Genomic DNA, 131,295 nt, shown 5'->3' on the forward strand with positions numbered 1-131,295 from the left:
GTAAAGCTGTTAGCATCCCAGGCTGAAGCAGGAAAGAAAGGAAGCAAGAGCTGGAGCTCTGAAAATGGGCCCCAGGCAGAAGTGGCAGCCACATGGAGTGCAGCCCCCGCCAGAGCCGTGACGAAGTGGGATATGTATTCCCCTACCTTCTCCTCCCAGCTGCCAGTTTTCTACTGGTACCTCATCAGCTGAACTCAACGGGAAGACAAAGAGCAGAGGTGCCCAGGTGATGTAATCTTTCAAGCTCAGCCTCCTGGAGCTTAGAGCAGGACAGAGGCCTGAAGATGGATCTAATTGGGACAAGTAGAATGATGAGGGTAGTTTATGTGTGTTCCTGTTTACCTTCATTCCTGTGGAACCTTTGTGATTGGAGGTTACCGTCATGAATGTTTCCATACGAAAGAAGACCCCAAGCGTATTCTTTTTATTTCTTTCTTTTTCTTTTCTTTTCTTTTTTTTTTTTTTTTTGAGACAGGGTCTCACTCTGTCACCCAGGCTGGAGTGCAGTGGCACCATCTTGGCTCACTGCAACCTCCACCTCCTGAGCTCAAGCGCCTCCCACTTCAGCCTCCCAAGTAGCTGGGACCACAGGCATACACCACCATGCCCAGCTAATTTTTGTATTTTTTGTAGAGACAGAGTTTCACCATTTTGCCCAGGCTGGTCTCAAACTCCTGGGCTCAGGCAATCCTCCTGCCTCAGCCTGCCCAAAGTGCTGGGATTACAGGCATGAGGCATAGTGCCCAGCCCCAAGCATATTCTTAAACCATAGTGGAAACAATGACCCCGTGACTCCTGGCTTTCTTTGGACCCCTCTTTCTTCCTCCCTCCCATCTTCCATTCAACTAAACATCCAAAGAAACATATGTACAGAGTGTATACTGTGGTAGCACTGCCAAGCTAAATGAATTCATTCCTTCTGTAGCTCTTACCTACAGGGAGTAGCAAGGACATTTAGAATTAGATTTTCAAGTTGTATTCAGCCCAGAGAAGTGACACGGCTGAATCGAAAGTCCATTTTGGCAGACATGGGGCTAGTGTTGAAATTGTGACTAGCCTTCTAGAAACATGACTGCAACTAGGCAAACTGAGTACAGTGCCACATGCCTCTTTTGCCTTTGTCTAAATCAGCGGTCCCAACCTTTTTGGCACCAGGGACGGGACCAGTTTCATGGAAGACAATTTTTCCACGGATGGAGAGGGGATGGGGATGGTTTCGGGATGAAACTGTCCCACCTCAGAGCATCAGGCATTAGCTAGATTCTTGTAAGGAGTGTGCAACCTAGATCCCTCACATGCGCAGTTCACAATAGGGTTCCTGCTCCTTATGAGAATCTAATGCTGCCACTGATCTGACAAAAGGCAGAGCTTAGGTGGTAATGCTCGCCTAGCCACCACTCACCTAATGCTGTGTGGCCAAGTTCCTGACAGTATCGGTCCATGGCCTGGGGATTGGGCACCCCAGCTCTAAGTGATTCCTCTTTGAAGACAGTTCTGACCTAGGCTGGTCTAGCTTCTTGCTAGTCCATGTGACCCACAGATCTGCAGCATCAGCATTGCCCAGGAGCTTATTTGAAAGGCAGATCTCAGGCCCCAACCCAGACCTACTGATGCAGAATCTGCATTTCTAACGAGATGCCCAGTTGCTTCGTATGCACAGTAAGATTTGAGAAGCACCACCCTAGTCAATTATATTAGATTGTATGTTCTCAGTTGTAACCTAAAGAAATTATTTCACAACCGATCTGGTGCCACTGGCTGCTTGCTTTTGAGTGTAGTGAGACTACTATTTACTCACTTTACTGCCGCCACCAGTTGACTGAAGAACATGGGTATGGGTTGTGGAAAGGACTTATAGCCAAATGCTATGGTAAGCATGTTTGTGTCTGCCCCCTATCCTGCAAATTCATATGTTGAAACCCTAACCCCTAAAGTGATAATATTAGGAGGGGGGCTTTGGGAGGTGATTAGGTCATGAGACCAGAGGCCTCAGGAGTGGGATCAGAGCCCTTATTAAAGAGACTTCAGAGAGATCCCTCACCCTTTCTGCCATGTAAGTTTATAATAAGACTACAGCCAGGCCGGGCACAGTGGCTCACCCCTGTAATGCCAGCACTTTGGGAGGCCGAGGCGGGCAGATCACCTGAGGTCAGGAGTTCGAGACCAGCCTGACCAACATGAAGAAACCCCATCTCTACTAAAAATACAAAAAAATAGCCGGGCGTGGTGGCACATGCCTGTAATCCCAGCTACTCAGGAGACTGAGGCAGGAGAATCGCTTGAACCCGGGAGGCAGAGTTTGTGGTGAGCCGAGACCATGCCATTGCACTCTAGCCTGGGCAACAAGAGTGAAACTCCATCTCAAAAAAAAAAAAAAAAAATGACTACAGCCATCTGTGAGGGAGTAGGCCCCTCGCCAGACATGGAATCTGCAGGCATCTTGATCTCAGACTTCCCAGCCTCCAGAATTGTAAGACATAAATTCTTGTTGTTTATAAGCCACCCGGTCTATAGTGTTTTGTTACAGCAGCCCAAATGGACTAAGACACCAAAGATCACTGATTTAACCTGGAATTACAAGCCAGGATAGAGGTCAGGTTCTAGTAGGGTGGTCCCCAGCTAGGGGACCTGAACCTAGACCCTGCCTAATGACAGGAATGTGGGCCTGCTTTTCCCACTTTTTCGCTTAGAATACAAAACCCCTCCCTTTAGGACATGTCCTTCTCTGTTCGTTTCATTGATTGATTGATTGATTGATTGATTGAGACAGGGTCTGGCTTTGTTGCCCAGGCTGGAGTGCAGTCGTGCAATTTCGGCTCACCGCAACCTCCACCTTCCAGGCTCAAGCCATCCTCCCACCTCAGTTTCCAGAGTAGCTGGGACTACAGGCGCTCACCATCGCACACAGTTAATTTTTGTATTTTTTGCAGAGGTGGGGTTTGCCATGTTGCCCAGGCTGGTCTAAACTCCTGAGCTCAAGTGACTCACCTGCCTCGGCCTCCCAAAGTGCTGGGATTACAGGTGTGAGCCACTGCACCTGGCCCTCTGTTCATTTTAGAATCCCATTCTCTTCATTTGGTTTGGACTGTCTCCTTGTCTTCATGATACACTGTTACCCAGGTGTATTAAAGGGAATCTTTTTTATTGAATGTGAAACATTCACTTGAGCTAGCTTAAGAAAAAGGCAGTAGGATGTTCTCAATTATAAGTGGAGTTAAAGCCAGGCGCAGTGGTTCACGCCTGTAATCCCAGCACTTTGAGAGGCCGAAGCGGGTGGATCACAAGGTCAGGAGTTCAAGACAATCCTGGCCAACATGGGGAAACCCCGTCTCTACTAAAAATACAAAAATTAGCTGGGCATGGTGGCAGGTGCCTGTAATCCCAGCTACTCGGGAGGCTGAGGCAGAAGAATCGCTTGAACCTAGGAGGTGGAGGTTGCAGTGAGCCAAGATTGTGCCACTGCACTCCAGCCTGGGTGACAGAGAAGACTCCATCTTTTTAAAAAAAAAAAAATGTAGAGTTAAAGAATGTGTATAATGTGTACACAAGGACATAGAATGTGAACTGATGGACATTGGAGACTATGAAGCGGCTGGGAGTAGGGGGGCGGTGGGGGGGTGGGGCAAGGGAAGGGATGAGAAATTACTTAATGGGTACAATGTACATTATTTGGGTGATGTTACACTAGAAGCCCAGACTTCACACTAAGCAATATATCCATGTATCAAAACTGCACTTGTACCTTCTACATTTATACCAAAAAAAAAAAAAAAAAAAGACAGGAGGGATTGATCTTCAGTCTGGAGGGGTGTGCCTTGGAAGCCACAGGCAGGCATGCACTTGGGCCTAGGTGCACTAGAACCAGGGACTCAAAGCACCTTCAGGAGCCTCCATCTCTCCCCACTGCTGCCCTCTGCATAACTGCCTCCTTTCTGCGAGCTCCCTGCAGCCCAGCCATGTCTGGTTTCCCTTCCCAGGCCAAGAGGTAGAGCAGCCACCTGCTGCCACTCCTGTCAAGGACCAGCTGCTTTTGGGGCAGTGTGGGTGGTTCTAAAGATGACAGGTACTGCCGGTTCTGACTGTGGCAGAGGGAATGTTGGGTTGCAGGGAAGGGGAGAGGGGAACAGCCTGGAGATCCAGGCAGTGGTCCCCACGGGGGTGTGGACACAGAGCTGCAGGGGAAGGCCTCTCTCACCAGAACCCCCTGGTCTCCAAGATAATCAGAGGAAGCAAACTAATTGTTTTGGATCACCTATTAGATGCCAGGCACCATGCTAATCATCTTTCTTGTGATTTCCTTCCATTTTCATACATTAAAAAAAAAAAAAATAGGTGAGAAAACAGGCCCAAAAGAGTTACATTACTTGCCCAAGGTTACAGAGCTAGAAGTAGAGAGGCTGGAATTCAGCCCATGGATCATTCCACTCTACCATACTGTCCCTGGCACCTGGGACAGAGCCACAGTCAGTATCAGTATCACTGAAAGTGCCTGCTGTGACCTGGCCAGCCCAGTATCATCACAGGTGACTGTGGAAATATCCCTGGTTCCAGAAAAACAGGATTTTCAAACATGGCTCATTGTATCCGCTCACTTGGATTCAGCTCAGCCCAAGATAAATATGGCCAATATTGGTGGCTGATGAGCAGAGCCCCTTGATGGCAGAGGCAGGACCAGGTGAAGAGCCAGGCAACCTGGTCTCCTGAGATAGGTCAGCGGGTGGTGAGTCAGGGGGCTATAAACGGCCTGTGGCCCCAGCCAGCACTGCCCAGATACTCAGCTGATGAAACCCCTTGTAACCCCCTGTGTGCCCCTGCCTGGCTTGGGGAGGAGCAGGTCAGCGCTCCTCGGGGAGGGGGCCCTACTTGGCAGGCCGGGCCCAGCATTGTGCACGGTCTGTTCCAGCCTGGCTGGCCAGGCCCAGGGCCTGGGCTCATGGGCTATATTGAGGGCTGAGTCACCAGCCCGCGCCTGGGTCAGGCTGAGTGTCACTGGCTGCTGGGGCCTGAGTCAGGCCCCGATTTATCCTGGAGAGCAACAGGCTCCGGTTTCTGAGGACGGTTGCGGGGGGGTGACGGGAATCATCCTTTGGCACTCTGTACCCTCCTCTCCTCTGCCAACCATTCACTTGATCCCCTGGGGCCCGCACACTGACCTCCCCTGGAGCAAGCTCTTGAGTCAGAGGGAAAGCAAGGGAAGCTACGCTGGGAGTTCCTTCTCCCCTCCCTGTCTTCCTCTGGCCTCTCCCACCTGAACAGAGGTGCTCAGCTGGCTGGGGGACCTCAGATAATGCCTGCAAAACAGGACTGTGGACCATTAGGGTCTGTAAAGGGGCTGTCAGCTCCGAGCTACCTCACCTTAACCCTTTCTCCTCCCCAGCAGCTCAAAGAGGAATGCATCCTTTCTCAGATCTGTGTCTCAGTTTACTCACCAGGGATTCAGAGGCAGCACTGCTGAACCCTGAGCCCTTGGCACATCAGGTTGGCTGTCAGAAGCCGGCCTTTGTACATACACAGTTCCCTTCTGAGGCCCAGTTGTGTGTCCTAGGAGTGGGGCCTCTCTCCACAGGAGAGCTCAGCCTCTCAAGTGTATGGACAGCACGGGTGCCTGATGGGTGGATTTAGCCATGAGTTGAAGGTGGCTTGGGGAGAATGAGAGTTCTAGAGATAGGGAGAAGGGGTTGCCAACAGGAGAGTGGAATTCCTGAGCACCTCGTCACAGGCAGCCAACAGAACATGAGCCGCATGGCCCAGGCTATTTATACCTCGCCTGTCACTATCAGGGTCCCCAGAGCTCCCCCCACCCCCAGCCACGCACAGCAGGTCCTTTTGCTCTTTCTGGTCCCTTCTCTACTCCTCCCCTTCCCTACCTAAGGACCGGGCAATTTCATTCAATGAGAAGAGAAAGAAAGTATTCATAGACCCCTGTCATCATAAGTATTGCCCCCACAGAACCCTGACACTTTTTCCTCAGCTCCATAACAGGGGGTGCCCTCATTGGCCCTTGGGGGAAAGAGCCCCCAAAGATGCTCACTATCCCTTCTTTTACACCAGGTCTAGGGGTAGAAGAGGAATTAGATATAATGATTCATCTAAAAGGGCCCAGAACCTTCCCTGGCTTGAAGAAACTTCTTAGGCTCAGATATGGCCTCCTAGCCAGCTCAGCTCGACTTACTAGGTCTAGAAGGATGGGAAAGCTGAGGACGCATGGCTTGAAAAAGGGGGAACTGGGAGATATGGCTGCATGTATGTTACAAAGTTGCAGAATGGATCTTCTCCTTATAGAAATATGTTCTTTTAGGCCGGGCATGGTGGCTCACGCCTGTAATCCCAGCACTTTGGGAGGCCGAGGTGGGCAGATCACCTGAGGTCAGGAGTTTGAGACCAGCCTGACCAACATGGAGAAACCCCGTTTCTACTAAAAATACAAAATTAGCCGGGCGTGGTGGCGCATGCCTGTCATCCCAGCTACTTGGGAGGCTGAGGCAGGAGAATCGCTTGAACCTGGGAGGCAGAGGTTGCGGTGCGCAGAGATCATGCCATTGCACTGCAGCCTGGATAACAAGAGCGAAACTCCATCTCAAAAAAAAAAAAAAAAGAAATACGTTCTCTAGCTCTTTCTCCTCACCCCAGGCCAGACAGTGTGTTTGGGTGCCTTGGTTTCCCTGCTGTTCTATTCCCCAGGCCTGCAGCCTTTGGCTTGCCCTGAGTGCAGCTTTGCCTGGCATCCCGGCTGACTCCCTTGGGCTCTCCCTGACCACTCTGCCCCTGGCCCTGCCTACCTGCCTGGTCACATTTCCCCCTGGCTGCTCTGGCTGGGGGTCTCCCTGTTTCTGCCTGGCTGACCCACCCTTTCCCTGGCAGGATCTGCCCTGTGGCCCAAATGGGCATGTTGCCCAGGGGGCTCCCTGGCACTATGGGGGAAGAGTCTCTCCTTCCCCTCTTATCATCTCAGTTGAGTCAGACTTGGGGTGGGGGACACACAGTGTGAGTCACTGGGTACCCTTTTCCTGAGCTCAGCTTCATTCTGAGGCGATGAGGCCAAATGGGCTGGTGACAGGGACACTGAGTCAGGGGCAGGGGCCCCGGCCTTACCCCTGGGCCTCTGGATTTGGGCCCTACCTGAGGCTTTTCTATCTGTGAAGTCAAGCAATGGCTGGGAGGCACACACACACCCCCGCCCCCGCCCGGCTTCTCCTTCATTGGCCTGGGCTTCCTCTCAGGCCATCTCTGCACAAGCACACACACTTCCCTTCCCTGTCCACAGGTGGACAATGCCCTGGGCTAGGAGCCAGCAGCCCTGTCAACAGCCTGCCACCAACTAGTCTAGAAAATTCTGTCAACACCAGATCAGTGGGTTTTGCCCTAATCACTGGCCTCAGTTTCCCCATTTACCTCTTTAGCCCGTGCGGGGTGTGGAGGGAGCATATTTCATTCCTGACAGTTTGGTGTGTTGGGTGTGGATGGAGAACTGTCGGCCCTCCCCGCCACCTTCCAGCGCGGCAGCACCGGGGGCCCAGAGGGTGGGCGCCCTCAACCCCGTCCCGCCGCTCGGGCGGTGCGGGGGCGGGGCGGCGGGGGCGGGGCGTCCTGTGCGGCGCGGCCCCCACCCGCGGGCCGGGCGGCATTCCTGGGAGGCCGGCGCTCTGACGTGGACCCGGGGGCCGCGGGCGCGGCGGGGGGGCGGCGGTCCGGGGGCTTCTTAAACCCCCCGCCCCGGCCCAGCCCGCACTTCCCGAGCACCGCTCCGCCCCTGGAGAGAGACAGAGCCAGAGAGCGGCCGAGCGCCTAGGAGTCCCGCCGAGCCCCGCCGAGCCCCGCCAGCCCCGGCGCGAGAGAAGTTGGAGAGGAGCGCAGCGCAGCGCAGCGAGTCCCGTGGTCGCGCCCCGACAGCGCCCGACAGCCTCAACCCCGGCCCTAGCCCCGGCCGCACCCCCAGCCCGCGCCAGCATGATGAACAACAGCGGCTACTCAGACGCCGGCCTCGGCCTGGGCGATGAGACAGACGAGATGCCGTCCACGGAGAAGGACCTGGCGGAGGACGCGCCGTGGAAGAAGATCCAGCAGAACACATTCACGCGCTGGTGCAATGAGCACCTCAAGTGCGTGGGCAAGCGCCTGACCGACCTGCAGCGCGACCTCAGCGACGGGCTCCGGCTCATCGCGCTGCTCGAGGTGCTCAGCCAGAAGCGCATGTACCGCAAGTTCCATCCGCGCCCCAACTTCCGCCAAATGAAGCTGGAGAACGTGTCCGTGGCCCTCGAGTTCCTCGAGCGCGAGCACATCAAGCTCGTGTCCATAGGTCAGTGCGGCGGGCGAGGGCACGGGCGCGGCGGGGATAGGGTCGTCCCATGGGGCAGGGGACACAGGTGCGGGGTGGGCGCGCGGGGAGCTGAGAGACAGGGCAGAGGGCACCCTCCTGGTACAGAGAGAAGACCCTGGCTCCAGCCCTCCCACCCACCGACAAGGGCCACGGGCACTGCCTGCACACCCCTCTGGGGACAGCGAGCACTCCCTGGGTGCCCCGGGGAGTCCAGGCCTTAGGGTTTGCGAGCCCTCCAGCTGCCGCCTCCCTATGCACACTCCCACCGCCCGCCTCCGCTCACCGTCCCCTTTCCCTCCATCGGGCAACCCTAGCCCACACTTAGGAGGACAAAACCAGTGCCTGTCACTGATTCCTGGGGGCATCTCCCCGCCCCCAACAAAACAAGTGGCTCCCCAGCTTCACAGCCCCTCCGCGGGCCGGGAGAGGGCTGAAGACAGGTCCCAACCACTGCCCGCGTCTGCGGGCTCTGGGGCCGAGGGGAGCTGGCGCGGGAGGCCCTCTTCGTGCATGTGCTCAGCAGCTGGGTTCAGGCCCAGGGGCCAGGACAGGCAGGGCCTCAGAAACCTAAAAAGGCACTGAGCGAGCGCGGGGAGACTTAACCCCTGACTGTCCTCCTCCTGCTTCAGCCTGCGGTGGAGGGGGCTTCCGCAAGTCCAGGCCCTGCCCCAGCCCACCCCCTACCCCGGGATTGGCTGCAGCTAACGGTCTGGGCTGCGGGGAGGGAGGGGAAGGCCTGTGGAAGGGAGGAAGTCATTGAGTGTAACCAGATTTGGAAGGTGTGTAGTGCAGGGTGGGGGCGGGGAGGCACTCCAGTCTTGGGAGCAGAGACGCCAAGGGTGGGCTTGGAGTGGCAGGAGGCTGTCCTGCCCTCAGAGCCCTGCAGTCATCCCTGAGGCTGGGGGCCTGGGGAAGACACCCCGCCCACCCCTGTGGAGAGCTCTTAAGAACCCTGCTGGGATTTGCAGGACAGGGTCTTTGGACGGTGCACCCCACGGCCCCAGGAGGGGAGTTTCATGTGGGGCCAGGTGGGCCCCACACAGGATGTTCCCTGAGATTTCTCCAGATGACTTGATGTCTGTCAGCCCCACTCTCCCTTGGGGCCATCTCTAGGCCTCCTGATATAGCAGCTGAGGTCAGCCTGGGGCGCCCCGTCCAGTCCCCTCCCTAGCCCTTACCCCCTCCTGCCCCAATACTGCCCCCCCACCCCACCCGCCTGCCCTGTCCTGGAAATAGCCCTGCCTCCGTGACACAGCAGATGTCTCTGAGCTTTCCAGAAGGACAAGGCTGAGGGCAGGGGGTGGGGGAGGGAGCCTGGAGTGTGTAGTGAGACTGAGGGCTACGTGATGGAGGCTGAGGGGTCAGAGAGGAGTCAGTCCTGGGCCGGCATCCTCAGCAGGCTGGGTTTTGAAAGGCAGGACTGACTGTCCCAGGTGGGGTCTGGGGGAAGAGCCGGAGGCTTCGGCAAGACATATAGGAAACCGCTCAGCTTTCCCCTCCCCTCCAGTCTGCGGGGGGCTCCCGGCCCCTCTCCAGGCCTTGTCCTTCCTGAGCACACCTCTCCCCTCCCCCGTGGCGGTGCCTGGCTCCAGCCCCCTTGGCTCAGCCGAGGAGGGGCCGGCTCAGAGCAGAGGGGAAGAAGCAAACGCTGGTTTGAGGGCAGGAGGGAAGCTCCCTGGTTCCCGCTGGGAGGAAGGGGAGGCAGTCCCCATTTGGGCCAAGTGGCTCACTGGCGCTGATGAGATAAGCTGTCAGCAATTCAGCTGCCGGCCCCAGGCTGAGGCCGGAGGGGAGGGGACACCGGCGGCGCCCAGCTGGGGCGCCCCCCAATGAGGAGGTCCAAAAGGACTGCCCCACGAGGGAGGGGCATCCTGCTTCTGCTAGCTCCCCTACTCCATTTAGTGGTGGGAAGGGGCTATCCATGGGGCCTCCTTCTGAGTATTGTCTCAGCGCTGAAATCGAGCATCTGGGCACCTCAGGGGGTGTCAGAAAGACTCCCCACTTCTCTTTCTAGGAGGGAATTCAGGGTCTGGAGTAGCAGCTGGGATCCAAGTCCACCTGAAGAAGGGGCACTGAGCCCAGGTTAAAGGAGCTGTGCCCTTCATATCCCCACCACCTTGTCCTGGCCCCCCATCGCCCCTCGTTCCCTCTGAACAAAGAGGCCTATGAGGCAGCTCTGTCCCGCAGCTGTTCCCCAGTTGCTATTCCTTCTCCTGGAGCCAACAACCAAGGGAGGGGCTGGAGGGGGCAGCAGCTGTCCCAGCACCTCCCTAGGCCCAGCCCTCTCCTCCCCCTCCATTCGAGGCCTGGGGTGGCCTCGGAAACTAGCTGTCTGGCTCCTCCCACTCCTTTGGGGGTATCCCTAGGCAGATGGAGAAGTGGCTTGGTGAGCCCTGGTGGCGCTGAGCTCCTCTCCTCTGCCTGGCCTCCGAGAGGGAGGAGGGAGAGGGAGGTCATTGCTTCCAGAGTGGGACTTGGGGCCCCACTGCCCTTCTCCTGCCCCAAGCCTGGACCACTTGCTGTCTGGCCCAGGGCCAGTTGCTGGGGAGAAACTTCCCTCTCCAGCAAATATGAATGACCACCCTCCCCATATACACACCCCCCCAACCCCTGCAGTCTCAAGGCTTCCTGCCCAGGGGTCTGGCTCCAGTTTGCAAGAAGTACTTCTGGGCGTGTGAGCTTTGGAGGCTGTGGGGGTTGTGAGAGGCTGGGGGCACGGGGGCATCCAGACTGTGTGAAAGTGTTGGAGCCTGTGTGTTTGAGAGAAAGCACCGGGAGGCAGGGAGTGAGTGTGTCATGGAATTTGAAAGCTGCCAAACCATTGTGCTGCAGTGGAGCCAGGGGAAGGGGGCGGGCTGGGGAGCTGCTGGGGAAGGAAGGATGAATCAGTGACAGGGTGGGGGAGCCCGGGAGGCCAGAGCCCCAGCCAGAGGGACAGGGAGACTGAGGCACCCCTCCCGGGGCAGGTGGGAGTGGGGCAGGGGATGCCCTGGATTTCCCAGGCTCTCGATCTCCTAACACTTTCCCCAAGATCTGGGGAAGGGTGGAGGGGAGAAGATGTGTAAGGGGAAGCCTCCACTCCACCCTCTCCCATCTCTCCGGCAACATCAGTAAACAAGACCGAGTCTTCCACCCCCTTCCAGCCTCCTGAAAGCAGTGCTTTGGGAAGCTGATAGATTTCAGAACTTCATTGCCCTTTACAAGTAAGCTGAATTCCAAAGATCTGTCTACATGCTAGGCCACCCCAGGCTTCTGGATATCTTTCTGATTGTTAGGGGGGATCTAGCCCTCCCCACAAATCTTGAGGAACCAGTTCTGGCTCAAAGGATTCCTCAAAGGAGGTGATGGGTGGAGTGTGTCAGCTCCTGAGGCTGGAGTCCCTCTGGCCCCCAGCCTTTGACAACATGACTTTCAAGACTTAACTGAGAATGTGTTGGACCCCACCCACCCACCCCCGCCCCACTATCAGAACCCCTTGGTTTCTAAAGCCCTTTCTGGCATTCGGGGTAGAGTGTGAGTGGAAACTTGTCCTACTCCACTCCAATTTCAGTTCTTAAAATATTCATTCAACCAATATTTATTGAGACCTTAATATGTTTAAGACCTTCATTGTAGAAAAATAAAACCTAGTGTCTAGAGTGAAAGAAACCAGACCAAAAAAAAAAAAAAAAAAGAGTATATAGTGTGTGATTCCATTTATATAACACCCTAGGAAATACAAAGTAATCTATCGTGACAGAGAGCAGATTAGTTGTTGCTTGGGATGGAGGGACAAGGACGGCAGGAGGGAGGGCTCACAAAGGGATGTGTGCAAGGAAACTTTGGGGAGTGATGGATGGTACCTTCGTTATTCTCCATCTGTGGTGACGGCTTCGTGATATATCCATAATGTCAAAGCTTCTCAAACTTCATTCTCTAGCGTGTGCAGTTTGCTGTATGTCAATCATAGCTCAGTAGAACTGTTAACAAAACAAAAAGGCTCTGCCCTGGGAGCCTTACAATCCCACAAGGCCAGACAGAAACCAGGTAATTTCATAGACAGAAGGCAGACTCACTTGCTGTAGCTGAGGTGAGGGTACCTTCCAGAACCACAGGAACACAGAGAAGCAGCCTTCTGACCAGAAGGGCCCCATAAAGGACTTGGCATCTGAATGGGGCCTTGCAGGAGGGAGAGGGTCAGGTAGGCAGAGACTAGAGGCCTGACCCCAGGGCTCTGGCCCGAGGAGCTGCACAGGTGAGGGAGGGTGCTCTGGGGCAGTGGAGGGTGGGGCGCCCCTGAGTCCGTCTGTGCCCTCCCCTCTGCAGACAGCAAGGCCATCGTGGATGGGAACCTGAAGCTGATCCTGGGTCTGATCTGGACGCTGATCCTGCACTACTCCATCTCCATGCCCATGTGGGAGGATGAAGATGATGAGGACGCCCGCAAACAGACGCCCAAGCAGCGGCTGCTTGGCTGGATCCAGAACAAGGTGCCCCAGCTGCCCATCACCAACTTCAACCGTGACTGGCAGGACGGCAAAGCTCTGGGTGCCCTGGTGGACAACTGCGCCCCCGGTGAGTGGGCCAGCGAGCACGGCATGGAGTCCTTAGCTCCCAAAGACAGAGGGGACAAGCTGGGGCTGCCAAGGCGCATGGTCGTCGGAATGCACACCCTGGGGCCTGGGGGGCAGGATCCCCGGCAGGGTTTGTCCTCCTCCAGCTGTGGCTCTCTGCTGGCTGGCGGCAGGCCCTACCTGATGAGTGTGCCAGATTCCGCAGAGGAAGGAAGAGGTTTAAAACCCCTCATTTTACAGACAAGGACACTATGGCCCAGAGAGGGCTGGTGACTTATCCAAGATTACACAGCTTATCCGTGGCAGAACCACATAGAGCCCAGGGCCTGGACTCCCTGCCCCATGAATTTTTTACTGTGCCACGAGGCACTATTCCTGCCGGGCTGAGAGAGAGGCAGTGTGGTGACCAGGACTGGTAGGAAGACCAGGAGTTAGATCCAGAGAAGGCTCTTCTCTGGGAGACCCTGGGATGGCTTTGAGAAGGGGTTGAGCCTCAGGATGATGTGGGATGAGGCCAGTGGGGCACTGCCTGGTGGCAGGTGACCCAGCCTTGCCCCTTCTCCGTGTAGGTCCTGGCCTGGTCAAGTGGAGGCAGCTCAGGGGCCATGAAAAAAGCTGAGGCATCACTGGCTAGAATGTACCCCGTGGACAGCTCCCTTTCTGCCCCTCATCTCTTGAAAAGATAGGTTTTCTTCAGGAGTCACAGCCCCTTGGGAGAATCCTCCTCCACCCTGGGGTCAGCCGGGGAGCAAGGGGTGGGAGGCGGGGGCACAGCCTCCTGGGAAGCATTCCCAGCTGCTGAGCCATGGCCCATAACTGGTGTGACTGCCAGCAGTGAGCTCAGCTGTTCCAGCCAGTCATGGATTCCAGCCTTGAGCCGGCCCCCTCCCCGAAACGGTGTGCTGTCCCCCTCCTCCAGCTCTGGCCTGAACCATGCGCCCCCTCACCTGCACCCTTCATAGGAGTGATCTGGGGCTGCCTCAGCATCCTTCCTGTTGGGAGGGCAGGGCTCCTGAGGGCTGCAGAGGAGAAGTCATTCTCTCCCCACAGGCCCTTTAATGCCTCAGTTTCCCCAAGTGAGCAGTTAGAAGGAATAGGGAGTCTTATACCCTAAGACTGGTGTGGAAAGTGTTTGGAGATCTAGGGCTTCAGGGCAGCTGTGAGGAGGCCTTCTAGGGGGGATGGGTCAGGGGCATATGTGGGACAGGCCCTCTGACCTCCTCTGCCCACCCCTGAGAAAGCTGAATGAGGCAAGAGATAGTGGAGGGGGGTACCCTCCCAGGGTTTGGGGTTCAAGGTCTGAGCTGGGGCCTGGGCAGGCAGGAGGCCGGCCAGCAGGGCTGGTGCCAGGCTGCGTCAGCCAGGGCAGAAAGGCTTCATTGTTGGTGGTGGGGAGGGCTGTCGTGCTCCTACGTGGTGAGGGGCCTCGCAGCTGATGGGGTCAGCAGGAACCTGGCTGGTCAAGGCCTAGAGCTGGTGGGAAGGGGTGTGAAGCCACAGCCTCCGAGGGTGTGGGTGAACAAATGCCCTGCATCCTGGCTGGCTGGCTGCCCCTCACCATCGTCTCCCTCCATCACCTCTCCAGGTCTCTGCCCCGACTGGGAGGCCTGGGACCCCAACCAGCCCGTGGAGAACGCCCGGGAGGCCATGCAGCAGGCCGACGACTGGCTTGGGGTGCCCCAGGTACATGCGCAGATGGGGCAGGGGGGAAAGGGGGCAGGGGCAGAGGTTGGGTCTGTAAGTTTACCTGGCCAGGGTGCAGGGGTAGACAGGCTGCTAGGAAAACAGGGCACCATGTGACATCACTCCTTTCCATCGCAGGTCATTGCCCCTGAGGAGATCGTGGACCCCAACGTGGATGAGCATTCTGTTATGACCTACCTGTCCCAGTTCCCCAAGGCCAAGCTCAAACCTGGCGCCCCTGTTCGATCCAAGCAGCTGAACCCCAAGAAAGCCATCGCCTATGGGCCTGGTATGTGTGAGCCCCTGGCAGCCCTCCTGGGCAGCTGGGCACATGTAGGCTCTCCCTGAGTAACCTGGGCTCTGCTCCTGCCCCGCAGGCATCGAGCCACAGGGCAACACGGTGCTGCAGCCTGCCCACTTCACCGTGCAGACGGTGGACGCGGGCGTGGGCGAGGTGCTGGTCTACATCGAGGACCCTGAAGGCCACACCGAGGAGGTATGCAGAGGCCAGTGGGGACAGAGGGATTCGCTTGGGATTGGAACCAGAGAGCGTGGGGCCAACAACAGGAATGGCCCAGAGGTGACTGCCAGAGCCACACACTGTGCTGTGCAGTCTGGGGAAGGTGTCACCATGGGGGCTGAGTGGGGCTGGGGTGCATAAGGCGCTGTGGGGTCAGGAGGGACTACGGTCTTTGGAGAGGCTTCCAATCTTTTTCCTTCCCAATAGGCCAAGGTGGTTCCCAACAATGACAAGGATCGCACCTATGCTGTCTCCTATGTGCCCAAGGTCGCTGGGTTACACAAGGTATCTCCCTCTAGGCCCCCCTGCCTGCCCTGCTCTCCACATCCTTGTCTCCAGCTGCATGGACCCTTCTCTCAGCCTGCACCTCTCTCCTGCCCAGAGCCCCAGCTGCCCGCCTCTCACCCTCCTTGGCGTGGCTGTGCCCCTCTGCCCCCTCTCAGGACTGCTCTCCCCTAGAAGCTAACCCTTGACCTCTGACCCCTAGGTGACCGTGCTCTTTGCTGGCCAGAACATTGAACGCAGTCCCTTTGAGGTGAACGTGGGCATGGCCCTGGGAGATGCCAACAAGGTGTCAGCCCGTGGCCCTGGCCTGGAACCTGTGGGCAATGTGGCCAACAAACCCACCTACTTTGACATCTACACTGCGGGTAGGATGGGCCCCAGGGGGTGCAGGCGGAAAGCCCCTGACCATGTGGGGCTGTGTGGGGGTGGGGGGAGGCTGGGGCAGGGATGCCAGCCAGAGGGTGGGAAGCCTCAGGGTGAGGGCACCGGGGCAGCTGTGGGTGTCCAGAGTGGGTGCTGACAGCCTCTGTTTTTGGCAGGGGCCGGCACTGGTGATGTTGCTGTGGTGATCGTGGACCCACAGGGCCGGCGGGACACAGTGGAGGTGGCCCTGGAGGACAAGGGTGACAGCACGTTCCGCTGCACATACAGACCTGTCATGGAGGGGCCACATACCGTGCATGTGGCCTTTGCGGGTGCCCCCATCACCCGCAGTCCCTTCCCTGTCCACGTGTCGGAAGGTAAGGGCCCTTCACTGCTCCCCACGGTAGCCCTTACCAAAGCCAGAGGCTTGCAAGGGGCAGGAGGAAGAGCTGGGGCAGGGCTCTGCAGAGACCCCCTCCCTGCGTCCTCCACCCCACCCCCAAGGTGGCTGGAGTCCCTAAGAGCACGGCTGGGAGGCCACAGTGAAGGGTCCCAGAACATGTGCCACCCTGGGAGGGCTGAGCGGAAGTGACGGGGCTGTATGGGTGGAGGCATATCTGGGGAGTACTGCCCGAATACCAAGCCCTCAGGTGGTGACTGCCCCACTTGTTCTCTCCCTGCACTCAGTGCCCATCGTCCACCAGGCCAAGAGAGTGATGCCACGTTAATGCTCTCCAGTGGAGGCGGGGCCAGGCACGGCCGTAGCTGACTGGCCTCACCTGTGCTGTGTGGCATGGCCCGGGCAGTGTGGAATCGCCCCCCTTCCATGGCATTCTGTGGCAGGCCCCAGGTTCCATGCCGTTGTCTGTGTTCTGTGGCAGATCTATTGTCTTTGCCACTTGCCTGGTGATTTCTGTGATGAAACCTGGGCTCTGAGCCATTGCCTGTGTTCCGTGGTACCCCTTGGGCGGTGCCATTGCCTATGGTCATGGTAGTCCTGGAATATGTGTCATTGCCTGTTTCATAGCACCTGTGGGTTCCATGCCATTTTCTGGATTCTGTGGCAGGCTCAGATTCCCATTCCTTTGCCTGTGTTCCATAGCAAGGCCTGGGCTCATTGCCACTGGCCACGGTCTGTGATAGGCTGATGTCCACACATTGCCTGTGTTCTATGGCAGGCTTTGAGTTCTGTGAAGTAGCTCTTGTTCTGTGGCATTGCTGGATGTTTTGTGGCATGACTTAGATCCTAAGGTTGCTTTGGTGCCCTGAGAGGCCCAGAGGGCTCTAGATGGATGGCCTTGGGGTGGGTAAAGGGGCCTTCCCTGTCTCTCTGAGCCCACTCTCAGCCCAGGCTCTGCCATGCATTTCCCCAGTGGCACTGGCTCGGAAGCTTTCTTGTAACCTGCCTGATCTGGGGCCTGTAGCCAGCTCCAGCCCAGCAGCCCTGGTTGTGCTGGGGGCACAAAGGGCTCCAGAGCAGGGCTGTGGGCCACTGCCTGTGCCTGGGAGGGGTTAGAAGGACTGTGCACAGGGAGGTGGGGGCTAGTGGTCCAAGGCCTCTCAGCACCCCCAACCTCCTTTCTCTTCCTCCCCTAGCCTGTAACCCCAACGCCTGCCGTGCCTCTGGGCGAGGCCTGCAGCCCAAGGGTGTTCGTGTGAAAGAGGTGGCTGACTTCAAGGTGTTTACCAAGAGTGCCGGCAGCGGGGAGCTCAAGGTCACGGTCAAGGGGCCAAGTGAGTGCCAGAGCCCAGGGTCGTGAGGGTGGGGCTGGGAGATCATAAGGGAAGTATGGCCAGTGGTTCTGACTCCCAGAGGGCAGTGACAGCCAGCACCACAGCTCCACAGTGACCAGAGGCACCCCAGAATCTCAGGCACGTTGTCTCCTCTCTGCCTTAGTTTCTTGGTCTGCAAGCCAGGAATGATTCTCTCCCCGCTAAGTGCTATACGGGGTGTTATGCACAGGGATGACAAGTGTTCCCTGCCCTGAGTTGCGGCACTGCTCACTAGAGCACTGCCCTTGGGCTGGGTCCAGGTCCCAATGGCTCCTTGAGGGGATTGAGGAGCTGGGACTTCAAGGATATTGATCTGCCTTCTTCCCCACCCTGCCCCCATCTCCTCAGAGGGCACAGAGGAGCCGGTGAAGGTTCGGGAGGCTGGGGACGGTGTGTTTGAGTGCGAGTACTACCCAGTGGTGCCTGGGAAGTATGTGGTGACCATCACGTGGGGCGGCTACGCCATCCCTCGCAGGTGAGTACCTTGCGGCCCCCCATGCTGTCCTGTCTAGGCCATCACAGGGAGGGATGAGGGGCAGTGGGCTGCGAGGGAGTTTGACGGGAGATGGAGGGGGACCTGGGGGGGGGCACTTCCTGGCATGGACACCAGCTCCCTCTCTGCCCAGCCCCTTTGAGGTACAGGTGAGCCCAGAGGCAGGAGTGCAAAAGGTCCGGGCCTGGGGTCCTGGTTTGGAGACTGGCCAGGTGGGCAAGTCAGCTGATTTTGTGGTGGAAGCCATTGGCACCGAGGTGGGAACACTGGGTAAGTGGCTGGGGGACAGGAGGAGGGAGTGCTGCGGGGGAGGGCAGCAGGGGACACTGTGGGTAATGAGTGTAGTGTGCATGCTGGGGAGTGCTGGGGTGAGCAGGGAGATAGGACATGAGCGCGGCTAGAGGGTAGCTGAGGGACGGAAGGGTCTTGCCTGATGCTGGACCCCCTGACCCTCCCCCACCTTGCCCCAGGCTTCTCCATCGAGGGGCCCTCACAAGCCAAGATTGAATGTGACGACAAGGGGGATGGCTCCTGCGATGTGCGGTACTGGCCCACGGAGCCTGGGGAGTACGCTGTGCACGTCATCTGTGACGACGAGGACATCCGAGACTCACCCTTCATTGCCCACATCTTGCCCGCCCCACCTGACTGCTTCCCAGATAAGGTATAGTCCCAGCTCACACACACCTGCCCCGGGGGTGGGGCGAGCTGGTTCTCCTCCTGTCCCCAACCCAGCCTTCTTCCCTCCGCACAGGTGAAGGCCTTTGGGCCTGGCCTGGAGCCTACTGGCTGCATCGTGGACAAGCCCGCTGAGTTCACCATTGATGCCCGTGCAGCTGGCAAGGGAGACCTGAAGCTCTATGCCCAGGTAGGTCATTGTCCAGTCTCTGCTGCCCTTACTACCCATGGCAGGGACCCTGGAAGGCAGGGCCAGGCCAGAGGCAGAGGCCTCCCAGCAGGAAATGACAGCATCACAGAAGATCAGGCAGGACTGATACTCATGGGCCCATCAGTACCATGGAAAATTTTAAATTTTGTGTTTTCTTAACAATGATAACCTAAAAACGTATTTTACCAAAGAGTCATTTTTGAGCTAATTTGTAATTGAAAGATTGTTTCATTGAATAAGACATTGGTTTCCCAAGTCAGTTTCTCAGACTGGTGTCCATTGACCCCTAGAGGTTAATGAACATATTCTTGAAGATCTAAGAGGGTGATTCTTCTTTGAAAGGCTCATGATTTAGTTTTAGGAACATAAATTTAGCCCACGCTCTTCCTGTCCAACACATTTCAGAGTTGAGGAAACCTAGGCTGGGAGAGCAAGCCATACAGATGGCCTTGAGCCAGGCTCCCAGGGTGGGCTCTGGCCGCCAGAGCACGTGGCCCTGGGCTCTGGTGGCCTCAGTGGCTGGTGTGGGGGCGGGAGTGCCAGCTTGTTGGCGGTGGGAAAGGAGGCGCTGGGTTCACCTGTGGCCAGCAGAGGGCGCTCTGCAGAGGCCACAGCTATGAACTTTGCTTGGGTGATGCCCACAGGACGCGGACGGCTGTCCCATCGACATCAAGGTGATCCCCAATGGCGACGGCACCTTCCGCTGCTCCTATGTGCCCACCAAGCCCATTAAGCACACCATCATCATCTCCTGGGGAGGCGTAAACGTGCCCAAGAGCCCCTTCCGGGTGCGTCCTCCCAGCCTTCCCCGTGCCCACCACCAGGGGTCCCTGAGGGAGGGCGGACCCCTCGCTGGAGTCCCTGTTGTCCCTGGGCTCAGGCTGGGACTGAGGCTTGGGCTGGTGCCACTGAGGCTGGGGCGGGTGCGCTGGGCAGGAGGATGAGCCTTGAGGGAGGGCACCACGCTGAGCTGCGACCCCTCCCGCAGGTGAACGTGGGCGAAGGCAGCCACCCCGAGCGGGTAAAGGTATACGGCCCCGGCGTGGAGAAGACGGGCCTCAAGGCCAACGAGCCCACCTACTTCACGGTGGACTGCAGCGAGGCGGGGCAAGGTGCGCCCAGCCGGAAGGGGCGGGTCTGGGAGGGGGCGGGGGTGAGTCGGGTCAGGGGCTGAGCCCGACTCGAAGCGGTGCCCGCCTCTCTGCAGGCGACGTGAGCATCGGCATCAAGTGCGCCCCAGGCGTGGTGGGCCCTGCAGAGGCTGACATCGACTTCGACATCATCAAGAATGATAACGACACCTTCACCGTCAAGTACACGCCACCGGGGGCGGGCCGCTACACCATCATGGTGCTGTTTGCCAACCAGGTACCCAAGCTCCTGGGTACTCACAGCGACGTGCACCTCCCAGCTCTAGAAGGCAGCTGAAGATGCTGTCACTGGGAACAGGGAGGGATGGTTCCGCAGACATGGTGGAGCCCTACCTGTGTGAGGCAGGGTGCCTCAGAGGAAGCAAAGGGGGCCCTTTTGGAGGCTGCCCCTGTCCATGCTGGGTCCCCTGGGTGTGTCCTGAGCCAGCATCTAGCCCAGAGCAGAGGTGTGTTCCCCTCGAGAGCCCTGACTGAGCCTCCTCCACATCCAGGAGATCCCCGCCAGCCCCTTCCACATCAAGGTGGATCCATCTCACGATGCCAGCAAAGTCAAGGCCGAGGGCCCTGGGCTGAATCGCACAGGTGAGTGTCTGGGCAGGGGCTGGGACTTGCTTGAGGTTGGGGTTAGGTGGCTACCAGGCCCTCACCACGTCTCTGGGTGGCTCCTCAGGTGTGGAAGTCGGGAAGCCCACCCACTTCACGGTGCTGACCAAGGGAGCCGGCAAGGCCAAGCTGGATGTGCAGTTTGCAGGGACAGCCAAGGGCGAGGCTGTGCGGGACTTTGAGATCATAGACAACCATGACTACTCCTACACTGTCAAGTACACCGCTGTCCAGCAGGTGCGCTCTGCCCCTCCCATGCCCCCGCCCGGCCCGGCTGCCAGAGCCCTGGGTCTCCCTCCTCCAGTCCCATGGGACCAGTTCTGGATCCTCCATGCCTTTCCTGCCTCCTGCCCTCACTCTCATAGTGGATCTGAGCTTCAGAGCCCATATTCACCACGAGGATGTTGTAGGACTGTGCCTTATACCCAGTTCTGACCTACCATTGTACCCAACAGGGCAACATGGCGGTGACAGTGACCTACGGCGGGGACCCTGTCCCCAAGAGCCCCTTTGTGGTGAATGTGGCACCCCCGCTGGACCTCAGCAAAATCAAAGTTCAGGGCCTCAATAGCAGTAAGTGGGGCAAGAGCCACCCTGGGAGTGAGGGGTGTTCGGGTAGGGTGGACCGGAGTCTCCTCATGGTGTCATTTGCTCTCCACGCAGAGGTGGCTGTGGGACAGGAACAAGCATTCTCTGTGAACACACGAGGGGCTGGCGGTCAGGGCCAACTGGATGTGCGGATGACTTCGCCCTCTCGCCGGCCCATCCCCTGCAAGCTGGAGCCAGGTGGTGGAGTGGAAGCCCAGGCTGTGCGCTACATGCCCCCGGAGGAGGGGCCCTACAAGGTGGACATCACCTACGATGGTCACCCGGTGCCTGGCAGCCCCTTTGCTGTGGAGGGTGTCCTGCCCCCTGATCCCTCCAAGGTGAGGAGATAGGAGCTGGTTGGGGCTGGGAGTTGGGGACTTGTTGGGAAGATGGATGAGTCATAGGGGGCAGAGGCCAGAGGGACTTATGTGCCTGGAGTGGGCACAGCAAAGGATGTGGGGCCGAGGCCAGCCCCACCCCACCACCTGCCTTGGAGACAACTTAGCTATTAAGAGCCTGGCCTTGGAGTCACACCTGGGCTTGAATCCCAGGTCCACTAACTGGGGCAAATTGCTTCATCTCTCTGCCTCAATATCATCACCTGGAATTGTTATAAGCACTCAGTCCGCAGTAGCAGCCACAGTTGGAGGTGATGAGTTGGGTGGGGGCCGTGAAGGCTGGGATGGGGAGGCCAGGTGCAGGGAACCCACACACCTGCCTCTTCCCCTAGGTCTGCGCTTATGGCCCCGGTCTCAAGGGTGGACTGGTAGGCACCCCTGCGCCATTCTCCATCGACACCAAGGGGGCTGGCACAGGTGGCCTGGGGCTGACTGTGGAGGGCCCCTGCGAGGCCAAGATCGAGTGCCAGGACAATGGTGATGGCTCATGTGCTGTCAGCTACCTGCCCACGGAGCCTGGCGAGTACACCATCAACATCCTGTTTGCCGAAGCCCACATCCCTGGCTCGCCCTTCAAAGCCACCATTCGGCCTGTGTTTGACCCGAGCAAGGTGCGGGCCAGTGGACCGGGCCTGGAGCGCGGCAAGGTCGGTGAGGCAGCCACCTTCACTGTGGACTGCTCAGAGGCAGGCGAGGCGGAGCTGACCATTGAGATCCTGTCGGATGCCGGGGTCAAGGCCGAGGTGCTGATCCACAACAACGCGGACGGCACCTACCACATCACCTACAGCCCCGCCTTCCCCGGCACCTACACCATTACCATCAAGTACGGCGGGCATCCCGTGCCCAAATTCCCCACCCGTGTCCATGTGCAGCCTGCGGTCGATACCAGTGGCGTCAAGGTCTCAGGGCCTGGTGTTGAGCCACATGGTGAGTGGACGGGAGGAGCCAAGCAAGGTCAAGTGGCAGGTGCAGGAGCTGGGTAGTCTGTGGGAGGGAGGGAAGCAGAGCTGAGAGCTGGGGGAGCAACCTGGGGTGAAGGGAGGGCTCTCGGAGCAGCCCCAGAGTCCTTACTGGCCCAGAAACCCCAGAGGAGGAGTGGAGGGGAAGATGGGAGTGGAGATTGGCCTCTGCTCTTGTGGCAAAACTGCACCTGCCTCCAGGCGTTTTTCTGGAGAGATCTCCTCTTTCATGTGCTTAAGGGGTACCCTGATCCAAAAAGCTAAAACTCTGCTCTGGAGGGGTGCAGGGGGAAAGCTTTGGGGTAGAGGATGACAAGAGTCAGGAGACAGTAAGTGGGAATGGGCCATCTGCCAGGGGCCAGACCCTGGCTAGGCATGGGGCACGGCAGAGGGATGCAAGACCCAGGCCCACAGCCTGGTGGGTGACTCATGTGAACAGAGAATGTCACTGCATGGAGAAGGGAGTGAAGGCAGAGGCTGGAGCTCACAGAGGTACAGGGGAGGGTGGGGGGCCCAGGCTCCGATTAGAGGAGCAGCCTCGGAGTTGGGGAGTGGGAGAGGAGGGGGAGAGGCGGGGAAGAGAGAGGGAGAGGAGAGGGAAGGGAGGGGGAGAGGAGAGGGAAGGGAGGGGGAGAGGAGAGGGAAGGGAGGGGGAGAGGAGAGGGAGCATCTGTGTGAAGGCTGCCCCCACCCCTGCTGAGCATGCCACCCCTGGGCTCCAGGTGTCCTGCGGGAGGTGACCACTGAGTTCACTGTGGATGCAAGATCGCTAACAGCCACAGGCGGCAACCATGTGACGGCTCGCGTGCTCAACCCCTCGGGGGCCAAGACAGACACCTATGTGACAGACAATGGGGATGGCACCTACCGAGTGCAGTACACTGCCTACGAGGAGGGTGAGGGCTGGTGGAGGGCCGGGCGACTGGGCAGGGCCAGGATCTGATGATATCGCCCCTCGGGGCAGGAGGGGTGGTGGGGGCGCACACTCCCTGATTGATGGCCCTGTGGTTGGCTTCCAGGCGTGCATTTGGTGGAGGTCCTGTATGATGAGGTCGCTGTGCCCAAGAGCCCCTTCCGAGTGGGTGTGACTGAGGGCTGTGATCCCACCCGTGTCCGGGCCTTTGGGCCAGGCCTGGAGGGTGGCTTGGTCAACAAGGCCAACCGCTTCACTGTGGAGACCAGGTATCCTCCCCCTTTGCTAGCCTAAACCTGTGACCACCCTTTCCCAGCCCCTGGCCCTCCTTGCTCATCCCTCTGCCTGGGCCTCAGCCCCACCTCATCCTCTCTCAGGGGTGAGGCAGGAGCAGACCCCCTCCAGGATCCCAGATCAGCCCCTGTAGCTCGTTTCTCCTCAGCTGGGTCCCCAGCGGCCTGCCCTCTTTCCTCCCTGTCCCCCCATTCAGCTACTCCCCCATTCTCACTCACTGGTCTTACGAAGCTCATGGGGGGATGTCATCTCTCAGGGGAGCCGGCACTGGGGGCCTTGGCCTAGCCATCGAGGGTCCCTCGGAAGCCAAGATGTCCTGCAAGGACAACAAGGATGGTAGCTGCACCGTGGAGTACATCCCCTTCACTCCTGGAGACTATGACGTCAACATCACCTTCGGGGGGCGGCCCATCCCAGGTGTGCAGAGAGAGTGGTCAGAGTCTCAGGGAAGACAAAGGAGGGTGCAGGATGCTCGCCCCACGAGGGGGAAACTGGAAGGAAGTTGGATAAGAGTGTTCATAGAGAGGACAGCCTAGAGTGGGTTGGGGCTGGAGCCCAGCCAGAAGGAGGATGTGGAGGAGGCAGGCGGCGAGGGTTGACGCAACAGCTCCCCCGGTCAATCGCAGGAACACACTCTGGCCTGCTAGCCCCTTGCCTGGAGCTCGAGACCTCGGCTGTGCAGGTCTGCCGCTCACTGTGTGTCCGGAAACAGACACAGCCCACTCCTCTTGGCAGCTCAGGCCAGCCTTGGGCCTTCTTGCGCACATCGTCTGCAGAATTCCCCTGCCCTCTGCGGGCCCAGCTGCCCTGGCAGGTTATGTCTTCAAATATTGCATGACTTGGGACTGCTGAAATTGGAAATTTTTTCCCTTATCTAATTTCCCATCTTTTTATTATTTCAGCCACAGTGCCAGAAATACATTTCATTTTTGAAAACATTTTATTTTCGCATTTTATTAATTTAGGAAGGCCTTCTCTTCCAGGCCTGGGACTCACATGAGTGAGGTTTGCCCAGCCTCAGTCTGCAGTCAAGTTCATTTATTCCTGTGTGCGTTTTCTTAGCAAGTTCCTAGGCATTTTCCCATGTTGGTCTGGCTTCCCTGTGGGCATTTCAAAGGCAGGGAAGGCCTCCTCCTCCGAGGCTCCTCAGCATCAGGGGGACCCATCAGGGCTGGTGGGCAGGGTCTGATGTCCTTCTCCTCACAGGGAGCCCGTTCCGGGTGCCGGTGAAGGATGTGGTGGACCCTGGGAAGGTGAAGTGCTCGGGGCCAGGGCTGGGGGCTGGTGTCAGGGCCCGGGTTCCCCAGACCTTCACAGTGGACTGCAGTCAAGCTGGCCGGGCGCCCCTGCAGGTGGCTGTGCTGGGCCCCACAGGTATAGAATGGCCGGGGCAGGGAGGAGGGAAGTGGGGTGGGATGCCCGGAGGCTCTGCTGACTGTGTGCCCCTTGCCCAGGTGTGGCCGAGCCTGTGGAGGTGCGGGACAATGGAGATGGCACCCACACTGTCCACTACACCCCAGCCACTGACGGGCCCTACACGGTAGCTGTCAAGTATGCTGACCAGGAGGTGCCACGAAGGTGAGGACCAGCACTGGGCTCCTGTGCTGCAGATGAGCTCTGGGGTGCTCCTGCTGGGGTGGCACTGCAGGGTCACTGCTGGGGTCCCCTGGGAGAGCCTCTCCCAGCTGTCAGCCTCGTCCAGTCTCGCCGCCCCATCCTGCTCTTCCCCAGGGCTCTCTGCCCTGAGGCTGTCCTGCCCCAGGAGCTTTTACAGCAAAACTAGCACCTTAGGAAAAGTGCAGGAGGCCTGGACCAGGGCCTCCTCCTGGACCCTCCCACAGCACCTTCCTGGGGAATGGAGACGTACCCTGGCTCTGTCGAGGGAGTCCCAGAGTGCCCCCACCCCCAGATACGGAATGTCATCGGCTTCTGGGAACTGGTCCCTCCTGCCTGCCCCACAGTCCTCCCTCCTGCCCATGTCTATGGGGAGGACTCTGGCTCAAGATGAGATCACCTCCCACTGCCCCGTCCATGCCCCCCGGCCAACTGTTTATCCCTTCTTCTCCTCAAGCCCCTTCAAGATCAAGGTCCTCCCAGCTCATGATGCCAGCAAGGTGCGGGCCAGCGGCCCAGGCCTCAACGCCTCTGGCATCCCTGCCAGCCTGCCTGTGGAGTTCACCATCGATGCACGGGACGCGGGCGAGGGGTTGCTCACCGTCCAGATCTTGGTGAGTCTCTGTGCAGCCCACCCCCCAGGTCATGCTCCAGGCACAGGCGGGCCTTGACCTCTGCTTCTCCCTCAGGACCCCGAGGGTAAGCCCAAGAAGGCCAACATCCGGGACAATGGGGATGGCACGTACACCGTGTCCTACCTGCCAGACATGAGCGGCCGGTACACCATCACCATCAAGTATGGCGGTGACGAGATCCCCTACTCGCCCTTCCGCATCCACGCTCTGCCCACTGGGGACGCCAGCAAGTGCCTCGTCACAGGTGGGTGCCCACCCGCTGCCCGTGCCCTGCTCACCACCCAGACCCTCAAAGCCCCTCCAGAACCCTGGCCTGGTCCCCAGGGGTCTGCTGGTCAGAAAGCATACATGCCCCAGCCCTAGCCCCTCCCTCCCTCACCCCTGCCCAATGCCCCCAGCCCACGTTGAGCACCACCTGGCCTCACACTCTTCTCTCTCTTTCCAGTGTCCATTGGAGGCCATGGCCTGGGTGAGTGCCCTTTCTCTACTCTTCTTGCTGTGGGCCAGGGTGGTTGGCGGTAGGGGGTGGGCAGCGGGAACAGAGAGGGCTGGCTCCAGCCCTCCAGCTCCCTGAGCAGGATCTCCCACATGGCAGGTGCCTGCCTGGGCCCCCGAATCCAGATTGGGCAGGAGACGGTGATCACGGTGGATGCCAAGGCAGCCGGCGAGGGGAAGGTGACATGCACGGTGTCCACGCCGGATGGGGCCGAGCTCGATGTGGATGTGGTTGAGAACCACGACGGTACCTTTGACATCTACTACACAGCGCCCGAGCCGGGCAAGTACGTCATCACCATCCGCTTCGGGGGCGAGCACATCCCCAACAGCCCCTTCCACGTGCTGGTAAGTTCTGCAGCCACAGCAAGACTAGATGGCTGGGGAGGGGGGCTGGGCCCTTTTAGCAGCAGCAGGGATCCCAGATAACTGTCCCCAAGGAATCCCACTTCTCTGAGGGCTCCTGGGGCCAGAGTGTTCCAGGATGGAGCCTTAACTTTCCCCACAGACCCCCGAAGTGGGAGGAGAGCATGGCCCTGCCCCCTGCCCAGTGCTGTCAGCTCTCTCTGGAGGAACCCGCTGTGTTCTCCACCATCCTCAGCTCCATCTCCCCAGAGGCTGCCCTGCAGGAGGATGAACACCCAAGATATCACCCAGCATTTCAGGTTCTTGGGCCATTCTCTGAGTCAGCCCCTAGGCCTGTGAGGCTGCCACACCCTGTGCCCCCGTGCCTTGCCTCCCCAGGCGTGTGACCCCCTGCCACACGAGGAGGAGCCCTCTGAAGTGCCACAGCTGCGCCAGCCCTACGCTCCTCCCCGGCCTGGCGCCCGCCCCACACACTGGGTACTGCGCCTCCCACCAGGCGATGTCCTCCTTCTCCTCCTCCCCTTCCTTCATTTCTTCTCTCTACTCCTCTGCAGCCAGGGCAGGGACATGGTCTGGGGGCCTCCCGGGGAGCAGGCAGGAGTCAGGCTGGGCAGATGGAACCCCACTTGGGCACAGCACTCCTTCTCTTGCAGCTGACGCACCTCTCCTGCCACGCTGGTTTCACCATTAACTACCTTGTTCTTTCCTCACTCTCCAGCTTCAGTCATGGCATGGGCCAAACTGCTAGGCCTTCCCCAGTCACTGACTCTTCCCTCTCACCTGCCGCAGGCCACAGAGGAGCCAGTGGTGCCTGTGGAGCCAGTGGAGTCCATGCTGAGGCCCTTCAACCTGGTCATCCCCTTCGCGGTGCAGAAAGGGGAGCTCACAGGTACTGCCCTGCGGCCCCCAGGCATGAGGGCTGAGGGGAGAAACCCTCTTCCAGGCCCAGCCCTGTGTCTTAATGATGAAAACCAAGGCCCAGAGAGAGGAAGTGAGCTCTACCCAGGATCACACAGCAAGTTGGGCAGAGCCAGAACTCAGGTGCAAGCCATCTGTCCCCAGTTCAGGGCTCGGGCCACTGCCACAGGCTGTCTCCTGGTGCCTGGCCTCTCGGGTGGCAGCAGAAGCACTCAGGACCAGGCCTGGGACAGCAGGGAGGTTGCAATGGGGGAAACCAGGGTCTCCACATAACTGTGTCTGCCCTGCAGGAGAGGTGCGGATGCCCTCGGGGAAGACGGCGCGGCCCAACATCACCGATAACAAGGATGGCACCATCACAGTGAGGTACGCACCCACCGAGAAAGGCCTGCACCAGATGGGGATCAAGTATGATGGCAACCACATCCCTGGTGAGTTGGGGGCTGGGCTGGGCTGGGCCTGGGCTTGGGTGAGAGGAGCAGGCCGCTGCTTAAGTCCTGCCTTCCTTCTTTCAACAAATATTTATTGAGCACCTGCTGTGTGCAGACACCAGGCGAGGCCCCAGGGAGGCTTATACCCTGGTGGGAAGCAGACCTCCACCCGCCGGGTCCCTACGGCCCAGATGGAGGGGGTTGGCAGAGAGGCTGCTGGAAGGTGCTGGGGCCAAGGTGGGCTCAGACAATCCCTGATGCTGACCCAGCCCCCTTTTTCTCGGTACACCCAGGGAGCCCCTTGCAGTTCTATGTGGATGCCATCAACAGCCGCCATGTCAGTGCCTATGGGCCAGGCCTGAGCCATGGCATGGTCAACAAGCCAGCCACCTTCACTATTGTCACCAAAGATGCTGGAGAAGGTGAGGGACCTGCAGGCCGGGGGCTGAGGTGGGGACTTGCCAGGGGCAGGGGTGAGGGCAGGACCTCTGATCTTGGCCACACTTCCACCTACAGGGGGTCTGTCACTGGCCGTGGAGGGCCCATCCAAGGCAGAGATCACCTGTAAAGACAACAAGGATGGCACCTGCACCGTGTCCTACCTGCCGACCGCGCCGGGAGACTACAGCATCATCGTGCGCTTCGATGACAAGCACATCCCGGGGAGCCCCTTCACAGCCAAGATCACAGGTGAGGCGGGTATATGGGCATGTGCAGCCCATGACACACACACACCGCATACAGTGCACAGATGTGCAAGCCCAGCCTTTTCAAGTCACTTGTGACGTTAGGGCAGAGGCCCTTCGAGGTGTGAGGGGTCATATTTTGATAAATGTAAAAACACTGTGTTCTCCACGGCAGCTAAGAAGCAGTCAGTCACTCCTTGTGCCTCGTTTAGTTTTTGAAGTCACTTGTTTTGCTTTTGTTTTTGTTTTTGAGACAGAGTCTTGCTCTGTCACCCAGGCTGGAGTGCAGTGGCGCGATCTCTGCTCACTGCAACCTCCGCCTCCCGGGTTCACGCCATTCTCCTGCCTCAGCCTCCCAAGTAGCTGGGACCACAGGCACCCGCCACCATGCCTGGCTATTTTTTTGTATTTTTAGTAGAGACGGGGTTTCACTGTGTTAGCCAGGATGGTCTCGATCTCCTGACCTTGTGATCCACCCGCCTTGGCCTCCCAAAGTGCTGGGATTACAAGCATGAGGAACTGCGCCCAGCCTGAAGTCACTCTTAAGTTAGGGCACAGATAATCCTTTTGATAGATAAGGAACCCCTGTCCCAGAGAGGCCAAGCAACATGATTACAGCCACACAGCGAGGAAGGGGTCTGTGCGGTGCAGTCTAGTGTTTTGTTATCACGACATCATGTGACTCAGCGTTAAAATGCAGGAGGCTTTCTTTAGGGATTTAGCCCACAAGGACTGAGGCAGCCACAGTGGAACTGGGGTACAGGCCCCTCTTAGTCTCTGGCAGCTCACATGTGAGTGCAGACTGCACTTTCCAGGCCTTGGGCCTCCGTGCGCCTGGGAGTGGCCCCCCATGTCTGTTGAGTCCAGCAGGCTCTGCCCAGGAGGGTTCCTGAGCCTTGTGAGGGCAGGGCCTGCCTGGAGTCACAGCAGCCTGATGCCCCAACTCCCCCACCAGGCGATGACTCCATGAGGACCTCACAGCTGAACGTGGGCACCTCCACGGACGTGTCACTGAAGATCACCGAGAGTGATCTGAGCCAGCTGACCGCCAGCATTCGTGCCCCCTCGGGCAATGAGGAGCCCTGCCTGCTGAAGCGCCTGCCCAACCGGCACATCGGTGAGCATGGGGCCTCACGGGGACCTCAGGGGTGGGGGCCCACAGGATGCTCTGCCTAACACCCACTTTCCACAGGGATCTCCTTCACCCCCAAGGAGGTCGGGGAGCATGTGGTGAGTGTGCGCAAGAGTGGCAAGCACGTCACCAACAGCCCCTTCAAGATCCTGGTGGGGCCATCTGAGATCGGGGACGCCAGCAAGGTGCGGGTCTGGGGCAAGGGCCTTTCCGAGGGACACACATTCCAGGTGGCAGAGTTCATCGTGGACACTCGCAATGCAGGTACTTCCTGCCCCCAGAGACCCCCCATTCCAGCAGGTGCCTCCCACAGGCACTTGTCCTTCTGTCCTGCCCAGCACCCCCTTGGCCGCACTCTCCTCCCTGAAACCTCCTGACCAGTCTCTGTTGGGATTCGCATTCTGGGGCCCCTTGTGGGAAAGTGAATGGCCCCGCATCAGTTCTCTCCCTTTTCAGAGAAAGCTCAGCTGTCCTGAGTTTCTGTCCCTCCCTCGCTCACTGGAATCCAAGAGGCTTACCTTAGGGAATTTTCCAGACTGCCTGTCCCGTGGTGCCCTCCTCTCCTCCCACTGAGCCATTTTTGTTAGTGGTCACTACACACATCGGTGCCCATTCTGGGTGGAGCCTGCAGTCTGGGGAGAGGAAAGCATTGTGGCTTGGCCAGCCTAGGACTGAGGGAGATGTGTTCCTTGCTTTCCCCCAGGTTATGGGGGCTTGGGGCTGAGTATCGAAGGCCCAAGCAAGGTGGACATCAACTGTGAGGACATGGAGGACGGGACATGCAAAGTCACCTACTGCCCCACCGAGCCCGGCACCTACATCATCAACATCAAATTTGCTGACAAGCACGTGCCTGGTAAGGCTCTGGGCAGAGGTCGGGTGGCGAGAGACAGGGAGGCCAGGAGGCTGGGGGTCTGAGGTTCCTGACCCACCCTTTGTCCCCACTTCAGGAAGCCCCTTCACTGTGAAGGTGACCGGCGAGGGCCGCATGAAGGAGAGCATCACCCGGCGGAGACAGGCGCCTTCCATCGCCACCATCGGCAGCACCTGTGACCTCAACCTCAAGATCCCAGGTAGAAGCCTGGAGGAGCCTGGGTGGGGCGGCTGGTGGGAGAGGGCTGGCCCGGGCCAGAGCCCACCTGTCGGGCCTCCACCCTGCTTCCTCACCCCTCGCTTCCCTCCCTCACCCTGGCTCCCTTGACCACACAGGAAACTGGTTCCAGATGGTGTCTGCCCAGGAGCGCCTGACGCGCACCTTCACGCGCAGCAGCCACACCTACACCCGCACGGAGCGCACGGAGATCAGCAAGACGCGGGGCGGGGAGACAAAGCGTGAAGTGCGGGTGGAGGAGTCCACCCAGGTCGGCGGGGACCCCTTCCCTGCTGTGTTTGGGGACTTCCTGGGCCGGGAGCGCCTGGGCTCCTTCGGCAGCATCACCCGGCAGCAGGAGGGTGAGCACCTTACACGGGGCTGGCCGGGTCCTCACGGCGGGATGGGAGGGTGCTGCAGACCAGGCTTGATGCTGGCAGACTGGCCCCGAAGGCCAGGGCGGGTCTGAGCAGAGGAGGAGGTTTAACTGACAGGGGAGGGAAGGGCCAGGGCTAGGAGGAATCCCAGTGTTACTCTGACATCCCCCAAACCCTGCAGGTGAGGCCAGCTCTCAGGACATGACTGCACAGGTGACCAGCCCATCGGGCAAGATGGAAGCCGCGGAGATTGTCGAGGGCGAGGACAGTGCCTACAGCGTGCGCTTTGTGCCCCAGGAGATGGGGCCCCATACGGTCGCTGTCAAGTACCGTGGCCAGCACGTGCCCGGCAGCCCCTTTCAGTTCACTGTGGGGCCGCTGGGTGAAGGTGGTGCCCACAAGGTGCGGGCCGGAGGCACAGGGCTGGAGCGAGGTGTGGCCGGTGTGCCAGGTAAGGGGCAGGTGGTCAGGAGTGGGGATGAAGTCAGGGCAGCCAGTGTGAGGGGCGATGATGTTGAAGTCCCCTACCTTGCCTGTCCCCAGCCGAGTTCAGCATCTGGACCCGGGAGGCCGGCGCTGGGGGCCTGTCCATTGCTGTGGAGGGTCCCAGCAAGGCGGAGATTGCATTTGAGGATCGCAAAGATGGCTCCTGCGGCGTCTCCTATGTCGTCCAGGAACCAGGTGGGCGTGGGGCCAGGAACCACTGGCAGTGGGGCTGGGCCTGCCTGACCTTCCAGACTGGGTTTCTGCTCAGTGTCCAGGCAGGAGATGCTTGGGGCCACAGAACTCCCCTCCCCGGGGCCCCCTGCTCTTCCTCTGCCCCATCTTCCTCTACCCCACACCCTCAGATACATGTGTCTGTCTCCAGCTCTGAGCGCTGACCACAGAGCCTTTCCTGGGATAAGGCCAGGGTGGGGAGGCTCCCGCCCTGCCAACCTCCATCCCGGAACCTGTGCTGACTGGTCTCTCTCCCCAGGTGATTATGAGGTCTCCATCAAGTTCAATGATGAGCATATCCCAGACAGCCCCTTTGTGGTGCCCGTGGCCTCCCTCTCGGATGACGCTCGCCGTCTCACTGTCACCAGCCTCCAGGTTTGTGCACAGGGTGGGGGTGGAGGGTTTCTGCTATCTGAGAGATGGGCAGGAGTTGAAGACAGCAGGTCCATAGGGCCAGGGACTTAGCAGTGACCGTGGAAGGGCCAGTTAGAAGTCCCTTCTCATAAGGCACAAGGCAGGGCCCTTGGGGATGGTGGGCTCTGACCCTGTGGGCTCGCCCTTGCACTCAGGCATGCCACGCCTCGTTCTGCCTTTCTCAGGGTGTGTCTGCCTGTCCTACTGCCACCTGCCATTTCTTGTTACAGTTTGTTCCACCTTCTGTTCTAAGAATGCTAGATGACAACATTTATAAGAATGAGAGTATAAAATCTATACAAACTAAGAGTAAACCAGTTTGCAGAGAGGGTGTGAGAGGCTCCTCTAAAGGGAATGCCTATGGCCTGCAGAGCCTGGGCTACATCCTCTCCAGGCCGCTGGGGGCCTGGCTTGCTTTCTCTTGGTGCTGACTTCTAGAGATGTGGTGTGTTCCTTTCATTCTGTCATAGCGGACATGTGCAAGGAAGGCTCTCAGCAAGTCACACTGAAACATGCAAACCAGGGGGCCAGGTGTCCAGGGGACACACTGTAAAGGAGCTTCTGCCTAAGGCGCAGAGAACGGGCTTCACCCCAGCTCCTTCTCCCACGCGCCTCCTGGCTGCCCCTCAGGGTGGTCACATTAGCCCATCCAGAGTCCTTGTGCATCTCCTCCTCCCACTCCTGAACTGGGCTCCCCGATGCAGGCTCCAATCCCTCCCCCAGAGCCCTTCTGTGCTTCTTCTGGTCCTCCCTGTTGGTCCACCTTCTCCAGGAAGCTCTCCCAGGCCAGGCCAGCGAAACTCAGCTTCCTACCTCAGAGCTCTCTGGCTACCCCAGCCCACACAGCCCATCAGGCGCTTGCCCTCCGCCCTCAGCCTGCTTCACACAGAGTGGGGCCCTTCCTTCCTCAGCCAGGACAGGGCACATTGTCTGTCATCTCCCACACACCAAGCACAGCTAGGATAGCAGGTGCACGCATAGGGTTGCATACCGGACCCTGGCTCCTCCTGCTCCCAGGCTGGGCTGGCAGGCAGGGGCCAGGCTGGGCGTGGGGTGGCGGCAGCCTTTGGGCTGGGCTTACAGTGAGCACCGTGTGGGGCTTCAGAGAAGACTGCTCCAGCCCCGGCCTCCCAGGAGTCTGAGCATCCTCCGTGGCCTTTGCAGGAGACGGGGCTCAAGGTGAACCAGCCGGCGTCCTTTGCGGTGCAGCTGAACGGCGCCCGGGGCGTGATTGATGCCCGGGTGCACACACCCTCGGGGGCTGTGGAGGAGTGCTATGTCTCTGAGCTGGACAGTGGTGAGCTGGCCCTGCCCCTGCCAACCCCCTTCCGGGCTGGGGCCTTCTGGGGAGGGGAAGGATGGAGGCTAAGCCACCAACCCTTTATCCACAGACAAGCACACCATCCGCTTCATCCCCCACGAGAATGGCGTCCACTCCATCGATGTCAAGTTCAACGGTGCCCACATCCCTGGAAGTCCCTTCAAGATCCGCGTTGGGGAGCAGAGCCAGGCTGGGGACCCAGGCTTGGTGTCAGCCTACGGTCCTGGGCTCGAGGGAGGCACTACCGGTGAGTGCCTAGAGCTGGGGAACAGGTGACTTCTGGGGGTGCTTGGCCACTAGTCTGGTGCTGCTTTGCTCCAGAGGCAGGGGCCCTGCTTCCTAAGCCAGGAGTCCTCACAGAGGCTGTCCAGGGAGCTGGGGCCCAGTCCCTCTTGGGCCACAAGCCCTTCCTGCCCTCAGCCTTGCTACCTCTGGCCCCCAGGTGTGTCATCAGAGTTCATTGTGAACACCCTGAATGCCGGCTCGGGGGCCTTGTCTGTCACCATTGATGGCCCCTCCAAGGTGCAGCTGGACTGTCGGGAGTGTCCTGAGGGCCACGTGGTCACTTACACTCCCATGGCCCCTGGCAACTACCTCATTGCCATCAAGTACGGTGGCCCCCAGCACATCGTGGGCAGCCCCTTCAAGGCCAAGGTCACTGGTGAGTGCTGGTTTAGGGGAGGTCCACCCAGCCTGCAGCCCAGCCCAGCCTGGAGGGCTCCGGTGGCCATGCACATCCAGGCCACAGTCTGCCCCCAGACATCATGGTCAGTTTACCAGGGCTAGAGGTGGGCTGGGCTCTACACAGCACACGTTCTATGGAGTTGGGCAGGATTGTGTAAACTTCCCATTCTTCCTCTCCATCGCGGCCCCTCACTCCTTCAGCACTGGCCTGTGCGGGCTCCTCAGGCTCTAGCGTCACTTTCTTCCCTCCTGGCTTCCCATATTCCTCGGCTCCAAGAAGACACAGTCAGTATTGAGCAAGCTCCCCGTCTTGAGGCTGTCTGTAGGATGAGTTGGGTGGGTGTTCCTTTGCAAAGAGAGACTCTTACCCTGTGAGTTAGCCTGAGTTCCCAGACAAAGCCTGCAAGGATGAGGGACGCAGCATCTTGAGGCCCCAGCCCTGGGGTGGAGCACCAATTGGAGCTGGAGCTCAGGGCCCTGGCTGGGATGGGGCTGTGCTCCTAGAGTGGCCCTTGGAGGAATCTGGGGGGGAGCCTCAAATGCAGGCAGTGAGTCCCACAGGATGGCAGTGCTGGCCGAGGGTCCCCTGCCTGAGGAAGAACAGGAAGCCCTTCTGACCAGGTTTGTGCCCCCTCCACCCGCCCCTCAGGTCCAAGGCTGTCCGGAGGCCACAGCCTTCACGAAACATCCACGGTTCTGGTGGAGACTGTGACCAAGTCCTCCTCAAGCCGGGGCTCCAGCTACAGCTCCATCCCCAAGTTCTCCTCGGATGCCAGCAAGGTGGTGACTCGGGGCCCTGGGCTGTCCCAGGCCTTCGTGGGCCAGAAGAACTCCTTCACCGTGGACTGCAGCAAAGCAGGCAGGTGGCGGGGGGAGGCCGTCTCCCAGGGTGTGAGCAAAAAGCCATCAGGGAGGAGGGTGTGGGTCACAGTAGGGGACTTCCTGGTGTGAGCCTGTCCCTCTGCCTCCCTCTCCAGGCACCAACATGATGATGGTGGGCGTGCACGGCCCCAAGACCCCCTGTGAGGAGGTGTACGTGAAGCACATGGGGAACCGGGTGTACAATGTCACCTACACTGTCAAGGAGAAAGGGGACTACATCCTCATCGTCAAGTGGGGTGACGAAAGTGTCCCTGGAAGCCCCTTCAAAGTCAAGGTCCCTTGAATCCCAAAAGTGCCTCCCCAGCCTCAGCCCCCACCTCCAGCCAAACACACATTACACACACACACACACACAAATGTGCCACACCCAGACACAAGCACAGAATCAGACACTACAAACACCTGCCTTGGGGGAGAAGTGAAGGCCCAGCCTCCCCACCCCACCGTGCCTGGGGTTGGAGGACCTTGTCTGTGTCAGGACAGTGTCCCTCCCTGGGAATGTGACATGAGAGCAGACTGGGGCCAGGCTCAGGGGCAGAGGCTGGGACACAAGGGGCTGACGAGTGGGCTGTGAGGCCAGGGAAGCCCTGAGTTTTCTGGCGGGGCTGAGCAGTGGGGGAGCATTGTGTTGTGGGTGTCTGTGTGTGAGGTCACCCTCAAACTGCACTGCCGGCCAGATACCCTCCTGCCCCTGAGGACTTGGTCTGGTCTCTCTGGTGGCTACAACCCCAGAGTTTTAAGGACTTGGAAAGGAAAGCACAATCAGAGAAGAAAACAGCCCCTGAACCAGCAGGAGTGGCCTGGCACATGGACCGGCCCGAGCGATGTGCCCTCCGCCCAAGCCAGGCCCCCAGGGGGCCGGATTTCTCTCTCTCTGTCTCTTTTTTTAAAATGGTTGCACGGCTCTGCCCCATGGGGGGCCTTTTTTACACACGGCGAGGCCCAGCTTTCTAGGGGACTTTTGCACATGTCAGGCAGTTCAGCTGGGAGCTGCTTAGGTGGAAAACTCCAAATAAAGTGCGGCTGTCGCAGAGGCTTGGCTGTTCCTTGCGGGTGTGCTCTGTGTGGCTGGCTGCCCTCTGGCCTGCCACACGAAAAACCGGGCCCGGGGAGGCAGAGGTGGCCTGGCTGTCCCCTGGAAGATTGACCCAGGTCGAGGGAAAGGTCCTGGGGCAGAAGTGAGGTCTGGGATGTTGGCAGAGTGCTTGAAAGAACCAGGGGTGGGGGCTCGGGGATGTGGGAAGGGGTCCCAGCGGGAGAGTTCGTGGACAGTACAGGGTGTGGATACTGTGTTCTACGGTACTGCCCCAGGACCCCTGGGAGGCCAGTTTCCGTTCAGTCTGACCTCAAGGATGTTTTTCAAATTAAGACTTTAAAACAGTGAGCACTGACTCAAACAGGAATATTCCTCAACCAGCAGGCAGGCAGAACCACCTGCAGACTCAGCACCTTCCCTCCAGTCAGTTCCTGAATCACCTTGGCCTGTTTCATGCCCCTTTCCAGCACTGAGCTTGCACAGGGCCTCCCTCCTGAACTCCTGCACCAGCCCTGCCCTGGCCAGCTCCCTCCAACCTCCGCTCCATGCTGCAGCTTGAGGGGGGTCACTTTAAAGAGAGTATATGCCCCTCTCTGGTTTAGGGCCCTCTGTGACTCCCTCCTGCTCCAGAGTAAAGTCTCCTCTTCCTGACAAGGTCTCCAAGGCCCCCGGGTTCAGACAGCAGCCTCCCTAGCCGTAGGAGTCGGGCAGCAAGCCCACTCTCCATTGTACCCTCCACCTCCAACCCCCCTTCACCACCTCTAGGTAACTGGGCACCCATGCTATAATTTGGGCCCTTGCCCGGAAACACCCTTGCCTCCCCACCCTCTTCATCTTCCTGGCCAACAGGAAGTTTTCCTGGACCCCTCCCTACCCCTCCTGGATCAGTGCCCCCAGCTCCCAAATTGCCCTGGGACACATCTCTAGCTGCAGTTACGACCCTGAGCTGTCACCATGTATCCACGGCTCCCTATCAGACAGAGCTCCCTGGCCCTGGGTGTGACTGAGTGAGTGAATGGGTATGAATGAATAAATGAGCAGCTGAGTAGCTGCAGCAGGGAAAAGAAGCCTTTCATTCAACTGATCCTACAATCTAGACCCACCTGGGCATGTCAGCACATGGTGGTGGGCCTGGCAGAAAAACCCATGAGGCCCCAACTCCTAATCCCTGACCTCCCCACCTCTCTCACCTCTCACCAGCCTCTGTGCTTCCTCCCTCTTCCCTCACACCCTCCCAAACACCCCTCCTCACTCTCTGCCCCACTCACCCTCACCCTCACCCTCACCCTCACTCCTCACTCCTCATTTCCCCCTCAGCTTCGGCTGCCTCCACCTGTGTGTGGCTGATAAGCTCACAGACCTCCAGCCTGCCTGCTTCCAGCCAGCCACAGTGTGGCCCTGGGTGCTGAGCCTTACAGGCCCTTCCTCATTAATCCTCATAACAGCCCTATGAGGTGGGGCTACTACCATCTGAAGAAACCAAGGCCCTAGGAATTTCAGTGATGAGTCTGAAACCATACTTTTAAGTAGTGGGGCACAGATTGAAACCCAGGTGTGCCCGAATCCCAAGCTTATCACACATACAATCGCCAGACCAGACCATATGCACATCTCAAGCACTCCAAACTCACAAACCCCATACCAGACACCGGGAGTGGCGGTGTGTTAAAAGGGAGGAGGAAAGAGTGGCTCCTTCCCCTTCAGCCTGCTCATCTCACAGAGGTCACTTTCCTGGGAATGTTACTCCCATCCATGTGCTGCACAGGCCAGAAACCGGGAAGTCACCCAGGTCTCTCTCTCTACCTCACTCCCCAAACACATCCACTCTGAAACAAGTTTTGTCCTAAATATCTAAATATCGCTTGGCTCTACCTACTTCTCTGCATTTCCTATTATCACCACCTGAGTTCTGGCCACCATTATCTCCCACAATGGCCTCCCAATTTGGTTTCTCCTCCCTCAGTTTCGCCTTTGCACACAGCACAGTCACAGTGAATGACTTGAAATCCCTCAGCAGCTTCAGGATAACTCTGTCCTCAGGATAACTTCCAGATCCTTTTTTTCTTTTTCTTTTTTTTTTTTAGACAGAGTCTCGCTCTGTCATCCAGGCTGGAGTGCAGTGGCGCCATCTCAGCTCACCACAACCTCCCTTGCCCGGGTTCAAGCAATTGTGCTGCCTCAGCCACCCGAGTAGCTGGGACTACAGGCACACACCACCTCACTGGGCTAATTTTTTTTTGTATTTTTAGTGGAGATGGGATTTTACCATGTTGGCCAGACTGGTCTCAAACTCCTGACCTTAGGTGATCCAACCACCTCGGCCTCCCAAAGTGCTGGGATTACAGGTGTGAGTCACCGCACCTGGCCTGCAGATCCTTTTTTTTTTTTTTTAGACAGGGTCTCGCTCTGCTGCTCAGGCTTAAGTGCAGTGCCCAGACCATAGCTCACTGTAACCTTGAACTCCTGAGCAAGCCCTGCTGCCTCAGCCTCTCGAGTACCTGGAACTATAAGTGTGCACCACCATGCCTGGCTATTTTTGTTTGTTTTTTTGAGACAGAGTCTTGCCCTGTCGCCCAGGCTGGAGTGCAATGGCACAATCTCGGCTCACTGCAACCTCCGCTTCCTGGGTTCAAGCAATTATCCTGCCTCAGCCTCTAGAGTAGCTGGGACTACAGGCGCCCACAACCACGCCCAGCTAATTTTTTGTATTTTTAGTAGAGACGGGTTTTCGCCATGTTGGCTAGGCTGGTCTCAAACTCCTAACCTCAGGTGATCCACCTGCCTCAGCCTCCCAAAGTGCTGGGATTACAGGCGTGGCGTGAGCCACCATGCCCGGCCTTACCAATTATTTAACTTTCCTTGACGACCCTACGCTGTCTAGTCAGTACGCCTTTGCACATGCTGTTCCTCTGCCTAGAACACCGTCTTGTCCTCACTTCTATCCCCTTCATCCTGCAGGTCCTTCAGGTCTCAGCTTAGATCTGAAGCAAGCTTCTTGGGGAAGGGTTCTTTGGACGCCCCCTCTCTCCATGGGTTAGTTACCGTGGATGTGTGCTTCCATATACTTTTCACATTCTAACTATTAACACACAGCTTTGTGGTCGCCTGTTCCCTTGACTTTCCCACTAGGCAGTATCATCACTAACTTCTGCATTCCTTTAATTGAACAAATCTGTATTATTTGTTAACTACGTGTCATAGTTACATACATACATATACACGACAAAGACCCAGACCCTGCCCTTGAGATGAGTAACTTCGTCTCTTCTCTGGGGTCTCGGCGCCTAACAGCGTCAGGTTCAAAGCGCTTGTTGAACGAATGAACCAAGGAACAAGCGAATGAACGAATGAATGCCCGCGAAGGGCGTGGTGCCGCGCAGCCTTCTGGGAATCGTAGTCCCCTGGTTCGGGCCTGTCTTTACAGCGCAGGCGTATTCACATGGAGGCCATGTTGCTGTTAATGCGCATGTCCCGAAATGCGGCTGGGAAGACTGCGCATGCCCGAAGGGTGGGGGGGGGGGGTGAGGCCGACGGGTCGCCGTACGGCGGAGGCGGGGCTTCAGTGGCTTCTGGTGCTCTAGGGTGAGCTCTGCCCGGCTGCAGGGATGGCGGGGAGGGGGAAGCTCATCGCAGTGATCGGAGACGAGGACACGGTGACTGGTTTCCTGCTGGGCGGCATAGGGGAGCTTAACAAGAACCGCCACCCCAATTTCCTGGTGGTGGAGAAGGATACAACCATCAATGAGATCGAAGACACTTTCCGGTACGGTACCGCGCGAGGCCTGAACGGGCCCTTCTGCTGCCCGGTGGAGTGCGGGGCGAGGGTGGAAGCGGCCCGGGGACCGAGGCGTGAGGCCCGGACGGGGGTGAGTGGACGATCCTGAAAGTCCTTCCGCCCTTCCGGAGCGGAGGCCTCCGCGCCCCAAGTTCCCGTTTGGGGCTCGGTGGGACAGAAGCTGTGTCAGGTCCACGAGCTCCCCCACCTCACATGATCGTGTGTCATGAAAGAAGGGGAACAGAGCTCGTGACAGCCTAGACAGTGGGCTTGGACTTTGTTCTGCTTTCCCCTCCTTTGGAGGCTCACTATCGTCCTGTAAGGCAGGGGTGATTTTTGTCCTACTCACAGGTGAGAAAACTAAAGCTCGGAGAGGGTAAGGCACACACTAAAGTTACGAGTCGGCAGAGGTAGAGCTAGAATTTGAACCGAATCCCAACCCCTTCTGCCTCTGGTAAGCCAGGTACACACACACTCTTTGCAGCTCTCCTCAGGCGGCCTCGGAATTTCCTTGTGGTCTTGAGCACAGTAGGCAGAAAATGTCAGGACTGTGAGAGCCTTCTGCTAAGACCTTGCACTCAAGCCCTCACTCCCTGCCTTAGGTCAGAGTGTGGGCGCAGGCATGCTTTTAATCCACCAGGGGTCCTGGTGACTGGAATTAAGGATACCAGCCTCCTATTTTATCCCTCACCCCTTCTCCAGGGCCCCTGTACCAAGTCTCAGGAATAAACCACTCACCTGTTTCCCCCAAACAGTCCAGCCCGGGGCTGCTGGCCGAGACTGGTTCCTGCTGCCTGGTGTATTAGGTAGTCCCCGACCTGAGAGGTTGTTATCTGCCGATCTCTAAGCTGTCTGGTAAAGTGACCCAAGTTATCATGGGAGAAGGACAAATTTTACTTCAAGAATTTTTTATGTTTCCAACCAAAAGGGACCTCGGAGATCAAATATAACCCAGTGACTGGCAGGGGGTGGGTGCTCAGCAGGTAATTTTTAATCAGTAAATGAATGAGTCTGGGTGCAGTGGCTCACGCCTGTAATCCCAACACTTTTGGAGGCGGGTGAATCACCTGAGCTCGGGAGTTTGAGACCAGCCTGACCAATATGGTGAAACCCCATTTCTACTAAAAATACAAAAATTAGCCAGGCGTGGTGGCAGGTGCCTGTAATCCCAACAAATCAGGAGGCTGAGGAAAGAGAATTGCTTGCACCTGAGAGGCGGAGACTGCAGTGAGCCGAGATCCACCACTGCACTCCAGCCTGGGCAACAGAGGGAGACCCTATCTCAATAAAATAAAATAAACAAATGAATGGGTGGGTGACCACAGGAGAGGAGGAGCACAAGGCCAGGTTCTTTCTGTGCAGAAAGTGTGATTCCTTCATCAGAGCGTCCTCTTCCTAGCTTGTGATCTTGGTTCATGCCAAACTTTCCCTCTGACCCCTCCACCACCCTCATCAGCATAGACCTTGAGGCCTTCAGTGGTCTCATCAGCCCTATTTTTAAATAATTTGTTTTCTTTTTAAAAGTTAATGTGTCTTTTTTTTTTTTTTTTTCTGAGACAGGGTCTCACTCCTGTCACCCAGGCTGGATTGCATGGGGTGATTGCAGCACACTGCGGCCTCGACTTCCCAGGCTCAAGTGATTCTCCCACCTCAGCCTCCCAAACAGCTGGGACTACAGCTTCCCAAGTAGCTGGCACATGCTGCCACATCCAGCCATTTGTGTGTGTGTGTGTGTGTGTGTGTGTGTGTGTGTGTGTGTATAGAGAGAGAGAGAGAAAGAGAGAGAGATGGGGGTCTCACTATGTGGCCCATTCTGGTCTCAAACTCCTGGGTTCAAGCGATCCACCTGCCTCGGCCTCCCAAAGTGCTGGGATTACAGGCATGAGCCATCACAGCCGGCCTTCAGTATCTGCATGTAAAAAGGGATCTGCATACATATAATCTTATCCTTCCCCTTTCTGACACCATCACTGCATATTGAATACACCAGTGTACACCCTAATGAATCTTCATTACTAGTTCACTTGGAAGCCTTCCAGGCAGTGTTGTAGAAGCCAACCCTAATCAGCGTGACCCTCTGCTTTGGGATGAAATTGATTCTAGGTAGGGTTAACAGAGGGTTAAGCGTGGCAGCCTTTCCCCTTGTCCTCTGTGCCCTCTGGGTCATGCTCATTCCCCTCCACAGCCCAGCCCAACAACTTGGAGGGTAGGAGAGACGGCAGCCCCCAGAGCTGCCCTGGACTCCCTTCTCATCTCTCCCCACAGGCAGTTTCTAAACCGGGATGACATTGGCATCATCCTCATCAACCAGTACATCGCAGAGATGGTGCGGCATGCCCTGGACGCCCACCAGCACTCCATCCCCGCTGTCCTGGAGATCCCCTCCAAGGAGCACCCATATGACGCCGCCAAGGACTCTATCCTGCGCAGGGCCAGGGGCATGTTCACTGCGGAAGACCTGCGCTAGGGGACTGCTCATAGCCCTCAGCCCTTCCCTCATTTCCAGGCCTCTCCCCAGGCTTGCCATCAGCCTTCTTTACTTTTTGAGCCTCTGATTTCCAATTCCCTGCCCCTTCCCACTCCCATTAAGAGGCTAGGTGAGGCGCTTCTAGGTTGCTGGGGCTCTGCTGTTAAAATCAAAGCTGGTTAAGGAACAGGAAGCCTGACCATCTCCCTCCACTACCTCTTCCCTGTGCTGTTACACAATGTCATTGTTGATGTTAAATTAAAGTCATATTCTTGCTTCTCTCCAGATGGGTTGGGTGCTGGAAAGGACGTGTGGAGTGAGGCCATGGGGCAGATTCGATTGGCAAGGATGGAAAAAGTGCTGCCAAAGACAGGCATAGAAGAGCTGGCCCAGGAGGATTGTGCTGGGAGGCAGAACTCAAGGACTGGTCCTTGGAAAAGAGAAGACCAGCTCTGGTCTGGGGAGGAATGGGAGGAGGCTTGAGCCCAGCTCCCGCCTCCCCCACCTTGCTCGGCATTGGGCTGGGAAGGGGGCGAGACCCAAAGGACAGAAGCAGAAAGCACATGAAACCTGGGAGCCTGTGATGCCAGATCCCGCGTGGGCCCTGCGGGAGTTTTGGGGAGCAGGGCTCTTAGCCAGTGTGCCCTGGCCTCAGGCTGCCTCAGGAAGCCAGGCTCATGGGGTCTGCTGGGGGCATGGCAAGTAGAACCCTGGCCCTGTGTGAGGTGAGGCATGGTTGCCGGGTGACCACTCGCCATCAGAAGCACTCTGCTTGCTGTGCTCACCCCTCAGCTGCGGCCACCCTGGTGCCACTCCTTCCCTGGCCACCATGTCACGGCAGCTCAACATAGACACATTACGGCAGAACTTCTGGAAGGAGGAATATCTGAGGGAAAAGATGTTGCGCTGTGAATGGTACCGCAAGTATGGGTCGATGGTGAAGGCCAAGCAGAAGGCTAAGGCTGCAACCCGGCTGCCCGTCAAACTGCCCACCCTGCACCCCAAAGCCCCACTCTCACCCCCACCCGCCCCCAAATCAGCCCCTTCCAAGGTGCCCAGCCCTGTCCCAGAGGCTCCTGAAAAGGAGATGTCGGAAATGTACCCGGTACCACCTGTCACCCGAGCCCTGCTGTATGAAGGCATCTCACACGACTTCCAGGGGCGCTACCGCTACCTCAACACTCGAAAACTGGACATGCCAGAGATGCGATACCTCTTCCCCGTCACCACCAGCTTCATGTATGGCTGGCATCTGGGTGAGCCCAACCTCTTGGAAATCACCTCAAAGACAGAGCACCAGCCATGTGCTAGGGAGTGGGCATCCTAGTGAAGGGTCCAGACCATAAACAGCAAAGAGATGGCCAAGAAGTGTCGACACATTCCACAGAACTAGGGAGTGGCGGTGGGCAGGGAGGCAGCAGCCATGTGCTGCTATTTATTGGATTGTCGGGAAAGGCCTTTCTGAGGACCCAAGGCGGGGAGCCAGATGATAAGGATGGGTTTGGATTTTATTTGGTGTGCAGGGAAGCTGATGGAGGGTTCTAAGCAGATTTCAAGAGTGACACTGATGAACCTTTTAAAAAGTCACCCTGACCTGTATGTAGGCCAGGGGAAATGGTGGAATCTGGCACGTGAGTTGGGCATCTATTTTGTTACCCTGCGGTATAGTGGCCTGAGGGATCAGCAATAGAGCTGAAATCAATCAGGATGTTTTGGGGGAAGACTCAGTGGAACTCACCCATGGATAGAATATGAGAATAAGGGGAAGAGAGATCAATCGCCCAGGTGTTTAGCTAAAGCTGCAGTGACAGGGAAGACTGGGAGAGGTCAGGGCTGGAGCGTGCATGAACAGGTCCTATTTAGCCATGTGTGTTTGGCTATGTTATACTTGAAGTGTCTGTAGGGTGGCTGTGTCTATAAGTCGGGATTGAAGTCAGAGCTGAAGATGCAAATTCGGAGGTCATTTGAATATAGGTGCTTTTTTTTTTTCTTTTTCTTTTTGAAACAGTCTCACTCTGTCATCCAGGCTGGAATGCAGTGGCACGATCTCGGCTCACTGCAACCTCTGCCTCCCAGGTTCAAGAGATTCTTCTGCCTCAGCCTCCCGAGTAGCTGGGACTACAGGCGTGTGTCACCATGCCTGGCTAATTTTTTGTATTTTTAGTAGAGACAGGGTTTCACCATATTGGCCAGGCTGGTCTCGAACTGCTGACCTCATAATCTGCCTGTCTCGGCCTCCCAAAGTTCTGGGATTACAGGCATGAGCCACCGCCCAGCCTATAGGTGCTATTTAAATCCATGAAATCTCCTAGGGAGCGCAAGTTGCTGGAATCTGATGGGAGTGGGGGCAGGAGGGCTGAGCCAGAGGCGGGTAGGGGATGGCACTGGCAGGAAGCCTGTCCATCTGGGCTGAGTCTTTTTTCTGTGAGGTTGAGTCAAGGCCATCAGCGGGGAGGGAGCTGAGCTGAGGCAGTGGAGTAATGAGATGAAGAGGAAAGGTGTGGAACAGGCATGTGCCAGGCAGGGCTGCTGGGCGATGTTGCTGCACGTCCCATTGCTGTCTGTGCTCATGAATGTCAAGTGAGACTCCTCGGGCCTGTGCCCTTCTCCAGCTGCTTGAGTGTCTTGCAGAAAAGGTGGATGGTTGGGGATTGACTCAGTTGAGATTTTGCCCCCAAACATCCCTTTCCCCCAGGCCCCTAAAGGAGAAGTCAGGGAAATAACTTTCTAACAAAAGCAGGAGGCAAGCCCTAGAAGGGGGGAGCAGGAGGCAGAAGGAAGTCCCATCTCTCCACAGTCTGTCCCTGTGACAAGCAGGCTAGGGTGGCCCCCCTCCCTGCAGGTAGAGGATCCTGAAGCTAGGGTAATGATGGCAGATGGCTGCTGTATCCTGGCATCCAGCCAGCTCCCAATATTTGCCCATAGCTCCCATGCCTCCAAGGCACTTTCTGTTTGTTCCCACAAAGTGGCTACTCCACTGACGGTTTCCTAGGGCTGTGCAGACAGACAGGGCTCCCATGCTCTGCGTGTCCCTCTCTCAGGAACCCATGCTTGGCCTCTAACATCTTTTCCCAGGCCCCCCAGTGAAGCAAGAACTGGTCTCCTGCAAGATGTGCCGCATTGAGTCATTCTTCCGCAAGAACGGGGCCTTCGCACTGCTTCATCCCCGAGACCTGGCCCTCTGACCGTGGGCCAGGTGTGGGCTTAGGGGAGGGAAGAAGAAATAACAGGCCTCCTGGTGGGGCAAAGCTGCTGTGTGTGACTGTGCCCCTCTGCTCTCCCTGGCTCTGAGGCTGCATTCAGGCCTTTCTGAAACTATCTGACCTGCAAGTTGCCCTCTTGCTTTTTCCGTAACCCTCATTTCTTTAATCATCCCTTTGAGGACCCAGCAATGACCAGAGGGGGCTGGGAAGGGCGAGCACTACTTCGCAGGCAGGGGATCCTCAGCATCAGGGGAACACAGTAGTTCCAGGAAGTTCTGGGTGTTCCTGGGGAGAGAGCGGCCTGTCATCTCGGAGGCCAGGGAAAGGGGACTCCTGCCACCGCCACACCCCTCCTTGCCCGCCCCTCACCTGGCCCGGAGGGCCCGCAGCCGCTCGGTCCTCTCCCGATGCATCTGCTCCAGCTGCTCCCGCATGGCGCGCCGCCGCCCAGCCGCGTCCTCCTGGCGGTGCAGAGCACTGAGCGTCCGCGGCTCAGTGGGGCGGGCGGGGCAGCACCTGGCACACCGGCCCCTCGCGTCCCGCCCGAGTCACTGCCAGAGTGCAGTGCGCTCACTTCAAAGGGACCCGGGCGGGCCAAGCTCGGCCCCTGCCCTGCGCCGGCACCTTGTGGCCCCACCGCCTTCTAAGGGTCTTGCATGTGGCGGGAGTTGAGCAGGACTGGGCGGGAGCCCCACGGGGTGAAACCGGCAGTGGCGGTTCCTGGCGATGTGGAGGCGTTCCAGGACCTGCAGAGGCGGCAGTCAGCGTCCGGCCGCCCCTCGGTGCCCTGCCCGCCCCAGGCAGGCCCCGATCCCGGCGTGGGGACCCACCCGGAGCCGCTGCTGCTTACGGTCCCGCCGGCGCCGCAGCCTGGCCGCGCTGTGCAGCTCCAGCGGCCGCTGCAGAGCCGTCTTCTGCTGCGCCGCGCTCAAGCCTGCAGGCGCCTTGGCGCTGCTGAGGGGCGCCGGCCACGCGGCCTTCTAGGCCTTGGGACGCTCGGTGCCGCCCCCCCCGACCCCGGAGGACACCCGGAAGCCGAGACTGGCTCACCTCCTGCTCCCCCGGGCCGGGGCCCACTCCAGAGCCCTGCAGCCTGTGCGGATCGCGCTCCAGGCCTGGGGTCCCCGGAGAGCCCCGAGGAGCCCCTGCTGCCCGGATACCTCGGCGCACAGGGTCGCTGGCATCACGGCTTCGGCTCCGCGACCTGGGAGCCGCCGCCGGGCCGGTGGCTTCGGGCCGGTAAGCGCAGCCCACGCCCCCTCCCGGGCCGCCCCCAGCCTTGCCACCGCCGGTGCCGACCTTTGTGTCTCGCCTTTGGTCATGCCCTGCATCAGCGTGGTAGTCCTTCTCCGGAGGTCTGGGCTCTCCCTGCCCACGGGCTTTGGAGTCTGTGCTTTCAGGGACCCGCAGGAGTCCCTCAGATGGCTATGGGGGCCGCCTTCCTCTGGGGGCTGTACAGTGGCCTCTCCGGGAGCCACCTCCCAGGCTTGTGAGATATTGCCTTCCCAAGACCGCAGCATCTTCTTCCCCGGACTCTGGGAACTCGCCTTTCCCTGGCACTTAGGACTAAATTCTCTTCGACTCTGAGGGGCGCCCCCGTTCACACCCAGGGGCGCCTCCTCCCTCTGACCCTGAGGAGCCCTTGGGCTCTGGCCCCCGTGTGTCTTCACCCTCTGACTCTGAGGAGCATCTTTGATCTCGCCCCAGGAGGCCTCCCCTCTCTTACGCTGAAGGGTCTCTGCTTTCTGATCCTAAGGGTCCTCCTCTCTCGGACTCTGAGGGGTGTCCATCCTTGGCGGTCTTTGAAGTTCTGCTCTCTCCTGGCCCAGGTGCGGGTCCGAGCCCAGCCCTTGAAGGGCATCTTGGGAAGGCAGGTTTTGGGAGGGCAAGTCCCGCGGCCCAGGGGTCCCGGGAGTGAGCTTTCTTTCCTGGGTCTCAGGCTCTGCCTCACTCCTCTCTTCCCTCTGGACCAGGTCCTGGAAAGGAAGAGCACTTTGGGCCCAGGCTTGAGAGGGAACCTGCAGACCTTAGGGGCCAGCCCTTGCCTGGTTCCTGAGTTTGTTAAAGCCATTTTATGTAGTGTGGAAGGTGCTTCACTGAAGAGCCTCCCCCTCACCCCAGCAGCCTCCTCCCAGGCAGACCCACCCCTGCCATCCCCAACCTGAGACCCTTGACCTTTTCACCTTGCACTCTGAGCTGCCTGGCACCCCAAAGCTCCTCCTGGTAGTGGGGTTCAGCTCTTGTAAGGAGCCTGAGGAAGAAAGACCAGTATTGGGAGCTCATGTCCCAGCCCCTCATGCACAGTTCACCTAGACTAGAGCCAGGAAGTTTAGGGAGTCCCAGTGCATGGCTAGGGGTGCCCCGAGGGCGCTGTCTGAAACTCAGGCTGTCACAGTTCATCAATCAGCCAGCCACGCACCTGTTTGTCAGGTGTGCCTGCCAACAGCCCACCCCATCTTTCTCATCCTCCCAGCCAAGGCAGACCACTCCAGAGGGACCTGCACAGCCCCTTCCTCAAGACCAGCACAGGAGGCCTGGGAGTGAGAAGGGTCACGGTGCTGGACGCCTGGGTTCCTCAGCACTGGCCACTCCCACTTTGCCCTGGTGTGCCCATCAGGCCCAGAGAAGAAACCCGCTCTGGGTGTCTTACTTTTTACTCTTATTCAGAAAAAACCTTCCTTAGCCTTTTCTTTGTTACTGACAGCAAAATCAAAGGAAATTCGAGATGAAATTTTAGGCCAGAGCCTGGCCTAAAAACTGCAAGTGTTCATAATTAACAAAAGAAGTCTAAAAAAAGAGATGATGTGTTGCCGCTCCCCTGCAGCTGTGGAGGAAGGAGAGCTGTTCTGCATTCATAAAACCAGTTAAAAGGGATTTCATAAGGTCTGAAATTGAGAACTTTCCCAAGAATACTGCATCCTGTTCTCTTGTGCAATATACAGATGTGTGAATATTCCTAACAGTAACCAAACGGGTGCACTCTCTGTGAAAATACATCTTTCCAAGAGTTTTTTGAACAAAGGCAACTCCCGGGCCTTTAGAAGTAATTGCTACAAACTGCAAAAACAATTTCCAACCTCCCACTTCTGTAATTCTCATCTGTTGTCTTACTAGAAAATTTATTTCTCTGGTAATAATGTTGTAATTGATATCCCTGTCTTCTCAAGATGTAAAATACTTGTAAAAACTTCTCTGTCCATCAGAAAATAATTATTGGCACTTTTCTTCTCTCTCATGTGCATGATGGAACAATAAAAAGCTTATGGCTCTGCTAGATCTATTATTTAACAAACAATTTGAGAGTGTGTTTCATTTAAATTAATAGCTCAAGGCTCACAGTATCCATTCCACTGCCTGTTTATTGTCATGCTATTTCTAGCCTGTGATCTAAAGACAAGCACCTAGTCTCCTTGTTCTCTGTATATCTCCATTGCCCGGCTGAAGGGTGGCAAACAGGTGGCCTGGAGTTGGTATTCTCTTTCCTCATTCCTGGGCAGCCAGTGATGCTCATTCCTGAACTTTCTCCCCTGAACCCCAGTTTAGCATCACAATCCTACTGGACACAGTGCCTAAGACAGCTGGTACCAACCAGGTGGAACTGGCACATCAAATAAAACCTACTTGCCATCGCGGGGTGTCCCGGCACTCCATCAGGAAGTGTGAGATGACGAATGAGTGAAGAATGAAGTCCTGCAACATGGGGAGAGGACTTTCCTGCCTCATCCCAATCCAGTCTGGCTGCCCCAGCCCCAGGGGCCCCCTGCCCTCCTGGCTGTCTGATGACGTACTGCGTGTGGGCTGTGCAGGTCCTCCAGGGCTCTCCCACCCTTGGTCTGCACCACTCCCGGCTTCACCCAGATCTGGGGCTGATGATAGGTCTCCCTCCTGCCCCCTACAGGAGTTCAAGGGCTGCCTCTGATGCACCCCTCTGGGCCCAGGGGCTCTGGAATGGGAGGGAGTCTGCCTGCCAGTCTCCCGAGACCCCCACCCCAGCATCCAAACACTTGAGTCCCAGGTGGCCGCCCCCAGTGCCCTCCCTCCTCCCCCATCACCAGATCCTGGGAGGGGGAATTTGGAGGTTAACCTTTCCAAGGGCTGTGGGCCAACCATGGGTGCAACTAAGAGCCCAGGAGGCATAATGAGGGGCACCAGGCAGGACTGCAGAAGGTGACAGGGAAAGAGCCCAGTTCACAGAAGGAAAGGCAGGATTCCCCGGGGAGACTCACCCCTCCAGGAGCTGATGGTTTTGTCTCAGGGAGTCCCTGTCCTGGGGTAGAGGATGCAGCCTAGAATTCTGGAAGGGTTGGGGGCACCCTAGTCCACAGGGTTCCATCGCCCAGTGTGGCAGCCAGCCTCTAAAATAACCCCTAAATGATCCCTGCCTCCTGGAATTCATGCCCTCTGTGACCCCCCACCCCTTCTCCTCCACACAAAGGAGCTTAGAAATGGATCCCTCCTGCCCGGTTGAGCCTCAGATGAGACCACAGTTCTTTCCAGCCACGTCAGCTGAACCCTTCCTACGTTGCACCATGAACACCCCTCCTGCTACAGTGGAGAGTGTCTTGGCCCAGAGAGGGCTACCAACCTGCCCAAAGTGACTCAGACAGCTGGTGGCTGAGCCAGGACTGGAACCCACATTCCCAGTTCCCAGCTCTGTTCTGGGCCCAGTCACCACAGCACCCCCCCTCCTGGAGCCTCAGCCCAGCTGCAGCCCTGGAGGGAGGGGCCACTGTGTTTCAGGGGCACACTGGGCATCAGTGCCTTTGCTCTCTGGGACCCTGCCAGGCTACTTTCCTCCCATGCTGCGGTAACATGGAAAGGCTTCCAGATATCACCACACAGGTGATTTGACCAAGACAGTCGTTAATTGTGGAATGAGAATAACAGCCCGCCTGGAAAGAGCAGGCCCTGTGTGCCAGGTGTAGCCCATGAGTCCACTGTTCCTCCCGACAGCCCTTAGAGAAAGATCTCTTCTTGTGGGCATTTTCTTTTTTTTTTTTTTTGGCTGGGGGGTTTAGGGGAAACAGAGTTTGGTTCTTGTTGCCCAGACTGGAGTACAATGGTGCAATCTCGGCTCACTGTAACCTTCACCTCCCAGGTTCAGGTGATTCTCCTGCCTCAGCCTCCCGAGTAGCTGGGATTACAGGTACAGCCATCTGCCGTCACACCCGGCTAATTTTTGTATTTTTAGTAGAGACAAGGTTTCTCCATGTTGGTCAGGCTGGTCTCGAACTCCTGACCTCAGGTGATCCGCCTGCCTCGGCCTCCCAAAGTGCTGGGATCACAGGCGTGAGCCACCGCGCCCGGCCTCGTGGGCATTTTCTAGCTGAGGAAAGGTAGACTCAGAGCCCACGGGGGTGGTCAGCATGGAGATTCAAACCTAGCCCTGTCTCCAAAACCCTGCCCCTTCTGCTTGCCCTCACCACAGCAGGGCCCCAGTGTTCCCAGAACCTCTGTCCCTGCCGTACCCCCTCACCCACTCACTGGCTGCTCTGGGTCCCCACCCATGCTACCACCTGGCTGACATGCATGCTGGGCCTGGCCCCTCGGACCGAAAAACTGGGCCTGGGGTGGCCAGAAGAGGCCCAGCTCCACACCAGTCAGCAGTTCCAAGTCCCACAGGAGCTGCAGGAAGATGGGGTGCCAGAGCGTGAGGGGGCACCCACCCTGGCCTCAGCCACACCCCCGGCCAGCCCCTACCTGCTCCTGGGCCTGCCGGCTCCGCTCCATCTGCAGCAGCACAGTGGGCAGCTCCAGCCCTGGGGGACACCCGCGGCCCTCTTGCACCTGGAGGGGCAAGGTGGCGTCAGGTCCCCGCCTGTCTCTTTCCTTCTGAGGCAGTGCCCCTCCCTCACCTGCCAAAGTGCAGCCGGGAGCTGGCCTGGACCTGCGGAGCACCGGAAGAGATACTGGTACAAAGCCAAGGCCTGCCTGGGGCTGCAGGGGAGCCCTGAGGCCCCCGGGGTGGCCGCCTGCGCCATGCGGAGCCTGGAGGGAAACGGAGGACAGGCAACCAAGAGCCAGGAGCAAGGAAGGACAAAGGCTCTGATCTCAATAACGCAGGGCCTGATACTTGAGCCCTCGCTGGACCTCGGCCAAGCCTCATAGACTCTGGCCTGCCTCTGAGATGCCTTTTATGGCCCTACGGGTGGCAGCGTGGAGTGAGCAGTGTGACCCTGAGAGAGGGAGGTGTACGCATATGCTTGTTTACAGCCCCCAGCGAGCATTTGTTTGACATATACTGTACACACGTACATATGCACATCAACCGCACAGCTGCATTATTTGGGCACACAATATGGCCAGTATGGGTAGCAACAGCAGCTGCTACCAACAGTTTAGCTTGTGCTGGAATGAAGACGCTTCGTACATATAATCCTTTCTTGCAGCAACTCTATGAAGTAGGCTCTATTATTATCCCCACTTTATAGGTAAGAAGACTGACTCAGAAAGCAACTTCTCCTAGGCCAAGTGTGGTGGTTCACATCTGCAGTTCCACCACTTTGGGATGATGAGGTGGGAGGACGGCTTGAGCCAGGAATTCGAGACCAGCCTGGGTGACATAGCAAGACACCACCTCTAAAAAGAAAAAAAAAAGTTAGCCAGGAGTGGTAGCACACGCCTGTAGTCACAGCTACTTGGGAGGCTGAGATGGGAGGATTGCTAGAGCCTGGGAGGTCAAGGCTGCAGTAAGCTGTGATCGTGCCACTGTATTCCAGCCTGAGTGACAGAGCAAGACCCTGTCTCCTAAAAAAAAAAAAAAAAAGGAATAGCTTGTCTTAACATGTGGCAGCATTTTTTTCATCTGGAGATGGATAGATGTGATACTCTCTGGGAAGACATGGTCCTGGGGGCCCAGGCCGTCCATCAGCAAGAGGTGAGTGGTAAGAGGCCCTGCCCCAGCGAGCACTGCCCACATGCTTGTCCATGCATCACTGTTCATTCCCCGACACACACCAGACACTTGTGACTATCATCCTCATCTCACAGATGAATAGACAGGTCATATAAGTTATCTAATCAGGAGAGGGGCTGAGTGCAGGAGCTCTGCCATCTTTACATCCTGCCCTGTCGTGAGCAAATTTGCCTGCTGGCTACTTTGTCCCCATTCCATGAGAGAACGGAGCTGACCCCCCTCTTGGCCAGAAGAGAAAACAGCCTCAGTGAAAGAGCAAGCAGCTAAGTGGCCTCCAGTTCAACCTGGCGCTCTTTTGCGTCCTTGCCCGAGCACAAAGCCCTTCACTCCCTGTTGGAATATCAGGGAGCAATGAGGATGGAGTCCCCTGACCTCATGACCAAGGTCCCTAAAACACCAAGGTCACAGAGCTGGCAGGCGGCAAAGAAAACTTGAATTCTGGACTTTTTCTATCTCAAAACCTATGTTCCCTCCCTATAGTGACGTCTTTACACGCCCACATGTATACTGCCTTTACACGTCCACATGTCTACTGCCCACATGTCTGCCCAGGGTGGGTGTGGCTGTGAAGGCAGGCAGGTATGCATTGCACGTGTTTATCTGGGTTTCTGAGGGATGTGTGTTCCTGTGTGTGTTTCTGTGTGCACACGCAGGTACATGTCCACACTGTATTGCGGTCTATTGCTTCTGTTTCTCACCCCAGGCATTGGGTCCCTGTGTCACTAGCTCTCAGAGTGGCCCAGAAGGTGCCTGCACACTCAGTATCCCCAAGCCACAAGGAAGGGGGACGCCATTCTCTGAGGCAGCCCCTTCTCCGTGGTTCCTCAGCCCCTGCAAGATCCCACATGGATCCACAGAAGGTACCACATGGGGCCATGCATCATGCCTGCTACACGGAATGAGCACAGGGCTAAGACCAGGGCACCAGGGTCCTCCTTCTACCCACTGCAGGGTTTCCCAGACAGCACCAGGGAGTGGCTGGGTGGGGCAGCCCAGGCATGCAGGTGCAAGGAGTGAGCATGGTACTGTGATTCTGTGGCCATTGATCACTGGTCCCCATGTTCCTGGCAGCCCAGCCTCTGTCCCAGCACCAGGAGGAAATACACACACACAAGGAAGCCTTCGGGCAGGCCTAGAGTTTACTGCTTGTGACTCAACATGGCGGGGGTCTTTGCAGGGCAGGGGCCCAGGCTCCAGTGTCCAGGCAGGGCATTCTCTCCACAGCCCTAACCAGGGTGGGAACTGCTCGCCAAGGGGAGACTCCTGGCCTGATGAACCCTGATCGGCCACTGTTCTGACTCAGGGTGTCTCTTGGGGCTCCCGGCTGGGGCTGGGCCGAGCACCAAGTGGCTGGTCTCCAGTGAGCAGGACTTGGGGGCAGGCCTTGGGTGGGATGCAGTGGGCCTCGTGCTCCACCAGGCCTGCAGGGCATTGGCAGCCAGGCACGCAGGGCCTCACGCAGTGGGCTGCCAGCTCCCCCAGGGGGATATGCTGATTGAAGCAGGTACGGGGACAGGGCGGGCCACACTCATCGAACACGAAGCCACGCTCCAGGGGGCAGCCTACCACTGCAGGGGGAGTGGGAGGCGGGGTTACTGAGGCACCTGAAACTGCCCCAGTTGCTGTGCGTACCCCTGCGAGACTTGCCATACCTGCCCCGGTCCCACCCTGAGCCCTCCGGGCTGCCCTTCTTCTCTGTGCCAACCCTCCCCCAACCTGCAGCGGGCATCACCCCCTCACCGCACAGTGTGGGGCCTCGCCAGGTAGGTGTCACTCCTGCCTGGCGACAGTGACTGGCGTAGGCTTCCAGGGCATCACAGAGGCAGGCATCAGCGGAGGAGCCAGGGCCACAGGCACACAGGTCATACACACAGGCGGCAAAGAAGGGCTCCGGTGGCACCACAGCATGGCAGCGACTGAATGGGGAGGACTTCAGCACCCCACACCGGGCATTGGCCTCACGCCTCACACGGTAACCTGCTGCCCGGCACGGATCCACCTCTCGGCCTGCAGAACAGGGCCGGCCAGGCCCCAGCCCCTCTGAGACCTGGGTGGGGAGAGCAGCCCTGATGTGACAGCACCACTGGCAGCTGGCCTCTGCATGCCGTGCTCTTCAAAGCACTTCCCACTCAGTCATTTGCTTTAGTCCCCAAACCTCCCTAAAAGAACAGCAAAGGAAGTACTGTCTACCTTCTTTTTGTCCCCATTTTACAGATGGACAGACCAAGGCCAGAGTAGGTCAGCACTTGTCCAAGGTCACACAGCCAGTGAGTGGCAAAGCAAGGCTTGGGGGTTCAAGTAACAAGGTTTCTTCTTCTTCTTTTTTTTTTTGAGACAGAGTTTTGCTCTTGTTGCCCAGGCTGGAGTGCAGTGGCACGATCTCAGCTCACCACAACTTCCGCCTCCTGGGTTCAAGTGATTCTCCTGCCTCAGCCACCCGAGTAGCTGGGATTACAGGCATATGCACCACCAGGCTTGGCTAATTTTGCATTTTTAGTAGAGATGGGGTTTCTCCATGTTGGTCAGGCTGGTCTCGAACTCCCAACCTCAGGTGATCTGCCCGCCCACCTCAGCATCCCAAAGTGCTGGGATTATGGGCATAAGCCACCCTGCCCAGCCAACGAGGCCTCTTTTAACAAGCCACCCTACCTCTCCAGCACCAAGACAGGCAAGAAGACCCCACACCTCTCTGAAAGCCCAAAAGCCTATCTTCTGTGACTTCACCTCCCTTCCCCGCTTTCCATGCCAGAGGGTTGCTCTGAGACTCATGCTCAGCCGCGTCTCCCCAACTCTGGTTCCTGTGCCACTCACCTGCCAGCTATTCCCAAACGCAGCCTCCGTGGGCAGGAGCAGCCCCTCAGGACCCTGCAGATCATCCTGGGCAAAGCCATTGAAGTTCCCACAGAGCCCACAAGTCCGGCCCTGGTAGGAGCCAGGTACGCTCACCTCCACCTGGGACTGCCCATCCCACAGCACCTGTGTGGAGAGGCCTGGGACTGGGGAACAGGGAAGGACAGGGGCCTTAAGAAGCCCAGGGTCCATCGTGGCCCCAGGCACTGTGTTCAGTGCGGCCAGTGCTGTAGGGGAGGAGAATGGATAGGTGGAGGCTCGCCTTGGAAGAAACACCGCCCTGGCCAAGGCCAAGTGGATACATTCTATGCCAGCCCTGGGCAAAGACAGATGACAGGAGGAGCTGCCCACAGCTCCTGCATGAGGGCACCTTCTCCTGCTGCCATCCCTGAACTGGGCCCCAGGTGAAATGCAACCCCCTCCCAGGGATTCACTTTATCATGGGCATTCGGGCCTTGCAGAGGACAAAGCACAATTAGGGTTCGGATTAGTTTATTCTACGAATTTACAAGTTGTGTTTCCTGCTGGGGGCAGGGGGCAAATTACTCTTCCACATGAGAGTTGGAAGGAACCTGAGACATCCCCCCAGGAGACTTTAGCTGACATCCTCCCCACTGCCACTGACCCTTCCCATTCCCCACTTTACAGACGAGAAATCTAAGGCCCAGAGGCTGGTGGTGGCTTAAGAGGCTGAGCCAAGATTAGAAATCAGGCTCAGAACTCAGAACTCCTCTGACTGCCTGGGGAGATCTCTGACCCTGATCCACCTCTCCTCACACCCTTGTACCCCACTCCTTGCCTCTTTTGGCCAGGAGGTAGCTGGCATCCCCACCCTGTCTACAGATACAGAGGCCTAAACAGGACTGAAGCTCCCAGCAGGCAGCCCACCCAGACTCGCCCTGGAGCCGCACCTGGAGCCCGGGCTGGGTGTGCAGAATCACAGTGTGTCCTCGCAGCTCCACGTACAGCAGTGGCTCCTGCAGGAAGGGCAAGGCCACCAGGCGCCCATCCACCTGGAGGATAAAGGAGGTGGGAGGAGGGGTGATGTCGAGGCGCATGGGTGGACAGCATGGGATCCACCTTCCGCCGCTCCTCAGCTTTGCTCACCGTGACTGCCCCGTCCTGCAGCAGCCGCACGGCCACATCTCCCAGCAGCACCGCCACCTCCTGGGTCCAGGCCACGCCGCTCCGGCCCCGGTCATCATTGGTCACATGCACACTGTGGGCAGGAAAGTCCCAGGTGCCAATGTTCAGCAGGTCTGGGTGTAGGGGTTGGGGAGAAGAGAGACGGGGGATGCACACCTGAAGTCCCCGCCGTGGCAGTCCTTGGCCAGCACATAGCTGCAACTGCCCTGGAAGTGCAGCAGGCGGCCGTCGAAGGTGCGGTAATGGGGGTCTCCGAAGGCCATGCAGGAAGCGGGCCGGGGCAGGCAACGGGGGCAGCAGCTGCCGGGACTCAGGGCCGGGGCCTTGTCCTGCACTCAGCCCCAGACACTGTCAGACACACCGCCCTCCCCGCCATGCCTCTCGCAGACCCTCCCAGAAAACCAAGCATCTCCCAGGAGTCTCCAGGGATCTCCAGGACTCTGGCTCCCAGGCTCCCTGCGAGCGAGGTCAGGGCACCACTTCATGGTCGCACCGGGAAGAGCACTGTCCCCAGCTCCCAGCTGGCTGCAGGAGCCCAGCCTCCCTCTCTGATGCCTGGTCACACCATGATGGCGGTACCATGTGCCCCCACCCTGACCCTCCCCACCACCTTAGATTGCGGCACTCACGGGGCCACACGAGAGCGGTGAGCAGCGCTGGCTCTGGCAACGCACGGTGCCCGCCATGCAGGAGCAGCTGGTGCAGGTGTCCACAGTCCAGCGCTCTCCAGAGGCCACCTCACGGCCCTGGTGCACGCAGGACTGGGTGGGAGCTGAAGGGATAGGAGCTGGGAGGGTCAGCTGCCCCTCCCACATGCCCAGATGATCTGGCTTACCCCTCCTCCATCACCCTGGCTGCGCACCTTGGCATCGCTCACAGCAGCTGTCAGCCTGGGGCACCTTCACCCAGCCATGGGGGCAGGAGAGGGCCTGGCACTCCTCGAGGTGGCACTCCACATGGCCCCGCTGAGGACAGACATCATTGTTCTGGGTTTTTCTGCAGGGTTGGAGTCCCCGGCCTCATGCTTCTGGGGGCCTCTGGGCATGGACTTCCGCCTGCCCCTCCCACAATACACTCTTCACAGTTCAAGTGGGGAATGAAATCCAGCCTTCAGCTCCGTGCCCCGGCTCAGGGATGCCTCTGCCCCTTAAAGACCCCATATCTGCTGGTGGAGTGTTGGACACTCCTCCCTTTATCCATCTGCGAGATCCTCCACCCTCCCAGGCCCACCCCAGCTCACACGGCAGGTACAGGCGATGCATGCATTGCTGGGGTCCCGCCAGCTCTCTCCATCTGCCACTCTCCGGCCCTCGGCCTCCAACACACATTCTGAGGAGGGAGACATGGGATGGGCAGGCACTGTCCCTCCAGCTGTATCCTCCCTCCTTGGAGCTTACCCAGCTTTTCACGGCAGGAAAGCACCCACTCCATGTCCCTACCACCCTGATGGTGTTGATTGATTTCTTTAGCTAATATCCACAGGACCTGTTAGACATCAGGCCCCGAATCAGAGCTCAGGATGTCTCTAGGGTCCTAGGAGCCCAAAGGGCCAGAGGCTGGAACCCCACTCTGGGCCAGCTGCCTGCTCAGCAGTGCAATGCCCTCTTCATGGGCCTGGGGATCCCGAGCCCCCTGACAGGCATCAGGCCAGACCTTGAGAACCTAGGCTTCATCCCAGCTTCCTCCTGCCTCATGGGTCTCTTCTCCACCTCAAGAACAGCCCCCCTCCATTTCTAGAAAAGAATGAACCCTGCATTCTCTTCTAGAAACTGAGTACAAACCCTGGGCTGCCCGCTTGGCCCATGAATGCCTCCCCTTCCTGTCTTCCCCCCTGGGCTCCTCTCTGAGGGTGGAGGCCAAGGCTGGGCACTTACCCCGGCATACGGGGCAGCAGCTCCCAGGGGGAGTGTGGCGCTCTGAGAGGGGACAGCTGAGCTCAGGACAAGTCTGGTGGATGCAGAGCCATGTCAGGTCCTGCCCATGTGAACACAAGAGGTAGAGAATGGCGGATCTCAGGGAGCTGGCGGAGGAGTAAGGCATAGGCAGGATGTGACAGTCAGGACAAGTGGGCAAATGTCAGGGCGAGTGGAGAGCCCTGGAGCTGCTGCAGGAGAGGAGTGGCAGCCACAGCCCACAGAGAAGGAAGAAGAAGGGCTCTGTGAGTCCCCAAGGCAGGAGGGCTCACCTGGCACTGGCACGTGTAGCAGGGGTCTGGTGGGGATAGCTCAGATCCCAGCAGGCCCTCTGAACAGTTACTCAAAGCCTCTGTGAAGACAAGAACCCAGAGTGGGGGACATAAAGAGGGGAACAGGGCTGGAAATCCCAGCTGTCCCCATGCACCGTGTCCCCAGGTTTCTAACTCGAACTCCCGAGCATACCCATATCCCAGCACCTTGCCTCCGGGGAGGATAAGTCCTCTTTCTCTTCAATTCAGTCAAGTTTACACGTTTTAAAAGAAACTTTGCTAGGCTATTATTTGGGGCCAGGTGGGGGTGCAAGGTGACTGGAAACAGACCAACCATGGCTTCCTTAGCCTGAGGTCACTAAAAATGGCCAGCCTGCGGCCTGCTCTCCCTCCTCCTGCTATCTGTAATACAGTGTGGCTACAACAGCGCAGGGAAGCACATAGCCAGGTATCCTGGGTTCGAATCCTGATGCCAGCACTCAGTGCCTGTGCACATTAGGTTAGATTAATCCACCTCTCTGAGCCTCAGTTTCTTAATCTGTAAAAAGAGATTAATAATACTTCCCTCACTGGGTAACTATGAAAACAAAGCAAGAGACTTTATTAAGAGCACCAAGTACAGTGTGTGGCATGCAGTAGGTGCTTAATCAATGTTAGTCTTCTTCCCTTCCCCTGAAGCACCCCCAGCAAGTGTTGATCAGAGCAGCCTTCCCTGATGGATGGCAGGGATGGCTGCACAGCATTACGAAAGTATTTAATACCACAAGCTGTACACTTAAAAATGGCTAGGATCGTATATTTTAGTGTCTTACCACCATAAAAAACAAACAAACAAACAAAAACAGAAAAGTCGGCGAGATGGCTCACGCCTGTAATCCAGCTCTTTCGGAGGCTGAGGCGGGTGGATCACCTGAGGTCAGGAGTTCGAGACCAGCCTGGCCAACATGGTAAAACCCCACCTCTACTAAAAATACAAAAATTAGCCAGGCGTGGTGGTGCATGCCTATAATCTCAGCTACTCGGGAGGCTGAGGCAGGTGAATCCCTTGAATCCAGAGGTTGCAGTGAGCCTAGATTGTGCCACTGCACTCCAGCCTGGGCGACAAAGCGAGACTCCATATCAAAAAAACCAAAACCCAAATCAAAAAACCAAATTGGAGAAAATAGGAGGGTTATCATTAAAAAAAAAAAAGTATGTCTTTTCTTTCTTTTTTTTTTTTTCTTTTTGAGACATAATCTCACTCTGTCGCCAGGCTGGAGTGTAGTGGCACCATCTCAGCTCACTGCAACCTCTGCCTCCCGGGTTCAAGCTATTCTCCTGCCTCAGCCTCCCGAGTAGCTGGGACTACAGGCGTGCCCCATCACGCCCTGCTAATTTTTGTATTTTTAGTAGAGACGGGGTTTCATCATGTTGGCCAGGATGGCGTCAATCTCTTGACCTTGTGATCCTCCTACCTTGGCCTTCCAAAGTGCTGGGATTACAGGGGTGAGCTACCTGCCCCGGCCTGTTTTTTCTATGTAAGGATAATGTTCACCTGTATTGCAAAGGTAAGTTATCATTTCAGTGCTGGTATTAAATCCAGGAGACAGAAATTGGCCATCTTTCAATATTTGTAATAAAAATAAAACTGTTTCTTTACTTTTCGCTCCAATCTTAATAAATCTTTACTCTAACAACAACAAAAAGCTCGCCCACCCCTGTGGCTGGGCTACCCGCTGCCTGCCTGGTCCTCACTTCTCAGCACAACTGTCGCCCTGCAGCGCCACCTGCTGTCCAAGATGCTCCACAAACTGCACCCAGCTACGGAGAGGCAAAGGGTCCCTGTCAGCTTCCCCAGTTCCCTTAGGGATGGTGCAGCCCTCGCCAGCCAGGCATGGGGTTCCAGAACAGTCCACTGGAGTCAGGAAAAATCTGGGGCTGGGACTGGTGAGGAAGGGCGGCGGGAGGTGGCAGCCCTACCCTCATATCTCGTCTACCCCCACATCCCTGGACTCACGGGCACAGGTGGGACAGCAGTGCTGGGGCCCAGGGGGCAGGAGCTGGCTGGGGGGGCAGCCCACCAGGCTGGGACACTGCCGCCGGTGACAGCGAAGGCTGGGAGGCCCCTCAGGCTGTGGCTAGAAGAATGAGTGAGCAGCAGTGGGTCCCAGGCCACCAAAACCCAGAGCTGCCCTTCGCCAGGACTTCCGGCCCCTCCCTCTGCCTGCTGCAGCCTCTTCCGGGACATGTCTTGGGCCCTGAACTCAAGGCTGAAGAGAGACTCAGTGTCTTCTAGACGTGCTCCTCACCCCATGCCCTAGTCTCTGAGGTGATGTCTCCTTCTCCTTTCAGTCACTTGGGCCTGAGCCCTCATGTGTCCTTTGATCCTCTGGCAGGCTCATGCCATCCTCCTCCCCAGGCCCGTGGCTTAGTACCCTGACCTGTGATGTCATTTGCCTGCTCCAAGCCCTTCCATGGCCTTGCAGATAGAATCTCCACAATATGACCCCTAGCCACGTCCCAGGTGGCTCTCCGGCCATACACACCCGCCCTGCACTGCAGCCAGGGGGGCCACCCATGGCCTCCTGCACACTTGGAACCTGCACTCCTTGTCTAAACCCAGACCTCCTGGCCCTGTTGGCCCCAACCCTGCCTTGTCTCCTGGCCACAGGGATACACTCCTCTGGCCCCCAGAGTGCCCGCTCCATGCAGTGACCAGCTTGACTGGGCCTCATCCCATGCTGCCCACTCCCCACCCCTCGAGGTGCCCCAGCCCTCCACTGTGCCCTCACCTACCTCACAGATGCACACTTCACAGGGGTCTGCCCCAGGCTGGAAGCTCTGCCCGGGCTGGTACTTCCGGCCCTCATGCTCACAGTCTTTGGGGTGGAGTGAGAGCAGAACGGCACCAGGGGGCCTTCAGGCTGGCAGCGAGGCCGGGGTGGAGTCCTCTGTCTCCAGCCTCCCCCTGACCCCAGGGAATGGGGTGTGCACGAGGACGGAGGCCACTTCTCCAACTGCCTGTCTCTGCCACCCGGCCCAGCAGAGGCAGGGAGGTGTGGGCCCAGGGCTCCCTCCTCGCCTTTCCCCTCCCACCCCAGGCTTCCAGTACCAGAGCATCGAGGACAGCAGTCATGGGGCCCCTGGTGGGGCTGGGCGCAAGAGCTGATGCACTGGACGCGGGCACAGGTGACGACGCCCTCGTGACACACACAGGAGGAGCAGGCACTGTCGGGGGGCACCCAGCTACTGCCTTCGGGGTGCTCTTCCCCATGAGCCAGGCAGCCTGTGGTGCAAAGTGGGCAGGGATGAGCTTGGAGGTTGAGATCTGGACATCTGCCCCTGGCCCCCACCCTCAGTGGTCAGCTAGGCATGTGGCACAAGGAGGGGGTTTGCAGGGATATGGCGGGAAGGCGGGATGGGGCAGAACTCCTGTCTGTTGTGGAGGGGAAAGGCACTGGGAGGGGTTCAGAACACCTGGGTTCTAATCCTGTTCTGTTCCTGCCTGCTCTCAAGACCAAGCTCCAGGCAGCAGGCACTGCCCAGTGCAGCCCGCACCGGCCACAGTACCTGGCATGCAGCAGCTGTGTCATAAATGCATGTGGACCAAGTGAATGGCTCCATCGCTAACCATGTGCCCAAGGTAACTCAGTCTCTCCGGGCCTCAGTCTCCTCATCTGTTAAATGGGGATTTCCTCTGTCCTGCCTCCCTCCCAGTGCAAGTGAAATGCTATGACAGTTTTGTGGTTCTGTAGAAACACCACCACACTGGGCAGGGTGTGGGGTGAGGGGGCAGTGGGCAGGCTAAGAAAGGCTCAAGTTCAGAGCCAGGTGGTCCAAGTGTCCATCTTGACTCTGCCACCTTCTCTACCTCTCTGTACCTCCACTTTCTCATCTGTAAAATAGGAGGACTAAGAGTACTTATCTGGTAAGGTTGTTATGCTGATTAAATGAGATAATACACATAAAGTGCTCAGGGCCTGGAACATGCTACCTGCTCACTGAATGTCAAGTATCTTGATGATGATGGTGATGATGATGATGATGATGATGATGATGATGATGAATGTTGTGTGGTTAGGAAGAGGGGCAGCTTTTTGTTTTATTTTTTAGACAGAGTCTTCTTTGTTGCCCAGTCTGGAGCACAATGGTGCAAATGCAGCTCACTGCAGCCTCAAACTCCTGGGCTCAAGTGATTCTCCCACCTTGGCCTCCCAAAGTGCTGGGATTGCAAGTGTGAGCTGCTGCACCCAGCCCAAGAGAGGCAGCTTTCAGGGAACTCTAACCAGCACCTGGAAGAGGGGTGGTCTGGGCAGTCCGGGACAGGGAGAAGTAGGAGAAACTGAAGGTGGCAAGGGTGTATGCAAGGGCCAGTTGTGGGGGCAGGGAGGTGGGAGAAGAGCTGGCTGAGGGGAGAGAGGTGGGGTGGACAGAGGGACACACGGCCAAGGGGCTGAAGCAAGGGGTAGGGCTGGAGGCGGCCATACCTCTGCAGCGAGGGCAGCAGCTCCCCAGCTCAGTGACCTGGAGCTGGCAGGGAAGGGGTGGGCACCGCAGCTGCACACAGCTGACCTGGCCAGCCTGTAGGAGATGCAGGGACACTGGTTTGCTGCCTAGGCTGGGGCCCAGAGGTGCTATCGTCCGCCGTCACTCCACGCCCCCCACCTCCTGCTATACCTGACAGCGACACCACTCACAGCTGCCTGCTGGTCCCTCAAACTCCTCCCCGTCCTGGTGCTCCCGGCCCTGAGAGACGCAGCCTGTGGGGGACACACCTCCTGGGTGGGGGGCCTGTACCACCCTGCCCTGCTCGGCCCAACCTTAGGCCTGGCAGGAAGGGAAGGGGGAGGGAGAGGTGGGGAAGGGCGTGGAGGCCGGGCATGAGGAAGGCAGCTCACTGTGGCAAACAGGGCAGAAGCAGGGGCCTGGAGAGGGGTGGGGGCAGAGAGCTGGGGGACATGGCTTCTTCTGGCAGCGCATGGAACCTTCCTGGGGAAGAGAGGCCCATCACACCCTCAACTGGACTGCACATTTCCCCAGGGCTGGAGCCCCTACTGAGCCTGCAGGGGCCCAAACACCCTCCCTTGGCCCAGGACACCTGAGCCCAGTCCTGCCCCATGAGATGTGAAGGGCAGAGTGTAGCCCTTGCCACCTGAGTGGAGGAGAGAGCCTCTTCCTGGCCAGAGAGGAGGATCAAGGGAGGAAAGATTACCAAGGTCCTAAAGGGGCCGCCTCACCTGGCAGGTGCAGAGGGAGCAGGTAGGGTCAAGTGGGTCAGGAAGGGTCTCTCCGGAGGCAGCAGTGACACCATGGTAGCGGCATCCTGGCAGAGCGGGGAGTCCAACAGAAGAGCTGCCATCAACAGAACCTCCACTGTCACACACACACACAGCCCCGCCCCCCACACACATACACAGCAGCGGGGAGTGCAACAGAAAAGCTGCCATCAACAGAACCTCCACTGTCACACACACACACAGCCCCTCCCCCTCCACACATACACACACAGCCACACACACACACATACCCACATACACACACATACCCATATACACAGCCACACCCACAACCACATACACACACACAGCCACACACAGCACACATACACACATACACACAGAGCCACACCTACACCCACACACACACACAGCCACACACACATACATACATACGCAACCACACCCACACCCACATATACCTACAGCCACACACACATACACACACATATACCCACATACACACACATACCCATAGACAGCCACACCCACACTCACATACACACACACAGCCACACACACACATACATGCACCCACATACACACATACCCATATACACACACAGCCACATACACACACACACACACATACCCACCTACACACAGTCACACAAACATACACATACACAGCCACACACACATACACACACCAACACACAGACACACACACACACAGCCACACAAACACATAGCCACACACACATCCCCACATACACACACGGACGCACACACACCCACACACATACAGAGACCCCCCCCACATACACAACCACACAGCCACACACACACATACACACACACCCACATACACACACAGCCACACACACACACATCCCACATACACAGACACAAATACAGACACATACCCACATACACACAGTTACAGCCATACACACACACACACATAGGGCCACACACACATACACAGCCACACAAACACACATATACACACAGTCACACATACACGCATAGATACACAGCCACATACACAGATACGCAGACACACAGACACACATACGGCCACACACACTTACACAGACATACACACAGACACACATACACACACTGTAACACACACAGAGCAACACACACACATACACAGATACACCCACACAGAGCAACACACACAAACACAGACACAGATACACCCAAACACACAGGCCAAGACACACAGCCACACACACAGCCACACACATACACAGAGCCACACTCACAGAGCCACACACACACACAGCCAGACACACACACACACACATGCATACACACATACAGACACAAACACATACACACAGCCACACACACACACAGAGTCACACATACACACACACATACATACAAACACACAGCTCTGCCCAGGACCTCTATCAAAGGTGAGGGAGTCGGAGAGTGAGAGAAAAGTATGGTGGAGCGGCAGGCAGTGGCAGGGCTGGGAGGAAAGCGGAATCGGTGAGAGAGGCACGATTGGAGCCCCAGCAGGGGGAATGGAAGGGCAGGTGTGGCTCTACCCTGGCAGGTCGGGCAGCAGTGCCCAGAGGGGATGAGTGGGTGGCTGCAGCCCGGAGGCTCACAGGGCTGGCGGCCGCAGGTCACGAAGCCTCCAAGGCAGGTACACAGGTTGCAGGGTTCTCGGGGATCTGGGAACTCCTGGTTACTCAGGTAAGACTCCCCCAGGTACTCACAGCCTTTCAGAGAAGAGACAGAGAGGCCGAGGGAAGGGACAGAAAGGGATGAGAGGGCAGCGGTCATAGGCTCTGAGCTTGGGCCTGTTATGCATCCAAGATCTCAAAGATCTATCGTGGGGGCTGGGGGTCACAGTCCAAGCCCAGGGGGCAAAGCAATCGTGAGGGGGGCAGGGTTTGGATTGGCCAAAGGGCAAACTTTCTCCCCTTTATCCTGCAAAAAACCTTCCTGTTTAATTTGTAGGAAAACACCCACAAGGCATCTGCTGCCCCTGGGTTTAAATACTCAGCAGGCCACTGTCAGAGGCACCAGTTTCCCAACCCGGAGAGCTAGGAGTAGCCCCAGCTGACTCAGGTGGTGCGGACCCAAGGTAGCACCTTTCCCACGCTCTTCCAAGCCCACTGATGAATCCAGGAGGGGGTAGGGTCCCAGGGTGGTGGCAGCCTGCCCTTGGCACCTCTGCCATTTACTCACCTCCCTTTTTAAAAAAGAGAGGGTGAATTTCAGGCTCAAAGCCTTGGTGGGCAAAAGTATCTGACTAGGATTTAACAATATTATAATTTTAATTATATTCATTTTTATGGTAATATGGTCCTGGCAAGTCTAATTTTCCACTTGCAATATGATATAAAACTCCTTTCTAAATCAATTTAAATTAATAAGTGAGTTAATTGGAAGGCAAATAGTAAATAAAATTACAGTTGGTAAGGGCGAGTGGCCAAAATTGCCAAGATCGCACAATAGTGAGGGAAGACAGGGGGACTAGGGGCCTGGGTCTTTTTACAAGAGCCAAATTTAGGCCCAGAGAGGCTATGTAACTTGCCCAAGACCACACGCCAAATAGCAACAGAGGCAGGAGAAGATCCAGGCTTTAGCCGCAGGCTTTTTTTTTTTTTTTTTTTTAAGACAAGGTCTCACTCTGTCACCCAGCCTGGAGTGCAGTGGCGAAACACGGTTCACTGTAGCCTCAAACTCCTGGGCAATCCTCCCACCTCAGCCTCCCGAGTAGATGGAACTACAAGAGCCACCACGACCAGCTGATTTTAAATTTTTTGTGTAGAGACAAGATCTCTCTATGTTGCCCAGGCTGGTCTTGAACTCCTAGGCTCAAGCGATCCTCCTGCCTCAGCCTCCCAAATTGTTGGGGTCACAGACTCGAGCTAGGGCGCCCAGCCTCGCGGCTTTTTCTTACTGTAATAAATATTTTAGATCCACCCTAGGCAGTAAAGATTATTCTGACCCCGCCCTCTGGTCCCCCCATCCCAACCCCGCAGTTCCCTATCCCATGACCCTCACCATCACAGTCAGGGCAGCAGTCGCCCCTGGCAGGGAAGGGGCACAGTGCAGGGGCACATGCCTTGGGCTCGCAGCTCACGCTGCCCTCCCAGCAAAGGCAGAGGTGGCAGGCAGCAGTGGGCGATGGGAAGCGCTCCCCGCTGGCGAACTCCTTCCCCTGGTACAGGCAGCCTGGGGAGAAGGGCAGGGGCTGGGGGCCTGTAGGGGCTGGGGGGCCATGGGGACCGGAGGGCTGTGGGGACTTGGTGTTCGTGGGGGTTGGGGGGCATGGAGGACGGGTGTCGTGGGGGCTGGGGGTCGTGGGGGCTGGGGGTCGTGGGGGCTGGGGGTCCGTGACGGCGGGGAGGCCGTGGGTTCCGTGGAGGCTGAGGTCCGTGGAGGATGGGTGTCGTGGGGGGCTGGGGGATGGAGGGCCGTGCCTGCTGGCTCCCAGGCCATGCTGACCGGACACTACATTCCTAACGAGATCCCCGATGTGGGCGGAGCGGGCCTCCTGGAGGAGGGGGACTGGGCAGGGCGCTCCGGGGCGGGGCGGGGCGGGGCGGCAGGACGCAGGTGGCCGAGAGGGGCACCGCCAGGGCGTTACCGTTGCAGGAGGGGCAGCAAGGCCCCTGGCGCGGGTGCGCGCAGGGCGCGGGCGGGCAGGGCAACCGCTGGCAGGACACGGAGCCGTCGAGGCAGAGGCAGCGGTGGCAGGGATCGCCGGGTGGGGAGAAGTACTCCTGGTGGCGGGCGGGGGCTGCGCCGGGCCGTGGGCAGCCGGCGGGAGCTGGGGAGGCTGCAGCGAGAGAGTGCGTCAAAGGGGCCCAAGAACAGGCCTCCGAGGGGACCCACAGGGAGGAGCAGCCGAGGAGTGCGGCCCCTACCTGGGCACTGCGGGCAGCACTCTCCCGGCAGCAGGACAGGCTCTGGACAGGTCAGCGGCGCGCAGCGGCGGGCCAGGCACTGCACGTTGCCGCTCTGCGGACCGACAGACGCACCACGGGTCAGTGGGTTAGTTGGGGGAGGCCGAGGAGACCCCTCCCACCCAGTGCCACCAGGTCCCACCCCTCCCACCTGGGCGGGCCTCTCCTGGCCTCTGCAAGTCCCGCCTCCACTCCCCTGGGCTCCTCCCACCCAGGTGCAGACTCACCAGACAGCGACACAGACGGCAGGGGTCAGAGGGGTGGGGGAAGTCCGCTCCGCTGGGGTACTCTTTCCCGCCAAAGGCACAGCCTGCGGGAGGGAGCGGCTATAGCCTGGGAGAGGGCGACTGCCCCAGGGCGTGCTGCCTTCCGGGGGCCACGCCATCCCATCCCAGAAGGCCGCCCCGACCCGCCCACCTCACCGCTGCAGTCGTTAGGGCAGCAGGTCCCAGGCAGCGGGTGGGCACAGGGGGCCCTGGGGCAGGCGCGAGGCTGGCAGTGGGCATGGCCTTCCTGGCATCGGCACTCCTGGCAGGGGTCTCGGGGGTGGGAGAAGCTCTCGCCGTCCACAAACACCTCTTCCTCCAGGATGCAGTCTGGGCAAGTGGAAGGTGGGGGCAGGTATGAAGGCAAAGCCTGATAGCCCCTCCAGCCCTGGAGTCCAGAGCCGCCACCCAAGTGCCCACTTGGAAGCTGACTCGAGGGGAAAGAGGAGGAAGTGGCCATGTGCACATGTGTGCAGGCACGTGTATCGTTGTGAGCACACACGAGTGTGCATGTGCATTGGGGGTCATTCACCTGCAGGCAGATGTGTGTCTCTGAGGGGAAGAAGGGGAGTGCTTACACACGTGTGTACCTGTGTTTGACACACGCCCTCACACAGACTCTGCAGGCAGGGACGTGTCCCATGCATCCCAGCACCCAGCCTCCTACGTGGCAGGCTCAAGTGCCTGCTCATGAACCTGTGTTATCCAGGTAGATACATGGGTTTACCTGGGGGGTAGGGGAGTGGGGGCCCTAGCATGGTGGAGGGGCAGTAGTTACTAGAAGAGGAAATGGAGCATGGGAGGGGAGGGTGGTGTAGGTACAGGCAGGAATAAACAAATCTCTACTCTCCCTCCCACCCACACCCCGTGAGTTCCAGAGAGCTCTAAGCTCTGAAACAAGACTGAAACAATTCAGAAGGCCATTGCTTTCTAAGGTACCTGTTGGGCCCATGGGGCTGTGGGAGAGCAGCCTCTGGGGCCCTGATCCCCTCAGGCACAGTGAGTACCCACATACCTGGGCACCTGGGGCAACACTGGCCTGGTCCACTCTGGGGCCTGGCGCAGGTCATGGGAGGGCAGTTAACCAAGGAGCATGTCACAGTTCCATCCTGGGAGAGAGCAGGGCAGAGAGCAATGAGGGTACGCCCAGGAGGGGCTCAGCAGGGCAGCAGCAACGCTGGGCAGCTACCTGACAGTGGCAGGCATGGCAAGGGCTGTCTGCGTCCGTGAAGTTCTGCCCATTGGCATACACTTGGCCGTGGTAGGTGCAGCTGTCACAGCTGGGGCAGCAGGCACCTGGGTGGGGCAGGCTGGTCAGGGTGAGCTGGGTAATGCAGGGGAAGAAAGCCAGGATCAGCCCAGGCACTCACCAGGGGGCTGGGTGGGGTGCTGGCAGGGGGCTAGGGGGCAGAGCACAGCCCCGCACTCGGGTACCCCATCTTGACAGACGCAGGCAGTGCAGGGTCGACCATCAGGCTCCCACTGGACTCCCTCAGCAAACTCCTCTCCATCCAGCACACAGGCTGTAGTAAGGGGGCTGTCAGGTGGCAGCCTGCACACCTCCCACCCGTCCCTGTCCTTCCCAGGACACAGGGACCCCAGCTTCGCCATCCCCACTGACACTGTAGAATGGCTAGTGGACTTAGCAACCCGTACCCCATCCGGGGAAGGAGCACCCTCCATCTGCAGCCCTCAGAGGCAGCGCCCATAGCAGCTGCTCCTCCCCCTCTCACACACACCTGGGCAGAGCTGGCGGCCAGAGGCAGGCAGGGCACACGGGGTGACTGGGCACTCCTGCTCCTCACAGGAGACCTCGCCAGCCTAGGAGGGAAGCAGGTGAGACACCCTGAAGGAATGGGGCAGATCCGGGTGTGAGCGGAGGGACCGCCTACCTGGCAGGCGCAGCGGACACAGAGGCCCCGCTCCTGGAGTCTGAAGGTCTCCTGGCTCTGATACTGGTGTCCCTGGTACTCACAGCCTGGATGGGATGACAGGGGCATGGGGGTATAGGGCTGGAGGCAGAGGGGAAGCTTCATGTCACCCTGAGGTGTCCAACCCCCACCCTGACAAAGAAGATCCAGCTGAGTTCTCCAGGGCACCCTGCCAGCAGCCCCCCGCCCTCCACAGCTATGCCACAGAAGCGCAGGCCCCAGCATGGTGCCAGTTTGCCATGAGAAGGTGTGGTGAGGACTCACTTTGGGAACAGGGTAACAGGGGCTTAGGTCCAAGAGAATCAAATCGCCCACACCTAGAGCCTCTCTGCGGCCAAGGCCTGCCAGTCCTGCAGAGACTCCAGCCCCAACTCACCATCGCAGACAGGGCAGCACTGCCCAGGTATCTTGCCTGGGTGTCTGCAGGGCACCGGCGGGCAGGGCAGAGGCTCACACTGCACACTCCCATTCTGCCAACAGGGCCTGGTCAGCATGCCAGAGGCAGGCCCGGGAGCCAGGCCCTCCCTGCCAGGCAGCCACACTCACAGCACAGCGGCAGTACGAGCAGGGGTCCCCTGAGCCCACAGCCTCCCCGCTGCGATGCTCCCGCCCGTTTAGGAAACAGCCTGTTGGGAAGGGGGGCCTTAGATGTTCCTCAGGGGCCCCTCCCCACCCTCTCCTGGCCTTCATGGGCCCCTGAGCAGGGCCACCCATCAGCTTTCTCCAGGTTGCCCACCGTGGTCAGGTCCCTGCCCTACCCACCGACTCACCATCGCACACAGGGCAGCAGGTGCCTGGGAGGGGCTGGGCCGGGTATGGACACAGGCTGGCACATTCTCGCTGGCGGCACTGGATATGACCCTCCTGGTGAGAATGAACAGGGGAAGGGGCCGACAGGGCTCAACTGAGAGGTGGAAATGGTGTTAGAATCCCAGCTATCCACTTATTAGATGTGTTTATGGGTTGAATCGTGTGTCCCTGCCCCCAAATCCATATGTTGAACTCCTCGCCCCCAGCACCCCAGCCTGTTACATTATTTGGAAACAGGGTCATTGCAGATGTAATTAGTTAAGATGAGGTCATACTGGGGCAGGGTGGGTCCCTAATCCAATATAACTAGTATCTTTTTTTTTTTTTTGAGATGATAAAAAAGACTTGCTGATAAAACAAGTTGCAGGTTTGCAGGTTGCAGGTTGAGATGGAGTTTCGCTCTTGTTGCCCAGGCTGGAATGTAATGGTGTGATCTCAGTTCACTGTAACCTCCACCTCCTGGGTTCAAGCGATTCTCCGGCCTCAGCCTCCCAAGTAGCTGGGATTACAGGCGTGCACCACCATGCCCAGCTAATTTTTTATATTTTTAGTAGAGATGGGGTTTCACCATGTCGGCCAGGCTGGTCTCAAACTCCTGGCATCAGGTGATCCACCTGTCTTGGTCTCCCAAAGTGCTGGCTTTACAGGCGTGAGCCACTGTTCCAGGCAATATCCTTCTAAAAAGGGGAAATTTACACACAGACACACACACGTACACACACAGGGAGAACGGTATGGAAAAGAGAAGGCAGAGGTTCAGGTGTTGCAGAAGCCAAGGAATGCCAGAGATCGCCAGCGAATCACCAGAAGCGAGGGCAGAGGCTGGAGCAGATTTCTCCTCACAGTCCCAGAAGGAACCAACCCTCCCACACCTTGATCTCATACTTCTGGCCTCCAGAACTGTGAGAGAATATATTTATGTTGTTCAAGACACCCAGTATGCACTTATGCACTTTGTTACAGCAGCCTAGGAAACTCATACAGTTACATAAACTAGCATGTCACTTAAGCTCTCTGTGACTCAGTTTACTCGTCTGAAAAAAAATGGACCTGAAAAAATAGTCCTGTTCTCATAGGCTTGTTGTGGGATGAAGGGAAACAAGGGGTCTGGTGTGGCATCTACCTCTAGAAGCTGGTACTTAGCATGGCGGCTGCTGCCACTACCCCATGGCCTGACCCCAAAAGACCCCATGCCTTGAATTCACACCCACATCCCTGGGCTCACTGCCTCCAGCCCCGTCAGGGTCTGAGCAGCCAATAACTTCTCATGGGTGGGGAGAGGGAGGATGTGGTTGTGTCAGAGGCATTTGAACCAAAGCAACTCCATCTTGAATAGGGGCTAGGTGAAATGAGGCTGAAACCTACTGGGCTGCATTCCCAGATGGTCAGGCATTCTAAGTCACAGGATAACATAGGAGGTCGGCACAAAATACAGATCATAAAGACCTTGCTGATAGAACAGGTTGCAGCCAAAACCCACCAAAACCAAGATGGCAATGAGAGTGACCTCTGGTCGTCCTCACTGCTACACTCCCATCAGCGCCACGACAGTTTACAAATGCCATGGCAATGTCAGGAAGTTACCCTATATGGTCTAGAAGGGGGCATCATGAATAATCCACCCCTTGTTTAGCATATCATCAATAAATAACCATACAAATGGGCAACCAGCAGCCCTCAGGGCTGCTCTGTCTATGGAGTAACCATTCTTTTACTCCTTTACTTTCCTAATAAACTTGCTTTCACTTTATAGACTCGCCCTGAATGTTTTCTTGTGCAAGATCCAAGAACCCTTTCTTGGGGTCTGGATCAGGACTCCTTTCCTGTAACATCTTTCTGGCAACCACTGAAGGGATGATAGTGCAGAAACCCCCGACCCAAAGGCTAATTTTTGGTAAGTGGTGGGGTCTGGTACATCTTTCTGGTGAGCCATGGAAGGGACAATACTGAAGAAATCTCCTGACCAGAAGGAAATAGGCTGCAGCACTGACTGGCGGAGTGTGGGTAAGTGGGGTGCATATACCCGGGTAAATAATGGGATTGGGTTAGAGGCCCAATTTAGGGGAGTTAGAGGTCTGTCTTAATAAAAGGCAAGGATGCTTGACGGACCTTGGGATAGAGGCCCAACTCGGGAGGGTTAGAGTCCCTTCTAATATTTAGAGGGATAGAGGCCCCTCTGGGTAAAGTCCCTCCCGGTTAAGAATGAGTTTGGCACTACGGGATGTTGACTGCTATTCTCTTGGGATTAATCTGCCTTGTACTCTGCTGACAGCTATGGGTGACAGGATTAGGCAAGTACAGGATCGTGGGACATGTGGAGCTTTTTCCTCCCTAAAAGGGAAAACTTAAGAGCTAATAGGACTGCCAAAAAAGATCCCTTCATGGCTGGGCGCAGTGGCTCACGCCTGTAATCCCAGCACTTTGGGAGGCCGAGGAGGGCGGATCACAAGGTCAAGAGATTGAGACCATCCTGGCCAACATGGTGAAACTCTGTCTCTACTAAAAATACAAAAATTAGCTGGGCGTGGTGGCACATGCCTGTAGTCCCAGCTACTCGGGAGGCTGAGGCAGGAGAATCACTTGAAACCAGGAGGCAGAAGTTGCAGTGAGCTGAGATGGCGCCATTTCACTCCAGCCTGGCGACAGAGCAAGACTCCATCTCAAAAAAAAAAAAAAAAAAAAATTCCCTTCGCTACCGATACACAGCCACCCAAACTTTTGAGCAATAGGTGGGTCTTTCTCTCGCCTCCCTGAGCACTTTGCCTTTCCCACTCTGCCTCAGGCAATGCGTCCCCCAGTGCCCTCCACTGCAAGCTGGTTGAATGAATGGTAATAATCACTGTTTATTTCCTCTGCAAAGTTTTGATTAATGGAAAAAAAGAATATGTGAGCTCGTCTTAAGGTATAGTGAATCTGGTGTGCTTTGTGTATCTTTCTGTATTATTCTGTCATAAAGAAAGGTACCTTAGAATAGAACACAGGCTTAGGACACCTGTAAGCCTGCTTTGCAAGACAGCCCAGCAAGCTTATCAGTTACAAACTTTGCTGCAAGTCCCTGAAAAATAACTGGATGAGGTTTCCCTCTTGTCTTGTATGTCCTTGGGAACTTGACCTTGTAACCACATGGCAGTACTTTCTCTTGGTCTCTGCCATCACAATGGTGACTTGAGTTCAGGGTTCAGTTCACAACTTAGAGGATGAGTCCTTTATCTTCTTTCGTCTGTGTATTTATATGTGTTGTGTGTGTGATGTTTATACAGAAAAGAGCTTTAACTAATTGGTTTAATAATAATAAGAGCTTAAATATTTTGTCAGAAAAGTAAAAAGTCTAATGCCTTTTAGTTCATGTGACTTAAGTAATCTTTGGGAAATAAGAACAGTTTTAAAGATTATTGATAAAAATATCTTCAAAAATGTAAACATTTGGTCTAAATTATGCAGGTCAGATATTAGGTTTGCTAAATGCTTTAAGGTCATAACCTGCTTCTTTGACTTTTGAAAATTCTCCAATTTATTTTGGAGCTTTAGATTCTAGATAAGGCCTGGGGACATGTGGAATTAGCCATGTCTCCTAGCTATGCAAAGAAGGTTATAAAGCAAAGAGATTTTATATAAGAAAGGATCTTGTGTGGTAAACTCTTGTCCTAAAGTAAAATGACTGGTTGTTTAAAAAGAGGAATGTTTAGGACAAGTCAGAAAGTCCCAAGCATATTGTAGATTGTCTGTGTAAGTCATGAAAGAATTCATGAAAGGGAATTTATGCAAGACATGTACAATTTAAAGGTTGTTAGGCCTCCTAAATGTTTCATAAAATGCCACTATGACTCTTTTTTTTCTTTCCATTTTTTTTTTTTTTTTTGAGACAGTCTCACTCTGTCACCCAGGCTGGAGTGCAATGGTGCGATCTTGGCTCACTGCAACCTCCACCTCCTGGGTTCAAGCCAGTCTCCTGCCTCAGCTTCCTGAGTAGGTGGAATTATAGGCATGCACCAGCATGCCCAGCTAATTTTTGTACTTTTAGTAGAGATGGGGTTTCACCATGTTGTCCAGGCTGGTCTCAAACCACTGACCTCAAGTTATCTACCCACCTTGGCCTCCCAAAGTGCAGGGATTACAGGCGTAAGCCGCAGCACCCAGCCCCACCATGACTCTTAACTATACAACTTGCCTGCTTTACAGTTAGGTAAGGCCTGGGACATGTGGAGCTTGCCACACCCCCTAACTGTGCTGGAAAATGTCAGACCTTATTCTGCACTTCTGCCTGGTGTGTCCTAGGCTAGGCTCCACACCTAGTACATAGTTAAAATCCTGAACTTACCAAGGTTTTCACCAAAAGTAAAAGTTGCTAAGGATTAACATTGTAACATGTAATTAAGACTACTGAAAAAACAGTTCTACATGCAAGGCATGTAAGAAAAGTAGAATGTACTTTTGGTAAAAGATTATAAAAAGTCATGGGAATGTAGGTTTCTTGCCTAAGTTTAGACGGTTAAAGGATTGTTTTAAGTTAGATAGAATAAAGCTGAAGGTTTGAGCAAGTTGTGGAAGGTTTGTGAACAATTAATCTTTTTTTTTTTTTTTTTTTTGAGACAGAGACTTGCTCTGTCACCTGGGCTGGAGTGCAGTGGCGTGAGCTCGGCTCACTGCAAGCTCCGCCTCCCGGGTTCACGCCATTCTCCTGCCTCAGTCTCCAGAGTAGCTGGGACTACAGGCGCCCGCCACCACACCTGGCTAATTTTTGTATTTTTAGTAGAGACAGGGTTTCACCTTGGTCTCGATCTCCTGACCTGGTGATTCGCTCGCCTCGGCCTCCCAAAGTGCTGGGATTACAGGCGTGAGCCACCACGCCCAGCCTGTGAACAATCAAGCTTGTAAAAGAAATTGTGTGTGAACATATTGGTCAAAGTTAAAGGGGTATTATTCAGTTTTTCTGTAAATTGAGCATTGGAATAAAAGTACAACAGGTTTTTTTTTTTTTAAAGCAAAACGTGCTTGTAATCTGCTCTTTAACAAAAATTTGTAAAGGGTTATAAAACATTTATGAAAATCTTACCTTATAGTCAAACTGATTAAGAAATATATTTGTCTATAAGGTTTTATTAAGAATTGGGTTTGACATCAATAATGCACCCATGCAACAGTGACATTTGGCTTATTTGGTATAAAAGTCATATGGGAAGTATTGTCAAAATATGAAATGGTATTTGGTTTTCTTTGGGCTGTATTTGTATAAATGTATTACTGGTATGTGTTCCAAAATTATAAGAAACTCCTATAATGCTGATATGACTTAGTGTATGTTATTAATAATTATAATTGTTATGTGAAATTATTATATGCCACAAGAGTAACCAAATTTCCTTATCAATTGTGGCTTTAATAGCGGCTGTCCTAAAACCTTTTGCCATCCACAAACAATTGTTATCTTGTTTTAACCCTCTTTAAAATGTGGTTTTATAACCAACTATAGGACTTCAACAGGTGCTCTTAAATGCAGGTTTTCTGATAACTTTGGAGATTGTGACATCAGAATAGAAGAAAAAACTTTCAGAACTCAGAGAGCTGAAATGTTCATGAATATCAAACAGAAGTTAACTGCATGGACTCTGACATAATCTATTTGACTTTTTGTTCAAAACATCGCTGATCCTTTGTTTTGTTTTTCATAGTCAGGGAAACTTTTTTTGAGCTATTTACAGTTTTTGGCAATTGAGTAAAGTATACTCCTGTGAACAAACTTGGAGCATATTTATTTCTCCCTACCTAATTTATCCAGAATTTGGAAACTATTTGTGAGTATTCTTAATTTATGGCAATATAGCTATTTGCATGAGTGCAATAAGAATCTGTTTTCTTTTGTAACAGGACACAATTGGAGAAACTGGCTATTTTACCAAGGCTTTGACTGGAATGGCATACTTTCCCTTAAGGAATCAAATTTGGCTTGTAGAGCCCATAAATGCCTCTGGGGCAAACTGGCCTCATACCTTGCCTACACAGTCCCTGTACAGGGTTTCTGACCTGTGGTAAGTAAAGAATGTCACTTTCTAACAGGCCCAGGAGCCCCAAGTTATCTCAGAACCTCAAAAGGAGAGGCATTTACTCAACTCATAGGTATTTGAGGGTGCAAACCCATGGCAAGGCTTGGCTCAAAAAAAAATCTTATCTGAGATTCTTTATGAAACAGAGTTCCATCAAAGCCAATTTCAAAGAGCTTACATAAAAAATAATTATTCTTGCTGCACTTTATACAAATAATCAGGCCAAATATAATAAAGCAAGTCAGTGTTACCATGATTAGTCTTTAGTAAAAATGGGAAACTAGAGAGAGAAATATTATATTTCAAGAACTATGGTATACTTGTTATTAAATTCTAGTCTCAGCAGTTGTTTTTAAGTTTGTTTTTGCAATTTAGACTGACAGCTTATTCCTGTGACCCAACCAGAGATCTCTGGCTGCTGCTCAAAAGAAACAAAAAGGATGGGTTATGTAAAAATCTGGAGTCAATATTCTAATTCTGGGCATGTACTGTAATCATCTAGCAACCCCATATCAGCTTGGTTCCAACAGTTGCCCAGTTCACGGAAAGCCTTCTAATTTAGTTTACTTGAAATAATTTTACTGATTTTGCTTTACTCTTGTGGAATATGTTTCTGTTGTACTCTTTGGGTAGGAATAAGGATAAGCTTACTCAACGTTTTCTTAAATTAAACTTTTTTTAATCTTCCAGATATCAACTTTTGTCAGAACTCGGAGTTATGAATGGCCCTCCCCATACTGATGCTTTCTGATTAAGCACCCCTGTACCCTGACACAAGACAGAGAGACCCTAATAGTTAGGCAGGAATATCATTGCCCCTATTCAGCCTGAAGAAATTACAAAAGATGGATCTTTGTCTCTCTGCACCCCTTAGGATCAAGAGTTCTCTTATAAAAGGGAGGAGGAAAATGTAAGAGGCATTTGAACCATAGCAACTCCATCTTAAATAGGAGCTGGGTAAAAATGAGGCTGAGACCTACCGGGCTGCATTCCCAGATGGTTAGGCATTGTAAGTCACAGGATGAGATAGGAGGTCAGCACAAGATATAGGTCATAAAGACCTTGCTGATAAGACAGGTTGCAGTAAAGAAGCCGGCCAAAACCCACCAAAACGAAGATGGCGACGAGAGTGACCTCTGATCGTCCTCACTGCTATACTCCCTCCAGGGCCATGATAGTTTACAAATGCCATGGCAATGTCAGGAAGTTACCCTATACGGTCTAAAAAAGGGAGGCATGAATAATCCACTCCTTGTTTAGCATATCATCAAGAAATAACCATAAAAATGGGCAACCAGCAGCCCTCAGGGCTGCTCTGTCTATGGAGTAGCCATTCTTTTATTCCTCTACTTTCTTAATAAACTTGCTTTCAGCTGGGCACGGTGGCTCATGCCTGTAATCCCAGCACTTTGGGAGGCCGAGGCAGGCGGATCATGAGGTCAGGAGATTGAGACCATCCTGGCTAACAACCCCATCTCTACTAAAACTACAAAAAATCAGCCGGGCATGGTGGCGGGCGCCTGTAGTCCCAGCTACTCGGGAGGCTGAGGCAGGAGAATGGCGTGAACCCGGGAGGCGGAGCTTGCAGTGAGCCAAGATCGCGCCACTGCACTCTAGCCTGGGCAACAGAGCAAGACTCCATCTCAGAAAAACAAAAACAAAAACAAAAAACAAACTTGCTTTCACCTTACTCTATGGACTTGCCCTGAATTCTTTCTTGCACAAGGTCCAAGAACCCTCTTTTGGGGTCTGGATTGGGACCCCTTTCCTGTAACAATTGCAGTGGGGTTGGGTGCCCTGTAGCTTTCACACAGAGTCCTTAGTCCTTAGCAGGCTGTTAGGAAGCTCCATGAAACACAGCCCTCCTCAGGTGCCCACCTAGCCTTCACGGCTTACATGTCCCTATCTCCCCCAGGCTATTCCTTATATCTGGGGTACCTTCCCCTCTTTTTCTTTAGGCAGTGTTACTTGCCTAAGTAAGCACTGCCCCCCCATGAAGATGTTTTAGATCTGTGCTGCCCAGTAGAAATATAATGTAAACCACTTATGTCATTTTAAGTGCTCCAACAAATGTTAATTTTTAAAAATTTTTTGAGACAAAGTCTTGCTATGTTGCCCAGGCTGGTCTCAAACTCTTGGGCTCAAGTGATCCTCCCGCCTCAGCCTCCCAAAGTGCTGGGATCACAGTCATGAGCCAACATGCTCAGCCTCACAAATGTTTCAAAGTAAAACAAAACAGATGAAATTAATTTTAACAACATATTTCATTTGGCCCAATATATCCAAACTGTTATTTCAACATGTAATCAACATATAATGGATTACTATTTTACATTCCCCTATTTCATAGGAAGTCTTTGAAATCTGGCATGTATTTTACATTTATGGCACATCTCATTTTGGACCTGGCCACATATCAAGTGCTCAGTAGCCACATGTAGTAGTGGCTGTGAATTAGACAGCACAGTTTTAGATGCCTCAAGTCAAACTGTGATTCCCCCACTCTGGAGCTTTTGCCGCTCGCCATATCCTGCCCAGTCTCCTTCTCTAGCCTGGGAGCTCCTTGAGTTCATTCACTAACCCGGGCTAAACACCTCTTGGGCTCAGAGCTGGGCACGTGGATGAGCTCTGCCCAGCCCCCGCCTGCACAGCCCCCAGCAGACAGCGCCTAGGTCTTCTCCACTGGGTCCCCTCTCAACACTTCTGTGAAGTACTCCATGGAATGAGGGAATGAATACAGTGGGCCTGAGGGCAGGGAGGGGGACAGGCCAGGAATAGCCTGAGGACTCACCAGGCACCGGCAGATTCGGCAGGGGTCCCCAGGTGTTGTCCACTCTTGGCCATGTTCCCAGTGAGAGCCACCTTCTGTGCAGCCTAGGGTTGAGGGGTTGAGAAGAGGGAGGCCTGGTGGGAGCTGGCCTGGACCCCAGCCTCAGCCTGCCCGCCCTCCTGACCGCATGCCCTCTGAGGGCTCTCTCCTGAGCCAAGACTAGATGGGGTCAGATCTCTGCCTAGATTCCACAGTGGCTCCCAGTGCCCCAGGCAGGGTGAGGCCTCAGCTCCTTAGCCCGCCCTTTCTGGTCTTCCATGGACAGAGCGTAGCCACATCCATGTGCCCCACCTATCTCCAGCCCCTCGTCACCTCTCACACCTTCCCAGCCGACATTGCACACCCACCCTGCGTGTCAGGGCCACGCCTGTGCTTGATTTCTCCCCTCTTCCTGGAAGGCTCACTGCCTTTGTCAGCCCTTCACCAAGCTAACTGCTCTTTATCCTTAAGGGCCACCTGGGGACCAGCTGCCTCCAGGACACTTTCCCTCCTGTGCCCAGGCGGGATTCGGTCTCCTTCCTCTGAATTCGCACACTAGCTGGTGCCTGCTTCTATTCCTGCCCTTGGCTGATACAAGATTTTGCGTTAGTGTATGACTCAGTGTCACACTCTAATGGTCATCCCTGAGGGCTGACCCCATGTCTCATAATTGGGGAGCACAAAGTAGAAAGCAAACATTTATTAAGCTGCACTATGAGGTATGGAATATCACTATCTGCACCTTACACATGGGGAAATTGAGGAAGAGAGTCACACAAGCACTAGGTGGCAATGGCAGAATTTGAGCTCAGGCATTCCAGCTCCCCCATGGACCAAACCCACCAGAGGCCGGCAAGGTGGGCTCTGGAATTCAAGAAATAGCACGACAACCTACCTGTGGCTCTACCAGGGAGGGGCCAGGGGCTCTCACCTTGGCAGGTAGGGCAGCAGTGCCCAGGCCTCAGGACTGGCTCTGGGCAGGGGCTGGGCGGGCACTTCGGGGGCATGCAGTGAACTTGGCTCCTCTGTAATGCACCAGTGGCTGTGAGGCTTCAGGTCTGGCTCCCGCAGAGGGCTGGGTGGGCGGGTATTGGGCACCCTCGGAGGAGGGGGGCACAGGGCAGGGATGGAGGGAGAACCTAGCTGGCTCCCCCTCTCGGGAGGCATGTGAGGGGGCTGGAGGAGTGGCAGGCAGGGTCCAGGGCAGGGCAGGTGTCCAGGGAGGAGCAGGGCCTGGGCAGAGCGGACAGGCAGACTCACCAGGCAGGTGCACTGCAGACAAGGGTTGGATCTGGACAGGAAGGTGCCCCCCTCCTTATAAAGCTGCCCCTCATACTCACAGCCTGGGAAGGTTGACAGGATGACAAGTGGGCCACCAGGCAGCAGGGTGGGTGGACATCACTTGAGGGAAGGCATGACCCCAAGTAGGTACTGGACCCTTGGGGTTGAAGGGATGGCGGGGCAGGGCAGGACAGGGCTGGAGGTCACCGGGTCGGCAGACGGGGCAGCACTCCCCAGGTGGGGTGCAGCTCTCCAAGCAGTTGAGCTCTGAACACGAGGGCCCCTGGCACTGCACGGCCCCTGCCTGCAGGGCAGACACTGAACAAGCCCTCCCTTCCCCCACCATCCTCCCTCTTTCTCTCCCGCTCTCCCTCCTTGTCCCTTCCTGCTCCGTCCCTCTCCTTTGCCAGAGCTGGCTTACTCTGCAGGCCTAGCAGGCTTCAGTCCTGATGCCTGGGCAGTGGCAGTAGCAGCCCTGCCTAGCCCCCACATTTGGGCTTGGCATGGCCAGGCTGGCAGTCTGCCCAGCAGCAGGGATGTGGGTGGTGGCTGATTCCTTTACCTGGTAGGTGGAGATGACACAGGGCTCTGGATGCCATGTTTCCCCAACCCCGTGGCCCCAGGGCAGCCTGGAAAACCAGGCCCAGACCCCCAAGTAAGAGACCCAAAGGACTGGGTGCCACATTAAAGGGGCACCATTCACGTGACAGACATCAGAGATTTTAATATTTACTACTCCTTTCCAGCAGATGGCAGTAAAGTGTCTGACAGGCACATCATCAGCATGGTTCCATTATTTTACAACAGATGGAAGTAGTGTCTTGAGGAAAGGGTGCCTTTTAAAATTTCACCAAAGACATCATATAGGCTAGCTGTGTGTGTGTGTGTGTGTGTGTGTGTGTGTGTGTGTGTGTGTGTGTGTGTGTGTGTGTCGGGGGGGTCTTTTCTTTGTGTGTCTTTTCTTTGAGATCCATCAACCCCCAAGATTTTAGTCCTCATCTCCAGCCAACACTCCAGGCTGCATTTCCAGACCCAACTGGTCTGAGTCCCTGTCCCACCTTTCTTACTACCAACTGAGACTCCTCTCTCAGAGGGGCTGCCAGATAAAATATAGGATGCCCGGTAAAATCTGAATTTCAGAAGAATAAGATGTCATTTTTAGTATAAGAATGTCCCAAATATTGCATAGGATATACCTATACTAAAAACTTACATACCGTTTATTGAAATTCAGATTTAACAAAGCATTCTAGACTTTCATTTGCTAAATCTGGCAACACTATCACCTTATGAGCCAGTAACACCCCCCTGCATAGCCATGACCTTCTCTTCCTCCCAGCTCTCTTCATGTCCCTGGCACTACTGCTATCCTAGTGTCCCAAGCTTGGCCTCCACTATTCCAGGGGACCCAGCCAGTCACTGGCTCCTGCCCGTCCTTTAGAAACATCCCCCTTTCTCCAGCCCACTGCCATCCCTGGCTCCATGCCTAGACAACTGCTGTCACAGCCCCGATGCCTCTGTCTGCATCTAGCCCTCACCAGGTGAATATTCCTCAAGCGCCCCCTTGACCATACCGCACACTGCTTCAGCCTTCAATACCCACCCACTGCCCATAGAAAAAAGTCCTAATTGCAAGGCTTACAGCAGCCTGTTCCCACTGGCCTTCCCACATGGACTTCCTGCAACCCACCTCTCTCCACCCTATCCTTGTGCCCAGAGGACCCTCACTTACTCCCTCTCCTTCAGGTGGGACCCCACTTTCCCATGAAGACCCAGCTCAAAGGACCCATTGTCTGGAAAGGCCCCCTGACTGCCCAGCCTCAACGGGCTTCCCCTGCCTCCTGTGCCCTCCTCTGGCAAAATACACACTGCACTGCCTTCTACACCTCCTCTTAATCTGCTCACTGGGTCTTCAATCTTGTGGTAGCTTGGCTATGAGCTTGTCTTCTCAACTAGATTGGAGGCTCCCTGAGGGCAGGAAAAAGATTTTGTGCCTGTTTCCCCATGGTCTCTGGCTCAGTCCCAGGCCACAGCCAGTATTTGCTGATTTGTGCATGGGTTCTGCACTCCCCTGGCCACTGTCAGAGTGAGTGGGCAGGCACCCCTGGGCATGTCCCAGACTCACTGAGGTGGCAGGCTGTGTCTGTGGGCCAGAGAAGGCAGGCAGGAGGTGGGGCTGAGACTGGCAGGAGGCTGACCTTGCTCACAGTGCGGGCAGCATGCTCCTGGCTCAGGGCAGGGTCCTCTTGGGCATGGCTTCTGGCTGCAAGTGATGGTCCCTTCCTGTGGGAGCAGACTGAGGTGGCTGCACAGGCATCAGAACCCTGGAGGGCAGGGCCTCTGGAAGCAAAACCTCAGCCCAGGCTGGGACATGTCATAGGGGCAAGAGGATGAGTTGGCTCTGTGGATGTGGGCTACCCTCTGTGTAAAGGCAGAAAAGAAACATCCTGCCCCCACTCCCATCGACTCCTGATGCTCTTAACCCTAGGAAACCATCTCTTTCAGGTGCCAGCAAATTCCCCAGAGAGGAGAGATCCTAGGAAGAAGACCGAAGACTTTCTCATGGAGGAAGGAGGAAGGAAAGACTGGGAGAAGGTGGATGTGGCACCTGGTGAGGGAGAATAGGCAGACCAGGGGGTTCCGAGGTAGAAGATGGGCAGTGGAAGAGTGGGAGGTGATATAGGAGGACAAGCAACTATTAAGCTGGTGCAAAAGTAATTGCGGTTTTTGCCATTAAAAGTCATGTCAAAAACCGCAATTACTTTTGCACCAACCTAATACATTCTCTGCCATCCATGCCACTGTTGGCCAGGCCTGAATTGAGTGGCTTGGGGGCCCCCCAGTGTCCGTGGGTGTTGAACCCCTTTTCCTACTCGGAATCAACTGAAAGCCACCGTGACAAGGTGTGGGAGTGGCAGGCAGAGCCCATTATGCAACATCTCGAGTGCCATGCTGCAGTGACAGGTAGCTGAAGAGAGGCAGACAGGTGAGAGATATCCAGGTGGGTCCTGGGAGCTCACCAGACAGCGGCAGGTGGTGCAGGCATCTGGGGAGAAGGTCTCCCCGTTGCCATAGGTCTGGCCATTCTGGCTGCAGCCTGAGGAGACAGCAGTGTCACTCAAGCACCCCATGCCATCTGCAGGTCTTTAGGTGGCCCCGGTGGGCAGATAGGATGGCACTTACCCCTGCAATGGGGCAGGTGTGCTTGGGGGCCACAGTGAGCGGCCCCATCCTGGCAGACACAGGCTGTGCAGGCGTCAGGCTCCCAGCGTGCCCCCTCGGGCCAGGCACGCCCCAGCCCCCAGCACTGGGGAGACGCACGGCGGCACTCACAGGACTCCAGCTGCCTCACCCTCGTCTGCAGGTCCTTATTCTGGATGAAGGAGATGGAATAGCAGGCACTGGCTCAGCTTCCCCCACCATCTCCAGCAGAGATGAGGGGTGTGAAAATGAGGCAGGATGAGAAAGAAGTTTGCCAATTCCAGAGCAGAGATGGGTCCTCCTCGGTCAGCATCCAGCTCAAACGATCACTGTTCTCAGGGGGGCATGGGCCCCAATCTCTCCTTTGGACAAAATGGGGACCCAACTCTTGCCCCAAGAATTAAAGACATCTTTACCCATCCAAAATATTTCTTAATGATGCCTTATATAGAATGCATTCCATTAACATTCCCCAAATACATGGAACAGTACGAAACACGAACTGACAAAACAAATAGCCTGGAGATTCATTTGCATGAAAGAATCAATGTTAAGAATTGTTCTGGCCGGGCACGGTGGCTCACGCCTGTAATCGCAGCAATTGGGGAGGCTGAGGCGGGCAGATCACCTGAGGTCAGGAGTTCGAGACTAGCCTGGCCAACATGGTGAAATCCTATCTCTACTAAAAATACAAAAATTAGCTGGGCATGGTGGTGCACACTTGTAGTCCCAACTACTCAGGAGGCTGAAGCACAAGAGTCACTTGAACCTAGGAGGCAGAGGTTGCAGGGAGCTGAGATTGTGCCACTGCACTCCAACCTGGGTGACACATGGTGACTCCATCTCAAAAAAAAAAAAAAAAAAAAGAAAGAAAGAGAGAAAGAGGAAGGAAGGAAGGAAAGAAAAGAAAAGAAAAGAGATTGTTCAGATAAGAGCTCTATTTTAGGTTCCCCCCTCTAAGCCTAACTCCTTCTCTCCTTCCCACTACGAGAAGCCCTCCCTACCCAGTGCAAACCAGCCCTTCTCCATGGTACCTGTTCTCTGAGCTCCACCACTGCAGCCTCCAGTCGCCCCAGCCACTCTCGCAGGGGGTGCCACTGCTCCTGGGAGTTCCCAGCAAGGGCTGAGGAGTGGGCAGGTGTCTGCTGCCCAGGGGGCTCCCTGAGGACAGCCCCACCTGAAGGGCACAAGAATCCCATGTGGGCCTGAGGATGAGGGGCTGGCCTGGCCACATTTCTTGGGTTCTGTCTTCTGACCCACAGGGGAAGGGGGTCATCCTGTGCACCCTGCCCTGTCCACTTGCCCACCCACCATCCAGGGAAGGAGATGTGGTCTGTGAGGGCTGGGGAGTGAAAGCTGGAGGTGAGGGCATGGAAGAAGGGGGAGGAAGTTCTGAGTGGACAAATGTGGCCCAGACCAACTTCCCCCGCTTGTCTGGGTGAGCCACAGGGCCCCTGACCCACCAGGGGACACAGAGCAGTCTCTAGAGCAGGGCTTCCCTGCAGCCTGCCCCGGCTGATGTCCCCAGCCATGGTGAGCATGTCAGGATCATCCCGCCTCTCTTGGGCCAGGGACTTGGCCAGGGATGGCTGGGAAGCTGACACGTAATGCTAGGAGGGCCCGGAAGCCAGCACAGGCTGAAACGCAGGGGAAGGCCACAGACATGCGCCAGGCGGGGGTGCTTTCAGGGGCCTGGGGTCTAGCTGAGAGTCTTTTCAGGGAGAACACGAGCAGCCCTCATCCCCTGACTCTCTGCACCTGTCAGAAAGGCCACCACTTTTGGAGAATATGCTCAGGGAAGGACAACTGCTCCCCCTGCTCCGGCCCCCAACCCTGAGCATGGTTTTCCAGGCTTGTGACAGGGGTTCCTGGGGGCTCCCACATTGGGTGGGGTGGGCTCCAAAAGTGGGACTTGGCTGCATTTCCTGAAGGGTTTCAGAAAGGTGCTGGCAAGGCCCCTGCTGGCTTCGAACACACCAGATCCAGTGAAGACAGCCTGTCCCTCCTTCTAGAAGACACTATGTCCAGGAAAGAGGGACGGGGCACCTCTGAGCTCTGGCCTGGAGTTGGGGGCAGCCACTTTCACCTTTTCACTTTAATCCTTCTCCTGCAGCCCAGAACGTAAAGGCAGGAGGGGAAGAGGCAGACATGGGTCCCTCCCCCAGGCAGGGATGGGCAGGGAAGTGGAGGGTCTGGAGCGGAGGCAACAGGAACAGAGAGAGGAGGAGGGAGAGGGCTGGGTCTTTCCCACCATGGCAGCTCATTAGTGAGGCCAGGCCTGGAGTGGCTTAAAAGGGTTTCTCACAGACACTAGGCCTGTGAGACAGGGGAACAATGTCACCCACTGTCACCATCAAAGGCAGAGGGGATTCTAGGCTAAAATTGAACTTGCTTTGTCCCAAGTTCCCTGGCTTAGTTAATGTCATCCCACTTACCCAGTTACTTAAGCCAGAAAGCTGGGGCTCAGCTCCCCTATTTTGTTGCCTGAGTTGTCCCCTAATACATCCTCCCTTCTCCTCTCTCCACCATCTCCATTCAGAAGGCTGAAGACAAAGCGTCCCTGCCTCTATCTGCGCCCCTTCTCTCCACTCGACCTTTCTGAATCACACAGCTGAAGTCTCCCAGGAGCAAGTCCCGCTAGGATGGATCACAAGCACTGCCCACCTTTCCAGCCCCGCAACTGCCCACTCATATCAGGGATTCTAACTCAGACCCCGCACCCTGGGCGGATACTGGCCCTCAAACCCCAGGTGCCCTTTCCCATCTGCGTCCCTGTACTGGGGATCCTGTCGCCCGGAAGGGCACCCTGTCTCAGTCCTTCCCAAGCACACAGAGGGCGGCCACGATGGGCGTCTCAGCATCTGAAACATTCTACCCAATCTAGACTCCCGTGGGGCCTCATCCTGCTGCCCAGGGCCCCTCCTCCCAGGCCACTCCTCCAGTTCTGCTTAAGCAGGCAGGCGGGATAAGGGGGCCCGGGAGAAGCTGGATCCTCTGGGACCCCTAGGTGAAGCTAGGGCCAGTCTCGCCTGGAGAGACCTGCAGAAAGAGCTCCGAGTGGCACAAACTTGGCTGGTCCCCCAGGAACTGTCCCGGGCTCCCCTCTCAGCCTCCCCTGGCCCCCTGCCGGCACCGAGCCCTCCATTCCCGCCTGTCCCGCTCCGGGGAGGGCCAGACACAGATTCAAAGTCAGCCTTCACAGCGGGCCCCTTTTCTCCCCCTCCTTCGTCAAGACAAATAATTAACTTCAGACTCCCAGATGCCAGGGCAGCCACACTCTCTCCCACCTCCGGCTGCAGGAACCGCCCCCCTCTCCTGAACCCCCTGCTTTGGCCGCGGTCTTCCCCATCCTGCTCGCTCCGCCCGACGGGGAGGACGGGGCTGGCCAGGGAGGCGCGCGAACCTCAGGCAGGGCTAAGAGAAGCAGCCCCCGGCCCCGCTCGGCCCCCTCAGGCCGGGCTGATAGGAGGGAGGGGGCGCACCTGGCCAAACCCCAAGTCTCCCGCGCCTGGACTCACCTTCCGCGCCCGCGGCCAGCGCCAGGCCCCCGAGCTGCAGGAGAAGGGACAGCGCAGCGGCCCCGGCCCCGGCCATGCTAGCTCCGCCTCGCTCGCCGTCTGTCGTCGCGGCTCAGCAGGCGCTGGGGGAGGTGGGGTGGGGACACACAGGCCGCTCCCACCCAGGCTTTGTTTAGGGAGGGCTCAAACCCCCCACCTCGCGCGCCTTTCCCATGGACACCTCCACCTGCCCCGGGCCCGGCCGGTCCTGACCCCAGAGAGCAGCTCCAGCTCGCAGGAAGCCCAACGGGGGTGCAGGCCTTGTCTCCGCTTAAGATCCAGGAGGAGACCCTGAAAAGAAAATAAACCCAAGTCCACCCCTCTCAGGCTCCTGGACAGTCTCCCTGCCCCTTTAGGTTACTCCATCGCCCTGGGGTTTCCAGATCGATTTTTCCTCTCTCTCACAAGTTTACAGAAGAAGCAGACTGAGCTGGCTTTAAATCCTTGCTCAGCCAATTCCATGTGGCCTTAGACCACTAACTTCTCTGTGCCTCAATTTCCCTATCTGTAAACTGGGGATCACCACATCTACTTTATAGACTTGCAGTGAACATTGAGATTATATAAGAATTTAGAATCGGTAGACAGATGGTAAATGCTCAGTAAATAACAAATAATAACAACAAGAACTCCTGATCTCTGAAATCATGGACGCGACCAGTGTATTCCTCTCTCCACCTATAAGTTTCTTTCCTGGACTCCACTCAACACCCCTACCCACCCCAGCAGTCCCAGGCTTGGCCCCAAATGCCAAGGCTACCTTTCACTGGCTGGTCTCAGCCCCATTTCCCACTCCTGAGCTCAGGCCTGGCTGTGGGGTAAGCCTGGGTAGGGGGCAGGGCAGGGCCCTGGGCTCAGCAGGCGGAGGGGGCCAAAGTCAGGAAGTGAGGACAGCCGTCCCTGTGGGCCCACAAGGCTGGGAAACTCCTCCTTGCAGCTGGGAAGCAGAGGGTTGGGTCTCACAGGCGAAGCTCACAGGCAAAAAGGGACATTGAGGGCGGAGCTGTGAACCCTTCCAAAGCTCTCCCTCCCTGCCATAAAGACCAGAAGTCGGAAGCCACCCCTCCCCCAGCCCAGGCAGGGACTGAGGTCTCCCCAGCCCACTCTCCACCGAGCTTAAAGCTTCAGTAGGGAGACGGCAGCTTCTCTGTCCCAGAGTCTGGGCCCATAGTGGGCCTGAGCCTTTGCCACAGGGGGCAGGGAGGCTGTAATGCCACGCCAAGACCTGGCCTCAGTGCCTGGAGCTGGGGTCACAGAGGAAAGCCAGGGCCAGCCAGCCAGAAGAGGAACAAGGAAGCGGCAGCGCTATTCCTGGCAGGTCTAAGGAAGGTGGCTTTCGTTGACTGGGTGCCTCTGGAAGGCAAGTCCTCCAGGGGGCTGGGACGGTTCAGAGCACAGATTCTGGCAGGGTTGCCAGGGCACATCCTGGAGCTCATGCTTTCTGCTCTGGGGCCTCTGGCTGGTCACTTCACTTTTGGTGGCTGTTTTTTCTGAGCTGTGACTGGAGCTCTAACAGCACCCACCTCATGGAGTGTTTGTAAGGGTTAGTAACGCATGGTGCCTGGCACAGAGGTATAAGCAATTATTACTTCCCTTATGAAGAATGGGGGCACCTCCATCCCCATTTTACAGAAAGAATCAGAGAGAATCAGGGTGAGCAGCTCCAAACCACACTGGGAGGACACACAGGGCTTCCCTCGCCCCACAGTCCCCTTCCAGTCCCTCGTGTCTTAGCCTCTGCCCCTGAGCCTGGCCCCAGTCTGCCCTCACGTCACATTCCCAGGGAGGGACACTGTTCTGACACAGACAAGGTCCTCCAACCCCCGGGGTGCGGTGGGGTGGGGAGGCTGGGCCTTCACTTCACCCCCAAGGCAGGTGTTTGTAGTGTCTGATTCTGTGCTTGTGTCTGGGTGTGGCACATTTGTGTGTGTGTGTGTGTGTAATGTGTATTTGGCTGGAGGTGGGGGCTGAGGCTGGGGAGGCACTTTTGGGATTCAAGGGACCTTGACTTTGAAGGGGCTTCCAGGGACACTTTCGTCACCCCACTTGACGATGAGGATGTAGTCCCCTTTCTCCTTGACAGTGTAGGTGACATTGTACACCCGGTTCCCCATGTGCTTCACGTACACCTCCTCACAGGGGGTCTTGGGGCCGTGCACGCCCACCATCATCATGTTGGTGCCTGGAGAGGGAAGCAGAGGGACAGGCTCACACCAGGGAGTCCCCTACTGTGACCCACACCCTCCTCCCTGATGGCTTCTTGCTCGCACCCCGGGAGACGGCCTCCCCCCCGCCACCTGCCTGCTTTGCTGCAGTCCACGGTGAAGGAGTTCTTCTGGCCCACGAAGGCCTGGGACAGCCCAGGGCCCCGAGTCACCAACTTGCTGGCATCCGAGGAGAACTTAGGGATGGAGCTGTAGCTGGAGCCCCGGCTTGAGGAGGACTTGGTCACAGTCTCCACCAGAACCGTGGATGTTTCGTGAAGGCTGTGGCCTCCGGACAGCCTCGGACCTGAGGGGCGGGTGGAGGGGGCACAAACCTGGTCAGAAGGGCTTCCTGTTCTTCCTCAGGCAGGGGACCCTCGGCCAGCACTGCCACCCTGTGGGACTCACTGCCTGCATTTGAGGCTCCCCCCCAGATTCCTCCAAGGGCCACTCTAGGAGCACAGCCCCATTCCCAGCCAGGGCCCTGAGCTCCAGCTCCAATTGGTGCTCCACCCCAGGGCTGGGGCCTCAAGATGCTGCGTCCCTCATCCTTGCAGGCTTTGTCTGGGAACTCAGGCTAACTCACAGGGTAAGAGTCTCTCTTTGCAAAGGAACACCCACCCAACTCATCCTACAGACAGCCTCAAGACGGGGAGCTTGCTCAATACTGACTGTGTCTTCTTGGAGCCGAGGAATATGGGAAGCCAGGAGGGAAGAAAGTGACGCTAGAGCCTGAGGAGCCCGCACAGGCCAGAGCTGAAGGAGTGAGGGGCTGTGATGGAGAGGAAGAATGGGAAGTTTACACAATCCTGCCCAACTCCATAGAACGTGTGCTGTGTAGAGCCCAGCCCACCTCTAGCCCTGGTAAACTGACCATGATGTCTGGGGGCAGACTGTGGCCTGGATGTGCATGGCCACCAGAGCCCTCCAGGCTGGGCTGGGCTGCAGGCTGGGTGGACCTCCCCCAAACCAGCACTCACCAGTGACCTTGGCCTTGAAGGGGCTGCCCACGATGTGCTGGGGGCCACCGTACTTGATGGCAATGAGGTAGTTGCCAGGGGCCATGGGAATGTCAGTGACCACGTGGCCCTCAGGACACTCCCGACAGTCCAGCTGCACCTTGGAGGGGCCATCAATGGTGACAGACAAGGCCCCCGAGTAGGCGTTCAGGGCGTTCACGATGAACTCTGATGACACACCTGGCGGCCAGAGGTAGCAAGGCTGAGGGCAGGAAGGGCTTGTGGCCCAAGAGGGGCTGGGCCCCAGCTCCCTGGGCAGCCTCTGTGGGGGGCTGCCACCGCCTCATGCCCAGCCTGACCCCTGCCTGCCAGCCCAGCCTGGGGGCAGGAGGAACCAGGGTCCAGTGTGCAGTCCACAGCACGTACCTGCTCTGAGGGGCACTAGCCTAACTGTGCTGGGTACCAGGCAAATGAGAGATGACATGCCCTGTCCTGGCTGAGGAAGGCAGAGCCCCACGCTGTGAAGCAGGCTGAGGGCAGAAGGCAAGTGCCTGATGGGCTGTGTCAGCTGTGGGCGCATGAGCGCTAAAATGTGGGAAGCTCAGTGTGGCTGGACTAACCTGGGATGGCTTTGGGGAGGAGGTGGATCAATGGGGGAGGACTGGAAGGGCTCTAGGGGAAAAGGAGATAAACTTGTTGGGGGAGCCCCAGACCTGGAATATGAGGAGGGGATGCACGATGGGCTGGTAAAAATCTCACAGCCAACCCCAGGGCCCCAGTGGAGTCCCAGGTGACAGTTCCCTCACTCCAGGAGCTGCAAGGCTTGGGTACCAGGGGGCCACTAGGGGAGGAAGTGCCACGGCAGTCCTAGTAAGAGTGGCCAGACAGCAGGTGCCCTGCTGCCTCCAAGGTTGCTCTGGGTCACATGTCTCCTTGCAAACCCACACCCAGCTCAGGGAGAGGACAAAGGTTTCGATGCATTAGGCCTGATCCTAAATCCTACCCCTCCTAGTGAGCTGCCCACACCCCAGGCCCTGCTGCTTGCTTAGTCCAGACGGGGTGAGGCTCTGGGGCAGCAGGTGCCCAGGAAGAAGCTTCTTTCAGCTTCCTCCCAGGGGCAGGGTGGGGGAAGACCAGGGTACAGGGGGAAAACCCCCAAGTAGGGCCTTTAGATAAAAAGGGGTGATTTCCCAGTGACTCCCTAGACTCTTGGAGCCCCTCAGCCCCAGCCCCAGGCCCGACAGCCAAGAGGTAGGGGGAGGGTGGGGGCAGGGGGAGGGGAGGTCTTGCCAGTTTTCTCTATGGACACAGCCGGTGCACTTTCAGGCCCTAGTGACTGGGTCCACGGGGGCTCAGGCCCACCCCAGTCCTCTGCCCCTGCTCCCCGCTTCCCCTCCGCCCCCCTCTCCCCTCTCCCCTCTCCTCCGCCCCCCTCCCCCCTCTCCTCCGCCCCCCACCCCCTGGCTCCACTGGGGCACACCCCCGGGCCAGCTCCTCCTGCTGCTGGAGGAGCAGCACCCCGGTCCTCGCCCTGCTGTGCCCAGCTTGGCCGCAAGGCTGGGAAAGTCCCCCACTCCCGCCTCTGCTCCCGGGCACCTGCTTCCGCCCCTCCCGGCGTCCGGAGACAACCGCGCGAGGCCAGCACTGGTCCTCACCATCTTCCCCCAAATCCCAGCCACGCTACTCTCACTTTTCCTCCACGTTTAGCCTCTTCATTGTTGCCGTCTTAAGTTCTGGGACAAGACCTACAGAAACCAGCCCAGGAACTATTGCGCCCCATCCTTCTCCGCTGCTCTGGGGGCCGGCGTCTACCATTCCCTGACGCGAGCCCAGGGACGGACGGAGCCTCTACCTGACACTATCTTCCCCCACACTCTTTCACAATTCCTGCCATTGGCCTGAAGATCCCAGGGGATGAACGCTTTAACCTCAACCTCTTTTCCGAAAGGGTGAGGGTGGCCCGGGAAGAGCGAGTGCGAGTGCATTGAAAGTAAGGATCGGGCCTCGCTCCTCTGTGGACCAAGCCAGCCTCCAGAGGGGCGCCTGGGAGCCCCCATTCTGGGCGATGGCGAGGGGGAGAGAGAGCAGCAGAGCCGGCGCCCCCCGCTGCGGTGCCGACCTCGCCGCCTGGGCTTTGGGGTTCCCCGGGCGCCAGCACCCCAGACGGATCGGGGAGTGAGGGGCGCCTGGGAGGTCCCAGGCCTGCGGGGCGCGCCCTGCTGTAGGCACCCACCCAAGCTCAGTCTCCAGGCACAGCTGGACGCGGAACCCGTCGTACTCCAGTCTTCATCCCGCCGCCCGCAGTTGCCTGAGGGGTGCGGGCCCTGGTCGAGCCCTAGACTTGGGGGTGGGCAACAGCCAGTACCGCTCCCACCACCTTCCGGGCGCACCGGGTGGGGACGCGGAGAGGAGAGCGCGGCGGCCGGGACCCACCTGTCTGCGATGCGCCTGCGTGGCTGCGCCCTTGAACACTGGCCGGGCGGCGGGGCCGAGCTGACTCTGCCCGGGCTGCGCTGGGTTCTTCTGCACCGCGCTGGCCCCGCCCGGAGGGACCACTCAAGGCGGCCGGCACTTACCGGTGACTACTGACCTGGACTGAGCATTGGGCCAGGCCCAGGGCCTGTAAGGAGACGCCAGACAGACAGCGCGGTGGCCTAGACGACCACTGGGCTCCTTTGGCAGTCTGGAACAAGGAAATAGTAATTCCATAACCTCAAATTCCGCTCCGCGCCCCGCCCCCCGACCCCCCCCAGCTCTGAAGGGTCCGCAGGTCTTCCCCAGTCCACGCCATCGGTGAGCTCCGGCACCTGAAAGAGATGGTTTCCCGGGTCAAGGGCGTTAGGATGCCAGGTGGTGGCTTGCGCCTGTAATCCCAGCACTTTGGGAAGGCCAGGCAGGAGGATCGCTTGAGTCCAGAAGCTGACCAGCATGGGCAACACAAGGAGACCCAGTCTTTACAAAAATAATAAAAAGAAATTAGCCGGGCGTCATGGTGAGCGCCTGGAGTCCCGAACTACTCTGGAGGCTGAGGCGGGAGGATCACTTGAGATGGGGAGGTCGAGACTGCAGTGAGCCATGATGGAGCCACTGTATTCTAGCCTGGGCAATACATTGAGAACCTGTCTCAAGCAAAACAAAACAAAAACAAAACAAAACAAAACAAAAAACATCAAGAGACGACTCAGGTTGGGGCAGGATGTCTCTTCTGCCTTTACACAGAGGGTAGCCCACATCCACAGAGCCAACTCATCCTCTTGCCCCTATGACATGTCCCAGCCTGGGCTGAGGTTTTGCTTCCAGAGGCCCTGCCCTCCAGGGTTCTGATGCCTGTGCAGCCACCTCAGTCTGCTCCCACAGGAAGGGACCATCACCTGCACCCAGAAGCCATGCCCAAGAGGACCCTGCCCTGAGCCAGGAGCATGCTGCCCGCACTGTGAGCCAGGTCAGCCTCCTGCCAGCCTCAGCCCCACCTCCTGCCTGTCCACAGCCACAGCCTGCCACCTGAGAGTCAGTAAGTCTGGGACATGCCCAGGGGTGCCTGCCCACTCACTCCCGACAGTGGCCAGGGAAGTGCAGAACCCATACACAAGTCAGCAGATACTGGCTCTGGCCTGGGACTGAGCCAGAGACCATGGGGAAACAGGCACAAAGTCTTTTTCCTGCCCTCAGGGAGCCTCCAATCTAGTTGAGAAGACAAGCTCATAGCCAAGCTACCACAAGATTGAAGACCCAATGAGCAGATTAAGAGGAGGTGTAGAAGGCAGTGCAGTGTGTATTTTGCCAGAGGAGGGCACAGGAGGCAGGGGAAGCCCGTTGAGGCTGGGCAGTCAGGGGGCCTTTCCAGACAATGGGTCCTTTGAGCTGGGTCTTCATGGGAAAGTGGGGTTCCACCTGAAGGAGAGGGAGTAAGTGAGGGTCCTCTGGGCCGGGCACAAGGACAGGGTGGAGAGAGGTGGGTTGCAGGAAGTCCATGTGGGAAGGCCAGTGGGAACAGGCTGCTGTAAGCCTTGCAATTAGGACTTTCTTCTACGGGCAGTGGGAGGGCATTGAAGGCTAAAGCAGCATGTGGCACGGTCAAGGGGGCGCTTGAGGAATATTCACCTGGTGGAGGCTACATGCAGACAGAGGCGTCGGGGCTGTGACAGCAGTTGTCTAGGCATGGAGCCAGGGATGGCAGTGGGCTGGAGAAAGGGGGATGTTTCTAAAGGACGGGCAGGAGCCAGTGACTGGCTGGGTCCCCTGGAATAGTGGAGGCCAAGCTTGGGACACTAGGATAGCAGTGGTGCCAGGGACATGAAGAGAGCTGGGAGGAAGAGAAGGTCATGGCTATGCAGGGGGGTGTTACTGGCTCATAGGGGGATAGGGTTGCCAGATTTAGCAAATAAAAATGCAGAATGTCCTGTTAAATTTTAATTTCAAATAAACAGCACAATTTTTTAGCATAAGCTCAGAGTCACGGTGGGAATAAGCTGTAGAGAATGGAATCAATTTGAGGTCCTTAGGATCCTGGGACCTGGCCAGGCCTGTCCACACGGACCTCCAGCCAAGTAGCCTGGCCCTATCCTTGGCATAACCTACTAGGCGTTCTCCCTGGAAATGTTATCGTCATGAGAAGTCCAAGCCTCCTCGCCATCCCTGGTCGCTGTGACTCTCAGCTGCTTCCTGCCCAGCTCACCCCCTGCTCTGCCCAGTCCCACACCCCAGCACCCCCACCTGCCCTCTTCATGCCTCTGTCAGAGCCCCTGAGTATTGCTGGACAGCATCTCACCACTCCATTGCTTCCATGGCAGATTCGTGGCCACAAACCTCAATGAGCACTGGACATTGCCAGAAATCCTCCTACAATCTCTTGGCAAATCATTCTCCCCCTCTCTGAGAGAAGCATTTTTTTTTTTTAACCTTCCAGTGGTTCTGCCCCTTACTTGCCATATGATCTTGGCAAGTTATTGAACCTAAGTCTCAGGTCCTCCCCTATAAAACAGGGGTAATAAGAGCACTTCTGTCTCTGCTGTCATTAAGGATTGTCAGACTGGGTGCGGTGGCTCACGCCTGTAATCCCAGCACTTTGTGAAGCTGCGGTGGGTGGATCACCTGAGGTCAGGAGTTCGAGACCAGCCTGGCCAACGTGGCAAAACTCTGTCTCTATTAAAAATACAAAAAGTAGCCGGGCGTGATGGCGGGCACCTGTAATCTCAGCTACTTGGGAGGCTGAGTCAGAAGAATCACTTGAACCCGGGAGATGGAGGTTGCAGTGAGCCGAGATCGGTGCCACTACACTCAGCCTGGGTGACAGAGTGAGACTGTCTCAAAAACAAAACAAAACAAAAAACAACAATAACAAACAAACAACGATTGTCTTAGCCTGGGTTCCTGGAAATCAGAACCTGAGACAAAGGCTTGCATGCAGGCTGATTTTGGAATATGATCCCCAGGAGCAGGAGGGAGGATGGGAAGTGTGAAACTGGGAAGGATGGAGAGCCAATACAAGGGTGCATTATGCAATGGATCCAGCCACTGCGGTGGGCATCAGCATCCAGTCCTGCAGGACCGGGGGAGCCATGTGAAAGTCAGGCAGGCAGTAGAAGCCATTGGCACTGGGAGGCCCCCAGGGCATTAGCTGCTCCCAGTTATGCATGAGCCAGTGCCCACATGGGTTCCCGAGGGTATCCAATGCTGTGCATCGGAGAAATTCCAACATGAGAGAGGTAGATTTGCAGCCAGGACCCCAGGAGAGACGCTGCCAGGGTGCACTGTGTGGAGCTGCTTGCAAACTGTGTACAACTGGAATGAGGTACAGCCGAGAGGATTTGCATAAGCGATGGCCAGCACAGGTGTTAAGTAGGATAATACACACAGAAAACTTTTTACAGTGCCCAGCACATTTTAAGCACCACAATCTGTTATTATTTTTATTGTCATAATCACCATCTCCCTCTGAGGTCCAAACCAAAAAGTCAATATTAACATTTTTTAAAAATCTGCAACAGAAGATAAAGAAGCTTCTGGAAAACTCACCCTATAACGTGAAAGCCCAGGGCCCTGAGGAAAGGGTGTTATTTGCAAGGCACTTGAGTTCCACAGTTGAGTATGATCACTGTGTGCCTCTTTTTTGGGTGCCAGGTACTGTGCTCGATGCAGGGGTACAATGGTGATTGAGACAGGGTCCTGCCCAGAACCTTCCAGGAAATGAGACTCCTGGTAAAGGGAACCACATGAGCACCCGACTCAGGTCCACACAAATGTCAGGCTTGGAATAAGCATCTGGCCTGTTTTTCTCTGCTAGGCGGGGGGACCGTGATGTGGCCTTTCTGACCAGAAACAGCTCTTTCTTTAGAAGAAGAGGATTTGGCTAGAGAAAGAAAGAAGGAATGGCTTGGGCCCAGGCTTGAGTCCTCGCTTTGCCTGGAAGCCCTTCTGTGGGGACACTGCTGGTTCCCTTACCGTGACGCGTGGGCCCCTGGGAGGCATATGGCCACAGTAGCAGCATATAATGCTGAGACTGTTGGAGTTCAGAGTCAGTGAGTTCTGAATTCAATTCCTGTGCTCCCACTTACTAACTGCCCTGAGTGTCCTCTAATTCTCCCTCCTCTCCTCCTCTGCCATTTATTCCCTGTCCCTCTTGGTCTCCTACAGACGGCATCACTCTGTGCTTTCATGCCTTCTGGTTTCCTGTTGGTTCCACCAATGAGAGGCCCCAGCAGGGGATGAGGGGGCAGGAGGGAGAATGGTTGGAGTATTTCTTCCCCGGCCTCCTCCTGCTCTGCCTGGGCTCCCGAGGTTACACTATTCCTTCCCCTTGTCCCCTCGAACGGGGAGGTGGCAGTGGTTTCCTGCTACTGTTAGTCCCTGGGGGGCCTCGACATTCCTTGCTGGTCATTATAACCGTGTCTGCAGATCTGTGAACAGCTCCTTCTTTACATTCTCTTTAGCTAAATCATTTTTGGGGGAATTCCGTTTCCTCCTGGGTCCTTAATTGATATGCTAATCTTATCCACTTGCTCCACCGAGTTCCTTAACCACCCCTAAGCCCAAACCCTTCATCTGTAAAATGAAGTAATACCCCCCACCTTAAGCTGGGAGAATTCGACCGGGCAAACCTAATACATTGGTTCACTCCTGTGTGTGTGGTACCTGGCACACAGGAGACCCCAGCATAAGTGACTCCCCATTCTTACCGCCTTTGGGTTGCACCGTTCACCGTAGCAGGTTGGTTTTTTCTCTCAGTTTGGTGGCTGGAAGCAAAAGGTCACTGTGGGGAGGGAGGCAGAGAAGGGATTAGTAAATGATTAGATTTTTCTGCTTCATTTGATATCTTTTAAATCACGACAGTTGTGACAAACGAAATAAGCTGACGGGCCGGCTGAGCAGCCGCAGAGGATGGGGGGACGTGCTTTTTGTCAGAGATCTGAGATTCTAATCCCACAACTCTTATCTCACAGCCTGGCGACATCTTTCGTAAATTCAGACTATGTAGCCCACCAGTCCCCTCCCGGGAGGAATTTCCTTTGCCCGTCCTTAAAATGCCCCACAGGTCCACCTCACTGCATTCCAGGCACAGTGCCAAGCTGCAGTGTTGCCCACTCAAGTACAAAATGTCAATCCACACCCCCGGCCGGCCGGGTCACACTCAGGGTTGGGACCCAGTACCTCCTTGTTGGATGGAACCTGCTGGGATTTGAGGAGTATGTGTGAGTTTTTTGTTTTGTTTCTAGTATAGAAAGACCAATGCACTCAGACTGCACTATATATATATTGCACTATATATAATAAACATATAAAAAAGATGTATATCTTTTTATATGTAATATATATAATAAATTTTACTAAAATATATTTTTAAATTTAATTTTTGGGGGGGTCTTGATCTGTCACCCAGGCTGGAGTGCAGTGGTGCAATCACAGCTCACCTCAACCTCGACCGCCTGGGCTCGAGCAATCCTCCCACCTCAGCCTCCCAAGTAGCTGGGACTACAGGTGTGTGCCATCATGCCTAGCTAGTTTTTTTTATTTTTTAGTTTTGTAGAGACGGGGTCTCCCCCTATGTTGCCCAGGCCGGTCTCAAACTCCTGGACTCAGGCTATCCTCCCACCTCAGCCTCCCAAAGTGCTGGGATTACAGGTGTGAGCCACTGCACCCAGCCACATTGCATATCTGAACCCAATGCCACAGCCTGCCCCTGGGGACTGGGCAGGAGTTTTCCAGACACTTACACAGTGGTCCCCCCAAGCCTGGAGGTTCTGCAGCCTGGAGAAAACTTGCCAGTAGAGCCTCATGCCTCTTCTCACCTGGGGCTTCTTAAATCCCTTTCGACTTCTCAAAGGCTGACACCTGGGGATCCCATTCAGGTTTGGAGAAGCTAAGAGGTTTGGGGAAGTGTGCTCCCCACCTGGCATTCTCTCTTCTTCCCACCACGGCTCTTCCTGTCCTTCCTGGCCTTGTTCTCAAGCTTCCACAGTGCCCCCGCCTCACAGTCCAGTAGGACTGTCTGCGATGATGGACGTGTTCTAGATTTGTGCTGTCCAATATAGTGGCCACATAAAGCTATTGGCACCTGTCATACGGCTAGAGCAACTGAGTGTCTGAATTTTTCATTAATTTCATTACTTTAATGTAACTAGCCATATGTAGCTAGTGACTACCGTACTGGGCAGCACATATTTAGACCTTGAAGGCCCCAGTTCTCGAGACAATTTACTTCCACGGGCTGAGAAAATTTTGTGACAGATCCACAATGGCTATGATGTGAATAAGGTCCCCTAGAGTTGTGAGGCACGAAACTCCTCCTGTAGCAGCCCCAGCTTCAGGAGCCCCACTCTGCACCTGATAGGGCAGTGATAATGACTCCTGGGCCGAGTTCTCTGTGGGCGCCAGGCCCATGCCGGGTGGGTTTAACGGATGTTGGTGATTTGTGCTCACAGCTGCTCTAGGAGATAGGTGCTATGATGGTCCCCTGGAAACTGGGACTTGGAGAATTTAAGAGGCTCAGGCAGAGGAGAGGAGCTGGTTCTCCACCCCAGCTCTGGCGGGCCCCAGACTCTCCACCACAACGGAGACCTCTGCTGGCACGCCCCAGCCCCTGTACCTGCCCCACACCCTCCAAGTGGCTTCTCTGCACACTGAGAAGTTCAGCTTCTCCATGGTTTCCACAGCACTGAGTCTTCCCTCTGCTGTGGCATCCAGGCTTATCTCCTGGGGCACCATGCCAGGGGCGCCCTGGGAGCTGGACTTTGCCATCTCTGCACTTCCCTGCTTTTTTGGAGGGGGGAATGGCCCTGGGGGTTATTTGGATGGGCGCACACAGGGGGTCTCTCCTCTAACTGCCTCAAACCATATGCAGTGCCCAGGAATTGGGTTGGGGGGCGGTCCTGAAACTCAGAAGCCCCTTTGGCCCCTGCTCCTGTGATCTTGATTTGTGGCTGCAGAATTCAGACCCCCAACAGACAATGCCTCTTGGCGTTGAGCAGCCTGGGGGCTGGGTGAGGAGGGGGTATAGCCTACACCTGCCAAGGGCCCTATGCTTTGGGGCAGCTCAGCACCTGTCAGCTATTCTCTTGACTCCCTTAGCAATCAGGCCTTGAGTTGTCAATGTTTGCCTTCCCCAGCTGGCTGGCCAGAGGAGACATTATCTCTCAGGAGCTTGGGTCAAGACTAGCCAAAGGGCCTCTGGACAACAGCCTGGCCTCACAGCACCGTAAGTCCCACCCCACTGTTTAGAGGCAAACAGGACCTTAGACAGGGGCCGAGGCCATGGAATGGCGGCTGCTGCTGCTAAGTAATATGAAGTAGGAGCGTCCAATGCAAGGGGGTAGAGGCCAGTGGATCAAAACCGCAGCTGGGGCCTTCTCAGGGCACCAGGTGTCCTGGCACCCAGTGGTGATCTCAGGCCACTCCCCTTTTTTGGTAACAGCTTTATTGAGATATAAGTCACATACCATACAATTTACCCATCTAAAGTATACAATTCAATAGTTTAGGCCGGGCATAGTGGCTCATGCCTGTAATCCCAGCACTTTGGGAGGCTGAGGCGGGAGGATTACTTAAATTCAGGAGTTTGAGATCAGCTTGGGCAACATAACAAGACCCTGTCTCTACAAAAAAAGATAAATAAAACATTAGCCAGGCATAGTGGCACATGCCTGTAGTCCCAGCTACGTGGGAGGCTGAGGTAGGAGGATTGCTTGAGCCTGGGAGGTCGAGGCTGCAGTGAGCCATGATTGTACCACTGCACTCCAGCCTGAATGACAAAGCGAGACCCTGACTCAAAAAAAAAAAAAAAATTCAATATATTCACAGAGTTGTGCAACCATCACCACAATCAATTTTAGAACATTTCATCACCCCAGAAAGAAATCCTGTACCCTATCCTGTCCCAAAGCAAACCACAAATCTACATTTTTTTTCTCTGTAGATTTGCCGATTCTGAACATCGTAGTTAAACACAATCATACAATATGTGGTCTTTAGTGTCTGACTTCTTTCACGTAGCATGTTTTCAAGGCTCATCCATGTTGTAGCATGTAGCAGTACTTCGTTCCTTTTTATTGACAAATAATATTCCATTGCATTTATATACCATATTTTATTTATCCATTCATCAGTTGATAGACATTTTGGTTGTTTCTACTTTTTGGCTGTTATGAAGAATATTGCTTAAACATTCATATACAAAGTTTGTGTGGACATGTGCTTTCATTTGTAACAAGGAATAGAATTGTGGCATTATATGGTAACTCTATGTTTAAGCTTTTCTTTTCTTTTTTTTTTTTTAAACAGAGTGTTGCTCCGTCACCCAGGCTGGAGTGCAGTAGCACGATCTCAGCTCACTGCAACCTCCACCTCCCGGATTCAAACAATTCTCCTGCCTCAGCCTCCCAAGTAGCTGGGATTACAGGGGTGTGCCACCATACCCGACTAATTTTTGTATTTTGAGTAAAGACGGGCTTTCACTATGTTGGCCAGGCTGGTCTCGAACTACTGACCTTAAGTGATCCGCCTACCTCGGCGTCCCAAAGTGCTGGGATTACAGGCATGAGCCACCGTGCCCGACCCCTATGTTTAAGCTTTTGAGGAAATGCCAGACTGTTTTCCAAAGTGGCTGCACTATTGTACATTTCACACACAACAGCACTATGTGAGGGTTCCAATTTCTCCACATTCTTGACAATACTTCCTATTATCTGTCTTTTTTGTTATAGCCATCTTGTAGGTGTGAGTGGTATTTTATTGTGGTTTTGATGTACATTTTCCTAGTGAGTAATGATGTTGAGCATCTTTTCATGTACTCATTAGACACATATTTTAATTGGAGAAGCATCTATTCAGATCCTTTGCCCACTTTTAAACTGAGCTATTTGTCTTTTTGTCTTTTTATTATTCAATTGTAACAGTTATTTTTATATTCTAATACAAGTCGCTTAAATATTTTCTCCCATTCTGTGGCTTGTCTTTTCACTTTTTTTGATAGTGTCCTTTGCAGCACAAAAGTTTTTAATTTTGATGAAATCCAATTTATGTTTTATTCTTTGTTGCTTGTGCTTTTGGTGTCATTTTAAAGGAATCGTTATCTAATCTAAGGTTAGGAAGATTTATCCCTATATTTATTTATAGGAGTTTTATAGTATTAGCTCTTCTATATAGGTCTTTGATCCATTTTAGTTAATTTTTATATATTGTGTGAAGTATGGCTCTGATGTTAGTTGCATGTATGTTTATAATTATCACATCTTCCTGATGGATTACACTTTTATCATTATAAAATGTCCCTCTTTATCTTCAGTAATTAAAAAAATTTTAAATCTACTCTGTCTGATGGTAATACAGCCCCTCCAGTTTTCTTATGGTTGCTGTTTGCTATATATATATATATATGAAATCATATATATATATATAGGAAATCATATATATATATATGAAATACATTGGAAATGAAACAAACCAGAGTAATTAACATTTTTAATTAAAGTGGATAATGATAAATCAACATTATGTATTTTAAAAAGTAAATCATTCAAAAACTTTGGTGGTTTATTGCTATAAGAAATTCCTTGCAACACATTTCAGAACTGATCAGGACAAACGTGTGGGCATGAGCATAGTCACTGTGAACTACTAGTTTAGGGTAGAGTTTCTGGCTCTGCTCTACTCATCTGCCTGGAAGTTTGACTAATAAACTTCTGAGCCCCTTCATCATATATATATATATATATATATATATATAAAATTTTTAATAATTTGAATTTTTTATTTCTTTTACATTTCCCCTTGTTTATTCACAAGAATTATATATAATTAACATGTTTGTCTAAACAAATTCAAAAGACCATTTAAATAGAAAAGTTAAAACACAGATAAAAATATTATATTGGTTTATTTGGCAGTTTTTTTTCTTAGTGGTACATAAATATTTGCATAATTACAATTCGTGACATGATGAAACATGATACAATAAATTCAAATTAATATGAAATAGTGTACAACATTAGGACAACAGATGCCATATGACTCTGATAATACCTCCATTTACTTTCCTAAAGTTTTGCAAAAATTTTACTCTTGGTTATCACTTCAAAAGAATGGGCAAAATCTTAATGCATGGCTTTCTACCACAGCACATCTTCCTGACTCTTGGTATCTAACTCCTTGGAGACCAGTTTTGGGGCTTCACTCCTCACCCTCCAGGGATCTATTGCTTCCTTGTTAGTGCTCCTGATCAGGGTGCTGGCTCTCTTGCTCCAAAATCTATTGATCAATTGCAGGTCATCCAAGGGTTGTTCAAAGTGGAGGGGAAATATTACTTTTCAGCCTGAGTTTTGGACGCGTATTTGGTTTTAGCTTTCTTTCTTTTTTTTTTTTTTTTTTTTTTTTGAGATAGTCTCACTCCGTCACCCAGGCTGGAGTGCAGTGGCGTGATCTCAGCCTCCTGGGTTCAAGCAATTCTCGTGCCTCAGCCTCCTGAGTAGCTGGGATTACAGGTGTGCGCCCCCATGATGATAGATATCCATTTTTTTCTACCTTCTTATTAAACCTATTTATATCTTTAAATCTAAAGTGTGCCTCTTGTAAATAGCATATTGTTGGATCTTGTTTTTAATTTGTGTGTTTTTAAATTAATTTATTTTTATTTTATTTTTATTTTTTGGAGACAAGGTCTTTCTTTGTTGTCCAGGCTGGAGTGCTGTGGTTCATCATGTTAGCTGTAACCTTGAACTCCTGGGCTCAAGCGATCCTCCCACTACAGCCTCCTGAGTAGCTAGGACTTACAGGCGTGTGCCACCATGCCAGGCTAATTTTTATTTCATTTTATTTTTTGTAGAGTCTGGGTCTCTTTATGTTGCCCAGGCTGAAACTCCTGGCCTCAAGCAATCCTCCTGCCTTGGACTCCCAAAGTATTGGGATTACAGGCACGAGCCACCACAACTGGACAGATCTTATTTTTAAATTGGGTCTGACTGTCTCTGCCTTTTGGTTGGATTGTTTAATCCAGTGGTGCCCAACCATTTTGGCACCAGGAACTGGTTTTGTGGAAGATAATTTTTCCACAGACAGTGGAGGGTGGTGGTGGTGGTGGGTGGTGGGGTGGGGTATGGTTTCGGGATGAAACGGTTCCACCTCAGATAATCAGGCATTAGATTCTCATAAGCAGCGTGCAACCTAGATCCCTAGATCCCTCTCATGTGCAGTTCACAATAGGGTTCCAGCACCTATGAGAAAATAAGAATTTTTTTTTTTTTTTTTTGAGATAGAGTCTCACTTTGTCACCCAGGCTGGTGTGCAGTGGCAAGATCTTGGCTCATTGCAAGCTCCGCCTCCTGGGTTCAAGCGATTCTCCTGCCTCAGCCTCCCGAGTAGCTGGGACTACAGGCACCCGCCATCACGCCAGGCTAATTTGTATATTTTTAGTAGAGATGGGGTTGCACCATGTTGGCTAGGCTGGTCCCAAACTCCTGACCTCAGGTGATCTGTCCGCCTTGGCCTCCCAAAGTGCTGGGATAACAGGTGTGAGCCACTGCACCCGGCCTCCTATGAGAATCTAATGCCGCCACAATCTGACAGGAGGTGGTTGCCTGCTGCTCACCTCCTGTTGTGGGGCCTGGTTCCTAAGAGGTCAGAGACCATTACCACCAGTCCACGGTGCAGGGGTTGGGGTCCCCTGGTTTAATCCATTCACGTTATCGATATACATAGTTGAATTTCCATCTGCCATTTTCTAAACATGTCATGTCTTTTTTGTTCCTCTATTTCTCCTTCACTGCTTTTTTTAAAATTAAGTGAATACTTCTAGTGGGACATTTTAATTCCTTTAATGATTTTTTAACTACATTTTTGAGTGATTTTCGTCATATTTGGTCTAGGGCTTACCTGTGGGCAGCATACTATACTATCTTCCTGTCCCGTCCAGGTAAGCTGTCCACAGCAAAGGTCCTGGGTGGAAGCCACGGCGGGAAAGTTGCCTGAAGAGGGATGCATGGCCTTGGACAAGGAAGCCCCAAGGAGGAGAGGTGGGGCCTTGAGATGGCCACAGGGTGGCCCCAGTGAGCAATACAGCAGCTGTAGCTTTGATGGGCTTGTTTTTGGGCTGCACGGCCCTGGGGATCACCTCAGATTTATGAGTCAGAATAGATGTCCCGGGCCTAGGACAGGGGTCTGGGGTGAGGATTAAAGGGTGTGTCCTAGGGTCTGGGCACCATTGCTGTCTGGCTGCCCTGGCAACTGCCTCTGCCACCCCCATCCCACACCTTGAATGCCTCCCATCGTGAGCCCCTGAACTGTCCACACTCCCCTCTGCCCCAGGGGCCAATAAGACGGTGGGGCAGGGCTCAGTGAGAATGGCAGCTGCCCCACCCTTCCCTTGCACATCCTAAAATGTGTCAAGGCCTGAGCTGGGACTGGCTAGTGGGCAGACAGGGAATGAAGGGCAGAGCAGGGGCATCTGATGTGGGGAGGCATCGGGAGTGGAGGCCAGTGAAATGCTCTGCCTTCTCTGGTCAGCTGAAGCCCTGCTGAGAAAGTACTGGGTCCCTATTGGAACCCACTCTCCGCACATCTGGAAATCTTTGGAAATAGACCAGAGACCAGGGCGCAGGTGTGCCGTGGGACAAGGTGAAGACCCAGGATCACCTGCACACCAGAGTTCACCCAGTAGGACAGGGTGCCCTGCCACTCATTCAAACTTCCACAGGGGCCCGACTGAGGGCTTGAGGGGCCAGAGTTCAGCCCTTGGTTGGGGGTGGGGTACATAACGGGAGGGAAGCTCTGCCCTTTCACACCCCAGGCCCCTGCCCCCATCCCAGTGATGCTCAGCTTCCTGGCATCCACCACACAGTAGTGCAGGGTGCTGCCTGCCAAGTGCTGGTCCAAGGTAGAAGTGGGGGTACAGTGTCTGAGGACCCACGTGGGAGACCGCAGAGGAGAGGACCTGCCCTAGGCCTCTCACCTTCCACCCTGGCCCTCACCCCCAATCCTAGTGCTGGCTCCTGGATCCCAAAGGCTCGGAGCCCCTTGCAAGGTCTTCCCCATGAGATCTGGGCCTCCCTCCTTCCCCGCCTCTGCACCCTTGGACAGTCAAGGCTGGTGGGCCCACGTGGCCTCCACCAAACCCCTGAGTCTCCTGGGAGATGTACCTGGAGCAAGAGGGGTGATTAACAAACAGACCAGGACTTGCACTGGGGTATGCAGGTCAGAGAATGCACAGGCACAGGTGCGCAGGTGCCCAGCTCAGTGTCAGGTCCCTCCCAGCCCTGCCAGGGGTAGGGGGGAAAGCACTCCCTCCCCCCCATTAGCTGCCACCAGCCCTGCCTCCCAGGGCGCTCAGAACATGCACGGTCCCCGGGCCAGCTCCGCCCCTCCCACCGGGAGGTATGGACAAGAGACAGGAGGACAAGAGAATGGGACAAAAGGGATTTCTTCCCTCTGTCTGCAACCTTCCCATGGCCACAGGTCCCAAAGGACGGCCCCTCTGAGAGTGGAGGTGGTTACCAGCTGATACTAGGCCCTGGATGCCTGGAAATTCCACAGTGGCTTTCGGAACCCTGTCTGCACCTTTGCAAGTGTCCACTTCACTCAACTCTCCTCTGTCCAATATCACCTGTCTCCTGCCAGGATCCTCACCTGGAGCCACCTACATGGAGGGTAGGCTCTTGGCCTGGGTCCCTGGGGCAGCCAGGGAGCCTGCTGGACATCACCAAACCCCTGGAGACAGTGCTCAGTCTCCCAAGAGCTGTGGGGGAAGCAGAAGAGGGACTGGCAGGACAACTGGGGGATGGCCCAGAAGAGCCAGGCTGGAGAGAGGGAGGGAGCATGGAGAGAAGATGGCACCACCTTGCCTCTTGGCGAAGGATGCTTCTCGGATCTGTTCTTTTTCTTTCTTTTTTATTTTTTAAAAAATTACTTAGGGCCAGGTGCAGTGGCTCATGCCTGTAATCCCGGCACTTTGGGAGGCAGAAGCGGGCGGATCATGAGGTCAGGAGATCAAGACCATCTGGCCAACATGGCGAAACCCCGTCTCTACTATAAATACAAACATTAGCCAGGCATGGTGGTGGGTGCCTGTAGTCCCAGCTACTCGGGAGGCTGAGGCAGGAGAATTGCTTGAACCTGGGAGGCGGAGGCTGCAGTGAGCTGAGATCACGCCACCGCACTCCGGCCTGGGTGACAGAGCGAGACTCCGTCTCAAAAAGAAAAAAAAAAAAAGAAAAGAACAAAAAAGAAAATTACTTAGAATTTTTATTTTAGACATACTTGAAAGACTTCTTTAAAACATAGTTAACATATATAAGTCTTTTGCTTAGGTACAAAGGAAAATACAAACCATATAAATTAGTTAAGCTTTTCCTGAAAAACTCCCTTTTTTTTTTATACAGGTTCAAGTGATTCTCCTGCCTCAGCCTTCTAAGTAGGGTGGACTACAGGCACGCACCACCATGCCCAAGTAATTTTTTGTGTTTTTAGTAGAGACAGGTTTCACCATGTTGGCCAGCTCGTCTTAAACTCCTGACCTCAGGTGATCCACCTGCCTCAGCCTCCCAAAGTGCTGGGATTACCTGCATGAGCCACTGTGCCCAGCCAAAACTTCTTGACGTTTAGAGTTTGAATCTTCTGAATCATGAAACATTTTTTAATTTTTACATTTACATACAGTAAAATTCACTCTTTTTAGTGTACGGTTCTAGGAGTTTTGGCAAAGGCGGAGAGTTGTGTAAACACTGGCACAGTCAAGAGACAGAACTGTTCCCATCACTTCAAGCCATCTCTTAGTGGTCGGCCCTTCCCCACATCCCATGCCCTAATTTGTTCCCTGTTTCTTGATTTCTCTTGGGCCTGTTCCTGTAGTAAGGCAGCCGGGGTAGGGGGTGGCAGGCAGGCTCTTTGGGGGTCCACGATCATTCTTCTGGCACATGGGCCTCCTTCTCTACATAGACAACACGCCAGGGCCAGGGTGAGGAAGGAGGCCGCCAGCAGCCAGCTGCTTTCCACCCTTCCCCAGGCCCCGTGGAGGGAGCAGAAAAAAGGAGGGTGTGTACCAGGGGCAGCTGGGGGTGGGTCTAGGGATCTCTGGGCTGGGGGAGAGTGGGAACCCGCATGCCTCCCTGGCTCTGCCTGCCCCAGGGAATCAGGCAGGGTGGCTGGTCATGGTGAGGCAGCCACCCAGAACTGTCAGAGCACTGGACATGTTCTAGGGAGCAGCTACTGCTATGTTTAGTATAATCACTTCCACAGTGTGTCAGGCGCTGGGCTGGGCCTGATCCTCACAACAGAACAGCAGTTCTTTGTTGCTGACGGTGTATCATTAGTTCCATTTTACAATGAGGACACCCAGACTCGGAGAAGTTGAACAACTTGCTGAGCTTATCCAGCTAGGACCTGAACCCAGGTCTGTCTGGTTCCCAAAGGATAAAATGTCACTGATGGTTTAGTCTGGTTCAAGTGCCAGTGCCTCATGTCACTAGCTGCTGTGTGCCTTTGGGTAAACTGCCCCACCCTTCTGAGCTTGGCTGACTATCCCCTGGTGCAGTCCTCTTGGGCTGTCCTATGGTCTGCTACTGCAAAGCAGAGCCTCCTTAGAGGCAGTGAAGAGGCACCATAAGCTCTTTCCTGCCTGAGCAGGTTGCCCTTTCTTCTTCCTAACTTCTCCTGCACCCCCACTCCCTAGCAACGGCCCCTGGACAGGTTATCAGGGTATGTCAGTATCGCCATGGCTTTGGAGGTGCTGCTCCAGGAGAGAAAGGAGGAGGACAGGCTGGGAGACACAGAGGAGACCTGACCCTCGAGACAGGCATGGGTCGGTGGAGATGCTTCTGAATCCACAGGTCCACCGGCACACTCAGGGGCCCAGTCTGCCCGGCACAGGGGTCTGGGTGGGCATCGGAGTTCAGCTGACTCCTGGCTTGGAGAACTGCAAAGCACCAAGGCTCCAGGACACTGGCCTAGTAAGAACCTGCCCCCAGAACCCTCTCTCATGAGGCCTGACACCCTCTTCTTCCCTGACAGGGCTCAAGACAGGAGAGGGGGCCCTGGCCCATGGTCCCCCCAAGGGTTCTTCATCCTCTAGGCTCTCTGCTTTCTTGACTTTCTGCTCCCAGAATCAGAGGCTACAGGAACAGGAGAGACTCCTGGAGGGTGCCCCACCCAGAGCCCCCGAGGCCTGACCCATAGGGTCATAGTGTTGGCCCAGGTGTGAGCAGCTGGCAAGAGCCAAACACCAGGCCCTGCAACTCTGTCCGGCTGCCAGCCCCCAAGTGCTCACTCTCCTTCCTGCCTCACACCTGAAATTCTCAACCTGCAACACACCCCCACACCCTACCCCTCAGGGACCAGAGAGGGACAGCCGGGATATGCCTCCTCGTGGTTGAGTGTCGAGAGGCCACACGAGAGGAACGTCATAACCCACACCCCTCCCATGACCTCATACATCAGCGACTGCAGGCCAGAGAGTATCGGGGTCAGCCCTGGAGGGGTCCCCCACAGAGGGTGGCTCTGTCACCTCCCCACCGCTCTGAGGAGAGCACCCTACGCCCTTGGGCTGGCCCTGCCATCCTGGAGAGAATCGAGTCTCTCCCCCTTTCCCATCTGAGCCCACCTGGGAGGGGCCACCACCCTGCCTAGGAACAGCCGTAGCCTTGGTTCTAAGCTGCAGAGGCTTGAGATGGATCTGGTTCAGAAATGCTTCAGAGTCTCAGGCCGGTGGCCCCCTTCACCCCACATCAAATATGGGTGGACCTCATGGGCCTGGCTGGGACACCTGCAGACGCTGAGCATCAACAAGCCTCATTCTGGGACAAAAGTGCATGCCGGAGGTCTTTGGCTGGTGCCTGTGAGGCTGGGTTGGCATCTGTCCCCACAAAGCAGTGGCCCTAGAAGGCTGGAGTCTCCAGCTAGACTTTGTCCTTTTCCCTTTCCTCCTTGCCCAGGTGCCTCATGCTCCACAGCGAGCCCTCGAGACATGCAGGAAGGATGGACGTCTCACCCCTTCCGTAACAGAGCCCGGGAGCCGGGAAGGAAGTGGTTTGAGCACAGTGCTGAGCTAAGCAAGTTTCAGAGGCACTGAATCAGACCACGTGCAGCCAGTAGGGGAGGAGAGAACCTCTGGGCCCTGGGCCGGTGTCCTGGAGGCCCACGGGGGCAGGGGCACAGAGGCACAGACTTAGGGAGCTGAGCTGGGAGAGGAATCCCAGAGGAAAGTGAGAGGGCTTCAGCACATTTATTTAAAGGGGATGGTGAGAAATCTAGGAAAGAGTGAAACCCCAAGATCTGAGAGTTTAAGTGAGAGAGGTTGGTAGAGACTGGAGTTTTGGGGGACTTCCCATGGGTTTCAGGGCTTGCTTGAGCTGTGGATCCAAGGCCTGGAGGACAGGGTGAGGCCAGAACAGATTCCACGGACAAGGGCAGGAGCCAGGTTGCAGGCATCAGAGAGGACAGGTGACCTGTCGGGGCCTGGAGCAAGGGCCCGGGCAGCTTCCTCCACATGTGAAGACAGAGCAATGGATTGGGAAAGGTGGGGACTCCAAGTGTAGAGGTGTTCATGTGACAGTGCTGGCTGAATGGGGGACTTCCAGGTCACACCCCAAAAAGCTCTGAGCCAGTGTTAGTAAGAAATGGGGAGGAAGGCCCAGCCGTGGCGCCCTGGGCATTAATCCTAAAAAAGATACCACTTCTATGTGCCAGAAACTTCAAAGCAAGTGAACACTTCAAATACAAGAACCAGAGGTGTGTTTTTTGTTTTTTCTTTTTTATTTTGAGACGGAGTCTCACTCTGTCACCCAGGCTGGAGTGCAATGGTGCAATCTCGGCTCACTACAACTTCTGCCTTCTGAGTTCAAGAAATTTTCCTGCCTCAGCCTCCCGAGTAGCTGGGATTACAAGCATGAACCACCACGCCTGGCTAATTTTTGTATTTTTTTTTTTTTTTTTAGTAGAGATGGGGTTTCCGCATGTTGGCCAGGCTGGTCTCGAACTCCTGACCTCAGGTCCACCTGCCTCAGCCTCCCAAAGTGCTGGGATTACAGGCGTGAGCCACTCCACCCAGCCAAGAGGTGTTAAAACCTAAATCAGACTATGTCATGCCTCGGATCTGAACCTTCCAGTGACTGTCCCTAGCAAAGCCATAGCCTGTGAGTTGCCCCTCAAGGCCTCACCCAATTTCATTACTTGAGGATTTATCGTCTATCTTACTCTGCAGAATGGAAGCTCCAGGAGGGCAGTGGTTTTTAGACAAAGTAGAAATTGTCCACCACTTTGTCCTGGCAGGTACAACATGCCCAATAAGCATTGTTGAATGTAGACTCACAGCCAATTTGTGACACTGGTGTCACCATTCTCCTTTACAGATGGGAAATGGGGCTTCTGGGGGAGTGAATGGCTTGCTCAGGTCACACAATTCTAGATTGCAGAGTGAGGATTTGACTCAGACCTGTTGACCTCAGAGCCTAATGTCCAGCCAACAAGTTCTCAGAAACTCAGGGTTTCTGAGAAATAGGACAGTCAGCCTAGGGACTCCTGAGAGCCCAGGCCGAGGGGGTGGGTTTCCTGGGGTGGAGGTTTTGAGAGGCAAAGGCAGTTATCATCCACCCAGGCTGCACTGACGGGGGCTGTTCCAAAGCCAGGGTGCATTGTTCAGCTGCCCAATGGGCCTCTGGGTTTCTTTCAGTTCCCTTTGGTGACATGGCTTCCCTCCTTCCCCCTGCTCCCCACCCCTGCCACCCCACTCTACACTCGCTCACACAGCGTAGCTTCTACTCGAGTCAGGGGAGGGTGCCTCCTACCACACCCTCAGTCTGTGATACTCCAGCCAAGGGAAATGGGGGAAGGGGCCATCTCACTGTGGGGAGTGGGGGGCCTGGACAGACCTCCCTGTCCCCACCGCCTCCTGTCCCATCAAGGAGAAATGGGAGTGCTCACACAGGGGCCGGGTGTGGCTTCACTTCCCCTCTACTTGCCCTTCCACCCCCAGGATGGCACTGGGAGGCCAAGGGATCCAGATCCTGGAAACACTGGAGTGCTGCTCTCTGTCCTTCCTTCCTCCTGGGCCATGTCTCTGGCCCCAGACGATTCTTGGCTCAGGTTCTTTCAGTTGAGGGAAGGCAGGATCCAAGCCAAGCTGAGCCCCTGCATAGCCTCTATCCCGGAAGCCCCATATCAATGCTGCCAGCTTGGTAACATCATCCCCCTTTTAGAGACGAGGAAATGAGATTTGAGGACCTGCTTAAGGCCACTTGGCTGGAATACAGCAAAGCCAGGTGCAAGCCCCTTCTCTGCACACAGCCCGTGCTGCTTCTTGAGGTTCAGAGGCTCTAAGGAAGGGGCCTCACCTGAGCAAGAAGGACAGTGGGAAGGGGGTAGAGGGCAGAATTCTAGGGTCTCACGGTCCCTCAGAATGGGTGAGGAGCATTTGATAATAAAAGAAGGCTCTTCTTAGCTATTGCTCCAGATACATTTTCTGGACCAGCATAGAATATTTTTCTATTAAGCATTACTGACCTCCAGTGAAAAATGTTCCCATTTTGTGGGGAGCCACTTTCAATGAAATAGCAATTTCATTTTATTATTATTATTTTGAGATAAGATCTCACTTCTACGCCCAGGATGGAGTGCGGTGGTGTGCCTCCTGGGTTCAAGCAATTCTCCCACCTCAGCCTCCCAAGTAGGTGGGACTATAGGTATGTGTCACCAAGCCAGGCTAATTTTTGTATTTTTTGTAGAGACAAGGTTTTGCCCTATTGCCCAGGCTGGTCTCGAACTCTTGGACTCAAGTGATCTGCCTGCCTTAGCCTCTCAAAGTGTTGGGATTACGAATGTGAGCCACCGTGCCTGGCCTAGCAATTTCATTTTTAAAGAAAGAAATATAAAACGATCTACCCATTCACATTTTCCCCATCCATACTTTAAATTTTAAAAATATGAAATAATGAAATACTCAGCAGATACGAATAATAAAATACTTATATATAATGATATTTTGACTTCATATTAGGGCTACAAAGGTCAGGAAAGAGGGAGAGATATAGAAGAGAAAAAAAAACATAACACATGAGTGTCTTTTTTTAACTTGTTAAAGGTAAATTTCAACCCAGGAGAAGGGAGGGGAGGGAAGGTCAAAGTTCTGATTCATCAACAAATACTACTTTATTTGTTAAAAATACAAGGCTCTGCTTGGCGCAGTGGCTCCCGTCTGTAATCCCAGCACTTTGGGAGGCCAAGGCAGGTGGATCGCCTGAGGTCAGGAGTTCGAGACTAGCCTGGCCAACATGGTGAAACCCCGTCTCTACTTGGGAGGCTGAGGCAAGAGAATCGCTTGAACCGGGCAGGCAGTGGTTGCAGTGAGCTGAGATGGCACTGCTGCACTCCAGCCCGGGTGACAGAGCAAGACTCCATATCAAAAAAGAAAAGAAAAGAAAATGAACAATGAAAAGACAGGAGGGAGGTTCCTGAGTAAGCTGATTCGAGTGGAAATCAGACATCAAAATTGAAACCCGCTGAATTTTCCAAATAGCCAGATACTCATAGAACTGAAGCTTGAGACACTTACATCAGTACACCTGCTGCCTGTTGAACAATTCCTCTTCCTTGTCCCTCCTGTTTTCCTTCCCTGCTATATATGCCCCTAACTTTAGTCAAGGGGAGGGATGGATTGGAGGTTTGTCTCCCATCTCAACAGCTCACTGGCTGATGTCACCAGAATAAAGCCTTCTTCCCTGGCAATTCTCGCTGTCTCAGTGATAGGCTTTCTGTGCGGTGAGCAGCCAGACCTAGACCAAACCCCTGGCAATCCATAACAAAATCGTAAGCAAAATCAACCAGGAAGCTATTTGCACCCTGGAATCTCACCTGGGAGGGGAAGTCAAGACAGACTTTCCAGAGAAGGTGATGCTGAAAATTTCAGAAACAGAAATTTTGAAGAGCAAGAGTTACCAAGCAAAGAACATTCCAGGAGAAGGAACAGGAGGTGTGAAGGTGGAGGCCCTGGGGTGAGGTTCTTTATGGATTCGAAAACGGTTCAGAACCACAGGTGGACGGTCAGGGTAGTAGTGAGAGGAGGTGGGACAGGCGGCCACGCCGCTGCCCCTGGGATGACTGGAAGGCGACTTAGGAGGGGAGCTGGGGCGAGACAGGTACAGGGGTTGAGGATGAGAAAGGCACAGAGTGACTAGAGGATTCCCGCCTGCAAGCACATCTGGAAGGGGTGTCTGGATCCTGGGGGCAGCGACTGTGCTCTAGGGCGAGAGCCACCCTCCCCAGGGGTGCAGGCACGCGAGAGGAGGGCCTGGGGCTGTGGGTCGGCCACACTGCGCCCTCGTTTGTGTGTAGCCCCGGAGAACCAGAGTGGGGAAACACCCCACCCTCTCCCAGGGCCCAATCGAGCACTGCAGCGGGAGGTACGGGGCTGTCAAATGACAGTTTTGCGGTTCCAGATTGCCGAAAGAGCCAGTGGCCAGTCTAGGGCACCGCGCCGTCTGGCATCTCCCTGGAGGCCCTGGGCCTCGCCCGAGGCTCAGCCCGGATCTGCAGTTGTCAGGTCAGTGCGGGGCCCGTAGTGGATTCGCGGGGCGGGGCGGGGCACTGCCCGCGCCCGGAGCTCGGCAGCAGCTGCCCAGGGGCGGAGGCGGCAAGACGCGGAAGTGCCCGGCAGGTTGGCGGACCGGCGGGAGGCGCAGCCTGGGCAGAGCTCAGCTTGGTCCCGCCACCCGGCCGGTGCTCCTGGGCGCAGCCACGCAGGCGCACCGCAGACAGGTGGGTCCCGGCCGCCGCGCTCTCCTCTCTAAGTCCCCGCCCCGCGCGCCCCGAGGGTGGCGGGAGCGGTACTGGCTACTGCCCCCAAGCCTAGGCCTAGACTGGGGCCCGCGACCCCCAGGCACCTGCGGGCGGCGGGATGAAGACTGAAGTAGGGCGGGGTCCGCGTCCAGCTGCTCCTGGAGACCGAGCTCGGGTGGGTGCCTACAGCAGGGTGCGCCCCGCCGGCCTGGGACTTCCAAGGCGCCTCCCACGCCCCGATCAGTTTGGGGTGCTGGCGCCCGGGGAGCCCCGTGACCCAGGCGGCGGAGTAGGCACCGCTGCGGGGGGCGCCCGGCTCTGCTGCTCTTCCTCCCCCTCGCCATCGCCCAGAATGGGGGCTCCCGGGCGCCCCGCTGGAGGCTGGCTTGGGCCACAGAGGAGCGAGGCCCGATCCTTACTTTCGATGCACTCGCCCTCACTCTTACCGGGCCACCCTCACCCTTTCGGAAAAGAGGTTGAGGTTAAAGCGTTCATCCTCCGGGATCTTCAGGCCAATGGCAGGAACTGTGCAAGAGTTTGGGGGAAGATGGTGTCAGGTAGAGGCTCCGTCCCTGGGCTCGCGGCCGGGAATGGTAGACTCTGGTCTCCCGAGCAGCGGAAAAGGATGGGGCGCAATAGTTCCTGGGCTGGTTTCCTTAGGTCCTGTCCCAGAACTTAAGAAGGCAACAATGAAGAGGCTAAACATGGAGGAAAAGTGAGGCTAGCGTGGGGAGATGGTTGTCTCCGGACCCCGGGAGGGGCGGGAGCGGGTACCTGGGGGCAGAGGCTGGAGTGGGGGACTTTCCCAGCCTTGTGGCCACGCTGAACACAGCAGGGCGAGGACCGGGGTGCTGCTCCTCCAGCAGCAGGAGGAGAGGTCCACAGGCCGACCCTGGAGGTGGGGGTGGCTCCGCGGGCTGGCCCAGGGGGTGTGCCACAGCGGAGCACGCGGGAGGGGTGGGGGCGGAGGGGAGGGGGGAGCAGGGGCGGAGGACTGGGCTGGCCTGGGCTCCTCGAGGGCCCAGAATGGGGATAAGTGACCAGAACCAGAGAGGGCTCGGCTGTATCGATGTAGGAAACTGTAGCCCCTCAGGAGGCCCTCTGGCAAGACCTCCCCTTCCTGCCCCCACCCCCAGTATTTATGGGGCCTGGGGTGCTGGGGCTGAGGGGTTCCAAGAGTCTAGGGAAGCACTGGGAAATCACCCCTTTTTATCTAAAGGCCCTACTTTGGGGTTTTTCCCCTGTACCCTGGTCTTCCCCTACCTTGACCCTGGGAGGAAGCCGAAAGAAGCTTCTTTCTGGGCACCTTTTGCCCCAGAGCCTCAGCCTGTCTGGACCAGGTGGGCAGCAGGGCCTAGGGTGTGGGCAGCTCACCCAGAGGGGTGGGATTTGGGGTCAGGGCCTGTACAGGGAACCCCTTGTCCTCTCCCTGAGCTGGGTCTGGGTTTGCAAGGAGACATGTGACCCAGACCAACCCTGGGAGCAGCAGGGCGCCTGCTGTCTGGCCACTCTTACTTCCTCCCCTAGTGGCTCCCTGGTGCCCATGAATTGCAGCTCCTGGGTGGTGGTGGGGGCACTGTCTCCTGGGACTCCAGCAGGGCCTTGGGGTGAGCTGTGGGCCTGCCCCACCTCGGCAGGTCCTCTAGGGCTGCCCACTGGATGCTTCGCTGCCTCACACACTTGTAGGGGCTTCCTCAGGCTGTTGGATTTCCCCACTTTCGGGGCTCAGGTCCATTGGCTTAGGTCTAGGGCTCCATCCATTTCACCCAGAGCCTCCGGAGCCTGGCAGGCAGACCTGTTCTGACACCGAACTTCCAAAGTCATGGGCCTTGATCGGGGTGGTCTGAATCAGACCTAGCCCTTTTCTGGGCAGGAGGGAGCTTCTGAGAGGATGGATGCTGTTCGGGTTAGAGCTCGTGTGGACCTAGCTGCAGGCAAAAGCCTTGAGGCTGAGTCCCTTCTGTGGCGTGGTGGACAGACTCTGGCTCATCACAGCCGGGCTTGTCACGGGAGCTCCTTTTCCACACCCCTCCCTAAGCTGCCTGTATGGACGCGGCCCTCTGACACTGAGGTCGGAGTTGTCATTTCAAAACCTTGCTCTGTATTAAACAGCCGTGTTGGGTAGGGCCAGACTGCTGGACTGACAGCAGGGGGCAGGCAGCCAGACCCTCTGATCTCCCCAAAGGCACCAGCGCCTGCACGGCCTCAGCCCAGGGTGCCATCAGGGAAGCTCTCCCCGATTCTGTGCAGACAGAGCTTCCTCTGTCCACCCTCGCTTGGCCAGAATTGTGTGCTGCTGGTGACTGGCACCCCTCTATTCTAGGGCCAAGGCTTCTCAGGGGTCTACAGATACAAATATGGGTGGGTGCACGCCCATGTTATAAACCACACTAAATACACAAAGACTGCCTGCAAGTTTGGGGTGCGGGGAACAGCTCTGGGTGGGAGGTTGGAAATTTGGTCTGGAGGACCCACTCGGCTCCCTCCCTCAGCCCACAGTGAGTCTGGTTTCTGAGTTGTCCCGGTCTAGCCACTTTCGTTTCCCCTGGGACTGGGTGGAGGCTGGGGCAGAAAGCAGAACTGAGCCCCGGTGTTCTGAGGCCAGGGCAGGGCCGGAACGTTCTGAACATCTCCCTGTCCCAGCCCCTGGGCCAGGCAAGGGCCGGCCTTACCTCTCCTGGGTTGGTGGCAGCAGAGCTGGGCTCTGAGGGAGGCCTGCAATGTGAGACAGTAGCAGCTCAGAGGTGGCACTAGGCAGGTACAACCCCAAAAGGTACTGGGCAGGGAATTTCAGGGGAAGCTGAGGCTCCATGCTGCAAGGCCCAAGCAGGCCCAGACACAGGGAGTTCAGCCCGAACCTTTGCTCCTTACTTGCTGAGAGACACATTCACTTCTGATGGGCTGTGCTGTATAATGACCCAGTCCTTTCTGTCTTCCACCTAGGGGTCTCAAGTGAAGGGCCAAGGGCATGGGTAAGGGGAGGAGAGAGGGACAGAAGGGGGCTCAGGACTGTGGAGAGTTTCCGGTTCTGGGCTGGAGAGGGAGTTGGGCAGGTGGAGGGGAGGAGGCAGGGTCCCTCTGGCCTAACCAGGGAGGCAGTGAAGCTGTGGCCTGGGAGGCGGGGCTCGTGCCCCTGGGTAGGTAGTGGTTAGAGCTGTGGCTTCTGTTTCCTGCAGCCTTCCTAACAGGCTCCGGCAGGCGTTAGGGCCTTCCTAAGTGCTACTCGAATGCGTGTCCAGTGGGAGGAGAAGGGGTAGGACCAAGAACCTAGATGTATGGCCCTAGAGAGGTAACATCTGTTTGGTGGCCGCTGTCATTGGAGGTAGGTTGAGTTGGTTGATGGGATTTCTCTAAAGAAGTTGCGGTTGGGGAACTTCCTCCCTGAGGGAAACTGAGGAAGAAAGGTAGCTCTGAGAGCCGGGTGTGGAAACCCACCATCTATTCACATGTTCTGCTTTCCTCCGAGGGCAGGTGTCCTTGGGAGCTCCAGATGAGATTCTTGTTGAGGGCATCTCCGGAGGGAACTCTCAGGGGACGGAGGGTGAGAAAACTTGAGCAGGGAAAAATCGAACCAGGGGTGTAGACTGAGCGGGAGGCTGGCTTCAGGCTGATCCCACAGAGTGCTCGCTGCCCCAGGTAGCCAGCATGAGACAAGACAGCCAGGCTTTTGGTGTCAGGCAGTCACTGGCTGTGAGCTGCCCCGCCAGAGCGAGGGGTGGGCCTAGCCTGTGGTGTGAGTAGTGGAAGGCAGTTCTCTGGCCAATGGGCTGCTCGCTGCTGTTAGCAGTTGGAGAATGGATGCCTCCGCCCAGTAAAGGGCACCTGGGGCTGCGCCCTCAGCATTCACTAACTCGTAACTCTCCTTTCCTTCCTCCAAACACAAAATTCCATGACACTAGACAAGAAAGCTGATGCTTGGAAAAGAGAATTGGCCTTAAATACCTAGATGGACTGGAGAGACCATCCCCTGTGGTCCATAGCTTGACCTCTGAGCACCTGTCCCCATCCTCCTGCAGACCTGCTGAGGCTCCCCTCTGGCTTTCTCCTGCAGACCCCTCTGCCATGAACCAGTCCATCCCAGTGGCTCCCACCCCACCCCGCCGCGTGAGGCTGAAGCCCTGGCTGGTGGCCCAGGTGAACAGCTGCCAGTACCCAGGGCTTCAATGGGTCAACGGGGAAAAGAAATTATTCTGCATCCCCTGGAGGCATGCCACGAGGCATGGTCCCAGCCAGGACGGAGATAACACCATCTTCAAGGTAAGCCCCGGCGAGGAGGTTGGCTGGACCTCCAGGGCACCCTGTCCCCAGAAGAGGAGTACACATAACACACACAGGCAGCTCCCCAAGGCTGGCCACCTGCCCAGCTACCCTGCTGCTGCTGATGTCAGGCCCGGACTAAGGGGATGCAGACGTAGCCATAGGGCACATCTTTTTCCTATTTTTTTTTTTTTTGTTTGTTTTTAAGACAGAGTCTCACTCTGTAGCCCAGGCTGGAGTGCAGTGGCACAATCTCAGCTCACTGCAACCTCTGCCTCCTGGGTTCAAGCGATTCTTCTGCCTCAGCCTCCTGAGTAGCTGGGATTACAGGCATGAGCCATCATGCCCGGCCTTGGGCACATCTTTTCTAATCTGCACCCTAGAGCAATGTGGGGACTGAGGGTCCCCAGAAGGCCTTCCCATAACTCGTCCTACTCACCCTTTGCTCGTCTCACTCCTATTACTCATGAGGACTTGTTCAGTGCACACATATGCTAAAGGAAGCCAACAATCATCCATTATCTTTCTAAAAATTTCATTTTAAAATTAATATATATTTATGGGGTACATAGTGATGATTTGATAAGTACAGTGATCAGATCAGGTACTTAGCATATCCATAATCTCAAACATTTGTCATTTCTTTGTGTTGGGAACAAACTATTTTTAATATAAGATTCAGATACATCATCAATCTTTTAATTTTCTAATTTTTTTTTTTTAGAGACAGGGCCTCACACTGTTGACCAGGTTCCAATTTTTTTTTTTTTTTTTTTTTTTTTTTGAGACAGGGTCTCACTCTGTCACCCAGGCTGGAGTGCAGTGGTGCGATCTCAGCTCACTGCAGCCTCGACCTCCCAGGCTCAGGTGAGTCTCCCATCTCAGCCTCCTGAGTAGCTGGGATTACAGGTGCCTGCCACCACACCTGGCTAATTTTTTGTACTTTTAGTAGAGACTTTGCCATGTTGCCCAGGCTGGTCTCAAACTCCTGGACTCAAGCAATCTGCCCACCGCAGCCTCCCAGAATGCTGGGATTACAGGTGTGACCCACCTTGCCCGGCCCAATCTTTTTCTTTTAATTGACATATTACAACTGTACATATATACTTTTTTTTTTTTTTTTTTAAAGAGATGAAGTGTTGCTCTGTTGCCTAGTGTTGCACCACTTGTGAGCAGTGGTGCAGTCATAGCCCACTGCAACCTCCAACTCAGCTCAAGTGATCCTCCAGTCTCAGCTTCCTGAGTAGCTGTGACTACAGGTACATGCCACCATGCCCAGCTAATTTTTTTTTATTTTTTTGAGACGGAGTCTTGCTTTGTCACCCTGGCTGGAGTGCAATGGCACAATCTCAGCTCACTGCAACCTCTGCCACCTGGGTTCAAGCAATTCTCCTGCCTCAGCCTCCCGAGTAGCTAGGATTACAGGCGCCTGCCACCATGCCCGGCGAATTTTTTTTTTTTTTTTCAGTATTTTTGGTAAAGACAGGGTTTCACCATCTTGGCCAGGCTGGTCTTGAACTCCTGACCTCATGATCCACCTGCCTCAGCCTCCCAAAGTGCTGGGATTACAGGCGTGAGCCACCATGCCCAGCCTAATTTTTTGATTTTGATATTTGTAAAGATGAGGTCTCGCTTTGTTCCCCAGGCTGGTCTCAAGCTCATGGGCTCAAGTGATCCTCCCACCTCAGCCTCCTGAGTAGCTGGTATCACGGGCTCAAGCCACTGTGCTCTCTCCAGTAATCTTAATGCTAGGACGTACCTAGCATAATAGTTTTTGCTTACATTTTAGTTTTTTTGCATGTGTGTGTATATGGAATGCAAAATTGGAATGAAGTGATATATCTTGATTTATAACCTGGATTTTTTTCACCCAATATCAGGATCAGCTTTCCTTTCCAACATACGTCCACATCACTTTTCGTGACTGTAGAATTTCCACTGGAATGGTTTAGCACAATTTGGTCACTGAGTCTTGATTTTTGGATACTTGAGGTTGCTTTTAAAACCTGAACTTAAAAACCGCATTGTCATGTAGCCTGTCTTAATGCTTCCCTTTTTTTCATCCTCAATTATTTTGGGGGTTGATTTCCTAGAGTTGAAAATTGCTGGGTCAAAGGCAATGCTTATTTTTTAAAACTTTGGATACATATTTTCTTAGTTTTTGGGCTTGATCCTTACCTTTCCAAAATTCTTTTGCTAATCCATTTCTTATTTTTGTATAGGTAATACAGTCACAAAATTCAACATTAAAAGGCATAGAATGGTTTAGAGCAAAAAGTCTCTCTCCTTCCCTGGTTCATCACCACCCACTCCCCTCCCTAGCCTTTCCCTAGAGGCAGCCGTGTTGTCATTTTCTTGTTCGGCCTTCCTGAGAGATTTTTATGCACATATAAGCAAATATGCACTATTCTTTCCTCTACTTTTCATAAGAAATGCTAGATATCTGCATATTTGTCTAGACTTAATACTTCTTGACGATTGCTACATGTCAGCTTATAAATAGTTTCCTGCTTTTTCTTTTTTTGTGCTGCCCAGTATTTTTCATTCAATGGGTTGGCCGTAATTTCACCAGCCCCTCATTGATGGGTGTTGCACTGGCTATTTTGGGTCATCTTCTACACACAGTACTGCTGCAAATAACTTTGTATGTGCAATATTTTGTGCGTATGCTTCTATGATATTTAGGATGAATTCCTAGAAATCAAATAGCTGGGTTAAAAGGTAGAAAGAAACGTTGGTAACCCTCACCTCACCTAATTGCCATTCAAAATAATACCAACAGCTCCAGTGTCTCAAGCCTGTCCTACGTGCAGGTTTAGCTCTGAGTACTTTACGGACATCAACTCCCTTCATCTTTTTTGCGATAGGGTATCACTCTGTCATCGTCCAGGCTGGAGTGCAGAGCATATTCATGGCTCACTGCAGCCTCGAACTCCCCCGCTCAAGCAATCCTCCCACCTCAGCCTCCTGAGTAGCTGGGACCACAGGCACCCACCACTGTGCCCAGCTAATTTTTTGTAGACAGGAGTCTCGTTATGTTGCCTAGGCTGGTCTCCAACTCCTGGGCTCAAGCAGTCCTCCCACCTTGGCCTCCCAAAATGTTGGGATTACAGGTGTGAGCCACTGTGCCCAGCCAACATCAACCCCTTGAGTCTTCGCTGCTACTCCATGAGGTGGGCAACTGTGAGGAGATCAAGACAAAGGGAGGCAGTGACGTGGCCTGGCACACAGCTGGCAGGGGGCGCTTCCAGATTCAAACCCAGCCTGGCTCCAGGGTGCTCACCCTTATCCCCCACGCTGTCCTCCTTAGAGATCACACTGATTCACCCTCCCAGGAGCAGGAACTATGGATGCATCTTATAGCCCCTAGATTTCATGTAGCTTGCTGGCAGCCTGAGGGCTGGGGCAGGACTGTGGCAGACTCCCACGCTGCAAACCAGGTCTGGGGCTCAGCGAGGCTCAGCCCGTAGCTGAAGTTCTCCCCACACAGTAGGGTCTCCTGTAGGACAGGAGGCAGACTGGGGCTGTGGTGGGGACGAGGTTCTCTGTGGTCGGCTATCTCTTCCTGCCCCAGGCCTGGGCCAAGGAGACAGGGAAATACACCGAAGGCGTGGATGAAGCCGATCCGGCCAAGTGGAAGGCCAACCTGCGCTGTGCCCTTAACAAGAGCCGAGACTTCCGCCTCATCTACGACGGGCCCCGGGACATGCCACCTCAGCCCTACAAGATTTACGAGGTCTGCTCCAATGGCCCCGCTCCCACAGGTATCAGGCCTAGCCCTCTGTGGGCCACCTGGGAGGCTGTGCAATGTCCTGGCCCGCAGCCGTGAGCTCTCGGGTGCAGGGAGGCCAAGGGCCCCTCTAGCAGGCATTGGTCTAGGACATGATGCGGGGGCTCCCGCTAGGTCATGACACCCAGGGCTTCCAGGAGTGACTGGGATGGGTCACTGGCAAATCAGGAATGGCTTGGTGTGCAGTCAGGGACCTGGGTGCTTCTTACTTATCATTGCCCTCGTGTTGGCTTCTGGCTGCAGCCTAGGTCTCATGGCCCATGGAGTCCGGGTGGTCTTTCCCAATCCTGGTGGCCGTGCCCTCCACCTCGCCTTGTGTTGGGGCAGCTTTGGGGAGGGCAGAAGCTGCACAGGAGCTACAGGCAGCCTCTTGGGGGATCTTGCTCCTCCTCTGACGCTGACTCCTTTACTGCCCTGCTTTTCTCTCCCTGCTGTGCAGACTCCCAGCCCCCTGAGGATTACTCTTTTGGTGCAGGAGAGGAGGAGGAGGAGGAAGAGGAAGAGGTGAGTGTGGGGTGGGGAGGCAGATGGAGCCCTGGACGAGCGCTCTGCTGTCCCCATCGGCCTTAGGTTTCCACAGCCCCGCTACCCTGGAGCCCCGTGGCCCTCTCAATGGTTCTTCTCCTTGTTTCTTCTCCTGGGATTCTGAACGATAGGAGCACAGTCCCCACCTGCTCCTTCCCCAGGGCGTTGTCATTACCCTGCATGTGTGACCCACGCGGCAGTTGGGGCTTGGTAGGTCTGATTCCCCGCAGAAAGCAAATGAGGAAAGTGAGGCAAGGGGCTTTTCTGACCTGCCTGGGATGGATGAGCTGGGACCGGAGGCAGGGTCTTGCCTGAGCTAAACTGAGGCTAGGGGAGTTGCCTCATGGTTCTTGCCTGTTATTTCCCCAGCCCCAGGTCAGTGGAATAACCTGTCCTCCTTTCTCTCCCATCTCTTCCCTCCCTTGCCGGTGGCGTCCCTTCAGCTGCAGAAGATGTTGCCAAGCCTGAGCCTCACAGGTGCGGCTGGGAGGTGGTGGTTGGGGGTCTAGTATACAGAGAAGCTACAGGTACCATAGGTACCTAGGAAGGGGCTGATGGGAGGCTGGGGTGGCCCAGGGCTGGGAGTAGGTGGGCCAGGGAGGCAGTTTGTGGAGGTGGCACTGACAGCTGTCCACACGCACTCTCTGTAGATGCAGTGCAGTCTGGCCCCCACGTGGCACCCTATTCTTTACTCAAAGAGGATGTCAAGTGGCCGCCCACTCTGCAGCCGCCCGTGGTGCTGGGTCCCCCTGCTCCGGACCCCAGTCCCCTGGCTCCTCCCCCTGGCAACCCTGCTGGCTTCAGGGAGCTTCTCCCTGAGGTCCTGGAGCCTGGGCCCCTGGCTGCCAGCTTGCCCCCTGCAGGCGAACAGCTCCTGCCAGACCTGTTGATCAGCCCCCACATGCTGCCTCGTAAGGACCCATGGCTGGGCACGGGGAAGCAGTGCTGGGGAATTGGGGTAGGATTGGCAAGGAAGGTGGAGGGTGCTGGACTCCCTTGGGTGGGGAAAGTGGGAGAGCAGATGGGGCTGGGCCTGGCCACTGGGCTGCAGAATGGGAGGCGTGGGGCTCAAGGACGGGATGGGCCTGCCTTCTGCCCCACAGTGACCGACCTGGAGATCAAGTTTCAGTACCGGGGGCGGCCACCCCGGGCCCTCACCATCAGCAACCCCCATGGCTGCCGGCTCTTCTACAGCCAGCTAGAGGCCACCCAGGAGCAGGTGGAACTCTTTGGCCCCATAAGCCTGGAACAAGTGCGCTTCCCCAGCCCTGAGGACATCCCCAGCGACAAGCAGCGCTTCTACACGAACCAGCTGCTGGATGTCCTGGACCGCGGGCTCATCCTCCAGCTACAAGGCCAGGACCTTTATGCCATCCGCCTGTGTCAGTGCAAGGTGTTCTGGAGCGGGCCTTGTGCCTCAGCCCATGACTCATGCCCCAACCCCATCCAGCGGGAGGTCAAGACCAAACTTTTCAGCCTGGAGCATTTTCTCAATGGTGAGGGCCCAAAGCTGTGATCCTCCTGGCCGCCTCTTGCCCAGGGGCGTGGTTCCAGCCTCTGACTAGGCACCTTGATTTTGATGCAGAGCTCATCCTGTTCCAGAAGGGCCAGACCAACACCCCACCACCCTTCGAGATCTTCTTCTGCTTCGGGGAAGAATGGCCTGACCGCAAACCCCGAGAGAAGAAGCTCATTACTGTACAGGTACATCTCCCCTGCCCCAAAGTCGGCCTTGGCTTGAAAACTGGGGAATCCTGGGGCTAGGCCCTTGCCCCAGGCTGGAGGCTCAGAGCTCCCTGAGCAGTGTGAACTTGGCCGCCAGAGACCATCAAGGCTCAGGGCCGGAGAATGCAGTCTATTACTCACCCTTGATGGCTGCCCTCATGCACAGCTGGATCTGGCAGCCCTGCCATGGGTCTCCCTGTCTCATCTCTTTGCCTCCCAGGTAGTGCCTGTAGCAGCTCGACTGCTGCTGGAGATGTTCTCAGGGGAGCTATCTTGGTCAGCTGATAGTATCCGGCTACAGATCTCAAACCCAGACCTCAAAGACCGCATGGTAGAGCAATTCAAGGAGCTCCATCACATCTGGCAGTCCCAGCAGCGGTTGCAGCCTGTGGCCCAGGCCCCTCCTGGGGCAGGCCTTGGTGTTGGCCAGGGGCCCTGGCCTATGCACCCAGCTGGCATGCAATAACAAGGCTGCAGATGGTGCCTGGCCCTGGCTTCCTGGGTGGCGGTGCGGACTGATGTGGAGATGTGACAGCCCCGGTGAGCACCTGGCTGGCTGCAGAGTCCTACCTCTGGGTTTCCTGGAAGTGGATTTGGGCCAAGAAGGAGAGGGAGAAAGGCCCGAGCCCCTGCCTTTCCAGGCCTTTCTCTCCTGGGCTGTCTCTGGTCTGGTCAGCCTGGCTCTCGAGAAATTCAGCCATGAGCAGGGAAGGAACTCCCCCAACTCTGGGGCCTAGCTGTATAGGAGGAATTGCCTAAGCGTGGCCCACTCTTGTGATTGCCCCATTTCCTCTGGCAAAAAAAGCCAGAGTGTTGTGGGCCAAGTCCCCGCACAGGGCCTCTGCAGGGCATGGCCCTGATTTCCCTGGTTTGAGCCTCACTTCCTCATCTCCCTGTCCTCTGAGATAATATGAGTGAGCACTTAGGCATCATATCAGATGCTCAAGGCTGGCAGGCACCCCCCTTCTTGAGAGTCCAAGAACCTGGAGTAGAAATAATTTTTATGTATTTTTGGATTAATAAATGTTAAAAACAGACTCAGCTGTTTCTTTCCTTTTTCTACTACCAGTTGCTCCCAATGCTGCTCCACCAGGCCCTGTTTCGGATGCCAGCTGGCCCACTCCCCAAGCACTTGCCCCCAGCTTGTGACCATTGGCACTGGGAGGGCCTGGCTTCTGGGCTGATGAGTCAGTTGGGCCTTCATAAACACTCACCTGGCTGGCTTTGCTTTCCAGGAGGAAGCTGGCTGAAGCAAGGGTGTGGAATTTTAAATGTGTGCACAGTCTGGAAAACTGTCAGAATCAGTTTTCCCATAAGAAATGGTGAAAAAGGGCAGGCTAGTATTGCAGCTGCATTTGGGACCATTCAAATCTGTCACTCTCTTGTGTATATTCCTGTGCTATTAAATATATCAGGGCAATGCATGCAAATCATCCTGATATATTTAATATATTTATTATATTGTCCCCCGAGGTGGGGACAGTGAGTTCTCACTCCCCCCAGAGCTGGTTGTTAAAGAGCCCAGCACCTACCCCCTCTCACTTCCTCTGTGTCATCTCTGCCCACTCCAGCCCACTTTCTGCCTTCAGCCATTGAGTGGAAGCTGCCCCAGGCCCTTACCAGGTGCATACGCCCAATCTTGATGCCCAGCCATCACAACTGTGAGCCAAATAAACCTTTTTCTGTATAAATTACCCAGCCTCAGGGCTTCGTTTACAGAAACACAAAATGGATTAAACCCCATAAATGTTCAAGGATACCTTGCCCCACAGCCTCGTCCACAGAATATATTGTCACTGTTTGGATTTTTGCCAACCTGACAGGTGAGATAGTATCTCAGTGCTACTTCTCATTATCAGCAAGGCTGAGTAGCTTTTCACATGGTTAAGTGGCCTGTACAGATTTTTTTAAATAAACAATTTTAGAATGGTTTTAGATTTATGGAAAATTCCTAATAGAGTTCCTATGGACCCACAGTTTCTCCAGTTGTTAACATCTTACATTACTATGGCACACTTGTGACAATAATGAAACCATGTGGACAATTACTATGAACTCAACTTCTTCATTTGGATTTCATGAGTTTTTCAGATATCCTTTTTCTGTTCCAGGATACTATCCAAGATATCACATTACATTCACTTGTCACGTCTCCTTAGACTCCTCTGGTCTATGACAGTTTCTTAGACTTTTGTTTTTGGTCTTGATGGTTTTGAGGAATACTGGCCATTTTTTAAAGCATGTCCCCCAGTTTGGGCTTATCTGATGTATTTCTCATTTGTTTTTAGAGATAGGGTCTTTGCTCTGTTGCCCAGGCTGGAGTTCCATGGTGCAACCTTGAACTCCTGGACTCAGATGATCCTCCCACATAGCTGGAACTACAGGTGCACACCACCACCACCACACCTGGCTTTTTAAAATTTTATATTTATTTATTTATTTAAGAGACCTGGTCTCGATATATTGCCCAGGCTGGTCTCAAACTCCTGGCCTCAAGTGATCTTCCCACCGTGGCCTCCCAAACAGCTGAGATTACAGGTGTGAACCACTGTGCCCCGCCTGTTTCTCATGGTTTTTGTATGGAAGACCACAGAGGTGAAGCATCATTCCCACTACATCGTATCTATCAGGGGTGCATACTATTAACCTGATTTATCACCGTTTCTGACTGAGGTAGTGATAGCTTCCTCTATCATAAAGTTACTCTTCATCCTCCCTGATGTTCTATATGTACACAGGTACAGTGGTTTTAGAATTGTTCACCTGCATCCTCTTAAACATCACCAACTAGAGTACAGTGATTATGTAGTGCTCCTTTTGTCTTTAGTTTTCAATCATTTAAAAAGGTGTGCACCTTTTGTCTTCACAGGCCTGTGCAGTTCTATTCCCTCTTGAAATTGTCAGTGTTTTGAGATTAGGAGATGGGAGATGTCACATACCTGGTTTCCAGCTTCTTCCAAAAAACTGGCAAATATGAAAACACTGTCATACATTCCTCAAAGGCAATAATCAGCTGGAACTCTGGATGGGGAATGTTCTCCTAGTTCAATACGGTCCTCTCCTGGCCTGCTTCCTTTCACTGCTCTCCATGTCCATAAGGGCATTTGAGTTTGCAACCCTTGATGAATGGTGGAGCAGGGAGACTGAGTGCAGATGAACTGGGAAGGCTTGGAAGGGCCAGGTGCCCCTCGCGACCACGAGTGGGCTGACTTCCTCAGTACTGCTAGCAGTTAAGTAACTGCCAACAATCTTCCCTGAGTTTCTATTTATTGGTTTCTTAAAAATAAAATGAAAACAATAAAAAACCTGGCTGTCACTTATAGATCTCTGTGTTGTAGTAGCCAGTTGTGGATGAACATTATCAAGAAGTGACAGATGTAACAAACTCCAGAGGTAAAGGCAGACCAGTGTGTGGTACAATTCACTGCTCCCAAGCCAGGCTAGGGCTCCCCTTGGTAGTAGCTTTTGGCTGCTCTGGTGGCCTGTGCTGGAGTTTAAGTTGGAACCCACAGGACCTTGATGCCCACAGCCCTGGGGATGAATGCATCCCTTTAGCCCCAGGCAGTTTCTCTCCCTTCTTTCAAGCTCCTTGTCCCCACCAAGTTCATCCTTATAACCAACTAAATATACCCTTTTAAGACTCTCAGCTCTTTGACATTAAGAACCTACCCTGGCCGGGTGCAGTGGCTCACGCCTGTAGTCCCAGCACTTTGGGAGGCCGAGGTGGGCAGATCACGAGGTCAGGAGTTCGAGACCAGCCTGGCCAAGATGGTGAAACCCCATCTCTACTAAAAATACAATTATTAGCCAGTCGTGGTGATGGGTGCCTGTAATCCTAGCTGCTTGGGAGGCTGAGGCAGGAGAATCGCTTGACCCCAGGAGGCAGAGGTTGCAGTGAGCTGAGATCCCACCATTGCACTCCAGCCTGGGCAACAGAGCAAGACTCTGTCTCAAAAGAAAAAAAAAAAAAAGAAAAGGAAAGGAAAAAAAGAAAAAACCTACCCTTTTCAGTCTCTGTGGAGTAGAAGATATCAATGGCTTTTCCCATTTTTGCTGAAGGAGAATTCTTGGAAGGCAATGTTCTTCTCATTTGCTGGTAATCTATCCCAAAGAGTCAGGCACATCTTGTTGCAAAATCTTGAACCTTTAAGGTCTCTTGGTTTTGGCTTTCATCTTATGATTCACTTAAATCAGGGCCACACAAGGTAGACATTTACATAAACTCATGAACGTTGATGCCATTCAAAAGCACAATTTCCTTTATGTCTTAGGTGTGCATTCTCAGTTATTGTTCTTTATAACAATTCCCTTCAGATACATAAGGACAAGTTACTGTGTTTCAGTACAGTCTTGCTGGAAATAGCCCCAGTGATGATGATCTGTGTTCCACATAATCATGACCAACATTTCATGGCTAATCCTATCACGGAACAGAGAATTCTGTGGGGAGATGATTTAGGCAAGTTCAGGTGCAGTTAGCTGACCTGCCCACATGGACGGGAGATACTCATCCTATTTCTACTAGACAATGCCATGCAGAAACACAGCATTTCCATTAAGTGAGCTGATCCTGAACAGTTCCTTTTTAAATTAAAATCTAGATGGGCATCCTTGCTCTGCTGAAAGTTTCAGAGCAGCCCTTTCAAATAATCTGTAAGGCTTAAGTAAGCAGTGAGGTTCTGACACCATTAACAACACAGGGCTGTTTGCAAAGCTATAGCTTTAGATATGCATTCCACATGCTGTTTTTCAGTGGCTGGGGAGGGTTGCATTAAGTCTTCCACACGTTTTTTTCAGTTCCCCACACAATTGCCTGTGAAAACAGCCAAATTCCTTAAACAGAGCAAAATTAACTGGTTATTTCAAGGACCTATGGTTGGACAAAACTTAAAGGTTTTATTATTTAGCCAGAGCATGAGAGGGATGGCTGGGGTAATGTGCTGATCCTTGGAATCTGCTATCACTCTAAACACTCAAGTTTTTTTCTCTCCTTCTAATATTGCCTCTTTAGAGATTAAAACCCTGTGTGCCACTGATGTTATGCTGGAAGATTTGTTTCACCAATTCCTATTGTTCTGTAGCTTGAGGATTTATGCCCAGGAGTGAAAAAGTTAAAGTGACAGGCAAAGAAATGGCAGAGAAGTGTCAGTATATCAACAACACTGCCAGATGTATCACATTAGAATACAGCTCTGCAGTTATTAGCTTAAAGCCCAATTGCCATAACAGACTGTTATGATTCCATTTATTAAAAACTCAGGAAAATGCAAACTAATCTACAGTGACAGAAAACAAACCAGTGGTTACGTGGAAATGGGGATGGATGGGAAGAGGCAGGAAACAGGGATTACCTAGGGGTTCAAGGAAACTTTTGGCAATAAAGAGTATGTTCACTACCCTGATTGTGATAACGGTTTCATGGATGTATGTCA

At 55.3% G+C, this 131,295-nt stretch overlaps 7 protein-coding genes across 12 annotated transcripts; 4 read left to right on the forward strand and 3 right to left on the reverse strand.

Moving 5' to 3' along the window:
- Window positions 1–7,702: 7,702 nt before the first annotated feature.
- Window positions 7,703–36,583, forward strand: FLNC (filamin C). Of its 2 annotated transcripts, XM_030825527.1 has the most exons (48): window positions 7,703–8,299; window positions 12,626–12,874; window positions 14,459–14,556; window positions 14,695–14,845; window positions 14,934–15,052; window positions 15,284–15,361; window positions 15,564–15,726; window positions 15,901–16,101; window positions 17,321–17,458; window positions 17,846–17,972; window positions 18,124–18,260; window positions 18,461–18,654; window positions 18,745–18,858; window positions 19,524–19,667; window positions 19,868–19,991; window positions 20,087–20,247; window positions 20,522–20,612; window positions 20,701–20,870; window positions 21,089–21,206; window positions 21,297–21,559; window positions 21,952–22,549; window positions 23,304–23,477; window positions 23,601–23,763; window positions 24,045–24,205; window positions 24,995–25,162; window positions 25,243–25,366; window positions 25,860–26,016; window positions 26,092–26,281; window positions 26,483–26,506; window positions 26,633–26,880; window positions 27,277–27,375; window positions 27,688–27,787; window positions 28,107–28,247; window positions 28,541–28,669; window positions 28,764–28,937; window positions 29,889–30,050; window positions 30,126–30,329; window positions 30,769–30,921; window positions 31,016–31,138; window positions 31,275–31,517; window positions 31,714–31,983; window positions 32,076–32,213; window positions 32,509–32,624; window positions 33,828–33,960; window positions 34,055–34,231; window positions 34,427–34,645; window positions 35,318–35,527; window positions 35,646–36,583. In XM_030825527.1, exons 1-48 carry the CDS (start codon window positions 7,948–7,950, stop codon window positions 35,831–35,833), a joined length of 8,178 nt encoding a protein of 2,725 aa, XP_030681387.1. In that variant the 5' UTR covers window positions 7,703–7,947; the 3' UTR covers window positions 35,834–36,583. The 2 variants fall into 2 exon arrangements, with proteins under 2 accessions (XP_030681387.1, XP_030681388.1); XM_030825528.1 differs by lacking the exon at window positions 27,277–27,375.
- Window positions 36,584–39,734: 3,151 nt separating this feature from the next.
- ATP6V1F (ATPase H+ transporting V1 subunit F) lies at window positions 39,735–43,115 on the forward strand. Of its 2 annotated transcripts, XM_003261305.2 has the most exons (3): window positions 39,735–40,349; window positions 42,381–42,464; window positions 42,627–43,111. In XM_003261305.2, exons 1-3 carry the CDS (start codon window positions 40,192–40,194, stop codon window positions 42,826–42,828), a joined length of 444 nt encoding a protein of 147 aa, XP_003261353.1. In that variant the 5' UTR covers window positions 39,735–40,191; the 3' UTR covers window positions 42,829–43,111. The 2 variants fall into 2 exon arrangements, with proteins under 2 accessions (XP_003261353.1, XP_003261352.1); XM_003261304.2 differs by lacking the exon at window positions 42,381–42,464 and having other exon boundaries at window positions 42,627–43,115.
- A 90-nt stretch (window positions 43,116–43,205) lies between these two features.
- On the forward strand, window positions 43,206–46,082 carry ATP6V1FNB (ATP6V1F neighbor). The gene is made up of 2 exons (XM_012512246.2): window positions 43,206–44,084; window positions 45,904–46,082. Exons 1-2 carry the CDS (start codon window positions 43,658–43,660, stop codon window positions 46,011–46,013), a joined length of 537 nt encoding a protein of 178 aa, XP_012367700.1. The 5' UTR covers window positions 43,206–43,657; the 3' UTR covers window positions 46,014–46,082.
- Window positions 46,083–46,227: 145 nt separating this feature from the next.
- On the reverse strand, window positions 46,228–47,721 carry LOC100595942 (translation initiation factor IF-2-like). The gene is made up of 6 exons (XM_030826769.1): window positions 47,710–47,721; window positions 46,987–47,456; window positions 46,862–46,952; window positions 46,688–46,777; window positions 46,401–46,492; window positions 46,228–46,316 (listed from the first exon to the last, which is right to left on the reverse strand). The coding sequence occupies exons 1-6, from the start codon at window positions 47,719–47,721 to the stop codon at window positions 46,250–46,252; spliced, it is 822 nt and encodes a 273-aa protein (XP_030682629.1). The 3' UTR covers window positions 46,228–46,249.
- Window positions 47,722–54,067: 6,346 nt separating this feature from the next.
- On the reverse strand, window positions 54,068–88,615 carry KCP (kielin cysteine rich BMP regulator). Its single transcript, XM_030825519.1, has 40 exons — window positions 88,122–88,615; window positions 85,638–85,780; window positions 84,586–84,775; window positions 84,423–84,499; window positions 83,601–83,685; window positions 81,382–81,464; window positions 81,053–81,146; window positions 80,104–80,186; window positions 71,232–71,325; window positions 71,008–71,087; window positions 70,838–70,931; window positions 70,423–70,508; window positions 70,270–70,351; window positions 69,901–70,053; window positions 69,720–69,826; window positions 69,546–69,639; window positions 68,687–68,860; window positions 68,492–68,574; window positions 68,226–68,319; window positions 67,946–68,137; window positions 67,360–67,530; window positions 65,889–66,065; window positions 64,345–64,430; window positions 64,006–64,096; window positions 63,785–63,867; window positions 63,595–63,688; window positions 62,220–62,393; window positions 61,904–61,986; window positions 61,125–61,245; window positions 59,129–59,208; window positions 58,818–58,917; window positions 58,184–58,272; window positions 57,806–57,908; window positions 57,573–57,715; window positions 57,100–57,272; window positions 56,905–57,016; window positions 56,709–56,810; window positions 55,759–55,923; window positions 54,688–54,994; window positions 54,068–54,515 (listed from the first exon to the last, which is right to left on the reverse strand). Exons 1-40 carry the CDS (start codon window positions 88,195–88,197, stop codon window positions 54,247–54,249), a joined length of 4,887 nt encoding a protein of 1,628 aa, XP_030681379.1. The 5' UTR covers window positions 88,198–88,615; the 3' UTR covers window positions 54,068–54,246.
- Window positions 88,616–90,081: 1,466 nt separating this feature from the next.
- On the reverse strand, window positions 90,082–91,449 carry LOC100585343 (filamin-C-like). The gene is made up of 3 exons (XM_003261426.4): window positions 91,345–91,449; window positions 90,462–90,671; window positions 90,082–90,342 (listed from the first exon to the last, which is right to left on the reverse strand). Exons 1-3 carry the CDS (start codon window positions 91,427–91,429, stop codon window positions 90,155–90,157), a joined length of 483 nt encoding a protein of 160 aa, XP_003261474.2. The 5' UTR covers window positions 91,430–91,449; the 3' UTR covers window positions 90,082–90,154.
- A 22,810-nt stretch (window positions 91,450–114,259) lies between these two features.
- IRF5 (interferon regulatory factor 5) lies at window positions 114,260–127,554 on the forward strand. 4 transcript variants are annotated; one of them, XM_030826498.1, is made up of 9 exons: window positions 114,260–114,782; window positions 119,618–119,823; window positions 123,398–123,587; window positions 124,053–124,117; window positions 124,582–124,615; window positions 124,789–125,049; window positions 125,242–125,634; window positions 125,724–125,842; window positions 126,084–127,554. In XM_030826498.1, the coding sequence occupies exons 2-9, from the start codon at window positions 119,629–119,631 to the stop codon at window positions 126,327–126,329; spliced, it is 1,503 nt and encodes a 500-aa protein (XP_030682358.1). In that variant the 5' UTR covers window positions 114,260–114,782; window positions 119,618–119,628; the 3' UTR covers window positions 126,330–127,554. The 4 variants fall into 4 exon arrangements, with proteins under 4 accessions (XP_030682358.1, XP_003261356.1, XP_003261358.1 ...); XM_003261308.3 differs by lacking the exon at window positions 114,260–114,782 and adding an exon at window positions 115,424–115,545; XM_030826499.1 differs by lacking the exon at window positions 114,260–114,782 and adding an exon at window positions 119,043–119,107.
- Window positions 127,555–131,295: the final 3,741 nt, after the last annotated feature.

This window comes from Nomascus leucogenys, chromosome 13 (genome assembly GCF_006542625.1).
Source record: "Nomascus leucogenys isolate Asia chromosome 13, Asia_NLE_v1, whole genome shotgun sequence".
Lineage (NCBI taxonomy): Eukaryota > Metazoa > Chordata > Mammalia > Primates > Hylobatidae > Nomascus > Nomascus leucogenys.

What these genes read in the sequence shown, in the direction of transcription:
- KCP (XM_030825519.1), bottom strand. Translation starts at nt 88,197, where the DNA reads ATGGCCGGGGCCGGGGCCGCTGCGCTGTCCCTTCTCCTGCAGCTCGGG. An exon ending in TGGCCGCCAGCTCTGCCCAG is followed by an intron (nt 70,054 to 70,269) that starts GTGTGTGTGAGA and finishes CCCTTACTACAG; the next exon opens with CCTGTGTGCTGGATGGAGAG. An exon ending in GCCGTCTGTGTCGCTGTCTG is followed by an intron (nt 68,320 to 68,491) that starts GTGAGTCTGCAC and finishes GTCGGTCCGCAG; the next exon opens with AGCGGCAACGTGCAGTGCCT.
- LOC100585343 (XM_003261426.4), bottom strand. Translation starts at nt 91,429, where the DNA reads ATGGCCCCTGGCAACTACCTCATTGCCATCAAGTACGGTGGCCCCCAG. An exon ending in CTTCAAGGCCAAGGTCACTG is followed by an intron (nt 90,672 to 91,344) that starts GTGAGTGCTGGT and finishes CCCGCCCCTCAG; the next exon opens with GTCCGAGGCTGTCCGGAGGC. An exon ending in CGTGGACTGCAGCAAAGCAG is followed by an intron (nt 90,343 to 90,461) that starts GCAGGTGGCGGG and finishes TTCCCTCTCCAG; the next exon opens with GCACCAACATGATGATGGTG.
- ATP6V1F (XM_003261305.2), top strand. Translation starts at nt 40,192, where the DNA reads ATGGCGGGGAGGGGGAAGCTCATCGCAGTGATCGGAGACGAGGACACG. An exon ending in GAGATCGAAGACACTTTCCG is followed by an intron (nt 40,350 to 42,380) that starts GTACGGTACCGC and finishes CTTCATTACTAG; the next exon opens with TTCACTTGGAAGCCTTCCAG. An exon ending in TGGGATGAAATTGATTCTAG is followed by an intron (nt 42,465 to 42,626) that starts GTAGGGTTAACA and finishes CTCTCCCCACAG; the next exon opens with GCAGTTTCTAAACCGGGATG.
- ATP6V1FNB (XM_012512246.2), top strand. Translation starts at nt 43,658, where the DNA reads ATGTCACGGCAGCTCAACATAGACACATTACGGCAGAACTTCTGGAAG. An exon ending in CATGTATGGCTGGCATCTGG is followed by an intron (nt 44,085 to 45,903) that starts GTGAGCCCAACC and finishes ATCTTTTCCCAG; the next exon opens with GCCCCCCAGTGAAGCAAGAA.
- LOC100595942 (XM_030826769.1), bottom strand. An exon ending in CGCGTGGCCGGCGCCCCTCA is followed by an intron (nt 46,953 to 46,986) that starts GCAGCGCCAAGG and finishes CTTGAGCGCGGC; the next exon opens with GCAGCAGAAGACGGCTCTGC. An exon ending in CTGCTCAACTCCCGCCACAT is followed by an intron (nt 46,493 to 46,687) that starts GCAAGACCCTTA and finishes CTGCACCGCCAG; the next exon opens with GAGGACGCGGCTGGGCGGCG.
- FLNC (XM_030825527.1), top strand. Translation starts at nt 7,948, where the DNA reads ATGATGAACAACAGCGGCTACTCAGACGCCGGCCTCGGCCTGGGCGAT. An exon ending in CTTTGACATCTACACTGCGG is followed by an intron (nt 15,727 to 15,900) that starts GTAGGATGGGCC and finishes TGTTTTTGGCAG; the next exon opens with GGGCCGGCACTGGTGATGTT. An exon ending in GCAGAAAGGGGAGCTCACAG is followed by an intron (nt 27,788 to 28,106) that starts GTACTGCCCTGC and finishes TCTGCCCTGCAG; the next exon opens with GAGAGGTGCGGATGCCCTCG.
- IRF5 (XM_030826498.1), top strand. Translation starts at nt 119,629, where the DNA reads ATGAACCAGTCCATCCCAGTGGCTCCCACCCCACCCCGCCGCGTGAGG. An exon ending in CAGCCCCCACATGCTGCCTC is followed by an intron (nt 125,050 to 125,241) that starts GTAAGGACCCAT and finishes TCTGCCCCACAG; the next exon opens with TGACCGACCTGGAGATCAAG. An exon ending in CCTGGAGCATTTTCTCAATG is followed by an intron (nt 125,635 to 125,723) that starts GTGAGGGCCCAA and finishes ATTTTGATGCAG; the next exon opens with AGCTCATCCTGTTCCAGAAG.